Genomic DNA, 128,059 nt, shown 5'->3' on the forward strand with positions numbered 1-128,059 from the left:
GCATGTCTCATGGATCATTTTAAAGAGATGCCACCAAAAATATTATTTTCTGGGCACTCGTGGAGAATGAAGTGCTCTCTAGATCTGTAGAACACATCGCTGCAGCTGGTAGGAGCGGCTGGTAGAGGATCTCTGCCACTTTCTCAGAAGTGGTTCTTTCATGGAGAAATGGGTGTGAATTCACTGCTCTCATGGCCACACAGAGGCACCTCACTTTTGAAAGAGATCGTCTTACCAAATGCATGGAGCATTTGACCATCTTTATTGCATTACCCTCAACCTTTCCAAACTCTACTCTGGCTTCTTGAAGGTGGGGCCAGGGGCTGCACAGTGCTTTGCATGTGGGTGAATCTCACAGTTGCACAGTTGCGTAACAAATTTCAGTAGTTAGTTCTTATTCATGCCCTGGTAACTCCTGACATAATGCTTGGATGAGTTGGGTTTCTGGTTTTGGTGGGTTTTTGGGGGTTGGTTCTGAAGTTTCACTGCTGAGCCCTGATCTGATATTCCTGTCGTACAACTCTAGCATAATCCCAAGTTCTCTCACCTATGTGCCTAGGACACCTCATTTTTATAGGAGATTTGTAGTTTTTTCCTATGTCAATCACTTTGCCTACCTTCTGCAGTGACTTTCACCTGGTAGTTTATTGCTTATCAATGAGTCTCCTAAAGTCCTTCTGCAGTTCTTTATAGTTGAGCCTAGTCTTCACTACGCTTCATTTAGTGTCATCAGAATACTTCAGCTCATAGCAAATGACCTTCCCAGACCACTTGTGGATTTGCCAAACCAAATCAAGGCCCCACACAAGCTGGTGTAGGAACCCATGGGTGATGTCCCTGTATCAAAAAAAGCTGACCTTTTCATTCTGTCCTTCATTTCTATGTATTCAGCTGTTATGTATCCATTTCCAAGATTTCTTTGTTAGCCTCATTATTTCTAGTGTTTGGTGAGGGTTGTGAAAGGATCTTGGAAAATCAGTTTGACTGTACCTGTGGGACCTTCCACATTCATAGGGTTGTTGTCACCTTCAATGAACTGTAACAAGGGTGTGAAAGGCGACTTCCTCAAAGCTACACAGACTCTTCCTTATCGTTTGTTTATTCATGTGTTTACTAATTTTATCCTTTCAATTTCCACTTTAAGTAAGGCCATTTAAGGGTAGCTAATTTCCTCGTGTTTATTCTTGACCTTACAGCACTAAAACACATTAATTAGGCTTCAACTACTTGATCCATCACAGACAGAGTTTTAGAGATAGACACAGCAAAGGAAATAAGTAGAATCAGCAACCGTCTCAGAGGGAAAAAATATAATCAAATGTAGTAATGTAGCAAAAGGAGTGGTCTGTTCCTTGACATTGTCATCAGCAAGTGTTTCCTCTCCTTTCAGATCCTTGAAAAACTCCAAGGTATATTTTTCCTTGGCTATTCTTTGATTGGTGACTCAATACTGTCTCTGGCCCTGTAATTAGATGAAGTATAAGTGAATTCAGAAATTTATTAATGAAGCAACTACCATTGTACCAATTACCATACAAGCTCCAGGGAGAGCAGTAGGTGCTCACAAGTTGTTAGTATCAACCACCTGACATATGTGCAAAGACAAAAACCCCTTGTGTTTACCCAAGTACTGCTCTAACAGGAAGGGCTTCCACGTGCCTGTGTCCAAGCTGTGCAAAGTTAGGGACGTGACTGTCCCCCTTCACTGCGGTGGAAGCTAATAGGTATAGAAATGCCAGCTGTACATCTGAATTATACCCAGAAAGAGGGCATGAGACTTCAGAGCTCGGTTTTTGGAAGTGTTAGACACACACCCAGGCTGCGCTGTCTCTCAGCAGATGCTTAGGTGCATCATGCCTGTGGCTTTTGGGTGGCTTAGCACACAGGGAAGCTAGGAAACAATTTTAATCCTCAGGCATTTGGAAATATAGGTTTAGAGAGAACTGCTGGGAAGAGTTACCAATGCCTGCAGAAGGTGAACATTTTCATATAAAGAAATTAAAATACGCCTTCTAAAAATAGCTTTCAACTGAAGCTGTTCTAGTAAAGAAAACAACCGACCTGGCCAAAATAGCCTTTACAGTGAGCCGGACCCAGGGAGCAGTGGGCTCCAAACACACTCGCCTGCTGCCTTTCAGTGTAGCTCTGCCAAGAAGGAAGCAAAGCAGTTACGGCTAGGTGGATCCGTCCCACTCTCCTAGTGCTCTTACACTTACCTTAGCTATTTCTCAGTCAAGTAACTGGAGGACATGGCATGAACTTTTGTTTATGAAGTTGTTTGACATTTTCCAGCTAGGCTTTCTGAGAGGACTGGGGAAAAATGTTTTCCCTATGCTTTTTCTATACTTGGACATTTAAGTAAGTTTGGGTTTTTTAATGAATGATGTCAATATAGGTGCTTATGATGCAGTCTTTTTAATGAGCCTGCTGATTTTTTTGTTTGGTTTCTCTTCTCTATCTGGTCATAGTTTGGCAGATCTTTCAGGAACTTAATTGTCTTGGAAACATTTATTTTTTTTTTTTAATGAAGCCTGGCTGAAATTGCCAATTGCTGGTGTGGTGGAACTCGGTGACATGCAGTGCTGCACAGAGGGTATGATTGTACGAATATTATTTGCTTATGAAACCATAGTGAAAACATAAAAACCTGGGAGCCTCCTTCTGTTTACAGGAATGCATTGATCCAACTCACGTGAATAGCTCCTGATGGGACTTTACATGAAGCTTACCATTTCTTTTACTTTGTACTCACACGGATTTTGCAAGTTAAATTCCACACTCCTGGCACAGAAAAATGCTCCATATGCAAATCTGACACAGACAGTTACTTGTGGACCTTCAGGCTTTGCCACACATAGACCAAGTTAGTGGAAATCGTTGGAATTCATGTCAATGGGATCGAGATCGTATCTTTGATTGATTCTTCATTGTCTAAATTATTAAGCATGCCCAAATGTGTTATGGGGATCTCGTTCTCTCCTCTGATGTTGGTCATCATTACGGTGAGATAGCATTAGCATAGAGAGACTTTTAAAATACCACCTGGAAGTGGCTTGTAACATTGGCAGGAAATTAGCTCATTCCTTTGGACAGAAAGCCTAACACCTTATACTTACTGTCTACAACGCTTTGCAAGGGATATATATTTCCACCCAAATTAAGTAAGTAACCAGGGTGTGAGATGCCAGGTGGCTTCCTCCTATTGAAAGCAAGATGCTGTTTTGCAGAAGTGCTCACATGACTTCTACATTTTTGCAGTGAGCTCCTCTTTAGTTTAATGTCACATTCTGAATAGCCTTGGGAGGGACTTGGAATGATTGCTTATGCACAGGCATCGGAAGCCTTTTTCTTCTGTCTCTGCCAGGGTCTTACCTGCAGAACAAAACTAAGTTCAGTCTGCATTAATGAACGGTATCATTGTTTGCTGCTGTGAAGCGAAGAGTATTCCTCTCTGTCAGCCTTATTCCTGTTACTCAGACACTGATTTGCTGAAGACTTGGATAAAATTAACTGCATCCACACAACAGCAGCAGTTACAGTTTCAGAGCTGTTAGTGTGCAGATGCATTTGAAGTTAAACTTGTATTTCTAAGTGAAAATACTTAGATGTTTTCATAGTACATTTGTGCTGGCCAGATTCTACACCTAAATTGCATCACTTGAACAAAGTAGGTTAATGTCATTGACGATGTCCACATATTGTTTGTTAGTTTCTGCCATGTTCATCTGCTCATAGTCTTCATTCTTTTCTGCGAATTGCATAATTCTTGCTTTGAGGAAGCGTTATCATCAACCTGCCTACCAAGAATAAAAGTACAAATAGGAGAAAGTTGTTATTTGGAAGAGAAGAGTTATACAGACACATTTAGAATGAAGGTCCTGTTTTACTTAAAACATTTCTTGAAATCTAGGATAAGGCCTATATTACAGCATAGGAATAAACTCATTTTCTGACAGAAGCATATTTTACCCCCAGAGACAGCCACAGCATCCTAACAGATGCAAATACAACTGATACTTTTTACTTCTGAATGACAAAGTATCAAAGATGCACATCTCTTGCAAAAAGTCAACATTAACGTAGCATAAGCCCACTTGCATTTGCATGTGTATACGTATATTTATTCATTGGTTATGTGAGTTTTAAGAAATCATTTTCTTACCTTCTGACCCTGCCATTAGGACCAGATAGAGAACAAAAACCATAGCAACAGATTTGCTATCCATTGCTGTGCAGAAGTTTTCTTTTTGACAGATGTCCTGTTCTGGTTCTATTTCACATCAGGTTTTATACTGGAAAGGTGCCCTCGCAGCTGCCTAAGTGCTGAACAAGTGTGCTCCAGTACAATGCATGTGTTCTGTACTCACCAGTTTCCTAATACGTGAGAGCGTTGCATAAGAAATCCAAACCTCTGTGCAGTCCATTCAGTGCCACTTCAGAAACCCCTAGTTTATTCTGCTGCTGTATATTTTAAATTATTTCTTTCAATTTTGATTGTTATCCATCATTTTCTGTTAGCACATCTTTATGGGATATTAGTTTTAACTAACAATGCTGAGCTTGCGCTTGGAAATCAGTACAGCATTACCAGCCATCTCCCCAAGCCAAAATAAAGACTCTTTTCCCCCTTCTCTGAATGAAGAATTTCTGTTCAGCTCTTTGTATTGAGTTTAAACACCTTATGCAAAAACTTGTACCCAACATAATTAACAGGAATCTTTCATCCCAGTCTTATGTTTTGCTAGGACTCTAATGAAGTTATTTAGCTAGTGTCTTAGGAAGTTGAGACATAACTAGTTTCTATTGTTCTCTGAAAGGATTTTGTCTTTTTCAGTTTGGCTAAAGGGATTTAATTGCTTAATTCTGTACTGAAAAGCTTCTCTAGTCATTGGACAGGAAATGGTGAGCTTAAAATGACTGGGGCATTGTCACCTAAGTCACTTAAGATCTTTTGAAAATTTCGTTTGTTCAGAATATGAAAAGAGAAAGTACCTGATGATAAGAGTTGTTACAACACCTGATTAAAATAAGCACTTAGGAGGTTACTTGTTTTTTGTTCTTACCTCGTGCATCTAGAATAATCATAGGTGTTTAAAACAGAAGATAAACGCACATCGTAAGTGAAATCTCTCAAATTTTCCTCAGGAATCCCTTTCTAGATTGTCTGTTATGTACTCATTGGGATATTGGATATTCTTATTTTTGTGAGGTGAAAAAAAGGCCGTCTTAAAGAAAGAAACTGGACCACATTGTGATCTGATAAAATATGCTGTCTCTGTGAATTTCAGTACTTTACTAAAATTCTGAAAGCAATTGGGTTTTGAAAAGAAGGAGCCTGCCAAATGAGAGCCTTGGTGTTGTACGCAGGGGAGATGGTAGTTTATCCTGGGCATACATCGTGTCTGGTGCTTGCTCAGTGGGGAGCAGGACAACACGTTGGATGTGTTAGCTAGGATTGCCAACTATTAATTGTTAAATGTCTCAACATAAAAATATTTTGCCAGGAGAATTAGTAATGTCATGAATACTGAGTTCATTTTTGGAGATACAGCATTAACAAAGCAGAAACCACAAGGAAGAGCAGCCCACGTTTCACAAAGGTGGTTGTCAATTCAGAAGAGCGGCAGTGCTTCTCTGAGAGCATGAAACAGGCTTTTGGAAGCGTGAGGGTGGTTGTTGTATTCCTAAGAAAGGTACACTGTGAGCGCACACAGAACAGAAATGCAATATTTTATCATTTCTAGACAGCCTCTGAGTCATGTCTCACTGATGGGCGATAACCTGTGGAGGAGGAAGGGGTACGGTCCAGCCACTGTGCAGATGCCCTGCCTGGGGTCCTGGGAGTGCAGACATTGCTGACATTTTGGACAGAAGCATTTATGAGGAGAGCCCTTCCTTGGCCACGATTCAGCTCCCAGTAACCTGACTGAGATTTTTTCTGGTGGCAAAAGTTACACGCTCACCGTATCTGTACAGCACTAAAACTGGTGCCAGCCCTTTAGGGTGTGCACATGAAGTGGTTCTTCCTCACCAGCCCCCATTCTTGGCTGCTGTTTCTGATGTATTTACCTCCAGATTAGATCTCCAAAAGAAGCCAGCTTGTAAAAATCACTCAGAAAACAGGAAGGCTTAGCGTTTTGAGACAAGTCTGAACGAAACCTGTTCCCTTGAGAAACTTGGTCTCCTTTACATTGTGAGGATGAGGTCTAGCAGGCTGTGGGAAGCAAAGGCAGTGCTGTGGGACAGGGGCAGAGGTGGGGATAGGGAGCGAAGCGTGGTTGGAATAGCTGTCATCTTGCACAACAGCTTGATCAAACAGTACCAGAAACTCCATTTTTGTCTTGCACTGTGAGCAAATATGAGCTGTTTGTGCAAAGTGTGGAGTGGCTCCTTATTGGAAAAGTCCGAGGCAAAACAAGTATCAAAACATCTGCTGAACTTTCCCATTTTCTCAAGTGTTGGCTGCTTGTATTCCAGCCATTCCTCTGTAAATTGCTGTGTCTCCCGCAGCTGTGTGGCTGCGCCATCAGGGCTCTGTTTCTTAGGATTTGACCTGATGGAGTCCTCCTTTCTCACTGGAATTAGGGAGGATGCTCAGCGACTTCCTTAACGTTTATCCAATTTTCCTGCTTATTTAAGTCAATGAAAAACCTCGTTCAGTGCCAGATTCTCAGCTGATGTGCTGTCTGCACGCCACCACTTGCTACGGCCTTGGAATTTCTGTGACTAACCATTGCTTGCTCATTACTTTCTATGTGTGAATTTTATCACCCAGAACTCTGAAAACCCTAGGTCTGGCAAGAAAGGAAGAAGGAAGGAAGTCACGTTAATAAATTCCTCCTATTGGAAGCCGTCTGCGCTCACCAGAGGCAAGAATTTGCTGTTGTAATTAGCTGCCCCAGACAACTCAGCTGCCGCTTGCCCTTTTGAGAACCCACCACGTGACACAAAATGAAAGAAAATGCATCCTCTTTTTCAGTTCTGGATTTCAATAAGGAAATTAAAACGCACAATCGAAATGAAAACATTTCCACAAGATTTTATTAGCTACATAAACATAAATAAATAAATAAATAAATAAATAAATAAAAAAAATTTGAAGACCAACTACATTCTTATGCAAAAGTAAACAAATATGCAAAATTACATAGATAAAAATAAATATAAAGTGCTTTTTCCTAACAAAAAGATGGCATTAAAATATATGTTTATACCTCAATGACAGTAACTCACAATAAATTAGATATTGAAAATGATGGCACAAACCCTGATGTCTCATAATTTTGGCATCCTAATTCTGCAAGCTCCCCTCTTCCAGTCAGTAGCCCACTGTGAGTGGCAGTGACCTAGGTGCAGTTGATGCTACCTATCCATGCTTTCCTGGAGAGAAGGAGTCACTGGTCTTTTCCTAAACTGTTAGCAAAAAGGAAAGGTGTCATTTAGTGAAAGCTCTGCTGAGTGCACTGCACTGATCCAGCTGTGTTTAGCAAAAATTATTCCAGGATCATCTCTATATCCATTCACAAGCTGTTTTTTCTGGCAGCTTTTTCTGGTGTCAAGTGGTTTGTTTCTTTCCTACATAATGAGATGTTTATAAAAGACTTAAAGTGCTGTTGTCAACTAACTACAAAACCAGCGAATCCATACTCTAGATGCTGTTAGAAGTGTGAATGTGGGAGGCAGGAGGAGGTGAGCTGCCAGAAGCTGGATGGGTGTCTCTCCCATTTTTGCCTTGCTGGAAGACTTGGGACATTCTTCTTGTTCGTCTTAGGACACTGTCTTGGGTTTGGCATTTGCCCTAGAAAGAAAGGCAATGGAAAAGGAGACAGTTAGAACTTGCTCATGGAACAGGTAGCACTCACTGGAATCAGATGAAATCCACTGCTCTGGGTTTTGTGCTTCAGTGTCCAAGCCCCTTAAAAGCTGTAACTGCACCTAAGGGACACTGGTACGCTGGGACTTCTACATGAGTAACCATGGCTGCCATAGTTTGATGCTTCACTTGACACATCTTAGTGTGGATCCCGCCCCCCCCCCCCCCCCCCCCCCGCCCCCCACTGTCTAAATGCCATTAGTTTTGAAAAACTGATAAATCGATTGTTGCTTTCTACCATTGCAAGCAAGAGAAAACAAGTTGGTTAACGCCCAGATTTCCTGAGCACTTGAGCTGCAGGTTTTCAATGTGCTTATGCCTTGAAAGAGATGTAGCTAACATTCCCATGGGGTATGCGGCACAGTAGGGGATTGAACCTAATGCTATAACCAAAGCTCAAAGCAGTTACAGTATTTGTCCCAGCTAGTAAGCACAGATGGTAGTAACTGCATGAGGAGACAGAATTTTTGAGCACTTTACTCTGTAAATGTTTGCTGGCTCATTTCAAATGTTTTTTTTTGATAAGCTGTACTCATTGAGAACAAATGACTCACTTGTCCAGAATTCCCTTGATGATCAGCTTCACCCAGGGAGCAGTGGGGTCCAGGCACACTTCTCTGCCATCTGTCAAGGTAGCTCTGCAACAGAGGAGAAAGGAAGGGAAAAGGTCTACTTAGGGAATTCCAAGGCAATTCCCTTTTTCCCTGGTGAGATCATTCCAGGTGTACACTGACACATTCTCCTTTAAGTTGTATCCATTGAGGCTGTGGCCTAACATAAAGGTTTTGGTGTCGTTTTTTTTTTATTTTAAATGGTTTCATATCTTCTCGTATGTGTTTGTTTGAATGCATTAAACCCTTTGCAGGACTCTCAGTCTTTTCAAAATTGCTTCCCCCTCCCTCAACTTGCTTTGTATTTGTAATAGTGTTTAACTGAAGGGCTAAACCTTTCTGTCTTGGTTCAGGAATTTTGTTATAGGAAAAGTTCTGGAATTGTGACTGGATTGTATGACTTCTATGTTAGTGGTAGTCTTGAGTAGAAGTGCGATTGTTTTTTTGACCTAGCTGTTAAAATTCACACTTTGATCGCTTGCTCAGCCTAGCTCCATGCATTTAGTTACCCTCTCATATGCTGGTGGAATTCAGAGTTTTAGGAAGTTATTTGCTGTCTGATGACTGCAAGATTAGGTCAAAATATTGCATGGGGTGTTTACGAAGAAGAGAACGGCAAACCCAACACACAATTTGTAACACGTAGTATGTCATTTCTAACAGCAACGAGCGTTGCTGTTCTGCACTGTGAGTAGCTGCGCCTGCTAGCTTGTGACATCTTTCAGGGAACACTTACATCATCCTTAATGTAAAATCTGTTTCCTTCTTGTTAAGTAATAGGGAGGGTTTTGCAAAAGCACTTACATGACTTCAACATCCTTGCAGTGAGGTCCGCTGGGGGTGAGGTTCACATTATGAATGAACTTGGGGTGGATGAACTTCGAATGGGTGTCTATGCACTGGCACCGGAGCTCCATCGCTGAGCGTGGCAGTGCCTTACCTGTGGCACAAGAAGAAAAATAAAGTTGGACTGTTCCGTTATTTCCATGGGAAGCACAGCACGTTCTCTTTGCTTACAGTATGAGAAGAGCTACCTGCTGCGCTTGTAAGACAGGATGCTCCCCCGTCAGCGTTTACACTAGCAGTTAGTTAGGAGAACTTTAGGAAGGAGTTCTTTACCTTTTGTTCCAACCGCTGAGATCAGGAGAAGAGTCAGGACAGCAGCCACAGCTTTGCCCATCATGATGTGAGAGTGTCTCTGCCTCATATTGCCTGGTTCAGATTCTGTGGTGAGATGAGCTCTGATAGCCCCCAAGGGTGGCCAGTGCCTGTGCCCTGGAAGCTGCGTGTTTATATACTGTCTTGCCCTCCCTGCTGTGCTCCAGCATCATGGCTGGGTCATACCCATGGAAACTCCCAACCTGTGAGATGCTGCTGTGGAATGAGTCACAGGTGAGCGGGTAAGCCCCTTTCCCTAGATGACCACAAAAATGTTTTTCATTAACAGAAAACACTTAATTAGTTAAATAAATATGAAAAGATAGAATATGTACAAAATTGCCCTGTATTTAGCTTTGTGGAATCTATAGGGTTGTTGTAATGTTATTTCTTGTGATTATTTTCTTCTGTACTTTCATACTTTTGATGTTATCATTACGTTACTTTTTGTGACTTTCCAGTTCTGGTGGAAGGAATTTGATCTGTGACATTCCATCTGTGTGCCTTTGGGCTTTGCTTTTTTTTCATTTTAAGACATGATAGAAGTAGGAGCTAATACTTTGTAGAAATGATAGGTACTTGAACTGGATTTTCATGAGCCCCCCTTGTCCTTATATGCACTTACATTTTCAAAAAACCTTTCTTTATATGCTGAGATAACTTTGCAGACATACTTACAGTGTTTTTTGATACATTAAAACCTAGCATCACTGAAATAAACAACAGAATTTGGACAGACTTTGTTGTACTATTGAGAACACATTAAATATATTATGATGATATGATGAATTGCTGTGCCAGATTGGGTGGATTTTTTTGATGATGGCTGCTTCTTCTGAAGCCAAAACTTCTTCACTGTTTGCTGCTTTAAATCTAGGCAGAGGGAAATTCTAAAAGCCACTGCAAGATTCTGCTTCTGAAATAAATTGAGGCACTTTTGCAAATTTAAATCCAACCCTGTAGAGAGGAGATATCTTCTGATTACAATAAAGTTAAAGGAAAAGTGAAGATGGGTTCATGAAGGAGGATTCTTCAGATAAAGTCAGTTTATTAAAAATAGAAAAAAAATACTAAAAAAACAGGTTTTTTGAGGGGTTAAACATTAAGGAATCTCATTATTGTTCTTCTGCCAGATAATGCAAAGGAACAAAACATAGGACCAGACATGAGTGAATACAGGTTTATTGTCCTCTGACTCATCATGAAGGACACAGAGATTTATGTATGCCGGACTGAATTCCAATTCGTATTACTGTGTAGCTCAGTGTCTGTAGTTTTACACAGTGAAGTTTATAAATAGTCTGAGGGGATGTGTTCTGGATAGTAGCTAACAAGATATGTAGATATGAAATTAAGTGCCTGTTTTTCCCGTAAATTTTCAGCTTGCAGTGAGCATAGCTGGATTAGCTAACGTGAGCACGCAAGCACTCAGTTACAGCCCTTCTGGCAAACCAGAGGTCTGCCTCTTCAACCAGGGCCATCAGCAGGTGGCCAGAAATGGGTAAGAAAAGATCAAGTGTCTTTGAGACTTATCCCCAGTAGTATCCTACTCTGAGCCCAGTTTCATTTGCTGCCTCCTGATTCTTTTATAGGAAAACAAGAAGTAAATATTGATCCTTAGCTAAATTTCCATTTCCTTCATAATTCTGTAGGCCTTTAACGCTTCTCCGGGTTGATCTCTTTATACAAAACGTTGTTCTGTTGCCTGATAGCAGCATAGGCTGGCTTGTTCATTCCTATCTCTGGACTTTTTATTTCCCCCTAACACACTATTTTCATGCACAGCAAACCCTTTACAGAAATGCAAACTAGAGTATCAATGGCAATGTCTTCTGGCCTGCGTGCAAGGAGAAAATTGAAGTGTGAATTGCACTGCCTGAGGAGTGCAGAGCTCTTTTCCAAATAAACCCAAGAAACTGTTCTTTGTCTTTAATTTCACTCATGGTTTTCATTAACTCAAAGATAAAATTATTACTTCTGTTCTGTATATGCAAAAAAGTTGTTATCCTTTGTTGTTTTTGTGTAAAACCTACCACCTCTTTTGTTTTAAGGAAGCGTTGTCTCTGCTTTCTTGATCCAGGCAGGTAAGATGTTTGTGACTCTTGTACGTTATTACTCAGATACAAAGAAAGGGTTTAGGTGTCTTGCATCTGTCATAGATGACATAATGATTACAGTGTAACAAATCTTGATATGCAGCAATGGGAACAACTGACTAGAGTTCTGGAGCCCGTGTTTTGACTTGTAATTTAAGAGGTAGAAAGCAGACGACTTGACCTGCAAAAACCCCACAGTCAGCAAAGATAAAATTCCTTTTGTAGTTGCAGAGGGAAGTCAGAAAAGATGAACTATAAATGGAAGGAACACATGTTTTATTGTAAGCTCTTGTGATTTGGGAGAGAAAGAGGAGCTGCTGTTTCAATTCATTTACATGGACCTAGTTTGGGAGCTGTGAGGCAAGTGACTTAAAAGCTGCTGAATTTCTAATGCATACGGTCTCTGATTGAAAAGAATAATTCCTAAGCCTTAAATATGACTATTGTTAACAATATCTGGTAGCCTTCAGCTGAATAAACCCTTTTTTTGTCATCAGGGTCATAAATACAGTTACTGAGAAGCTTCAGTTTTCTTGGCATACACCTAACAAGTGATAATATTACTGAGAAATTATTTACTTATCAGCAATATACAACACACAGGAATGGAGACTATCCTGTGTCCCTGTCCAAATCACACAGAAAACTGGTACATGCTAGATTAGTTTGAAACAATCTGTAGGTGCTACAGCAGGCATAAAATTCCCTAATTCCGCTAACCAAGGCTTCCACATCAGTTATGCTGTGGCGTAGCAAAGGGCAAGAGAGAGCTTGAGGCACCCAAGTGAAAAAATTAGAGTTTCTCAGATTAAATTCTGTATGCTTCTCCCCAGCTTCACCTGACTTGTGAGTGACCCAGAACTTTAAATTTCCTTGTGGTCCCACAGGCAATAGGGGTTTTCTTTACACAGAGGAACCCCTTGGACTGCTCTGTCCTCATCTCCTTCAATGATTGTTCACCAGTATTTTCAGAAATCCTGCCTCCAAACGTGTAAAAGATAATTTAGAAAAAACTGAGCAGCTGAGTCAGTGAATGTGACAACTCCTGTTGGGTTTTTTTCAAGAATATTACATTCAGCAGGAAAGGGTGGTCCTACTTGAGCTTTAGATTTCCTTCAGGCAAATTCTTCCTCTTATTTTCTTATACTTCTGTGACCCTGTGTGCAAAATCTGTATGTACTTTTGATCTGTAAAGTGAAAATGTCTCAACATCTTTGGGTCTTTTTCTGGCAGTCTGGGTCTTCAGTGTCATCTGTATTTTGGCGGTGAGACCATCTCTACTATGAACCTCTACCTGAGGCAACTTGGCTGACTTGAGAGGGCCAAACAGAACTAACTTACAGTTACAAATACCATACGTATATGTCTTTCCGCCCTAAGTATTTCTTTATGAGACAGCAAAAAAAAACAACCCCAAGATTTCAAGTTTGCCAACTGTTACACTGGATGACTTCTATATGAGAGATACGGAATAAATGGCTGTAAAGAGAAGTGCAGCCATGAGATACATATCTTCCTGACGAGCTTCAGCAGTGACTGGGTCAGTCCTCTACAAAAATATCTGTCCTCTTCTCTGAAAGCCTAACTCATTCTGATGAGCCCTTCTTCTCAGGAAAGACTTACTGAAATTCGTGTGGTTGTCTGCACCCCTCTTCCTGAGGCTGTTTATGCTTCTAATGTAGAAGCTTTCTAACAATAAATTGCATTCATTTGTTTCTAGAAGTGGTGGGCATGGAAATAAAGTGTATTTTCTGAATTAGCCTTCTACTGGGCAGGTGTTACAAAGGTCACTGTGCAAGTCCTTTTACAAAAGGGTATTAATTAGTCATAAAGTTGCACAAAGTCTTCTGAGAACAAGGATGAGAGCCAGAGCCCTGCTGTGCCACATTGCCACTTCCTCACGGTGCAGGAGATGATGTTCCCTGTTCCTGTATTTTCCGTGCAGCCCATGATTCTTGCAGCAGAGCAGTAAGTTGCAACACCTATACCAGTGAATATTTTTTTCCACCTTCACTGCTGGTGAAATCTCTGGTTTAGAGGTAGGAGAAGTGCCTTGGAGTTCTGCCTTGAGAGGACCTGCCACGTGGATCTCCCTGCAGCCCAAGCAAGCGCTCCAGCAGCACACAGTTGTGTAACGCATCTAAACCCATCGCTGTCACTTCTTTCTCTCTCTTCTGAATTTTCTGTTAGCTGGCTTCGTTTCCCCTTGTTTGTCTTTCTAACTGTTCTGAATCCTAGTGTTGTTCATTTAGTACTCTACCCTTACAGCTGGACTCCTAAAATTCATTAATGGCGATGTTGAGCATTGCTTCAGCAAAAGTCCCTGAGCCTCAAGCAGAACATTTACGGCTGACTCAGGACTCTATTCACAGTTTTCAGCAGTCTGGAGGAATCCAAAATTGCAGTCCTTCCTTTCTGTGCCCTTTGGCCAATTCACAATACAATCAGAAGCTGTTTACTGATCAGGTTTGATGGAAAATATCTGCCTTTGTATATTCCTGGGATTTCCCCTTGTGTATAGCAACTGCATGTGAAATGAAGTCATCTCCAGAAAAGGAAGTAGTATTGGGGGGAGGGAAGGTAAAAAAAAAAAAAAAAAGAAGAAAAAAAAGAAAACAGGATGCTGCTTGAAGCATGATTAGGATGTTCATGCTACTCAATATGCAATGACTTCTTCAAAGAAAAAGTGACCACTGTGGTTTGAATGCATTAGTTGTATTTTTAAGGAAAAAAAAATTGCGGTAGCATTACTCAGGGGCTTTCCAGTGTTTCAGCTGGTATCACTATGTGTTGTCTTTAATATTAAATAAATACCTTTTTTCATTAATCATCATAACTGAAAAGTGATCACAATACATGAACCAAAGGGTTACTCAAACAGATATTTTATTTAATGTGACAAGGCCAAGACTTCCAGGACTGAGGAGAAACAGTAGTTGAGAATAAGGAAGGGACCAGAGAAGATCCCACTTGATCACACTCCATCCCTTACTCCCTGACCTCCTCCTCTGTGCAAGTTTCTATCCCCACAGCACTGCCAAAATGGGAAGTCTATTTTCTAGGTAGCCTTTACCTACTTGAGGGTGGAGGATAAAGTAATGACAGTTTTCCCAAAACTGTTGTATTTTCAAACCTATTGCAAAGCAAAGCAGAACTAACAACCCTGTGCTACATGGGTATTGCAATTCTGATCATCCACCTACTGGTGTAAATTGGGAATAAATGAAACTCTGTAGAGTCATGCTTTGACACTGGATCTAGATCTGAAGAGAACGAGGTCCTGAACTCAGAGGCAGTGAGGTGGTATGAAGCACAACAGCTACTAGGAGATGGAAGAGAGTGCATCGATCTCAAAGTCCTCTGTGTAAATCATCAAGGCATTTTTTATTTTCAGAGTTTCAGCTGTATGGAGGAAAAATCAGTTTGAACTGGAGGTAGAGGGCTTATGTGTATGCTTCTTGCCCCCACCTGAGAGAACAAAAGGTGAAGACAGAAGAACTTGGAGAGGAAGGGGAGTGCAGCCTGGATGTCATCCACGAGGGCCCATCCCCATCACGTGGGAAGCTGGCGTCTTGTGGGGCTGTTGGACACGGAGCAGACTGTGTGTACATTTACATCACGTGGAACCAAGACAGAGTTTTTAGCTCCTTAAACAAAGACCTCTGACACTGGGGCTGAGGGCGAGTGCTCCCAGGTAAGTGCCACCCTGGAAGCCCATCCAGAACTAACAGACCCTAAGGACCTGCTTGCGGGGCAGCACTGCTGGTCAGACGCTGCAGGGACATCAGCGGGCCCTGAGCAGCCAACTCTTCCCCAGGAATTCACTTCTGCTGGTTTATTTACAGGTTAAATACTTGCCCTGCTGAGTGCGTGGAGCTGATTTTTGCAGATTAAGATTTTCTCTTTATTCTGTGGTGTGTCGGTTCTGAGTATTTGCAGTGGAAGACATTGTTTTCCCCTGTTAATAGGTACAGACAAGGATTTGGTTTGCTGTGTTACCCGGGTGTTCTGCTTGCCTCCTGCAGCTGTTACAGGTGCTGGACAGAAGTCAGGAAGGTCAGTTGAGATGGGAACAGGCCTGGGTCCTGTCTCTTCCCACCCAATCCTGCTCCTCAGGAAAAAAGAGCACAGGCAGCACCTCCAGCATGTACTTTTCCTGACTGGTAATGCTGTGAGGGAAGGTAATGGTCTTCAGGGGAACCAAACTAATTTTTCTTCTCACTGGCCCTCTCTCTTCTTTCCTTCATTTCATGTTGTAATTTTGTTCCTATATAAAATTGAAAGCCCCATGGAAAATTATTGACTTCTTGGCAACTCCTGCTATGGAGAACTTCCTTCAACTCCCGTGGATTTTGTAACGCTGATGAAAAGTCAGCAGCAGGTCAAACGAATGCTTTAAGTATGACCTGTTTTGCCTTCTCCCACTCCTCAGATCTGTGATAGCAAAGGAGAATACTTGTGTGACAGGGAGATTTGCACCTTGTTTTTTTTCCATGCACTCACAAGTAGCTCTCTAGATTTGTAAAGGCCCGGTGGTATGAAGACAGAATTCATATTTTTTAAGCCCCTGTCAATTGTCTGCAGTTTTATAGCACTTTTGGAAAGCAGCTCTGTTTGTGTGTAACATTTCTCAGATTTTGTGAACTTGAAATTAGAAAGACCATCGTTCAGCAGTGTAAATCTATGTCTAGCCATCTTGGTAGTTACACACTGAATCATGTCTCCTCACACCTTAAGCTTCTAGTGCACTTACAATTCACCCACGTGCTTTGGGGAAAGTGATGAAGCTAATCTTTAACTCTTCAGAAGCAAGTGACTTGACAGTTGAAAGCAGTTATTTGTAATGTGACCCAAACACTTCCTACCCACATGGGTTTTCTTAACCTGAGGTAGATCCTATCTCTGTGTGACTGATCTGTGTACACTATGACTGTGGGTCTGATGTTTACGAAACCACCGTCAGCCAAGATCTGAACTATCTTGAACTGTCATAGTTAGAATTACAAGTGGGTTTGTACCTTTTGGAATTCCTAAGGTGTGTCCTGAACTTCTAAAAGCCCTGATTTCCCTCTGCTGCTCCCACCCTACCCTCTCTTCAGTATTATGCTTCAGTGTTGTCCTTCCTGGGCTTGGATTCTCTTTGAATAAAAAGCATCTTCTCCTGTTTATTGTAGGAAAAGTATTTGTCATTGGGATTCAATGAAAGATGTGAAAATTACTGATATGTAGCACCATTTCTCTTACTTCCAGCGCAGACCTAATTTACTCTTCTAAGAAGTAACATAATTAGAATACGGGAATTTACCCACTTCAATTTAGCATAAACAGCTGTGTTGACACAGACCATTAGTAGCCAATGCCAAACCCAAATGCTTGAAATCATTAGTGTAGATCAGGGATATAAACCTGCAGCAAGGAGTTTGATTTTCCCCAGCACTTTTTTCCCGGAATGTCTGCCAATGCCTGTTTCTTCTTAAGTCCAGCCTGTTGAGGTATACAGTCCTAGTACAGTTAACCAGGAAACCATCTGTTAAGAGTGTAAGGCACGTACTGGGGGTAGTCACTGAGCCGAACGTTAAACCACACACACAAAACAATAGCCCTTCCCCATTCTTCTTAAACGTGACCGCTGAAGAGCTTGGGAATTGTTAAGAGTCATTATAAGCTTTGATTCCTGCATATCTGGCATCATTTTCATTTCGGAAGTGGCATGCTTGACTGCGCACTGGCTGACAGTCTTTCTTAAGGTTCGTTCTGTCAGTCACACATATTCTTCAGAAAAAAAATGGGTCGCTTCTGCAAAATCTCCATGATTTCTGCAGTGCTGGAGGACAAAAACTGCTTGGGTAGTAGGATGTCCTCCAGAAGATTTTTTCATAGGCTTTCAGATAGTAAATGAGAAATGCAAGAGACCTAGGACTCTCCCAATTCATTAGACTTTATGTTTGCATCTACTTTCTGGCTTTTATGAGACTTAAAAAGTTATCTCCTGATAAGACTGGCCTCCTGTATTCTCGTTTTACTGTTCTACTTGAGGCATTCAGCAAAGTTCTGTTCCACCAAATCCACTAAGGATTTGCTGATCTTAAAGGATTTGAGATGCCTTTGAGACATCTTTTTTTTCTTCTTCTTCATGCTCACTGTGTCCTTCCTAGGAATCCTTGAGATGGTCCAAAAGCAGCTCTGACTTTCCCACCACCCAGGAGGTCTGATGGAGCAAACCTTAGAGACTAAGTATTCCTCAGAGCTGGTAGGGAATAAACAGAGCAACACTGTAAGCTCACCATTCACAGTCTGATTTGTAACACAGCCCTGAGAGCAAGAAGTTCCCCAGTTCACCTTTTTTCTGGTATTAGCATCAGATCTGTCACCACAACTAAAAATGTTTTCCCTTTCTCTGAAGTGGATGTAAACAAAACTGTGCTACTTTGAGGTTCACTGCCTGTCATCTTGAAAATATAGCCCTTACGCTGCCTGTAGGCTTCATTTTGCTTTGGAAAAAGATCTTTGCTTCCCTATATCCCCCAAAGCTATCTTTCAGGTTTATTTGGATTCAAATGTCCCATGTCTGACTTCAGAGATTTCTCACTCCCTATTGCAGACAACCTCCTCGACAAACCATTGCATGAACACTCTGGGTTGGAAATACTGATGTTCAATAGCACTGCAGGTATGATCTAACCAGATACTTACTATTGCCTCTTCTCAAACCAGGTGGAGAATCAGAGTTTCACAGAAAGACATGAGAGAATGAGGTTGGAAGAGCCCTCTGGAGACACCCAGTCCACCCTCCTAAAAACACGTACGTGCACATGCATGCGCCTTCTGCCTCTTCAAAGTAGGGTCAGCTACAGCAGGTGCCTCAGGACCTTGTCAAGCTGGGTTTTGAATATCACTAGGGATGGAGTCTTTGCACCCCCTGTATCCTTTCTTTTTATGTTGGAGTTTTGTCAGGAGCTCCTTGTTCATCCACGCAGGCCTCCTGCTGCCTTTGCTTGATTTCCTGCTTGGTGGGGTGGACTGCTCTTGAGCTTGGCAGGGAGGCGATACCTGAAGATCAACCAGTGCTCCTGAACCCCTCTGCTTTCCAGGGTAGTCTCCCATGGGATTCTTCTGAGCAGATCCCTGAGGAGCCTGAAGTCTGTTCTCCCGAACCCGACAGCTGTGATCCTGTTTTGTTGCCTTGCCCCCTCCTTTCAGGATCCTGAACTCTAGCGTTCAGGGTGCTGCAGCCACAGTTGCCCCTGGTATGATTTATGCTAATAACTTCATTGTTTTGGTGTGGTAACAGCAGAGTGGTATTTCTCAGACCCGCAAGGAGCACCACTACAAAAACTGTAGTCAGGTTTTTGCCAGAACCTGACCCCATGACTCAGTGCCACCTGTACTGATGGGTGATTCATGAATCCTGGCAAAGCAGTTCGGTGGTGACGGTTAGTTTGGCAAGGTATGGCATTCAGAGTTTGAACCTTATGTCCCACCTTGAGTCTTAGAAGACCTCACAGCACAATAACATGGCTGCTTTAACACTCCTCCTACTGCACATGAGCTTCATTGTTGCTTTTGTGTTGACTGCAGGTTTGGTACCGATCGCAGGCGGAGCGTGATGAGCATTTCCAGAGTGACTCTGTGAGCATGGCAGGCCTAGCAAGCTAACACAGGTGGGACGTAAACAGTTTTTTGGGCAATATTACCTTAAAGAGTAATTGCCAAGTGCCATATTCATAGCGTTTGACTGTCCAGCACTTACATACAGTTGTGTTAACTTGGAGCCATCTTTGGTGAAAGCTTGCAATTACACACACGGCACTGCAAAGGTCCTGTACTCACACTGCACCTCTCAGAACTGTTTCTGCAGTTTTAAAACACTTTTCACTGTGAAATGAAAGTCACTTTGGAAAGTATTGCAGATCATAAAATTGCCCAGTTTTGTATGCCAGGAGCGGTGACAGGGGCTCAGGTGCTTTACCTCATTCCAGACAAGTGCTGGTTAGTTGTAAACCACTGTGCGTTTATTAGTTATGTGGATTTGTTTTGCCCTTTAGTGAGGGAGATGTAACAGTGGTTTTGATCGGGGAATGGTTACTAAACCAGAGTTTGAAAATTTCCTTCCAGTTGAAGTTGCAAAATGAGCAGGATGTGCACTTGTTGACTTGTACGTCACTGTTCACCTTTTGCACGAGTTTTTGAAGTATGCTATAGAAGTGTGGGAAATGGAACAACTACAGATTACATTTGAACTCATACCTTTTTATTATAATCTTTAAGTAATAAGGCTTGATTTTCAAGGTATGGAATTGAACAGGAAGGGAGAAAATTAGTTGTGGAGTATATTTGTGCAGCCTCATTGAAATTTTTAGTCTTTCATGCCCAGTTTCAAGATAGAGCTCAGTTTACCATCGATTTTTGGAACACTGTCTGCTAGAATGTATATTCAGAATGAAAAAGCTGATGTATATTCTTTGTTGCTCTGGCGAAAACACTCCTGCCATGATAGGCAATAAGATCCAGTCCAACACTTTGTAGCACAGTAGTACTTTCTGTCACATACTTTTTTCATTAGTGTTTTGTGATACTTGTTTATGAAGTTACTAATTAAAAACTGTGTGTCATGTCTTAAACTCACCATAGTGCATTCCGAAAGGAATGCTTGTAATTCTGTATAAGCCAGAGCATGTCCTGCTTTTTTCACAACCCAGTCTGAAAGGAAATGCCAAACATTATGGTAATCGTTTACCAAAACAAATTTCAGATGAAAAGCATGTGTCTGTAGCAGAAGGCATAATAGCAAACAAATTTGGGTTTCGTACACATTTTTTGAGTACTTACAGGCTTTGTTGACAGTAAGAAGTGTAAACCAAGTGGCACAAGTTCAAACCATGAATTAATTGCTTCCCTTCTGAAGATACTAAAAATCACATTTTACTATTTAGGCAGAACATTAAGGCCAGTTGTGTTGCACCATGGTGAATTCCTTGGAGTCCCTCCTTATTGGTCTCTCCTTATTTCTTCTCTCAGTCAAAGATATTTCCTAATCATCAACAGTTATTGGGCTGTCTTACTATGGTTTGGACAGATTAGTCCAGAAAGGAATAGTGTTTCTCATCAATGTGCAGTCAAATGAGAATTTCAGTGGAGGACTTTTGGGACTGACTGTGGGGTCTGGGAATAGGAATGGGCTGAGATTTCTGAAGTGCTCATTGTTGCAGACAAATTTGTTTCACTTCAGTGCCTGTCATTTTTTTTTTAAGGGTGATACTTTTTAATTTTTTTTGAGGGGGTCCCATTTTATACTCTGACTCCATAATAGCAGTAGTGAAATATCTGAGGAGATGATGTGCAAGCTGCACTGCAGAGGTAGAAACAAGAGGCCAGGGCTGAGGAAGGCACAGTAACTTCTTAGGCTGGCTACCCCAAAGCTGTATGTCTCTAACAACATCCTTAGTTGTAACAACACAGCCTAGAAAATAATTTACTGTAATCCACTGTATGAAGCATCAGGTGTGCTGTATTAGCTGGCAGATAATATCTGAAGGATTAGCAACAATTGCTTTAAAGCCTTAAAGGTGCCATCAAATTAATTTACGTGACACAATAAGACATAATGACATTTTTAGCACAGAATGAAAGCTGTCTTTATTAAACACCTGACTAACATACACATCTCTTCTCCATTTTGTGGGATGTTCAACTACGTTGGCTCTTCCTGGTAGCAGCAATGAGGTGTGCTGCTAGCGCATGTTGGTGTAAGGAAGTGTTGGCTGTCTCTGATAATATGTGGAATGCCTTAACCTCCACAGCAGCCAGTGAGGGTATCAGGTACTTGGCGCTGCTCAGGGAGCAGTCAGACCATACTGTTATTGTTTCTAGTTTACAGCTACTATCACAACTATAGCATTACAGCTAGGGCACTGTGTTGCACGTGTCTGCTATGGTATAAACGGAAAACAAGCAGGCTGCAGGCAGAAGAGCAGTTGCTGCCTAAGGTGAGTCACTCACTGACATTCCTTGTGTCTTTCTAACTGTGAGTATGTCTCCCCTTGCTGTCAATCTGCAAAAGGCAATGGCCATACATTGCATCTTTGCTGCTTTTCAGGGCCTCATCCTCAAGCGCATGTACCGGCCATCGTTCATTTAAAAATTAATCATTCATTGTGGGGACATCCAAAGGCTATTTTCATCTCATTCTTTTACTTGGAGGCAGGAACTTGGTAACGAGTTCCAGCAAGGCGAAAAATCATACCCACATCGTGTTGCAATCTCATTGCGTTGCAGTGTCATCCTGGGAGCCCTGTGTAAGTCACTTCTGCACTAGTGGCACGCAAGGAGGATGCTGTCATTTCGTGCGAGCAGTGGTGGTCCCTCTTGTGTGGTAGCAGGGCGGCTCAGCATTTTAACATTTCTGTTAAGTGAGAATGCTTCAGCTCCGAGCAGGCAGCATTTCACCACCATTCAGCCAAAGTTCCTGGCGTAGCTCATTAGTGGGTTCAGAATATTCATCTGTTCCTGTAAGAGGATCAGCAAGTGGATGCATTTGATCTCTCTCTCAGCATAAACCCAGCAGACAGCACACACTTGCAAACGTCAGGAGTGGCAGAGAGTGCCTATACAGAGTTTCCAGCAGCACTTGCAGTCTTACCAGATGGAGTCTTAGAGCCATTGGTGCAGGGCTTATGGCAGGTCGAAAGACTCCAGCACCAGCAAGCACCCCGTTTTCCTATTTTTGAAGAGTATCTAGAATAACAGGCTACTCGTCTGAAGCCAAGCTTGTGCACAAGGAGTAGCAGGGGTGACGGACCTGAGGTGCTCTGCCCACCACCCCATCACTGAGCTGCAGCTCTTTGAAATCAGAGGAGCCTTTCCTCACCCTGCAGCACTCTTGCACAACCAGCAGCTACTCGCTTTTGTCGAAAGCAGCAAAGAGAAGGCCCAGATCACAAAGCTGAGATCGGAATCTGGATCTGAAGCTCCTGTTCCCGTGTGGGTATTTGAACACAGAAATTTTGTCGTGAGGCTCACCCCAAGGATAATGAAACCACTTTGTGAGAAGAAAACATAGATGTGCATGTTTTCTAGCTAGCGTTGTCTGGTATGTGATGTGATGTTAACATTCTGCAGGGTAACAGCATGGCCTTTGATATTCAAGGTTGTACCCCTGGATCTGAGTGTGGATACTTAAATAAGCAGCCTGATTTTCAGGTCTGTAACTGCTGTCAAAGTTGCTGGTTATCTGTGAGAACAATAAAGGCAATTTCAGTATCTTCCTTAAGAATCTCAAAGGTGAGGCTGTAATCCTCAATGGTCATCCCGGAGCAAATTAATTATCTCAGAAGATTTTTTATTTCTTTGTGCTCGACTTCTCTCTAGAATTACATAGCCACATAGATTGAAACTGCCTGTTTCCCAGGAGATGTGTTTGAGTTACTGTGACTCTGTTCTAGAGATTCAGAAAAAGAAACATGCTGAAGTAGACAGCATGGAGGGCAGTTAGTTTACGGCCTTGAGAACTGAGCAGTTAACACTTTTATTTTATGAAAGATTATATACACATTAGAAAACAGGAGGAAAGGATTGCCATTGGGTTATGTGATTGAATAAAGTATTGGAACAGTTCTAAGGCAAAAGGCACAAGAGCAGACCCCAGACAATGCAAGGGAAACAGGGTTTTCTTGTTGCAAAAGTAGATCTGTGAGTTACCATGTATACTTTGAAGTATGGATCTAGAAGACCTTTGAAAGAAATATCACCTTCATTCTGTCTGTTTTGCTCAAAAAGATGCAAATTACAGGTATGAGCTTATCATTAACATTTTAAGCACTTTAACCTTTTGAAATGGAAACAGAATTTGTAACGCCGCAGAAAAAAAGAAGAGGCTTGCTTTCTTCCTTTCTGAAATAAATATACCTTTTAATCCCCTGGGAAGATTCAAACAGTATATTTCACCCTCATCGCGTTTCAAACAAATAAACTGACACAGAACAAAGAATTTGAGTTGGATTAGGGCTTTGCTCCACACCTTAGAGCCAGGAAATTCAGCTACAGGTGACACACCCATTCTCAATGCAAGCTGTTTTTCTTTTCATAGTAATGCCAGGTATAGGCACTAGCAGAAAGCCAGATTTCCTGCCAGGAGGTGATACAGGTCACACTTCTAATGTAGGATTTGCATGATTTATTTCTGTTTGGAATGGCTTGACCTAATACATTGCTGGGGATTGCAAGGGGCTTATTCACCTCACTGGAGTCACCAGTTTCCCTATCACACTTCCAACTTGCGTAATCTGCTATTTCCCCCCACCCCATCTCACATGCCTTAACAAGACTGCTTAAGTGAAGAACACAACCAAGATTTTCTTCTGGTATGTGATATAGTACAAGCCCCAAGTGTCTAGGTGTCAAAGACCTAGGTCCCACCACCTCTGCCATTTTTACAACATCAAATTATTTTCTCATGTGCATAGTTCACCACTCTTTGGAATTCAGAGGTTTAATAGCTCTGTTTCAGAAGATGTGAAACAGGTGAACATAATAAGCATTTGATAATTTAATTAATTATTTTAAATAATTCTTTAAATATTTAAATAAATTAATTTAATTAATCATTTAAGCATTCGATCCATGGGAATATTTTACTTCAAAAAGCCTGAGGTGAAGCATTATGAGCAGACACCAGCAAGAAGGGGATGTTACAGGAAGTTACCAACTGAGTATATTACTTACTCCAGAAATAAATTCACAGAATCCATTTGAAATCATCTTTATTTAAACAGAGATTGCAAAGCAAAACATCTCCCCTGCTGTTACTTGAGTACCTACATTTAAATAGATCTAGATTTATTTCTAACTAATATCAACATAATGTTTTGGATCTTGAGATAGCAACCAGAAAACACTACAAGGAGTCAGTGCTCAAGTTCATAGCAAGTTGAGAGCAGGTGGGTGTCAGGGCCCAGCAAGGACCAGCTGCTCCCCAAGAGACGGGGAGCCAAGCACCATAACCCCCGGCAGCGCAGGGACCTCGCTGCCTGGGCGCCCTCCTATGGGACTGAGCCAGGTGGGCCGGGCAGCCCCAGAGATCACAGCCAGGGTCAACCACGAGCCCACATTGCCAGGCCAGTTCATGGCAGTTAGGCATGTCCAAGATCAGATCAGAAAGTCAAGTGACAGGTCCACGGTCTGGATCAACACAGTCCATGGCCAGGCAAAGCTGAGACTGAATCGGAGACAAACACTCCTCCACCAGAGTTCAAAAAGACTAAAAATGCCAAAGCCTGACCTTAAATGAGCTTCTGGGCCCGTGGGCGAGGGTGTTTCTGGGGAGGCTCTAGGTGAGGCCCATCAGGGCTGCTGGGGGCGATGGGTGTGCTCTGACCGCAGGCAGCCTCTGTTGGAGTGATGTCCCCAGTGCTGAAAATGCTGTGTTTTCACCTGCTTGTCATTGCTAGAGGAGTTCAACGAGGTCATTAAATAACTTGGCTGGAAGTACTGAAGTGGCAAAGCTTAGTAAGACTCAACAGCCTTTCTTCCTTCAGCTACAGCCTGCAAAAAATGGAGTTTCAGCTTAAAAGACCTTCTGTGGCTTTTCTGAATGTCTGATTTCTTACCCAGAACTCCTGTACAGAAATAAAACTCAGGCTAAATCATTCCTGAACAACAAAGGAAAAATACAGAAGCTTTCCTTCCAGTTATGGCAGTAAAGCCCTTTATGAATCTCTTTGCCTTTCATCTTCAAGTGACAACTGAGCTTCAGAGACATATCCCCTGGGTTTTTTTTAATTGCCTCCAATGCATGCCGCTCAGTGTAAACAGTCCTTTAGTGCAATGCTGTGAGAGGCTGCCTGCTCAGTGCCAGACACCAAAGGGATTTTAAATCACAGGTGCTTGCTCTGGGCTTGATCTTGTGTCCCTTGACAGCAGTGGCAAAATTTCCTGGTGGTGTGTTTCATGGTCCAGTTGTTGGCTGCAAATGCCTTTGGATTTGCAGAAAGCTTGAAAGCGTGATTTTCAGAGTGCATCTTTGCTTCTTTTTGTAAGCCAGATATATTTGAATCTGAAAGTAGGTATCCAAACCCACGTCATTGTTTCAAAAAAGCCTTGTCTGTGGATTTCACCATTCCTTATGTTTTTAATATTAATACTTTTCTCACTAGTGATGATGATTCCTACCAGATTTATTCATATTCCCAAGTGAGAGGTGTTACATAGAGACAGCTTGCTACTATTAACAGGCATTGCACAATTTTTTTTCTAGGGAAATTGCTTATACTGTTGTAGCAGAAAAAAAAGAATGAAGATGTATTCCCATCACCAACATCACACACAATGAGATTAAGTGTCCAAACATGGACTTAAATTGTGTTCTTGAGAATTGCTTCAAACAGGAAGAGAATAAACTGATGCCTGTGTGATTTTCAGAACTTGGTAACAAAGAAGCACTCATATTTTATTTTATACGAAACAGAATAATTTATGATACTACATTGAAAGTAACCTGCAGCAACGAGTTGCTGAATGTATACACAAACCACCCAGGAAACAGCAGGGTGCTGCCTGGGTGACTGAGCCTTCTCTTTCAAACACAAGTGCTCCATTGTATTGTCAAGTCTGTTTTGGAGTTTGTGCTCGTAGTGTTTTGCTGTGTTGGCTTCAGGCACGTTGGCCTGGTCTTGACAATAGTCAGATTATCCATAAGCATCATAACTGGTGAGACATTTATGAATGAGATGTGCCATTCAATGGCCACAGTGAAAACAGCATCTAACAGATGGTGAGGGTCTAATTCTAGGAGAAGTCCTCTCAACAGAATCCTCTTGTCGCACTAGTCCCAGTATCACTCCCTGTCTTTCACATAAAGATTTATTTGCTGTCCATTTAGCAAGAAGAGCAACAGGATAAAAAAATAAAATAAAATATCTATACTTCCTGCAGGTGATCCAGTGCTGGCACGCCTCCTGTCTCAATCATTTTAGGTGCTGTCAGATCCAGCAGATAAGAGCTCAGCCCTATATACCTGATTGCAGTGTTCAATGGGATACAATGTTTTGTCTCTTTGCAATCCAGAGCCTCATTAATCTGAAAGCTGAAAGAAAGGAAATATTCCTATTTACAACAATGGCAGAAGTAGCCTCTTGCACTTACGACAGAATGGGCTGGGGTGGGTGTATCCATTTCTTGTTTTGTCCAGGATTTAGCATTTTTGGTCCAGGTTTTTTCCTTTAATAATAATGTAGCTTTGCTAGGGATGTTGGTATTTCTTTTTGGAAGTGCTTCACTAACAACTTCAAGCAAGCAGGTAGCTGTAGTATTGTTTCAGCTTCTTTGTCCAGGACCAGTTATCTTTTCTGTCATCAAACCATTGTAGGGCTTATAACCAAAACCAGACATCTCATGACCTCTTTCTGTGCTTTGTTCTTGTCCAGGAAGGTCTGCTGATGCCCCTGAGGATGGGATGGACCTGTTTTCTGCTGCAGATCTGCCCCCGCAGCCTGGGACCCAGCGCAGGGACCCCTTTGGCAGGGAAACCCTCGGTGTGGTAATGCAGGTGAGTCAGCTGGCTACTGGCGAGCTGTGGAGTGTGCATGAGACACAGGTGTATCCCAGTCCATCCCTTCCCTCCCTCTTTTCTGCCCCAGGTCACCACAGTAAATGTAGCACAATAAAATGTAATTGCAGTGCTTCTTAAGGCAGTCTAATTAGGGAGTCGGGTTTTTCCCCGTGTATCTTTTAGCCAGGAGGGGTTTATATACGTGGTAAGGCAGCAGTACCTATGCATGAAACATCGAGGAGCCACTCGGAGGTTCATCCCACACCGGCTGTTCTCTCGGGTAAGGATTCCCAGATCCGACGGGGCAGCGGCCGCAGCCCCCGCTGGCTGCTCGGTGCGCCCAGGCAGATCCACAGCTCCACCTGGTGGCCAAGCCCGACACAGCAGCCTCTTGCCACGGCCCTCGGAGCTTGCTCTTAGGGATAGTCAGAGACAAGGCAACACCGAATCCAAAATCTGTATCCCTAGCCCTGCGCTGCTCATGCGTATCCAGTTCGTTCCACCTGAGCGACTGCTTATACACGAGAGCGTTTTGCTGGTACCTGGAAGTGACCACTGCCTTGTGCCTGAAGTTGTTCCCCACAGTTATCCCTTGCTGTAATCACATATTAGTATTATTAGATATGATCAAAAGGTCGCTGATGGGAGACTTGATTGATACATGCTGTGCCATACTTAGGCTGCGGGTGGAGTGTTTCAGAGGACAAGGAGAACTCTTTCCTCTCTGTACGTAACAGCTCTTTGAGATGGAAGTTCACACCTTCCTGATGCCCTTCATGTCAGAGCAGAGGTCCCAAAGCAGCTCTGTGGGACCCAGGCCACCTCTCTCCAACAAGAGAAATGTCCTGCCTTCTGTTTCTAACTTTTTATTCTTCTGCATGAGTAATTTCTCCTCTCCTTTCTTAAAGGACTCTTTGGTGGTGGACATTGTTGATTTCCTCCACGGAGCCAGCGTGTCCCTGCCACTTGGGATCCTAGCAGGCATCCTAGCAGGTCCTGAGCCATGGCTTTCACCAGCAAAAGCTGTGTCAACCTTTCCCTGATATTCTAGGTGTAGCCCTGTGTTTGCTGACTCTATCCTTTGTACTTTTTTCCTACTGATTTGCCTGGTAAAGGCATCAATTTATTGGTCTGTGGTTTTCCAGACTTTCAGAAGACTTACCTTTAAAACCAGGCCATTTTCAAATCTGATACCAAAGGCAGGTGTAAACGAGAAGTTTGGCATCTGATATGTTTTATCCCTGCACATAGCATGCTAGACTCAGTATTCATGTCATGTTTCCTCTGTTTGATCATTCTTCAACCCTTGGAAGCCACCTTTCAGTCTAATAACCCCCTTAACACTGTTTAATTACATGGGCCCTTAAACATCTTCCCGACATAAACATAACAGTTCTTTTTTCTGCACTCCAGAGTCAATAGAACATTCTCAAAAGTGGTAACTCTGATACACAAACACTGACAGCTCTAACAGTGGAAGAGCAAATTCATCTCAGCTTCACCAAGTTAAATACAAGGGTTTTGTCAAAATGAATTGTCAGCCCACGAGCTGTGACCTTGGGGCTATACCGCCTTGTGGTACTTGCACTTCACTGCACCCTCATTATCAGCCTTACAGGGCAGGCACTGCTCAGTTCGGAGGTGTTTCCCCGTGTTACGGTGTTGCTGACACCAGTTCGATACAATTATTGGTGGTTAGAATTGTGGTTCTTTCAGTTCTTTAGAGACCAGGAAAAAGGCTAACAAACATGTCATCAGAAGCATTTGTCGTTCCAACAGCCACAGAGAGGTGAAGTACTGAGAGACAAGCCCAATGTAAGCGAGGTGGTTGGCATCCAAAATAACTTTTATTAATATACCATCTTTACGTGGAACTTTTGAATGCAACAGCATTTACTTAGTTTATGTACCAGAGAAGGCTTGCAATAACTTGTTTTTCTGGAAGGAGACTTAGTGGAAAACACAGCTAAAGAAAATCAAACAAGATGAGGATAGACAAGCTAAGTGAGAGCTGGCAGACATAAATTTTACATTCACAAGAACTTCTGACAAAATCCAAGAGCCATTTCAGTTTTCTTTCAGCTGGTAAATTAAGTATAAAAATACACATTTTGTAAGGCAAACTTAAAGTTATGAAATTTTAGTTCTAAACAGCATTCAAACAACTACTGCATTAATTAAAAAAATTACTGCACTCCTGAAAATGCTTTAACAGCGTACCATTAAAATTATTTTGATTCCACAGAGGCCCTGGAAGCTTGTAAAATATAAGTGTTGCAGTGACATGCACAACTGGGCCGTAGATCTAAGTTCCTGGATACAAAAAACACAAGGCATGAGGACGTGGATATTTAAGGCTCAGGCCTTTTTAATTACTTCTGCCGTTGTGTTTGCTTTTTGTAGGAAAATAAGAAAAGCAAACAAAACCAGTTTAAATTAAGATCTTTGAAATATGTCTTAAGATACAGTGCCAGGCACCCAGGGAGATGGAGCAGAGCAGCATAGCCATGACTCACGTCGGGTCTCTGGTGCACGCTTTGCTGCAGAAGCCAGCAGGGGCCAGTGGAAGCTCACCAGGCTGGGCTACAGAACCCTGCCACCCAAGCCCAGCTAGCGGTGGCAGGTCCCCTACCCCACTGCTTCCCTGGCAGAAGTTTAGCTGCTCAGCACACCCCTTGGTCATCTTGCTTGCTAAAAGTCTCCTCTGGTACCTTAACAAGGCAAGCCGAGCAAAACCAGAGCTTGTAGCCACAAGGAATCAAGAGTCCAAGTACCACACAAGGTCACAGCAGTGAAGCAGGACCAAAGTAAAGCTAAGAAATCCATCCACAAATCACAACCAGATCACCCAGTGATTGCCTGTCCAGTCTAGAGTGACAAGAAAGCAATCCATTCTGCAGATCAGGATCAGTAGGGCACAGATACATCTGCCGCTGAGACCAAAATCAATACTCTTCCAGCACGACCCAGAGTAACTCCTCCAGGCTGAGCTTAAATAGGGGCATAGGCCCATGAGTGGGAATCAGGGGGTGAGGAGGTTCCCCATGAGGCAAATCAGGGTCATTAAGGTGAATCGGTGCCCTTGGAGTGCAGGCACTGAAAGAGATGTTTCCATATTGCAGCATGCGTGTGTCATTGCTGTATGAAGTCCGTTATGCTGGGAAAAAGCATATCCTCCACCTGGCAGGGGCTTGCTTGATGGTGGGGAGAAGATGAAGCAGAAGGATCTGACTCCAGAGGAATGTCATCTTTGATGAAATTTCAGGTAACAAAGGCAGCTGTCTGAGGACAGCAGAGACAAAGGACAGTCTCTCTTGGAAAAGCATGGTAATTTAACTGCAGATCTGTGGTGGTCTATGTCAAAAGAGCGATGCCAGGCTTGAACATTCACATCGAAATGTAAAAATGGTTGTGGATCTATGAGTCTTCAATTTCAGGGTATTTCACTAGATATTCCTATGAAAACAGGCTGAGAGAGTTTGGGTTGGTCAACCGGAGAAGAGGCAGCTCCAGGGAGACTTTACATCGGCCTTCCAGTACCTAAAGGGGCCAACAAGAAAGCTGGAGAGGGACCTTTACAAGGGCCTGTAGCAATAGGGCAGGGGGGGAATGGTTTTAAATTAAAGGAGGGTAGATTTACATCAGATATGAGTAAGAAGTTCTTCACCATGAGGACGGTGAGGAGCTGGCAGAGGCTGCCCAGAGCAGCTGTGGATGCCCCATCCCTGGCAGCGCTCAAGGCCAGGCTGGACGGGGCTGGCAGCAGCCTGGGCTGGTGGGAGGTGTCCCTGCCTGTGGCAGGGGGTGGGAACTGGAGGGTCTTCATGGTCTCTTCCAACCCAAACCATTCTGTGGTTCTATGATTCTATGATATTCCTTAACTTTTCACAGCAGTGTCTGAAATTTATTGCTGTAAATGAAGGCTTGAAAATTCGGTGCCATCTCTTGCAGCATTACTGAGCTGACTACTACAGGAGTGCACAAGGCCAAAGAGGATCTGTGCAGATACCAGGCGTTCTGGGAGAGGAGCATTCAGCTCCCTGTCCATATGCCTCCAGTAATAGCTGGACATTTACTGCTCAGGTGCGGTTTCCATTTCTGCAATACCTTTTGCATAAAATTTCATGTCTGAAATTGCTTCCATTCCTGCACCTGTTAGAACCTGTGCTCTCTGCACAGAGCTGGATGAGCATACCATCCGACTTACAGTCCTAAAACCACTCCTGTTTCTTTACAGCTTTTTAGTTGATTGACCCTCCTCTCATTGGAGACTGTCTCCGCCACCCAGCAGCCCATGGTTTCCTGCGGTGTGGATCACCTCTTGCAAGCGTGGTACATCTTCCCTGTGCAGCATACGCTGTAGAAGCTGGGACAACACCATCCCCGAGGCTGAATCTGCATTTCCAGTGGGCAGCTTGTTCAGATTCTTCACTTGTAAGGACATGTGTACTGGCTAGAAGCAAGGTATCGCCCACAGGGCTGAGAATGACAGTTTCAGATGGAGCAAATTCCAAACTGGAAGACACACCCTCCGAACAACTGCACAGGGAAGGATCTTTCCAGAATTTCAGCATCTCCTAAACAGCTATTGACTTGTTTTTGTCACTTTCACAGGAACAAGCAGAGTTCATAATCCAAATCATATAGTGATTTTCTGTACTGCCATGTTCCATTTGCCTCCTTTCTCATCTGGCTTTGATTTTCCAAAGCATTTCTAGACTGGAAAGGCATTCAGATATCCTCAATGCTGAGATCAAATTTTAGCCTTGTTAATTCCCATGAAACGTGGTGTAGGTTGTAAATGTGTTAGCCAAGCACTGAGAGAAGATTTAGTCCTTCAGAGTTAGAGGCTCTATTGTTCCAACCAGCGCCACCGAAATGCCAGCACCGCCTCTGCCATCAAGCTGAGACGTAACTGCCACCTATCGCGCACAGTGCTCACCGCACTCTAGGACCCTGCTCGTAAGAGTTTGGGCCTTGGATATCTGAATGAGAAGTAAAATGTCATCCATACAGTTGGACGCTCAGGAGAAGAAGAGTTATGACACAGTAAGTATATAAACGTATTTACTCTTGGTAAAATATTCTAGGCACCTGGATGCCCACAGGGGTTATTTGGTGGTGTAATAGAAAAGCAGCAGTATAGAAAGAAAGGAGTATTCCAGAGCAAGCAGTTGCTGTGTCTATGGGGTGATTTTCAGTAAGACTGAGCAGCATGGAGCAGTGTCTCAGTGTCAGATGATGAGCTACGGAGGTCTCTTCAAACCACCAAGCCCAAGGCAGAGCCTCTGAGTCAGCCCAATCTGGTTTGCTTTGCACTTGCTCCCTTGCAGTGCTGTTCTCTGTTGTGCTGATGTGAGATTTTCAAGAGCAAATTAAAAAATAAATGCCACAGATGCTTATAGATCATCTGCTCCACTGTCTGTTTAGAAGTACAAAACCTAAAAAGTCAGCTCTCTCCCTGAACAATTTTTATGATGCACTTCAAGGATGTTATTTGCTTATGCAGTCAATATTCGTTATGGAAATGCTTTTAAATCTCAGATGTTGCTGGTTTTATACTAGCTTCCCAGCAGTTTGATGTATCACTCAAGTTGTTTGCGCTTAGCAGCATACAATGAAGAACTGCATGCCAAGCAGGGCCACTGGCACGCAATGTAACGAACGTCTGGACTGCGCAGCAACTGTGAGCAAAGGAGCGTGGGCTGCTCAAACACAGAGGCGGGCTGCAGCTGCCAGGCATTCCCCCCATGCCCACCACCTTCTGATTCCTCACTTCATAGTCACAGAGCAAAGGCGGAAGAGTACTGTTTCTCACGCTATTCCTTTGCAACCTGAAAACTTTCATTGTGCAAAGAATTAGGGATGCACAGGTAACTGAAACATTTCAGTCTGCTTTGCTGCCATGACAAACTGTATGTCCTCATCTGTACAGGAGAAGCTCTAGTGTGTAATGGCTCTTTAAGGAAATCTGATTTTCTTCTAGAATGGAGGCTAGAATAAATGAGGTGGTGTAAGTGTGAGCATGCTCTTCATACTCTTTGTCTGGGCACCTGATAGAAGAACACATCACTGGAGCTGAGCTCTTGCTAGGTGACTCATGGTTCAGTCTCCTAGGTCCCCTAGTGAAGTTGCGTGCGCTGAAAGGTTATTTTCCTTCAGTATTGATGGAGTGTCATGATTTTATGCCATCATTGGTTCAGTAAACTAGTCATGTAAAATTTGGTAGAGATGTCACATAGTTCTGTATCACACAGTCTTTACTAATTTGCTTTATAATCTCAAACTCAGTAAAACATTGGCTAAATACAGTTTCCACATCCTTTCTCGTCCTTACCATTTTCTTGAAGTCTGGAAAGTCTAGCCACACTGGCTAGCATGGCTTATCATTCTTTCTTAAAGCAACTTCCATTTAGTGCCCCAAAGCAGAGTACTGGGTGAAAAAAAAGAGTACTTTCTGTTGGCAAGTGTGAAGAGAATGGTATCTAGAAACCTGAACCATTTTTTTTAACCACTGAAGTGTTTACATACACAATGGCAAGGTGTTCACATGAGTGCTCTTTAGCCTATATCCAGCCTAACATTAAGCTAATTTGACCTTAGGAGGTTTTTGCTTCATAAGTATGACTCAGCATCAACTGCTATGAAGTAGGAATGTGTGTCTTAGTGTAGTAGTATATTTATAGAACCATTGAATGGTTTGGCTTGGAAGGCTCCTTTAAAGGCATTTTGGTAGGACGCTATGTAATAGTGACACTCCTGAAGTGCAGTTTACCTCAGACTTTTTTTTCAAATATATCTTGCAGTTTACACACAAAACCAGTTGTTGCCAGGCTCTTCCCTGAAATTTTGCTGGAGACTTGCATGTGCCCAGACCATCTCTGGATCTGGAACTGTGTAAATTTTCAGAAGATGAAATTCTGAGGGGAAAAAACCTGTGTCTTTGAAAGTCTGAGTGGTAGGGGAGCGAACGCTGACAGCATGACAGTGATCAGCCTCCCAGATCCCCTTGAGCTCAGTAACCTGCAGGCACATTCAACAGGGCTTAGGAGCGTGCTGCAGACCGTACACCGGGGATACTTAATCATTTCATTATGCACTGCCATGTACTGCAGCAAAATCAAGAAACCAATGTCTGATTTGCATTGTGTTCATTAGAAATTAAACTTGGACTGCTTACTGGTAGACTTTTTTGTATAAGGTTCGTGTATTTATAACACAACTCTAGCACTGGTCTTCAGTGGAGCCAAGACATTTCCCATTTCTTCACCGAGTTCGTGGAGAAAATACTGACTTGCATATGTACATCTGCGATGCAAAATATCATGGAATTCGGGTTATTGCTGAAGTTTGCTTTAGGATTTGGGACATCCTAGGATGAGGAGAATGGGAAAAATTCAGGCACAATGATTGTCCCCTCTCAAAGAGTTATAAAACACTGTGCAAACTGAGTCTTCCCATTTACAATCTAATGGCAAGTGTAGAAGTAACAGTAAAATTAACTGGTTGTTTTCCAGGGCAGTTCCAACTGCAGCAGGTGGGTATGCTTTCACAGGAATGATGGTAATAGCTGCAAATCAGAATTCAGATCCAACGCTTCCCCAAAACTCTCATTTAGCTCTAGTATGATGATTTGATTATGGAGAGTACTAGACTAGTATTTTTTTAAAAGAATAGAAAATAAGAAACAGTCCACACTATGACAGAACTGCCTTAAGAAAGAAGTAATTAAAGAAAAATCATTAGCATATTGGAAAGATGAGCCAGGTGCTACAGTCACATGACCCTTGATTGACAGTTACAGAGGAGTGACCTGAGCATAAAAGGATCCTGTATGGGGAGGGGTGGTGGTGTGTGCATGTGAGAGAGAGTGTGGGGGTCTTGATTGTGGCTCTCTTTTGAGGCTGGGGAAAGCAGTCTGGGGTTTTTATATCTTTAGAATAGAAGAATACAGATATAGAGTGATAGAAAGAAGTCTGAGGAAGTGATGTTTTATAGAAAACTTTGAATTTGAGGAAAGGAAATCTGGCTCTGGAAACCTTGAGTGTGGAGCAGCTCAGGCTTCTAAGTGCTGTGTAAGTTGGCTGGGTGTGGTGAGGTTGTGATCCTACTCCTGGTTGAGCTGTAATGGAAGTGAGAGGCTGTGTGGCTGTAGCCCTTTGGACAGGGCAGTTCTCTCTGGTTCTGTCCTTTATAATATTTTGTAGCTCCAGGCAATGAAAAATCTTGTATGGCTTTATAAAGCTCTCTAGTATCAAGCAAGTGACTCAATGGGTGTATATAGCTGTGGTGCATGACTAATGGTGTTTCAGATGCTTAGGTAACACCTGCCCCCCTAGCAGAGGCTCAAGAGCACAAAGACAGTGATATCTGCAAGCTGCTTTCCATGCAGGTGAAGGGGGAGTTCCTGCTCTTTAAATAGTGTCAAAACCTGTAGCCTTTAGCACATGTGCTGCTACAACCATCAGCTCTGCTTCTTTTCTATTCCTTAAAAACCTGTGGCCCCCAAAATTCACAAAATGGTGTGTGTGAGGGATTATGGCCCATGACACATTACAAGGAGTTGTAGTGGATGTGAGCATTGCATATTTAATTAGCTGAGCTAATCATCTGCTTCCTAGTTTCTGTTTTCCATGCTTATCAGCTGTGTCTGCAAAACATGTCCTGGCACACAGGTATTGCTGTTGGCACTTTGGTGTGATGACAGAAAATAATCTTGCTGAAGAACGGGAGGCCCTTTGCGGGGTAAATCTAGTTGTTTAAAATTTCTTGGTTTGTTGCTGTTACCAATGCAATCCTGCTGCTAGTGTTTGTAATTTAAAGGAAAGAATTGCTCCCTTGTTTGATGTTAAGTTCAGATTTTGTCAGTTGAGGTTCTACTTTTGAATTCCAGTAGCTGGCTTAGAAACTCCAAGAAGAATTTTCTGTGTTTGGAATTAGTGATCTGAAGTTGGCCAGAAACAGCTGTTTGCCAGCAGCATTAGGGATTTTCCCTCTCACTATAAAGCAGAGAAATCTGTTGTGAGCTCATGTAGGTCCTGTTGTGTTTATCAAAACAGTCCCACTAAAGCCCAGCGTGTGTTTATGACCTTGCCGTGGCCAGCCTGCTTGTTATGATTGTGTGCTACAAAAACAGGAGTCTCTTAGTTTTTTCCACTTGAGATGTTCTTCTAGCTTTAGCAGTCTGTAAGTTAACTGATTTGAGGCCAAGTTATTAAACAGCTGAGCTCCAACTTCCAATTATTTATTAACTTGAAAATATTTAACTTTTAATTATGCAAGGCACAAGAAATGTAGCACAGCCTTCTCTCTCTGTTCTAGAGAAATCATGGTTACCCTTTCATTTAAGAGGTGAAATAGTGTAACAGAGTTGTGACTTGTTCTTAGACTTCCAGGGCATAAAATCTATGTTTATTATGAAGGATGAAGAGGTAATGCGCTCTGTGCATCAGTTATTTATTTTCCTATGAAAGGAATACTAGCTTTCTGTTTCTTGGAGTTTACAGTAAACAGATTCCTGTGGTGTGGCCCTAAAGACCCCTTCCCCTCCCCCACCATGTGATGCTGTTCCTAGTCTGCACTGACCAGTCCCCACAAAGTACTTGCCAGTTAATTGCGTGTGACTCAAATGAGGGCAGAACTTGGCCCTTGGTAGGAGTAGTTCAAGTGTGAGAGTGAAATGGAGAAACAAACCTGAGCCACGTTCTCCAAGCCAGTGTAAAATCAACACATCTGGCTTAATTGGAAATGCAAACTCTGGGCCATCATTACAATAGGGCTTTTTGCTGCTTTATTGTATTGATTTCTCACCGAGACATCTTTGCATAAGTAACTGAAGCACTGGGTTTTCAAAACTTGCTAGTAAATTTTAAAAAGCTCTCCCAAAAGCTTAAGATAATTTTAAAAGAACAAATAAAACCTCAAAAGTTGGGAGTCAGGATGAACCTTCAGTCACACTGAAGGGTTAATGTCACGCTGCCCTGTTGTGAGCTAATTATGTGGTCTTCAGTTCTAAAAATACTCGGATGCCTTTTGGTACCTCACAGCTTTACTGTGTAAGTGTCCAGCAGGGTGGCATACTTGCCAGAAATGGATGGATTTGATGTTATCTTAGTTTAGAGGCTTGAAGGTGCCAGGCTGTGCTTGCTCTCTGATCCAAGAGCAGAGCGCTCAAGTGTCTGTAGCTGGGACAGGAACAACCAAACCTCTGGTTTGAAACAAGTTGGGAAGTTGCATGGTTTTGTGTTAAACAGTTACAGATGAGATGGAGAAGCTCCAAGCCCACCTCAGCATGGAAGCTTGTATGCTGTAGTGAATTGAGCAAAAATCTCCTTCCTGTGCTTGGAGAGATGCCTCAATGTTATACAGACACCAACAAAATCCTTAGTTACATATTTTTCAGGTGCAGAGCTAGAAACTGCAGCACAAACTGTAACCCCAAATATCAAGTGTTTTGCCTTGTGTGTAGAGCAGTGAGTCCAGCTCCGGAGGAGTACACCAGAGGATAATGATGTGATCAGGAATCAAGTATTTATGGATCTGTTCAGCCTTTCTGCCACATAAATTTATATAAAGCAGAAGTAACTCTATATAAATCACAGGCCCCGTAAATGGGCACAAAGGCAAATTCGGTATTTTTTATGCTCTTCTCTCTGTGCAATAACTTCCAGTTTTAGGCTTGATCTTGTGAGTAAATGGGTTGCTATAAATGGATGGGCAAGCAGGAACTGGGAAGGTGTGTGTCAGTTTGGCTGTATTTTACAGTTTAAACATCTGCTTCGAAGATCAGCCGCTGAGCAATGAAGCTAAGTGGCGATGCACTCTCTCTTGCAGGCACAGCTCTTGCCTAATGAGTAATAATCGTAAGACTATTATACAGTTAAGCAAAAAATTGAATGCACAGCTCTATGTGATTAAGTGATCGAGCTGTGTTGTCACAATTTCTGTCATAATGTTACAAATCATACATCTGCACTTAAGCATGATCTGACTATGCATCAATTACTCCACCAAATGCTAAAGATTGGTGCATGTCTGGAGAAGGGAAAATTACTTTATCCTTCGGATTAGAAAACAGACAAGAGGTTAAAGCGTAACAGTGCTTTCGGCACAGGATGTTTCAGGGTGCGCCCTGTCAGCAAATGATTACTGAGAGTCAGCAGGTTGCCTCTCATTATAAAGTTAGTGATTAAAGCGTTAACTGGAGCCTCTCTGTAGGTGTAACCCTGACTAAGGGAGTGCTCCTGTCAGCAGCTTGCAGGAAGGAAAGTGGGTAGGTAAATATTCCCGACATGCACCAAGGTGTGGGGAGTGTCCTGGGTTTCCAGCACTCCCAGTTTGTTAAGCAAAATAGTAATTAGCACCTCTGTGGATCCATGAAGAGGCAGAGGTAGCTGTCAGCCAGCGCGATGCTGTCATGCCTCTGCCGGGGCTCAGTGAAAGGTATGTGAAGCTCCTCCTCTGCTTCTCCTTCTCTCATCGTAGGCACAGGTAAGTGGAATGTAAAGCTGGAGCTGTTCTGCTTGCCGCGTAACCCGCAGTGTCAGTAGAAAGCAAGGTCCTTCACAGTCACCCAGAACTCAAGTTAAATTCCTTTCGGGTAATTAGGGTGCTGGAGGGAAGGATAAATGTTCGGTCAGAAATTCTCATCAAAGAAGTTCCTAAATCTCGAGGTGGCTTGTGTGAGTCAGAGTAGTGATTAAAATGGGCAGATAATAGTGCTGCTGCTCGGCATGTACGTGGGCATGAGCCTTCGCTGCCATTCATTCAGTCACCGCTGTGATTTGAAAGGTTACGTCGGTGACCTTGTCTGTTCTTTTTGGCAGGTAAAAGCTATCTTTCCTAAGAGACCTGAAATAGAAAGTAACTCCTCTTCATAATAACAGGTTACTTGGTGTGTAAGACCGATGTGGTGCAAGCACTGCTCTGTCATCCTGCTGTGCAGCGAGGGAGCTGGTGTCTCTCCCCCTTCGTGACCCAGGCAGCTACGGTGCCATGTGTGCAGATAAATACCAACCTCCCTTCCGTTTTGGGGTCAAAGCCCATTCTGAACCTGCCTGAGCAGAGGAGTTACGTGGTGTTTTGTATTCGAGTAATGCTGTTACTGCTCTGTACTGTAGCAGTTGTTAAAATAGAGTGTAAAGTTGTCTGCAAGACAAAGAAAAGAAGCCCCTTGTTTTCAGTGGGGAAAATGCAAGTGTTTGGACTCAGTACTTTCTTTTGATTAGACCTTTGCTTTGGTGGTGAGGGCATCTACCTTGAAAAAAACAAACCAGCTCCCAAAAACAATTGACCCCAACGTGAAGGACCATAACTAGAGCGCGTGACTAGGTAAAGACTAGTAAAATAATTCTGCTGATACTGAATTTCTTGTGTATGTGAATAAATCATAAACTAATTTTTACAAAATCAGGTAGTGGTCCAAAATTTTTCTAAATACCAGACACTTATGAGTTTAGAAAACGGCTTGTGTCTACGTGCTGTTGTGCCTGCAGTGCAAAGCTCTTTGTGCTGTACAGAAGATTAGGTATATATGTTGTTGATAGCTAAGTAAATAGACAGCTGAGTTTTGTAGTTTCTGTACAAGAAACTGAGAAGGTTCACCCCATCCTGACTTCCCGTGGTTTGGGAACAGCTTTGGGAAAGACTGCTTCGGAACGCCTTGAAATCTTGGGGGGGGGGGGGGATTTTTTAGTTTTTAAAGTTGGCAGGAGCTCTGTATAGCACACCGCTTGCTCTGCAAGTCCCCATCTTAATATATGGATGCTCCGAAAAGCACATCCAGGCTGTTACATGCAAATCAAAATGCTATTTTGCTGTTCCTGCTTGGCTTAGCTCTGGCTGTCAGGTGTCCTTCTCCTTCCAGCTGTCCTCTGCACTGGCCTCCTTTCATCCTTGTATAAAAATCTGCATGGCTGTTTGTTCTTACCATTGCCTTGTCATTCCTCCACTGTCCTGTCCCTATGCTGTCCCCTTAAGCAAATAACTTAAAGATCACGGTATTTAATAAAATTAAGCTAGTCCTCTCATCTACCTCTCCATTAACACTTTGACTTTTTCTTGGGAAAAAAAATGTATTTCTGATGAGTTATAAATCTTATAGAGAAGTGAAGTTCACTACCTTTGTGAGATTTGTCTTGTGCCCTTGATGCAACTGTTGATCCTCTCGCAGCTTTGGGTTTGTGCAGTGGTCTCTTTTCCCTTTCTTTTTTCCTAGACTTCTCCAGCAGTTGCAGTCTTCCTCTAGAGTTCCTCATCTTGCATCTGCCCCACTTCTCATTGACTTATGTCATTCCTTCCTGTTTCTTTTCTTTCCTTTCAGAAGTATTTTAGGCTTCAGTCAGCCTTCCTCTGAGCATTAAGTTTATGCTTAGTTAAGTTTCAGGCCAGGGGGTTAGTCCAGCCAAGGTCCCACTTTCAAGGTCTTACCTATCTGAAGGAATTCTGTGGTTGTGGTCCAGTTTAATGTCATGATGAAGATGCCTGTATGACACCAAGCAAGTCAGGAAACAGCTTTGAATAGATGGCCACAACCATATATTGTTGGAAGAGCTGGAAAACTAGCATGTTTTTGTTAGTTCAAATCAAAGGCAACAATGGAAAAAAACGCATCTTGCTTCTCGTGTTTGCTTCCTCGAAAGAACTACAGGGGAGAGACATGGAAAACAATAAAATATCAAGAAGTGATAGAAAATGTGACAGATCTGTGGGTTTATGGAGCACCAGTGTAAAGATACTGTCATTTGTAGTGTCACATAATTGCACTGCGGAAGTCGCTGTGGGTGCTTGACCTGTGGGTTTCAAGGTTGACTGAAAATAAAGGTCGCAAGATGTCTGTAGCCAAAATGCAACTACAGGAAGGGTACATTACATGGGGAAGGGTTTTATCTCTAGCGTGAGCTGTGATGTGGGAATGTTTTGTACAAGTCTGATAAGCAGAATAGGTCACGTAGCCCAGGAACATGTAACGAGCATTTTTTATGCTTCTGCACCAGCCGTAGAAGAAAAGGTCAGTCTGTTCAGGCTGGTTGGGCAGTGAGGGAGAGAAAAGAGGAAGGTGCTGGTGAAGATCTGTTCCCGTCACCAGCTACTCTTCCAGCTTGTTTCATTGCTTGTTTCATTGTTTCATTCATTTTAATGGCATCCAGCTGATTCAAGTTATGCTCAAGGTTTTTATGGCAAATAATTTAGTTACATTCATGATGTAACAAAACAGGTAGTTCAGTGATAATTTCCTTTTTTTTTCATGTGTACATGTAAAGATTGCTTCTCTCAATCTGTAGAGATCAGCTTTTTCTTTAATATGAATCATTTTAAGGTCACATTCTATTGAAAAGAACGCGACCACAAGCAATGAAGCAGTGCTAGTGCTTGCCAGAGTCGCTGCTCGACAGTTAACAGCGGTGACTTGGCTGCCCACTCTTCTTAACGTGTTGTTTCCTGACAGATGAGAGGAAGCTTAAGCGTATATGCAGTTATTCAAGTGCCAACATACATAAACTCCTCTGCATCTTTTAAAATTATTTTGAAATTACACTGGCATAGGCAGTTGATGCAGTTAAAGGTATTAGTAAATCACATAAAAATCAGATTTCAGGGTGTGGCCAATGGTTACTGCACTCATTTCAGAGGCCAAGAAACAACACTATTGTACTGGCGTACACCAACTTCTTATATGCAAACTCATGTCTGTACAGAAGTCCCTGGGCTTATTTGGCTTTCAGGTGTGCTTTTGCCTCGATGGGTGTCACCCAAAGGACAGCAGGTATGTGAGATCCTTCCTGTTCCACCCACTTTGGTGGTTCACTCTGGTTTTAGAGGTTTTGAAATAACTTCCGATATGTTTTGTAGAGTGAAGATACTGTATTTTTATGTGAAACTTCTTGTTTGTTTGTACACACATTTTTTTAAAGTCCTTCATCTGTGAGTATAGAAATTTCATGTAACTTCTTCTAAACCAGAAGCTCAGCAGTGTAGGATCATTCACACAGAAGCCAGGTACCTACTCTTTAGCTAGCTATGATCTTTTCAAGCTTGAATTTCTTTTATAAATTGATTTTCTGAAGGCTACTTGTCGTTAGTACTGTAGACAACAGAGTACTTTTTGGATGTCCTTGTCCAGGCTCTGTCCCATGCAGCTGGAAGTCAGACTCGAGTCAATCTCCTGGCATGAGGGAGAATGGACCTCAAATGCTATTAGGCAAATTCCTCTGTCGTCATGCCCAAATAAGAGAGCAATTAAAGTGGAATGACCAACCTCCAGTGCAGTCGCTGGAGATTTTACTGCTTTCTGTGGGATTCATTCCCACCCCTCCTCCCCACCCCATCTGCGTGATGCCACTTCTTGGGCTGAGACTCAGTTTTTTCAGTCCAGTATCAGTTGTCAATCTTGAATCTCAGTCTCTTCAGTTACTTTCCTCAGTCTGCCTTTTATTCTAGTACCTGAGGGGGAATGAAAGCAGGCAAGACTCCATAATTAAGCTTGTTGAAGAATGCATTGTTGGAGTCTCATGAGTCTGGCTTGTTGCCTACACAACATGCTGCAATCACTACATGGAGATCTGTAAATTATATTGCTACATCACTTTAATTATAGCCTTGTTCTCTCTTTAATATCTCAGTTGCTTTCTTTGTGTGCTGCAGGACACTGCCAATGATCAACACTTCTTCTCTTGCCTAGTTTTACAAACCTGGTTATGGGTGGTGTGCTGAGTCACTTTTTTTTTTTTTGTGACCCTGGGCAATGCTGTATACATAATTAAGAAATTAATCCTAACCAGTAAATGAGTTGCAGTTTCAGCCTACTAACAAGTGAAGCATCACAGAGTTGTAGAGTAGCCCTAGAACTACTTGAGAAGGTCCTGGTATATGTGGTACTTGGGATTTAAGGTACTGTGATATACTTGGTGGGAATGTCTTATGGGTCTTTTACTAGGAGTGGGGAATATGTGAGTATTGAGGCTAAGTACAAAGTAGTCAATATATGGGATATTTAGCCCTTAGCTTGAGTGTCCAAGCCTGTTTCACTTGGCAAACCAAGACTTTGTTGTTGTATTTACCACATAGTCTTTTAGTGGCATTAGTGGATGTAATTATTTTTTTAACCTTTTGTTTAGATTAATCTCTTCTGAATAAATCAAGAAAGTGACTATGAAAGCACAGCATCTACCTTCTGTTTGCATCAATGAGGAGAAGTTCATAACCAGGTAAAGGATCAAAAAACCCCAATGTTTAATGACTTTGCGTTCTTTCAAGTTACTCCATATTGACTCATTAACAGGCAATCCTGTGGAGAGCTGAGCTTGTAGAGCAGCAACTTCTACAACTTGCTTTCTGTGTAGTATCTACAGAACAATGTTGCCCTTTATATGGATTTCAAAGAATAGAGCATTAAACCTTTTGGTTTGTGGATTTTGTTCATTAGGTAGAACACTACTTTTAAGGGATACTGAAATAAAATTCCAAATTAGGGAAGACCACCTCCCTATCTTTGACCTATTGGAATTGCATACAAGTTCCAGTGTTTAATGTGAGCACTCCTTGAGGCATGGGGTTGGGTCTGTAGCCCCAGACAGCAGGGTTTCTTTGCAGAACCTATTGGGCTGCCAGCTCTGTTCCGGGGTGGGTGAAAGTGGTTCTTTAACGTACTTGTAAAAACCTTGGAATTGCTCTCCAACTGTATTTTGTGGGATGCTTTCCCACAGCTAACTTGGGCTGGTAGGAATCTTTCCTAACACTGCCGTAAAACCCAAGCCACCTGGCATGTAGCTCCATCCCCCTTTTAGAGGTTTAATTTTTCCCTGGTTGACCAGAGCGCAGGAGCTGGAAGAGGGAGCTCTTTTCTCACTTCATTTCCATCTGCCTTGATGTTCCTGTGGGAAGAAGTTAACTGTAAACACACCCAGGGATGGGGCCAGTGATAAATTTTATCATGCTGCAATAGGTATTTTCATCTCAATCCTGATGCTCTGATATGTGGTGTGAGCAGTGCTGGCAATTTCTCCCTTTTTAAGGAAGGATGTCAGCTTTGCTCGAAGCATGCAGGCAATAAATGCATCCCTCCCGTTCACCTAAAGAGTTGTTCCTCTTATATTGCAACTAATTTGGGACATAATGCTTTTGTGTCAGAGGTAATTAATCTGAGTGAACTTTCATGTACTTGGCATACAAAAGCATTAGGAAATGTACCAGATGAACCAATGTCTCTGGGGTTTTATTCCCCTATATGTTTGCCTGTTCAGGTGGTGAGAAGTGGATCCTGGTTGAGATCCTTCTGCAGTACGGTCATGGTTTTAAGTATTGTTCAAGTTTCTTTGCCTTGCAAAAACCCAAATAAGTGTTTCCAGAATCACTAATGTATTCTGTGTGTACTCAAGCTTGCTTCCAATGCAATTTCCAGACTATCGTCCCTCATCTATACCTTGAATCTGCTGTTACGTTACTCCTCTTCCAGTTTTATCATGCGATTCTTGCTGATGTGGCAAGCCTGCTGTTTGGGACTTGCACAAGTGCTGGATCAAAGGGCTGACCAAAACGTGTGGGATTATTTGGCTGCTGAACTATTTTGTCTTCAAGCATAACTACCATAAATATCCATGGATAAATGCGTAGGGCTTGGGGGAGAAGAGGGACACAGGTGAGTTCTCCTGGGTTAGCGTTACAAGCAAACACAGCCTGGGCTCTGTTGTGGTTTACCCCCAGGGCGCTTCACCTCGCACCTCCCTTGTATCCTGCCTTCATTCCAGATGAAAGTGGTGGATCTGCAGTAAATGTTAGCTGTTTCAGGGTTTGTCTCTAAGTCCTTCTACCAGTTACTGGGCTTTGGCTTCCATTAATGGCTGCATGTGGCTGTTGTCACAAAGCTCTGTGCTGTGAGAAACAGCCTTGCAATGCAACAGAGCTGCTGCTTTCCTGGCAGGGTAACTCTGACGGGATGACAGTCTGCCTCTTGGTTCGGGAGGTTTCTGGGCCTTCATAGGGAAGGTGTGTTACAGTAAGATTTTGTTCTGGGCCTAAAAGAATTAAAGGTAGATCTTTTCTGATGTCTCCACCACACAAGGGCAAATAAATCAGTGTGAGCTGCTGCTTAATCTCTCCCTCAGGGCTTTTCTCATTGCTTGTATGGTTTGTCACTGTTGGTTGCACTAATGCAAGACTGAAACCTGAAAGATTTATTTGCGCAAGCTTCTGCACAAGTGATGGAAAGTTTTTCTAGATGAGGCAAGAAACTAAGTGAAAATCTTCAGAGCTTGCTCTGAGAAACAGAATCCGCCTCCGAGATAACCCTTACCACATTACTTAGTGCTTGTAGCCTTATGATTTTATTTACCTTCATAGCCAGCACAGACCAAGAGCCACAGATGGGCCCTCAGAATGCAACCCAGGTCCTTTTGTAGTGCTAATCTGTCTTCAGGGAACTGATCTCCCTGACTCTTTCATCTGGAAAAAGCTTGCAAAATAAGTGGTCAATAAATGATTGCTGAAGATATTAGGCTGCAAAGTGTAAAAAGACTTAATTTTAAGCACCTTGCAAGCAGATCAGTGGTCTATCGCAACATCTGTCAAACAAAACTACATATCTCCTATTTGCATGTTAATCTGACATTGCATCTGGATTTTGCCTGCGTGTGAGGCCAAGGCGTGGTTAATCTTGCTTACCTTTAGGAGCACAACCAAAATTTTCCTTGTATCTGATTCATATCTTAAGTCTATTGAAACTTCCCCTGTTGGACGGATGACCTGAATACAATCCCTCATAGCTCACGAGACACAAAGAACCTGTACTGAGCTATTCCAACGCAACAGAAAGAGAGGCTTTTACCACCTGTAGCACTAGGATTTAAGGCCAAAGTGAGTTGAAGTAAATGTTGTAAATGCTGTTTGGAAGCCCAGCACTTCGATAAAGGCACTTGAAAATATTTTTAGGGGTATTGCAGTAAGTTACCAAGTAAATAATTTACATCCGGAGTGCGAGAAGGGAATGCAGTTAACCTGGTTGAGTTTAGTGGTGCAGCCCTTATCCTTATGTTACCTGTTGAGTAAAAGCCGTGTTTATCTTTTCCCTTTCCACCCTGGGAAAAGGCTCACCAAGCAACAGGACACCACCAAGTCCCCTTTATGAAGTGGAGCAAGGGAGGGATAGGGTATGCCAGGGAAAGCTTTTCCCTCGCGCACACTGCCTGCCCCTCTGCCCCGAAGGTGGCATGCACACATTGACTGGCCTCCCAGCTTCCTGCTCCAGTGTGCCAGTAAGGCTGTGGGAAAGCCACGTTCCTGCTGACCAGTCTCGATGTCAGGCTCTTGGTCAGCAGCGGCCATTGGTCCCACTCCTTGGGCACTCTGCAGTGTCAGATGTCTGCCCACCGTGCCCCCAGGGGAGGTCCTGGTGCTACAGGTCAGTATCTCATGTAGGGACTCGTGTCGCAATACAGTTCTGCTGAGTGTTATTCAGGCAGCGTGTTCTCCTGGTGCTTTGCGTACGTATAAATTCTAAGTTGTGGCAACTGAAAAAGAGTCCTGCATGAGGCATCTGCTTTGACCTCTTGAAGAGGCTGTAGGCAGAGGAGGCTGAAGGTGGAAGAGGAGCGCTTGTGTTGTAAGCCACAGCAGAGTGTGTGTACTGCGGGGGTAATGCTGTGACAGTCCCAGGAGAAGACTCTTGTCATCCAGTTGGTACACTTAAAACTTACAGCAGTTTCCAGCCAAAATGATGTGTGTTTCTTTGCATAATCTGTCCCTCTACTCTTTTGCACTGATTTCTTGGAGTTCCTTAATATGCTCAGGTGAGATCTCTAGAGCAGCACTGACTTCTTCAAGTTCACACAGTCAACTGTGCAGACATTTAAACACCCAGTTTCAGTGAACTGAGTCACAATCTGGTCAGAGAGTGATGCTATGAAATAATATTCATTTCACCCCTGAAAATATCCTACTGAACTGCTCTGCAGTGATGGAGAAGCTGATCCCGTTCTTAGGGGAGAGGTCACTCTTAGATTTGGCATCTCTGATAAGGGTGCCACTGTCACCATCAATTATGTCCTCATGTTCTGGGATGTGTTGTGACAGTTACAGGAAAACAACTGTGAAAAATTCTGCTGAAACTATTCATGCCAGTGTTTCCAATGCCCCAGGGCTGGGCTGTGAAGTTCCTTTGTAACTGTCTTTTGCATGGAAGGTAGTGTGTGATACGTTGCACATAGTCTTGGTCCGTATATTCCTGCATCTCTGACATTATTTCCTGGATGTTCTTGGTGAGCTTTTGAATGTTGGAATCTAAAAATGTAATTTCTACTGAGCATCATTACCATGTGTGATTTGTTTTTCAGTGACAGTGCTGGAAGTCAATTCTTGCTTTTGTTTTTGGCGTGTGTTTATGATCTTGATTTTTTGGTTCTTTTGTGGGTTTTTTTAACTTACAATTGGTGTAGGAGTTGTAAGAGTACTTCTGATGGTATGTGGGTCTTGAATAGTTGCAGTAGGTCTCTCTGGAACTTCTGAGAAGAGTTTGCAAATGCTGTCTGTTTTGCCTGTGGTTCCGCTGTTGTAATATCTCATACTAGACAAAAACATGGAAATAATAGACACTATTAGAAACAAACGTGGTGTCTTCACTCACCACTGCAAAACAGTGCATCAAACAGTCTTGTAGTTAGTCATCTCAGTTGGTGCTTAAAGTTTGTCCGCGAGGAAGAATTCATACACTTCCATGCAATTTCCCATGCTTAATTATCTCTGCTAGTGGAAACTGCTTTCTGGAGTGACAGTCCGAATAGTCTTTGCTGTTCAATTGGTGTAGGAAAAAGCGTTTTGTTCTTGATGGTCCTGAAATACAGATCACTTCTTTCTTCTTTTGGTCCCCCTCTTTAGCCTGAGCTGCAACTTGCTTTTTGTCTTCATGGTTCATGCCACTGACATTTCCCCTGCTCTCCTTTGGACTCTTTCAGCTTGGGGTGTATCTTTCTTTAAAAGCAGTGCTAAGAAGGCGATGTCCTTTGCCCAGATTCATTCTCGAGCTGTAATTCAAGCAGCTTTGCTCTGAAGAGGGTATTCCCATGTATGTCTACTTGTATGGTGCTTACGTCTCACCTGACAGTGTGGCACTGCTGACTTGGCATCAGCAGCTGCTGAGCAGTAACCAGAAGGTGCTTTTTTCCACAGCACCAGTGTTGAAGCAATCATGCCCAGCCTGTGTTTGTGCAGTGTGGCATTTATTGCTTCTTATCTGTTTACAACGGCTATATGGGCATGCCACTGATGGGGGCCGTCCACAGCATGGCTGCTGTTAGCTTGGGTGGGGGTGGCGGCAGTTGTGGCTTCTAAACTGGGATATGCGGTAGCCCTAACTTGGTTATTTTGAAATGCCATCAGATTTGAAGCATCTTCTGAAACCCTCTTGTCCTGCAGCATTGTGAGTTCATGAAGGATGGAGACAGGCATAGGTCTCTCTGGTGGTGGTTCTTTTAGTATTGTTAAACATCATTAGCACCAGCGTGCCTCACATTGCCTCCGTGCCTCAATGCAGTGTTTTCAAAATAGAATGTTTTGCTGCTTTTTTTAATTGCATCGTGAATTTTGTTTGAAATCAGAGATGATGGGGCAGGTTTATAATCCTTGCTTGTTGGCAGAGGTTCTCCTCATCTCCATCCTTTCTCCTCTGAGAAAAGACTTACTGCAAATCTGTTATGTTTCAAGCAGGAGGAAAGGGAAATGTTTTCTTTAGGCATACTGTATTTTGGAATGAGAAAAGTGTCTGAAAAAATATAAAACTCCAGTGGAAATGGTCATGGGGGGCAAAACTAATTGTTACCGAACTAAAATAATCTGTAACATGGGTGTGCTTTTCCTGTTTGCTTCCCCCTCATGACTGTAACAGAAGTCCAAAGTACAGCTTATTCTGGGGCAGTGCTATTAAACTCATGTCAGACCATGACTAATTAATTTCCTCTGTGTATCAGGTCTTTAAAGAAACAACCCAGTATCCTGACAAAATTTTACTCCTGGAAATTGACGTATTAATCATTAACAAACCTGTGTACAGGTGCAGTGGGTAAACTGATACAGGGTGTTTCCTTGCCAATTAGCATCTCAATTTTACAGTGATAGAGAAGTTAAAAAGTTATTCTTTTTATTGTGATCTTTTATTCTAGGGAACAGCTCCATTCTCTTCTGAAGACTTATAACTCTTACTATTCTGATCAAGAAAATCTGCAGCTGTCACATAATCAGGTAAGGATCTAAGTAAAAATAATAGAGGGAGCACGATGTAATGGTAGGGAAAGCACTAATGAGCCCTGGTGTTTAATGCAGCTAGGCTGAGCAGTGTAGGATGCCTGTTCTGTTTTAGTATATTAGTTGGAATATATCAGTATAAAAAAATGCCACAGCAAGTGCCAGAGGCAAATGCAGTGAGGAGAAGAGAGCAGCAATAGGTTTGTTCAGACTAGTGGGAGTTTCAGATGTTTAACAGTGTGATCTCCTTGCTATCCTATTCCTTAGCGTATCGCAGGAAATCATTCTTCGGCTTGATCTCTCCAGCCTTATATCATTAGCTGCTGGGGGCAGGTAGTACTGCAAATACTTCTGTGGGGTGCAACTCCCCCCGGTTCCTTCAGCTTGAGCCCACAGTGTGCAGTGGCAGGACTTTTGTCACTTGGGGTAAGGGGCGACTCTCCTCGAATATGAGCCTGCCATACAGAGAAAATGCTCGCAAGTAACACCCTGGGAACAAGTCCTCTGTGGAGACCAGAAGGGCCTGTGGAGCTGAAGGACAATGAAAGCTTGAATTGTATGTCTCATACCATAGGGTCCCTGGTTTAGAGGTCTGAGCTTCCTTCTCAAGCTGCGTTTCTCTTGTTTTGCTGATATCAAGACCCAAAAGGACTTCAGAGCAGTTCTGGGCCAAAAGGATCTGAAAACAGGCAGCCCCTGCTTCCAGCTAGCTTCCAGCCAGCTTGTTTTGCAGTGACAGCTCTAAGTCGGCAAGAATGGGGACCGATAACAGGTTTTGGACTGATGCAGTGCCCTGAGTCAACAAGGACAGTTCCGTCGACCGCTTCTTTCTCCTTCACCGGCAGTCTTTCCCTCCCCTTAACCACCTTCTTAGCACCCAGGTTTCAGAAGAGGATTCATCCAAGTAGAACAGATAGGATTTGGCTTCCAATTGTATGGAGTTATGGACGTATTGGTTGGAAAACCTCCCAGCCAGAGTCAGACTAATGCTGATGCAAGATCAGATCAGCTGCAGCTTTAGCTAGCAGTTTTGGAAATACCTGAAGTATTGAGATTACACAGCCTCTCTAGGTCACCTCTTCCAGGACTGTCAGCCTCAGCAATTTCATCGTGTTCCTGTTAATCTGAGGGGAGATGGACTGTTAATACTTTCTTATTATTACTCTGTTGTTGTTGTGTGAATAAGTGGTCCATATTCCCTTTTCTTTTTTTTTTCAGCAAGATGAAAGCAAACCATTTATTGAGGGAATCGTGTCAATATTTTGGGGAGTCCGACATCCTATCAGATTAAAAATTCAGGATGAGAAGCAGATACCCTCTTTTGTCACCCTGAAGTCAACAGAGAACGCTGGTTTGTTCCCTAGTAAAAGGTAATGTATCAGCTTCTATAAGGAGGCAGACTAGTATTTCAAGACAGCTCATGTAGGCGGCTTCGACATATATGGGTGCTTGTATACCCCAGGTTCCCTGACGGCTGTGGCGGCTGCTTGCACAGCAGTACTCTGTAATTGGTGTGGTCTTTCAACAGCTTCTGCAAGGCAGAAGGATGTGTCTTTGTAGCTTCCTTGTCTGGCTTTGGGCTTAAGAAGAGTTGAGAAGGTGGAGGAGGCTGCTTTTGTCTACACTGACTATTCCCATGCAAGCACTGGGAAATGTATGTCTATATGTATGTCTTTTTTTAAAAAAAGCCAGATAAGCTCACATGTATATGTGTACACCTAATAATGTCGTTAGCCCCTGAAAGACCTCGTGGTGACGCACGTTCTACAGCATGAGGCAAAAAGCTGGTGAGTTAGTGTCAAGTGACTGTCTATCACAGGTTACCTTCCCAGGTGCTTGTGATGTGAAACCGTTGCTTCTCAGGGTGAAGGTCAAGCCTGGGAATGAATACTGGCTTTGTCCATGCACAGTCTTGTGTTAAAGCCCCTCAGAAACATGCCCAGATCACCTGTTCCTCCAGGCTGCTGCCTGTGACATTTCAAATCTGCGTGCATTGCGCTGATCTGGCCCCTGCTAGATTGGCCATATCTTCAAAAACTGGTGTCGGTCCTTAGAGCATTTCTTCTTTCTGTTTTGAACACTATTTCCCAACTGTTGGTTGGTGAATTTTGAATTGTACCTGATGAGCTGAAGCTGAGTCATGTGTAATATGGAGACTGAGCCAATGTTTGCCCTGAATGACTCACTGACAAATTCTGTTTTTGAGCTTGGTTTTTTATTTATCCATTGTCTTGGATTGCACAAGGTACATGTTTAAATTGAGGATTTAATTCTCCCATCACTGCAAGCTGTGGAGTTCCAGTAAAGTCAGGGACTGTCTTCCTCCCTGCCTCTTGCTGTTGAAGGGAAGGGCTGTAACCTGGCGGGAGCAACTAGCAAAAACTCGAGCCTGAGGCACATCTCGTTCTCTTTGCTTACCTTGACCAGGTCTACTGATACGGGGTGCACGTAGCCTGGAGGACAGGGTCCGCTCTGGCAGTTTAAGTTGTGCTTTGCCCTTTATTTCTTAAAAAAATTTGACTGGTGGAGATCTGAAACTTAAAGTAAATATTAATTCACGATCACAGAAATGTGAAGCTGCCCTGACATGCTTTAAGGTATGCAGAGCAGCTTGTCTGTTTGATCTTAAATGAACTTTTTAAATGCACAGAACACAACTGAGATTGTTGTTTGGCATGTTGCTTGGAGTTAGTTGAATATTGTTTTGAATATATATGGGAAATGAATTTTTAATATTTGCCTACAAATTGGTTTATTCTCAGTCAGAGCAGTAACTGGCCAAAGACTTTCTGCTACAGAGTTTATGCAATGAATTATGGAAATGTTGGCATAAAGAAAGTTGGATTTTACGCCAGGGCAGATTGACTTCCCTGCTGTCGTACAGAACTGCTTTGGATGGCACAAGGGGCTAGTGTAGTCATGTCGCCGTCTGTATAACAGACGTGATGCGTCCCTGTGACTGTTGAAACCACAATCTGTATGTGTGTTTTCTGTATGTCTGCCTGGTGTCCTACATGTTATGAATCCAGGGCATTGCTATAAAACAGATAAAGAATTACTCCAAATTATTTAAGGGACAGTGTGGTCAATGTTCAACAGGCTCTAAATAGGATTGTGTCACGTTTGGGATCCTTAGTCATAACACATTTTACTAATTTTATTATGACATAAACTAAAATTACTGGCTTCCTATACCACACTGAAGCATGTAGTTGTGTTCTGTAAAGCTTTGAACTGGTATAGGAATGGATTACATGAAGCCTGGTTACAGGAGAAATTGTAATCACTGAATTAACGAGTAATCAACTATAAATATATGTTTGGTATTTCAGGGGGATGACACGCTGGGGAGAATTTGATGACCTGCATCATATTAGTGGGGAGACATTGAAATCTACCGAAGAAAAGCCAAACCCTGAGAAAAGTTAGTAAAAATTCTTTGTTCTGAGACTGTACTAGTAGGGAAGGCCTAACGTGTCAAATCTTTTTCTGTCTCTGTTTAACATTCATTATGTGCTAGTGAAACACTGACTTGTGACTGGTTAGTAAAAACCATTGCTGTGCAAATAACTTTTCAAACAGCCAGAGCTAACAGGCTGTGCTTTCACCAAAGAAATCATTCCCAAGAAGCGAACAAAATAGCAAACTGTGGCCAGTGTAGACAAACTATTGCTCTTCATCAGGCACCTATACCTTGCTCCTCTCCCACTCCCCCCTCAAAAATAATTGGAAAAAAAATAATCCCTCCACCAAAAGACATAATTACAAAAAAAAAAAAAATCCCTCTGCCAAGAGCCTCCTTCCTGTGGGGATGCTGGCAAGGAGGGTAGAGCAGCTGTACAATATGCTGATGCAGTTTCATTTTGTCCAGGTTATTCACCTTACGAAAGCTGCACTCTGAAGTCCAAGAGCGAGCAGGAACATGACTGTGCTACCCTGCCCAGGGCCGGCGGCGATGCTGCGGCTGTGCGGAAGAGGACCAAGTTCCCCATGATGTCGAAGACAGAAGTAGAAACTCACAGGTTTTCGATTAATGGCCACTTCTACAACTATGAGGTATGAATGTGCTTGTCTTTTCTCACTCCAGGTTAGGCTCCGGGACAGGTAGCACATCCAGAGGGTCCCTGCTTGCTGGCCCCCCTGTGTGGCCAGGCTGGGGTTCCTGGGCTTTGGGCTCAGTTCCTGGGCTCTGCTGGGGAAGGTGGGTTTCATGTGTGCATGGCCACTGCCCGCAGGATCCCAGTGAGAGTGGCAGCATACCTGACTGCTTGCTTTGCCCCAGAGCTGTGCTGGATGACATCCTTTCAGTGATGTCACTGCATCCAGCAGTCCTCACATTCACACCCTCATGCGCTGTTTTTGTTTCTAGACATCAGTCTTTACTCCGGCTTTTGGATCAGAAACCAAAATAAGGATCAACAGCCAGATGAGCACAAGACAAGTGATAGAACAATTGCTTCGAAAGTTTAAGGTAACTCCATGTGCTTGCAGAAGCAGGCGCAGCCGTGTTCCAGAGATGTTGACTCGAGTGTGCGACAAAGGAAGGAAATAACCGGGAGGGGACAATGCATAAATAGAGCCCCCCTCCAAAAAAAAAACCACCCACAGGGGCCATTTTTAAGAAATGGTTTGGGTTTATCTTACGAATGTTTCACGGCGGTTTGAGGCTAGAGAAGTTATATTGGGTGTCTAGGTGGGGGCTTCTCTATTAACTCATGCGCAGCAGGGAACCGTGCTGCGGCGCTTGCAGCGTTCCCCAGCACGGGTGAGGGGTGTGTAATGCACATGCCCGTGCTTCCCTCTGCTGACGGGCCCTAATAATTGCATTTGCCTTAAAGTGGAATTCTTTTAGCCCGGGTGTCCGGGAGGTTCATCCTGTTAAATGCAGGCACATGAAAAGCTGCAGAAAGTCAGAGTGAAAACTAGTGCTTGAGATCTGTGCCGTACTGACTTCTTTTCTTTCTTTTTTTTTTTTTTTCTTGGAGTTTCTCTGGTACCATCTCCTATAAACATGATTATACTCAATAAAAAATGTTATCTACCATTCAGGCTGCATGTTTCTCCAATGCATTTATTCTCTGTAGCTTCTTAGTGTGCAATTTTTGATAGTTTTCCATTTAACTTGTCTAGAGACTTTGCTATTGCAGAATCACTTCATACGGTTAGCAACACTTGGTAGCGTAAGACTAAAATGAGAAGTTGACTTCTATGAATAATAACATAAGGAATGGGATTACAGAGCAAGTTGTAGAGAATAAGCTGAAGAATGAGTGTCCAAAAGGACTGCTATTTTCTGAATGTGGTTGTGTGGGCAAGTGGATAGGAAGAGATCACAGGGTTTTATCCTAAAGGTGATACTCTTGGCAAATTTGTGGGTCACCTGAAAAGTAAGTTGTGTGAAGTAGTTAAGGATGCTCCAAGGAAACAAGACTGGAAAGATCTAAGGTGCGGTCTAAGATGGTATGTTTCTGATTTGGGCAATATGGTAACATAAGCAATTGCAAGGTAGTGGGGTACAGGGACGATACATGTGGCAGTGTGGATTTCTATCTTACTCAAACCCAGCTTCCTAACTCTTACACAGACAGGATCCCAGCCTCAGACTTTGACCTAAATGTCTGAGTTAGAAGCACAAGAGAATATCTGCTGACAATGAAATGCTGGGGAAGTGTATCAGTCAGTCTGAACAGACTTTTTTTGTTTGTGTTTAACAGATAGAAAACAGCCCACATGAATTTGCACTTTATATTATCCATGCATCCGGAGGTAAGCCAGACACTGCTGTGTGATCACTTCATCCCTGATTCTCCTCTGTGTGCGTGTGTGTAGACCGCTTAACTTGGAGTGACAGGATTCTGCATGGGCATCTGTCCTGGTTTGGGCAGTGTGAGTGTGGGGTGGCATTCTGGCTTCTCTGGAGACCCCCTTAGGGGTGTGTGGTCCTCTGGTGGAGAGGAAAACCTGAGCAATTGTGTTCCAGGTGCTTTCAGTGTGCTGCCTGGGCAGTTGGCTCAGCTCAAGAGGCCTTTGTTCCTGTATTTGAAGGCCACGTTTCAGATGCTTGCCTGCTCTGACTTCCGTTCTGCACAGCCATGCTACACGCATGGGATGCTGGTCTCTCCCTGGTAGTGTTACGGGATATTGTAACTGACATTTTTGGATGGTAGTCCTGGATCACAGGTGTCTAGCTGAAAGCAGTCATTTTTCAGTGGAAAATGTTTACTTCCACAACACAGTTTATATCTTCAGGAAAAAGGAAATTTGATCTTCATTGAAAGGAATACCTGAAAGAATGGGGGACGCAACTGATGGGCCTGTACCTTAAATGTCAAAATACAAAGTTGGAACAATGCTTGAAAACTGTGAAGTAAATTTTGTTTCAGGGAGTCATGGCCCAGCTGATGGGTCTCTTAAATGCTTACTTGACTACTGAAATTTGTATATTTTCACACTACTTTGTGTGGCATCTACCCATTTCTGTGAAAATGCATAGTAGAAGTTAGGTGTCACATCCTCCTGCAGATATGTATTAGAGACTTGTATCTCCTAATTGCCCAGCAGTCAAATGCAGGATCGTTGTTAAGAAAAAAGACTGATTGCATGAGATGTCTAGAGGAACTGTTGTATGTTCTGTGTGTCACGACATGTCTTGTAAATCCTAGAGAAGAAGCAGCTGCGGAGTGGAGATGTTCCCTTACTGCACAGACTCTTGCAGGGGCCCTCAGAGAAGATTGCCAAGTTTTTTCTCATGGACCAGGATGTGGAAGAGATTAGCAGTGATGTATGTATATCACCAGGTCCAATAGTTCACAGTATTTTTCCCAATGAGCATAGTTAATAATGTAAATATGTTTCTTGTTGTCTTCTTGATAGGTTGCTCAGTATATTCAATTTCATCTTCCCTTTTTGGAATCGATTCTGCACAGGATAAATGAAGAAGAGGAACAGGAGATTCAACAGACAGTGGCAAGGTAAACAGATGTAAAATGCATGGGGTCACTTTGAGTCCAGGAGACTATTGACAGTTATGGGCTGGCTGAAGAGGTGGATGCATTTACCTAGAGGAGTGCAGTTAGAACACTGCTGTGGCTGCTCAAGTGAAATGTGGTGGGGTTTATAATCCTTTCTATATCCCACATACCCAGGTGAGCTGCTGCTGTTAAAGATTCTTAAGTAAATAATGACTACATATACATGGAGGGATCATGCTAGAAAATTTGGACCCTCAAGGTCACTTCTGAGGCTTAGACTGGTTTCTCTGTTTCTGCTTGATGCTGTGTGTTTCCTTGGAAAGCACAAATGCAGTATGTACTGTGGTACGATTTAGGTAGCACAGTATTTAGGCTAGACTAGTGCCAAATTCCTATCGTCCCTTTAAAATTTCCCTTCTGATAAATGGCATGGGTTCTTCTGACAAATGGCATGAGTTCTTCTGATGACAGCTGAAAATGCGCAACAGGTACAAGTTAGAAATGCCCTGCTATTTCTGAACGTATGTATGGGTCCTGGGGTCAAGCACAATGAGTCTACACTAGCTGTGGATCTGTTATCAAGTGGCTGTCTGGTCAGTTTGAATCATAAGTGGCCAGGAAATGTAAAGGAAAAAATAAATAGCAGTTGTTGTTTTCTATCAGAACAGCTTTCATTACAAAGTATTTTAGCCATTCAACTAGCACGTTAGAATTGAGGTTGAATTTTTGCAGGATTCTATGTTACTTAAAAACTTTCTCCCTCTCTGTGTCTCAGGTACCTAAAAGAGAAGAGTATGATATGCCAGCACCTTCATAGTCGAACTGTTAAAAAAACAGAGACTACCGTTTGATGCCAACAGCCTCTTGTGAATACCCCACGCACCGCCTTTGCCCAGGGGATGTCAGTATGCTTGCTTGAATGTGCCGTGATGGAAGAACACTTACAGCATGGGGTGTTCCAAGTGCTGAAGTCTCTTCCGATAATTACGCTATCAAAACTGAACCCACTCCTCTACAGCTCTGCAATACAAGTTGCGACCCACCCAGGAGGATACGCTAGATCCCCCAAAAGACAGATGCTGAACCTGGCTTGAAGCTTAAGATGGGGGCGGGTGTGTGTGTGTGTAGGAAATCTCATTAAAAGCACAAGGCTTTAAAATGTACTAATTTGCAAACCATTATCAAAAGTCTAGCATATGAGAAAAATATTGCAATAAGCAATGTGTTAATTGTACAGAAAAATATGAAAATTAAGTGGTTTTCCTTCCATTAGCAAAATGTTGAATTATATTAGGAGGAAGCTTTTCAGTAGAGATAAGTGGCAAAAGTTATTTATGTAACTAAGATTGCAGTTAGGCTTTTCACTTATCTTAACAAAACAAAGCAAAAGAGCACTGTATAGGAGAGCCCTGAAATCCCACTGGCTTCAGATTGGTAGATTCCTAACTTGCTTAAAGCTACAGCTAGAAAAATATAAATGGAAACCTCCCACTTAATAGCTCCTCAGCTCTTAAACAGAAAAGGGAATTTCTCTCTGAAACATCTCGATGAACTGCCAAGTAAGAACTCTCATGAAATACCATTACATCTGCTCGATTGGGTCCTGAAGGCACCTCAGCATTTGCTGCTGTTGAAAGGAATGATTCCATGTCACTTCCTGGAGTTTGTATTTGAAGAGGGATGTGGAGCACTCAGGGAGGGGCTGAGCATCAGAGCCGTGCCGGGGCTGGGTTGGCAGCCTACCCATGGATGCGGTTTTGGTACCATCTGGCCCTAGCACAGTGTGCAGCAGCGAAGCTAGCAGGTTATACAGAATGCTACAGTTCAAATTACAGAGATGTAAATAAACCCCAATTTGTGCACCGTTAATTGCCCACCTGTATTAGTTTGTCTTTTTGGCATGGTATCTGTGTTGTGCCTCAGCTGCCTTTGGCTTATGCAGATAAAAAGATAAAACCACTAAGGAAATCAACATGCACAAAATGTGGCCTAGAAATCATGTGGAAGAAATCAGACATGAAAAACTGTACCCTGCCAGAGATGATGTTACTTGGATGGTAATTTAAAAATGAAAAGTCAATGTGCTAATTGAAGCTACTGTGGTTGGGGCAAGGGGTTTATTTTATTATGGAGTCTATTACAGTCCTGTTCAGGAAGATAATTGTGGGCATGGGAGTGCAGAGAGGAGAAATAAAAATAATTTAGCGGTTAAGATGCATGTCATTAAATAACAGCTGCCTCAGAGGTGCAAGTACGTGTTCCTTGAAGCAACAGCAGCAGTATGCACTTCCCCAGGGACCCATTCAAATACGTGTTAGCCAAGCTCCAGGGGGTATGAAACTTGCCCTGGGACATCACAGCTTGTACTGGCAAGGTAAAGTCATGTGTCAGTGGAGTCTGAAGCAGGCCACGGTCAAGTTCATAGCCAAACCCAAGCAGCGGAGTGTAGAGGAATGAAGGCAGAGGGTTGATTAGCATTGATAACATGCAGCTGTGGCCTTGCCTCAGAGGCAGTGGGTTGATTGACATGGATGATGTGCAGCTGTAGCTCGTTCTGCTAAGTGGTTAAATAGCTCTGAGGAGTGTGGGAGAAGGGGTTGGGTGGAGGAGGAGCAGTGTGGGCTGGCTTCTGGAGGAAGGAGAAACAGCACGGACAGTAGACTGACTGATGGTAAAAGCCTTGTTGCAGCCTGATAATTTGATTGTGCTGCAACAGTAGAGGTTGGCAGTTTCAGCCATGTGATGGAGGGAGTTTTTCGCTCCTCTGAAGCGGAAAGGCTGTATTGAAGCACTGTGGAAGTGTTGCTAGAGGCAGAGTAGGAACAGACTTTGTCTGGATTTCTGGCTTCGTTCTGCCTAAATTGCTGTAAGGAACAAACTGGAACCCATCCGCAAGGCAATTTTCAGGTAGCTCAAATGCATGAGCAGGGAAATAAGCTAGCCTGCATTTATCAGACATCTAACAGCAAGGGCTACGGTGATCTCTGTCTGCACAGCGGCACCTCTTTCTCATTTGAACCAGGAAGAAGGATTTAAGTATTTTTATGCAGAATGGACTATTTATGTTACATGTTCCATTTTGTGAATACTGTAGTGGTTGTATGAATGTGCAGCATAAAAATATTGGCATATGAAATGCTCATAATGCCTTGGTCTGAGATTAAGAGACCAATCAACAGCACAGACCACGTGGAAAAGAGAAAGTGTTTTCAAGCAGGTTCTCAGATTCTTTGTGTAAGTATGTAATTCCTAAACCGAGCCACTTTTGCCACCATCTGATGTTAAATACTCAAATCCATTTCCATTATCCTGCTGAATTGGGACTGAAAGATGCTGGAAAATAACTACAGAACATAGCACAGATCATCGAGGGTCTGCTGGGGTTTAAGGGCTGGTGGAATAAAGCTGTGACTTTGCTGTGGCGTTAGTTCTTTGTGGGTACTGTGCTCATTTAAATTCATCATTTCTCACAAATACAGGCAAGAACAGGGGGAGAATTTATTCCAAAACATTATTGGATATTTGAGGTAACACAGCAATGAAAAAGAGGTGACAGGGAATGGGGGCTGCTTTTGAATTTGGAGCCTAAGCCATTAACCATAAAGACAGTAATTAGAGGATATATCTTACCTGAACTTGTACTACCAAGCTCCACCATGAGAAAAATCCAGACATCACTGGATTTCACAAAAAACCAAAAAGGTGGAAAACCCAAACCATCCTCCAAATTCCCTAGGACGGATTTTCATCAGAACATAAAGTCTTGAGAAAATAGAGTGCTAGGAGAAGCCCAAGATGCCCATCTAATCATTGTTTTGGTACTGGAAACATCACTGATATTTGGGTAAAGCCTGTTGAATGTTTGTGTGCCTCTCACAGGTCCCCACCTTTCCCAGACAGTTGATCCCAGAGCTTTGTTCCCCTTGCTGGGCACTGGCCCGCTGCTTTCTGCCTTGCAGTCAGTCTCTTGGTATGTGAAGATTTTCAAGTTCCTGCAGCCTTTCTTATTAAACCAGGCACCCCCATCCTACTTTACCTTTCCTTTCGTACTTTATGGATCGCTGACTGTTACTGCTCTTCTCTTTTCAGCGAAACGCTTTCTAGAGGTAAGGTAGCCAAGATTTGTCCTAACACTCCAGCTAAGTCCTTATACCAGAGGTGAGGAAAATGAAACCGTGCTATATGTCTTACGTAGCTTGTTCTGGTTTGTCTGTTGTTCTGCTTATGCTCCTGGTGTGCAAGCAAGAAGTTAGATTTTAATTAGCGGCAGATTGGTGGCTTTTAGTTGGCTGTGATTTCTAACAGTGTTGTTATCCACACAGCTCCCTCGTGAGTCAATTTTCCTGTGCTGAAATGGTGCAGCTGCTTAATCATACCGATGTCATACATTACATTTGTCCTTATAGAGCATTCCTCTTGTTTTCTAGGCTATTTCTCTAATTTTCCAAGATGATTTTGACTTTTAAAATGTTGCGAAGGGATTTACAACAGTGTGTCTCCATCTTGCTGTCAGTCAAAAATCTGATGAAGGGGTTTTCTTCTCATTATTTATATCCTTAATGAAAATATTGCCTAGCAGTACGCACAGGGTAGATTCCGATGGGACTTGGTTTGGTTGACCTCTTCAATCTGACTCTGAAATCTTCTCTCTGATGGTAATACTGTAAGCTGGGTTTGCATTTGGTGTGATGTTTGTTTAGGCAATATTTATTTTACAGACATTTCAAATGCTCCTAGGATAACTACTGTTAGATACATCCTCCCAAAGGATCTGGTCCCTGGGTATCTTCCTGCGAGCCAAAGTTTTCCAGGAAAAGGTTTTCTTTCTTTTAATACTGTTTTTTGACATAGGATTCTTAACATGCCTTCTAATTTCTTTTAATGTAAAAAGAGAGCAAAATCCCAAAGCTGTTTTTGTGTCAAACTACCTGGAGCGTAAATCTGGTAGCATCCCAGTGCTTTCTCTAAACCTTCACCTGCTGACCAGGTGTTTCAGCAGTCCGTGTTCTGTCCTTTCCATGACATTTTGCCCATTATTTTTTTTTCCTTTCCCTCTTCAGGATGCCCAACATAATCCTTTTCTTTGCTTAAAGGCAAATTTACGATCCCCCAGAGCAGCCCATATTAGCGAGTGTATGTGTTGTATTTCAAGGACAGTGCTATAAAAAAGCAAAAATAATTACTTGGTGATCGAAAATAATTTAAAAGTGGTTACAGGCAGATTTTCTGATTTTGATCTCATTTGCATTTGTGTTTCGTAAGCTTAGGATTTAAAATGCCTTTGGAATTTTTTTGCGTCTGTGAGTATTTCTATAAGTAAAATAATATTCCATAAGTTAAGATGGTGTCCACATCGAAACCCTCAGTTTCTATCCATTTAACTTACTATTTCAGTGGATTTCTTTAAGGCAGGGGTCCTCAAACTTTTTAACCAGGGGGCCGGCACGCGGATGAAGTGGCAGGCAGCCATCTGCGGCTGCTTGGTTTCCCCCCCCCCAACCCCTGGTGGGGGGGGTCTGTAAATACCGGGGGCCGGATTGAGGACCCTGGGGGGCCGTATCTGGCCCGCGAGCCGTAGTTTGAGTACCCCTGCTTTAAGGTGATGGGCCCTCTCCCTGGACTTGAACTGGCTTTAAGTCACCTGTTTTGGTTTAGATTTTACATACTCTTGATCATTCTGAATCAGTGATAGTGGCCAGAGATGAAGTTTGCGTACGGGTTTCTCCCATGTCTGAAAAAAATGGGTAAGCACAATTCATTTTCAGGTGAGCTGAGCTCTGCAATCAGGCCGGTTTTACAGCTCCACAGCTCAGCAGGTTGATGTGGGAATGTGATGTTTTGTTCTGAGGCACCTCGTTCACCTCGCTCACAGCAGCAGATGGGATGTGGCAGAGCTCTAGCTGGTAAACCATCACGACCTCATTAGATATGTAAGTAAAGAGCTGCAACATAGTTTTCTCCACTATGACAATTTATATGTTCCTGTTTATATTTCATGAACGTTTAGACAAGGTATTATGCTCACAGTTAAGGTTGTGTGACTTCCTTTCGTTCAGTAAGTATCTTCCAATAAGCTATGCAAGCTCTTTATGCTGACAACATTTTTTCACTTCTTTTTATAAGTTCTGGACCCTAAAAAAAAAAGCAAAATATTTATGAGCAATAGAAGCAGGAAGATAATGTACTTGTGAACAAGTTCCACAAGTATGGCAGCAGTAGGTAATGTTTTATAACCATTGCAAGCTGTGTACAAACCCTGTATATGCAGCGCACATATACGTATATCATTATGTTTAATATACATTTTACTTCTACTGTTCAGCTCAGATTGTCTTGGAAGATTTGATATTTGTCAGAAAAATACTAAAAGACAGTTCTATTACAAAGAGTTAATGGAATGCTTCTTTGCAGATACACTCTTTGGGTGTACTCAGAGGTGGAAATTTCTTATCTAATCTAAAAGGATTGTATTTTATCATTTAAAGCAAAGCAAGGCAAAGATTAAAAGAGAGGGGGATCAAGGCTTGTGGATAGTTTGTTAAAGTTCAGTTAAGGAATATATCAAAGAGAGGGAGGGAGGAGAAGTAGGCAAAAGCAGATTTGCTGGAGGGTAGAAAGAGGCCAAAGTAGCTCTGTGGTATGAAGTTCAGTGAGCTAAAATTACATAGGAAGGGCAAGGAGGAGACCGCGGTAGGGAGAATAAACGGGGAAAATGTTTTGACCTAGAATCGGAATATATCCTTTCTCTCCCTATTGCAGAGGAATTTTTCAAGAGAAATTCCATTAGAACTGTCAGCCAGGGAAAGACCTTTGCCGGCATCCTTCAACAGCAAGTCCCAGTGACTCCCCAGAAGCAAAGGATGTTAGCTGAGCACTATCTATAAATTGCTGCCCATAAACATGAGACTAATTAGGCAAGTTCTTTAGTGATCATTTAACTGGTACACACATGTACTTGTGCAGGTCATAAAGTTTGTCTCTGGCAATGTAACTGCAGGAATTCTGGCTAGCCAGGCTTTGGGTTTGCTGCTTAACGGAGAAATTCACACTTTTATATATACTCCATGTTTCTGTTTTGATTTAGAATGTATGAGTGAAAACAGAAACGATACCTCTCTCACGAAGCATGCCTCGTGGCTTGCTTCTTTGCAGCACTGCTCCCTCATGGCAGTAAAGGCGGCTGTGACGGAGCTCAGCTGCTCCTGCGTGATCTGGGGCTTGTACTTGATGAGGTTGATGAGCATTCTGCAGGAAAAGCAAAGCAAGCCCTGTGAGGCTGGGGAGTAAGCACACCGCTCAGGAAGTGTTTCTCCAACACTAGTCCTGCAAAGTGCCTTTTTGGTTACAGCCCACTTCCTTCTTACAGCTTTTTCACTTTTATCTGCCACCCAGACACATATTTTCAGCAGGGAGCAAAGATGTGCCCTGTTCCCTGTGTGAAACACAATATCAGTGCTTGGTTTTGGAGTTGCTCCACTATCAATATCCATGAATACGTGCTGCAGATGGTGTATGTGTTCCATAGCGCTCCAGGAGGTCCGGGGCAGTGTGGGCTCACCATGGCACAAGTTAATGGCCAAAGAGGTTTTCTGTGGTGACTGTGACTGTCATGGCCAGGGTCTACCATGCAAGTGTTCTCTAACCAAGGCAACCAAACACCAGAGCTTTTCAGAGACTCGAGGAGTGTATGGGATGAGGAAAATGTAGGGGCTTTCCCGTTCTGGGAAGGAGCCCTAAGCAAGCCATAAAGGTCATGCAGCACTTTAGGCAGTAGCTTCCTTGTTCTTCTGGTATCTTTTTAAGGAGCGCCTTGTGTAGTCCCCACCAAGGACAGTGGGAGGTCATGTTTATCAGACCTAACTTGGGGCATCTATTGTGTCCATTCTGGTGAGCTGTGTTCCAGAGCAGCTACCCACCTCTGAAAATTACTTTCTTCTAATCTAGGATGAGTAAATATAGGTTGAACCAGACAGCAGAAGAAACTGGGACTAGCATGAGAGGGAAGAAAAGGATCAAGGGCTGCATGGCTGTTTTTCCAATGGAATATTGCAAAACAAGGCAGGCAGCCAGAACAGACGAGGGAAAGGTGAATGTTGCCAAGATAAGAAACACAGGGGTAGGAGCGTGAAACAAGCATGTCTTACTCCTGCTTCTTGTGCTGTAACTTTTCCTCTTCAGTCGTACACAAATCTTCATGGAAAGTGAACAGATCAGGAGTCAATGATAAGGGCACATAATTCTCATCAATTTCTAGTTTCCCCATGCACGGCCTCCTGAGAGCATAGGAGCTACTACAGCAGTGGCAAACTCCTGGGTTTATAGGATCAGTCAGGTGTCTTCTACATATTTCTCCAAGCACGAGATCCAGCTTTACCAAGAGAAGTGAAAAAAAAATGTCACCTTATTTTTTTGTTTTCAGAAGTCCCTGAAATACATGCTGCTTTTAGTAAAGTTATAAAAAAAAACCCCTGAGAATGTAAATTAAACTTTGTTTGTCAGATAGATAACAGTTTATGTATCTACAGAATACTGACTTCTGTTCGTGCAAAAATGGCTCAGATTTTTCAGAGTAAATATGTATATGCAGTTTCAGGGACTGTGCATGTAGAAATGATGTGATTTTTTCATAAAACTATGCTTGCATTTGATTTGTTTTCATCAGCAGGGTTTCTGTGGGTATGTTCGGCTGCTCTTGTAAATGTGGTACAAATGGATGGCTGGCATACGGGCTGAAGCTGCTAAGTACTTTGGCTTACAGGCCTAGAGAATTCTTACGGAATAGCTATACAAAATTGATCCTTCCATAGAGCCCTACAGCTTCAAGCATCTAGAAAGGATGAATTCAGACAAGAGTTAGCTTCAGAGGGAAGAGGGTGGGATTGCCTGCACTGCGCAACGGTTAGCTGCCCTGCACTAGCCTGATGATTTTCTGCAGTTTAATTCAAGTATTAACTTCACCGATGCTGAGTTATGTGGTGTGGAACTACATCTTCAGGCCAGCTCAATGGCTTAGTGAACATTTTTCTCACTGACTTTTACTCCAAGCTCTTCGACTTTGCTGGCAGCAGAACTTGTGGCAGAGTTTAAAGAAAAAATGGGACCAAGATACAAAAGAAAAATACTCACATTTTCCTCGGCACAAGGCAGGAGCTTGTCCTGGCTTAACTGGCAGCATTTGGATCCCACTGTAGTCATTTGCTTGGTGAATTTTATCAGCTCCGCAGATGTCAGCTGAGGCATCTTCTTGGTGAAGCTCATGAGGAGCCTGAAATGATAATTTGTTTGATATTGGGGGTTTTGTTTCACCAGGCAGCAGTGAGCAAGCCCCTGCATCTGCATGCGTCAAGCTCCAGCCAAACCCCACAGAACACTCGTCAGCACAAGGGCAGGACTAAGCCTGGTGCCTGTAAACTCCGGTAGGCATGTGTAAGCACACTCTCTTTGAGCTCTCTCCTTTTTCTGATCAGTCTCTTACTGGGTTAAACAAATAAAATTAACGATAGCATCGCTAGTTCTGCATTGGTGGCCCATCTTAGTGAGATGGTACCTAAGTTTTTACTGTGCCGTTAATTTCCCTGGGAGTTGTAGGGCGCTTGTTTAACAGCAAAATTTAACTCAAGTGACTTTTTGGCATACTAGATAAGCTCAAAAAAGTTCACTTGTAATTTTTTTCTTTTAAAACCCCCTATGCTTATTGACCATCATGTGGGGTTTTTTTTTCTTTTTTTAAAAACCTGTGCTTATTAACCATCACAGCCAGGAAAATGTTAACAACTGATACAAGAGGCAGAAGCAGCCCACCGGGTTTGTTGGAAACATCTAGTTCCAGTGGACTTTTAAAGATCAAACATGTGCTGGGGTGCAAAAAGTCTGATACGACTCCCCAGAGAAGGCCAGCTGAAGCCTAACTTCAAGTATAAGAGCAGTTCAGCAGTGTCACTGAGATTGCTCATGTACTTTAAGTTAGGCATGTGTTTATTAACACTGCTAATCAGGGGCAAAGCTTCTCCAGGAGGCTTGTGCCTGCACACTGCCGTTAAGCACAGTGTGGTTTTTCACAGTTCAGCTAGTTTGGTTTTTTTCTCTGTCTATCATAGTTTGATTTTTGCTACAGTTGTTAAAGTTTACATCTGCTGCAGGAGCTGGATAGAGCAGTCTTCTGCAAAAGACACAGCAACGGTCTTTGGGCCAAATTTATGACTCTTAAGTTACAGCTCACAGCTCAAAAATGTGGCTATAAAGCAAGAGCATCATAGGAAACACGGGTGGGAGACTGATCAAGTTGTCACTTCACTGGTTCGTGAGTTGGGTTAAGGAGACAACTCATGAGAGGCCAGAAAATTGTCTTGGAAAGAGAAAAACATATCCTAGAAGTCATTAATAAATTGGCCCAGATCTTCAAGTGGTGTCTTTTGGCCTAGCTTTTTTGACACCTGCGGCTGTACTTCAGCCCGAGTTGTGCCCAGCTGGTGCAGGAGTAAGGTAAGCATATAAAAAAGTAATACTCGTTTTGGAAATAGTAATCTCCTTTCTCCTTGTAAATGTCACAGCTTGTCTTCATGACACTTTCAGTTTCATAAATGTGTTTCTTCAGTTCTTCCTCCTGAAAAAAATAAGTTCATTTGAGGTGTCATTGTGTTGGTGGAATGCAGAATGCCCTATTGCCTCATGATAAGGCCTGGATATCTGTAGATACCTCTCACCTGATATATACCACCCAACTTTAATTCCATTAGAAAGTCTTCATCTGTCTGCAACCTCAATAAAATGCCTGGATGTGATCAATGTCCACCTTCAATCACCTTGAAACACTTAATTTTTTATAACTGGTGGAAGGCTAGGTCTGAGACACAGGGTAGCTCCTAACTTCAGATATTCGCAGTGCCAGTGTCTTTATCTCAGACAATGACCATAAGCGCCTTGTACAGTTGCAAGAGAGCAATTGGCACTGCCAGGGAGCCCAAAGGGGTGCAAGGCTTATAGAAATGTCAGCTTCATCCCTTTCCCCAGCATCTCTGTCTATCCATGTTAAACTGCTTTGCAAACGAAGATTGCAAAGGTTCTCCTGATGCTTTCTCCATATGGGAATCAGTCAGGCCTTGTAATATTTGCTGGGTTTGTGACAGGAGCTGTGGCTCTAGACCTGCAGCAGGGATACTCCCTATTTAGCCAGAACCAGTCAAATAGTCATGTGCTTGGATCCAGCAGCACGCTGGGCGAAGCCTGATGGCACCCACCCCTCTGCTGCAGCAGTTGTCCGGAGCACCAGCTTTGCAGCACTCTTGCAGCAGGTCCTCGTAGCCTTTACCAATTCTTAAAAGCATTTGAGCAGAAAATTCAGGGTGTCTCCTGGAATATTCATACAGAAACCTGCAATATGTGGAGTATCAGGAATTAGAGATAAGTCAAGACAACTGACCCTCGGGGTGGTAAGGACGGCAGGGGTGCTTTCAGGCCAGTTGTGTCTGACATCCCGAGGAACAGGGAGAGTTTCACAGCAGCTCTGGGACTGAGCCCGAACAAAGCACAGCTGACAGAGCCCAGCATTGCCCAAGCAAGTCTAAGCATAGCTGAGAGCTTTGTGGGGCTTGGGGTTTTGCTCTTTATTTAATCCTGTCTAAAAAATGAAATAATTTCCAGTAACAGATCTATTTCATAGTAGATGAAAAGATTAGCTCTGCTTAAGCGGTCACCCTACATAGCAATTGTGCTAGATCAGTTAGCTGCGCTTGTCATAAACGGGACTGATATATGTTATTTGAAGTGAATTCTCTATTTTTGGAGCTCTGTGCTGTTTCTATTGCAGCCCATGGCATTCTTGCCGGAGCTTCCAACAGGTAGGATCAGGACTTCATTGCCCAAAGGAACACGGCCAGAACAGAAATGGACCAACCTTGTTTGAATCAAGACATGATGTTTTTCAATTCCCGCTTAAGCTATAAGCTATATCAAAGCTATATTTTGGGCCTGAGATCAGAACTGATAGTTACTGAATTTCGCGTGCACCTCTTTGGTTTTGTCTCTGAAACAACACTAGTGCCCTGTTCTGCATTGGTTCCCATTCCACACCTTCTAGGGTTGAGTGGTGTTTTACTAAGATCAGCTTTCACAGCATCCCATGCCTACATGCTCCCAGACAGACCTGAGGCTGACGAGCTGGGCTTTAACATCCAAAGTGTCACCTTGCAACCCAAGTATTGAAACAGCAAAGTTGAACAGTAGAGGAAGAGCCACATTACCTGGCTAAGTGTGTATCTTTTTCCTGGGCAAAACGTTCACATATTCCTTTGTCTTCTATAAACTCCCTGATGTGGGGGGACAAGTCTTCAGGTTTATCATCATTCTCTGCGTTAACTATGCATTCGCTTCTTTGTAACAGAGGCTTTTCACAGCACTTCTTAATTTTACTGGATAGGATGTCTTGGTTTGCGCAGACGTAGTGTAGAATCTCTTCCTGTAAAGCAAAAAAGGGAATGAAGGAATTTTTACCCCATTTTGGTGTTTGGTTTGGTTTTGGATCAGCGGTTGTATCTCCATTTTGCAGACAGAGAGGGTGGCTCCCAAAGAGTAGGGGTGGCTGGCTGAAGCTGTGCAACAGACAGCTGGCAGAGCAAGGAAGAAGACTGCAGTCCTGTTGATCCATTTGCTGCAGCACCTTGCTTGCCATACGGTAGGCGCTCATTGGTAACCACCTCAACCGAGACGCTAGCCGTCTAGCTAGACACCGCAGACAAGAGGTGAGAGAAATGGATTTGGTGTGTTAGAAGAAAGCAGAGGACAGGCAGATACTGCGCTCTGCGGAAAGCTGCACAGAAAATACATAGAAACAGCTGGGAGCTGCAACCAAACCTGCAGCAAAGGGCGTTTTAGTCCCAAAGGGAACTTTCTGCCCTTCTCAATGGCTTCAACCCAGGAAAGTTCAAATGGGAAAATCAGCCAGGTTTTTAGACTGAGAGTTAAACTCCAGCTTTGGAGAGCAAGCAGTACAGCACAAGAGGTAAAAAAAAAAATCTGGAAACAGCAAAAAAATATAATCCCTGTCTGTGAACATAAATATTAAATGAGGTTTACCCTGTCACGCATACAGTCCAGCATATCTCCACGACAGCAATCCTTGTGCATGTTAGCAATATCCGTCACAAGTTTGTTAACAGTAACAAAATCAGCTTTAGGGAATTTTTGGCTTATCTGAGCAAGTTTCCTGCAATGAAGAAAAATAGTTATTGTTTAGATTCGCAGTGCGAGACTGTGACAGCTATCATCATTTTTCTGTGGCGACGGTATCGGGACTGCTCAGGAATGGTCTTTCCCTGCTGCCACTGAAGTTACCAAATAAACGTCCCTTGAAGCCAATAACTGAGAATTTCAGAGTTAGCTAAGGATTCTAGGTGAATTTCAGTGTGAAATGGTGGAAAGAAATGTGGTAGGCGAGCATGAAATTACAGAAGCAACATTCTGTCAAAAATGGTCAAGGGAGATTAGCTATATTTTGCTCCCAATCACTAACTTTCATCTCAGGGAGAGGCGTTCATTTCAAACTTTGGGTTTGGATTTTGAAAGCTAATGGCAGTTTGTAAGGAAATGATGACTGCCATCGTGCATAAATTTGTGTTCCCAATCTGCCTTCCTTGTGAGATGCTACTAGTGACCTGCACACAAAACCGACATGGCTGGTGTTCAGGGGCACTGTGCTGTGTGCAGGTGTGGAGCCAGCCACATGCGACTCCCATGCTTTATTTCAAAATAATGATAAATGTAGGGAAGACTCACAGAGCCTTTAAGGTCCTTTCTCCAAACTTCTTCAAGATTCCACATGTGTGTTCCTGCCTCAGGCTGTCTTCTTTTACTGGCTTCACCACCTTTGGTGCCTGGTAGAAAGGAGTTGCAGACCATGAAAGTGGAAGAGAAGACAATGCTTTGCGCTAGAACTACTGCGGTGACAGTTTTTTTAAACAGGGATTTTTTAATAGTGAAAGAAAAATGCTGTCCGAGCTGCAACGTGAACTGTGGTGCTTGCTGTTTAGTCACCAGCATGTATTAACTAACTGTTCTGTGAAAAGAAACCAGAATGCTTTTAGACAATAGTTCAGTGTTTTTAGCACAGGGGAAGGAATTGTCATCTGGGAGCGATGTGACTGGCTTTGCACGACAATTAGCTAGCCTTAAACCATGCCATCACTTGCAACCCAGCCATGCTGTGTGCAAGGCGTACTCAACCCTTCAGCAAGGGCAGGTTTCCCATCCTTATTTCCACCGTTACAGGTCATTTGCTCTGAATTTCTGACACTGGCTGTGTGTGGGGCACGTCTCTGCAGTGCGAATGCTTGGCCAAGCAGGAGGTGGTGTGTCATGGGGCTATCAACCTGTACGATGCATAGCACCTCGGCATCCTTATGACAAACCCAGTGCAGGGAGCAGAGTTGGGGTGGGCAACAATTGCAGGGTGCAGGGACTGCCTTGTGCTCCCTGTAAAGCTATATCTGCCCCACAGCCCGCAGTCTAGCATTTCCATTTAGGAGTTCAAGCTATAACTCCAGAGAGCATTTAAGTTTGGTTTCAGCTTGTCCTTAACAAAGTGAATTCTAATACCAGGTTCAGATGCTGTAAAGGAAATGACCGACGTCTCTGCTTCAGTAGTTGCTTAGCTATAGGGAAGTCGCCAGTTGCATGTTATTAAACTACAACCCTGTGATGAAATACCTGTCTCCGAAAGCATTCCTCCAGGTTGTGAGTGGGGTCTTCAGCACTCCTGCAGCAGTTCTTCATCATCTCGTCATACCGGATAGCAACAGAGAGGATTGTTGGGGCGTAGAGGAAAGGGTGCCTTCTGGAAACCTCGTAGATAAAACTAAAACAGAGAGAAAAATGTCTTTGGTTTGGGAGTAAGCCCCTGCATGCAGGGAGCCGCAGTGTTATTGCAGCCTCTGCCATATATGAAAAGGGCAGCTACTGAAAGTGTGTATAGTGTGGCGTTGATCTTGGAAAATTCTTATGGAGCTGATGTTTTCCTGGAAATTGAAGTCTCCAATCCTGCCAGGTCCGGCTTAGAGGCAGCAAAGCTTCTGCTTGGCTTTCAAGGACTCCAGGGAGGCCCTTGGTTTCAGAGGCATCCTTTACATAGGCTACAATAAAATAGGCCAGATTGTTTGCCGTTTGGACCTATATCCAAAGCAGAAGTTGGCAGAACAGGTTTCACATAATGACATTAACAGCTAGATTAATTATGCAAATAATTTACATTAGGGAGGAAAACAAGTAGGAGATGACAGAGAATCGTAGACTGCACTTTTTGGTTCAGCACTTGCTGTCTCCAGGCTCTTAACTGTCATTTCTAGGCAACGAATCCATGATTTATTTACTTACTATCCTGCTAATGGATGTTGATGCTGTGAATGATTTTTGCAGGCAGCTTCAGCATTTGGCCTTTCAAAAGGAGACATGAACCCTCGTGATGAATTTTTAAGGGAGAGGAAGCAGTCATTTCTTTCAGGATCCCTTTTAGCACAGCAGTCAGTAAACCTGGGAAGATTTTCCTCCTGGCATATTGTATCGAGGAAAATCCTGTCCTGTGAAAAATTAGAAAAAAAGTGAATTTGCGCAAGGAATCTGTTTTACTCCTCTGAGCTCTCTGAGGAGGCTACTTTAAGTCAACAAACCCCAACCTGCGTAAACTCAGTTTCTCTATTACCTCCTGCTTTGATGCAGTGAAAATCAGGCTGAGCTCTAGAACCTCTAAGTGATGGTTTCTCAAACTCTGATACCTACTGTTATGCCAAGACAGGCATCAAATGGAATGGTGTTGAAACACTGAACTTACGACATTGTTCAGACCCTTTTTCTTGATAATGATCAAGGCGATCATCCAGTTTGTGTACTGCAGTTTGCCACGCAGTGAGATCTGTGTTTCCTAGTTACAGTCAGGTTTGTACAATGAAAAGGCTGTTTCTTGTTCATTGAGTAGTGAGGCTCAGGTCCGGCTGTCGGTTTTGCCTCGGCTGGGAACTATTTTAATTCAGGTTTGTTTCACTGTGTCTAACACATCAGCAATGAACCCAAACACAGGCTGGCATTCGTGTTTCATGATTCAGTCTGCCAGCTCCAGAAATGTGTTGGAGCAGACGCAACCAAAAACCAGGACTGTGAGTTAACAGAGCACAACAAATGCCTATGAATATTGCACTTGCTAGAAATAGCTAATTTGGCTTTTGCTGATTTTTGTTACACTGGCTGTAAAAGCACAACTTTCAGAACATTTTTGAGAAAGATATGGGTCAAGGATTTCAAAAGATGCTGTGATACTTGGGGTGGGGGGAACGAGGGGGGCTTTGTTTTCCTCTACGTATCTTGAGATGCTTTGTAGATGAGAGCCTGGAGAACGGAAGAGTCAGTATACACAAGGAAGTCAGGTCTCTTACTGACATATTCATGCCTCTTTGGAAAAACACATACCCAGGCACTGAAATTACAAGTCCTTCTGAAAATGCCTGCTGTGTTAGAAGCATAAATCTGCTTACTAAAGGCTTCAGGCAGTCCGGGCTGTCTCTGGCTGCAGCAGCACACCTTTTGGCAAGGGCTGTCACATCCTGGGCCATTTGAACTGCTTTGCCAAACGTGCCTCCTTGCACATACTGAGCAAACATGATCATGGCACTGCGAGAAGAACACACAGTATTAAACCTGCTGCTGGTTACCTAAAACCTAATTGCCTAGCTTTTACATGTGAGACAACGAGAGGATTCATATCACCGCGGGCTGGCAGAACGGTCATTGACTCACTGTCCATGCTCATTTCCAAATGACACAATGGTGTTCAGTGGCAGCAAATTTGCAAGTAGACGCTTTACCTGGACAACTTACATGGCTTTAAAATTATTCTCCTGCAGCTGAGAAAAACGTTGGCCAATGCTGTTTTTTCCCTCTGAAAAAGAAGATAGTTGGAATAGAATACATTTTCTAAATGCTTCCTCAAATACCTTTTTTGTCTTTCTTGGTACTGGAGTCTTGGAGAAAGTTAATTTGGTGCCTGGGGTAGTAGCACTGGGAGTAGGAAAGCCATAACTTCCTATTTGACTTCACCATGAGCACATGAAGCACTTTGTTTCTGACCTACAGTGTAACAGGGCCGATATAACTCCCCTGCCTAGCTCAAGTGCAGTGGGAAGGAATATGCTAAAATCTGGAGGGCGTTCAGCTTCCTTGATGACACGCTTCATGTGATTAAACATGCACTTTACAAAACACTTTTTAACCTTGCCTCAGCTATTGAAAGGTGTGCTTGACCACTCCTTGGCTACAGATGAAAGATATCCTGTGCAGAAAACGTGGGATAAGTTGGGGGCTACATCGGTAAGCAAAGCTCCTCAAAAACTCACAGAGCTGCATCCTTCTGTCCGTGTTGCAAACTGGCCTAGAGGAAAACAAATCTGTGCCCAATCCATGTGAAGATCCTGTGCAAATATTATTCCTTTGCCACTGGGCATTTATTAATGGGCAAACCTAAATGCAATAATTTCTTGAATTCCTTGTTTGTCAGAGAATATTATGAGACATTAATTTTAAATATAAGGGGCTTGTCCCAAAAGCTGTTACCATCTCGCCCCCATGTCAGTGCAGCTGAGATCAGTGTACAAGGATCAAACGAACCAAAGGAATAAGCCAGCTTCTGCCTCTGAGTAACAGGGGGTGTCAGTTGAGACAATGATAATATGAGATAACACAAATACCAGTTCTGTTTAATGCTGTTGAGCCATTTAGTTCATTTGGAAGTTGTAAAGATGGAAAAAAAGTTGACTAATGCTAACAATACGTAAGGTGAGAGAAGCACCTGAATGGTGCACTGTGGTTGGAGGTTTGGGTTGTCTCATTTTAACCTTAGTGGGAAGCGTGGTCATTGTCAGCTCCTTTAATGGTCCATGGAGAGGGAGTAAGATGCTTACAAAGGATAATAGAGAACAATAGCATAACTTAACTACTCTGAATAGCCACCTGGAGGTAGCATCCCTCTTGGGACTTCTCCGTCTCACTTCCTCATGGACTGCAGAGGGAGGTCGGAAGAACCACAGGCTTTACTTCAACACTTTTTGGGGTACCTAAAATCCATGATGCAACCATATTCCTGTGGATTAAATTACCCTTCACTGAATTTCCTCTCAGTAATCACTGGCAGTCCGGCACACTACATAGATTCTCAAGCTGTTAAGAAGCAACACATCTGAGACTGATCACAAGAAATTTATACAGATAGAGTTTTGCTGTATGTCTTTGACCCATAAGAAAATACCCATGTAGATCTGGCGGGGGCAAAGCGAGATACCAAATTACTATGCATGCAAAACTGCAGCCATCAGTATTATACAGAAGAATAAGAGTAAAAACATGAGATATATTCTTACCTATGTCCTGATAACTTCTAGGCAGGGCTTTGACTACAGTAAGGCTCACCAATAAAATAATATAAATTATTTGTCTCCAATTCATACTGGCGGATTTTGGCAGGGGCCTGGGGTGAGCTTGGTTCATCTGTGAAAGGCAGAAAGAATTAAGGGGAAAGAGTTACTTTTATACTCTCCCAAATGATTTCTGGTTAATCAAAACCCTTTTACCGTCACATGTAACATTAGCCCTTTTGGAGTATTCCCACAATAATTAGACATGACATTATTTGCTCAGTGTGATGAACTGACTGGCTTGTTGGGAAGAAAGAACCTTGGAGATTCTTTTTTTCCCCTGAAATTCAGACAAATAGGCATTTTAAACTTATCACACTTTAAACAAGAAGTTTAAACACTCCTTGGGCTTTTTATTGTCCCTATTGATCTCATCTACTTGCAGACTTGTTCAAAGGTGATTGCTTTGCAGAAGGTGCCTTCTTACACCTTGTTGACTCAAAGATTCTGAGTTCAGCTGTTAACCTGATGATTTTGCATCCCTCCTTGCTGTACAAGCTGTCTTTTGCTCCCAGCTCCTAAGGTGTCATGGTGAAAAGGCAGAATTGAGAACCCCTACAATGGTTTTGCAGCATTAACGATTACCATCAAAATTTCTCCAAATCTTAAAATAAAATCAACTCCAGAACTGTAGAATGAAGGGGGGGGGGGGGGGGGAAACAGTTATTACAGTTATTTTACTGATTTTCTACAAAGTACACTGTAAGCATCAGCATTGTAAAGATGACAATGTTTTGGAGCTGGAATGACTTTAGAGAGCCATAGGTATTTGTAACAAAGAGGTAGGTGGGCAAGAGGCAAAGACTTTTTATTTCTTTAGGGAGAAAATGGCACTACTCCTTGTTCCATGCTGCAGGAAGACCACGAAGGTTGTTCGTTATCCCATGAGATGGCATCAAAAGGGAAAAGGATTCTGCGGAGGAAGGTGGGGGCATGGTTCTCAGAGCAGGAGAGCTGAAATCTAAGTTGAAGCCGCATCAGTTGAGGAAGACACACATAAGCCCTGTCACACTGCTAACTAAAAAGCCCCATAGGAAATAATCTGCTTGAAAGAGAGAGATCTGGAGGTTATGGCCTGTGCTCCTGCAGATATGATCCTCATTAAGTCCATAGGAGCAGGCCAGAGAAAGCTTTTCTCATCCAGCTGTTTCTGAGAAGCCTTGTTACTGTCAGCTATTAAAAAAAAAAAAAAAAAAAAAAGAGATAGGGTGTATTACTTGAGGTAGAGCTGCAGAAACAACTGAGATGCTGATCCCAGAGACCCTATAGCAGATTCTTCTTTGGCCCAGCAGAATGTGTTTCAGAGACTGTGTAACATGTTGTCCTAAGTATTTCTGGAACTGCACTTGGCTGCTGCATTTAAAATCAATTTCTCCACTGCTCTTTTCCATGTTCAGCAGGATGGTTAACTACTTTTCACTTTTCTTCAGAAATACTCACCACTGTTGGGATGGCAATCTGTCTGTTCACAGTGAACACTCATTCACAGGAGGGAAAGGTGTGTGTACTATTTAACTGGAAAGAGTGTGGCAAACACTAGAAATGAGATCCAATGAAGAGCTGAGGTCCTCATTAAGGGTTTCTGTTGTCCTTCAGAGTATGGAAACCATGTTGACTTACTCAGTTTCACACCTGTTGAGGATGTAGCTGTTTCCAGAACTTCTTAGAAACTGTCTTGCAAGGTCAAGATAGAGCAAAAGCAGCTGCTTGGCCTTGGGGTGTGGGGCTGTGGATTCCCATCAGCAGGGGATGCTCAGTACACTCTTGTAATGCCAGGGTAGTTACCCTCTTGGAGCTCTTTTACTCTGTGTGTGTTACACAGCAGAGAGGTGGGTTAGTTTTGAGTGGATATTTCATTTTGATGACATCCACCAATTTTAAAGGAAAGCTCTCCATGCCTTAGGCTGGTGTATGTTCCTGATAGGCTTCAGCCATTGATCATCATCCTCAAACTAGGCCAAAAAAGAGCAAACGTGTGCTCAGAGCTATTTCGTTTATGTTCTTGCTAATTAATGCAGAATTTGTGAATCTCCCTTTTGCTTGGGTTGGTTTCATCATGATTACATCAATTACATCGATACTTTAATTCTCTTTCTTGAAATTCAACAAAATTGTTTTCTGGTAATGTAAGTAGTACATGTATAGGATTCATTTAGATCCTGTCTTTATACATGGAGAATATTACTCTTGTCAAATCCTGAGTATTCGCTCTAAAAAGAACAATATTCATAGGAAACTCGTGCACCTGGAACAACTTGGCTTCTTCCTGGGTGGTAAGAAAATTTGTCTTTAAAAAAAGCCTGAGCTGCTCTGATGTGATATTTGGAGTTATTTTCCCTGTAGGTAACTACAAGTACTGGGATGTTAGAACTTTATAAACTGTTTTATAAAGAAAACATTGTTCGTGTCTTTAGATGGAAATACCATGAAAGGAAACTGGCTAGACTTTATATGATTATGTACTTTTGAATATGTCTTGTTTTGGTGCTGGGGTCTCCTGCCTAGAGACAGTATGCTACAGCAAGTTGTGAAATGTGAGTTCCTGATTTCCCCCTCCTCCTTCCCAGTGTTCCTCTGTTGCTGACCCAAACCACCACGGAGTAGTGTTACAAGTTCCTTAGGTAGCAGAATTCTTTTCTCATCCTGGGGAGCCCATTGCAGGTGGTTAACCTCAGCATGGCTGGTGCATGTTTACCGCTGGGTCACCTGGGACATGGGACACCAGCAGTTCTCCAGCTCTGATGCTTCTCATCTGGTGTGCAGAGCCATGCAGTGGTGGCAAGAACGTGTTTCCAGCTCTTCCCTCTCAACCCAGAGGAGCAAAGCATCTCTGTGGGTTGCCTTGAGGTCTGTTTTAGTGTTTGGCTGTGCTCTCTCACCACTCTGTGAAACCGGCACATCCCTGGCTGAGCGGCTGGTTTAAATTTACGGAAGTGATCCAATTTTGCATTCCAAACAAATGTATGCTAATTGTGAACCATGACAGTCCCAGCTTGTGTGAACTGGTTCTGCTGAAGGCAATGTAATTATCCCAATTTACGTTAGCTGAGAAACTAGGCCAAATTTTCTGATGTTGCAGCTTTTTTTTTTTTGCTGGTCAACTGGGGCATGAGCTGGCCAGAAAAAACTGGGAACAGCAGTGAGAAGTAGCATGCTTTTAATAACTGCAAATGTGTTAGCATGCAAAGGGCAACTTTTTGTAATTTACCACATTTCTAGCAAAGCAGTCTTTGCTGGTAACTGAGATGCCGTTTGCAGTATTGTAAATATCTGAAGATGGAGCCCTAGGAAGTTTCTTGGTTAAATAAAACTAAGACATGGAAAAGAAAGGGAGAGGGGGAAAAAAGAAAAAGAAGTTGGAAACTTGATAATGAGGTAAGTTGCAAGTTATTAATATTTCTGTAACTTCTGTGGATCCATCTCCCCAGAAAGCTGCACAGTGTGAGTGTTTCTCTAACCTAGAGGCTGCTGAACTCTCATTATTCAAACCATTTATCTGCACAGCCAAGAAAAATGAGGTTTGGATCGTATCCGGGAGAGATGGTCTGTTGTAACTGGGCCCTTTAATACTTTACGTCTGTGTCTCACTCCTGAAGTCTCCCTAACTTAACTGCTCCAGTGAGCAGGAGTGTGACTGTTTTGCTGCTCATGAAAGCTTTATCCATATTTAATTTAGCTCCATCTTTGTAGGATGGAGCTGGCCCCTTCCTGTGCTCCGTAAAGGCTCGTCAGTCCTTTCTTATCTCACGTGCTAATTCTGGCTTTGCTTGGGAAGGGAAGAAAAGCATAAAAGATGACCATGGGAGAAAGGAGGGATTTCTGGTGCAGTTCTTCACTGCCTTCCTGTAAAAAGTTGTGTCAGATGACAAAAGTAAATAAATATTAACATGCACATGCACGCACACACACACACTCTGGATTTATGTGTGCATGGATACATATATTAAAACAATGCCAGTTCTTTTAACTCTTTACTCAGTCAAGATTATAAAGCTGAGGTAGTCACAGATGGCCCTTGAAAAATCTCATCCATAGGGAGCTTCGTTCTGTATTGTTGAAAATAAAAGAATCCAGCTGGTGTGGAGGTTGGTTGGTGTGTATGGAAACAGCCTACGTTGTCTATAAGCCCTGACTGTAAATATTGTGATTGGCCTGTCAATAGTGACTTGAGCTTACATACACCCTTTGTTGATCAAGAAACACAGCCAGTGTGTAAGATGCAGGTTGCGTTTGTTGGTCTGCTGAGCACGTTTGCCCGCAGCGGCAGCAGGGTTGCTGTTAGGATGGGGGGGTGACAGCTCTTCTGCCCTGGCAGCAGAACCCTCTGCTTTTTTGGAAATGAGGAATAACTCCCTTCTATGAAGAAGAAGAACTTGTAATGACTGGATTTTAAAAAAACAGGGATGAAAGTATTTCTTTATGTGCTAAAAATGCACCAAACTGGTTCATTTTTGCAGGTTTGCTTTGTTTAGTTTTCGTTGAAAGCCCTGACACCATTCCTCCTCTTCTTCCAGTAACAGCTTTGTAGTTGAATACACGATGTTTTCCATTGAAAGCCAAAACCATGTCAACTTTTCCATGTGATTCAGTTAGTTAACTGCATATTCCCTAAGAAAACTCACTTTATTACAATATATTTGAGTTTTTCCTGCAAATACTTAGCTCAAAAATCAACAATAGTCCTCTGTCCTCTTGTATGTGTTCGTGAATGGCATTCCAAGTGCTCTGAACTGGGATTATGCTCAGCTCCTTTTGCTAAAATACACTGCATTTACCATGCACACTGCAGCAGTGTGGACCACATCCAGCCTAATTCACAGGAGAGCCTTTGGCTAGGGTGTCACAGCTCGGGGCTTACTGTTCCCCGGGCACAGCAGTTTTATATTTGCCTCTTAGGGTCCGCTTTGAAGCTTAGTGAAGAGATTGGAAGGTTTTCTCTTAAGATCACTTGCAACAGTATGACAATTGGCTCTCATTGCTGAATCTGTGCCTCAGAACTTAAGGCATGGGATGTATTATATAGAACTTTATTACCTGTATGTTCAGCAAATCTTTTCCGGTCTGTGTAGCCTAGAGGCAATACAGGGAGGAAATCCAAGTTGTTCACTTCATTGCTGCAAATGATTTAACATTATTTGGCTATGCTGGGAAGTCTGATGGCAAGACTTGCTCTTTTCAGCCCCTGCAAATGACTAATTATATCACAATCAGTTATGAACTTCTGTTTGACCTGGAGATTATTTCCTGAGTGGGTATATTTTGCCAGAAGTGCATGTCTTAACCTATTTTCTGACTATCTGACTATATATATAATCCAGACGTAGTTATATTTAAAAGGCTTTATAAATTCATGTACTATCAGTACATAGAGAAGTATGGCTTGTTTAATGAAAGGCAGGCAACACTTGGCATGGTGTTCAAGTGTTCCCTTGTTCCCCAGCCATGCCTCTTTGCCGATACGTGTCAAAAAGATGTACATGGTGTAATGCAAACCATAGTCAGTCTAGCTAAAAGGATCCCACTCGAATTCTTTTAACTTGAGGGAACTAGAAGATTCATGTATGATGCCTGGCTTCTCCTTTTTTCTTCAGTAATCATTCTTCGGTGTTTTGTGTGGCCCCTTGGTTTGATATGAATTGATGGTTTTTCCTTGAGTCCTTGTCTTTGGGAGCGTTCACCCTATGGGTGTATAAGCATGTCGGCACAGGAGACGGGACAACCTCATGCAGCACAGGTGGGAGCATGCCCAGGCCACGCACACCTACATGCTGCCGTAAGTTGGCAACAAATTCCTCTGTCCTTTGGTTCCTCTGAGTTACTTGGCTGGGAATGAAAGAGCTTTCCTCACCACTTTGCTGGCAGTGTTGCTCTTTATCCCGTTGGTCTCCGGGCTTGCGAGGACACATTTGCTGCGCATTGTGTCAGAGTGTCATGTGGGTGGGAAGCGCACAGGGTGCTTTGTGTGGTCCTGGTGTTGGAAATAAATTAACAGGTGTCCCAGGAGGACTTGTCTGTGTGGGTGTTCACAGCATAGGTCTCTTAGCGTGCCAACACAGGAGAAAGCTTTGTTTTTCATTGCAGTGCAGATCTATTGAACAGAGCTCCTTTTGAGAGGAAGAAATGGGCCTACAACAGAGTATCAGACCCAAGAGAGGCTGCAGGGAACTCTCATGTTAGCAAACTGGGCTGTCCTTCTTTCTCCCAGTGCACCATTGCAAGACCTAGCCCATTACAGGGGCTGGTGAAACTCACCAAGTCAGTGGGCTGCCAGTTAGGCTCTCAGTCCTTCAGTGTTATAGCATCTAAGGTCAACACTAGAAATCTTGCTGCCTTTTCAGCTTCTTCAATTCCAGCAATTTTTTTCTGGAGCACTACAAAGAGAAACAAGAAGAAACAAATCTTGTTGACAGAAGCAAGAAGAAACAAATCTTGTTAACAAACTGACAGATTAAATCTTTCTGTACAGGTATATTCATTTGCTTCAGACTCCGTAGTCCTCTTTGCAAGACAAATTAACATAAAAGCCACAACCTTTCTTGTGTTGTGACTTCTCTTTCACTTCGTGCCCCTTCTTTTCCCCTTCGTTTTTACTGTGATGTTGATGGGATGCTGAGAGAGGGATGGCAGCTCGCCAGGATGTCTGCAGGCTGGGTAATGACGTGCAGGTAGCAAGGTGGCAGAGTCATCTAGTTTTCTAGAAGTTCAGTCAGTGACTGATGTGCCGTGAAAGGTCACCTTATTGCCCTAGCAGATATGATTATTGTTTATGTATGGTGAACAATTCCTGGGTGACCTGTTCTGGAGGAAATTACTCCCAAGTTTCTAAGAAAAGATCCAGGCTTCATCCGTATTTGAGGCTGTTCTCCCAGCTGCAGTGGCATGAAGCTGTGCCTTTCTCCCAGGCATGTTGTTAAGCAACAAGAGCATAAGAGGAAAAAGCAACCATCCTGCCTCTGCAGCCTGCTGAAGTGGAACTCCATGGCACTTTTCCCACTTCCTCCGTTGAGCAGGCAAGGAGCTTTCTACTTCAGTCTTTCCAAGTACAGGAGGTCAAGCTTCCATCTGAAGTGCAGTTTGATTACCTCCATGACATGAGGACCGAGTTGTACCCTGTGAGTTTCACTCCTTGGATTTCCACCCTGCCCTACTCCATTTCCACTTAATTCCAGGACCATGTCAAAAGCATAATGCACTTCTATAGAGTAGAAAAGAGACTTTCTAGTAACTCCAGGAGCTATTGCTCACCTCAGAGGCAATGTCTTCTGTAACAAACATTTTCGATAGTAAAAAAAGGAAGGAACGGATCCTTATTCTGGACTCCAAGTCCTCCAAGGACTGATGCCTCTATTCAGGAGTTGAAGGGGTGGTGTTGGTGCCAGCATGGCTTCGTCAAGAGAACCAGGTGTCTGCTTTAGCTCTGTAGGATGCTTTCTTTCACATTGCATTTTTCATTTCACATTTCATACTGAAATGGTCTAATTGGATATAACCTTGCTCTGCCTTAGGTAAGGGTCATTTCCAGGAGAGGCTCCTCCACTTGCTGTATTCAGTGCAATGAATGTCCTTCCGGGGATTCTGGACTGAAGTAGTTACAAACCCCTAAGAGAGAGGAAGGGAGTAATCACTGATCCTGGGTAGTTCCTGGGTATTGGGTGGGGGATCTGCAGCCAGTATTTAGTGTGAAAGCTTTAAAGGAGGGATGTTTTTCTGTATACACATTTGCTACCAACACAATATGTCCTTTATTGGGAAGAAAAGCCTATATGCCAGCTAATTATGAGAGAGTTAGATGAACCTGCAACATCTGGAATGGAAGAAAAAATTCCTGAAGTTGAAACTCTTCACCCCCAACCCATCCTCCCCTTAACTTGCTAAGCAAAACACTCCTATTATCTATATTCCAAATCCCACCGTGGGTTGATTGCATCTGAACTGGACACAACAAAGTACAAAGGGTGACATTTACAGCTTGTCCTTGTCTTTATCTGGCACCTGTAGGCGTGATGGTCTAGCCAAGTGAAACACCATGGCTGAATGTCAAAACAAGTTATCTTAATACAACACAATCACCGTTATCTTAGCACAACGCAAACTTAGGTTGCAGTGACCTGCTGACACAGCAATTTTGAGTAAGGCAGGGGACTTCCTGTGTCTTCCCACAGGTAACAAAACAAAATGCGTGTTCTTTTGAGAAGGACCCGATTGATTTCTTGGAGCTGCTCTGTGAAAGGCACTGCTTCCAAGACATCGGGTATTGTACAGCTCACTCAGGATCTAGTGGTGGTTTAGGTTTTGGGGCACAAATTCTTCCTTGACTCCTGGAGACAAGTGTCTGGCATTCCCTTGTCCAGGCTTTCTCTTCTGACAGAGTCATCCTTTTGTTGGGTGAGGTTTTTACACTGGTAGTTCTCCTAAGATGACTCCATTTGGAGCCTACCCCTCAACTCTTACGGTGACTCTTACCCGTGACTCTTACGGCAGCCCCACAGAGCAGAGAAGGCTGTCAAGTCCCAATCCCCTTCAGAAGCCACACTGCCTGATATTTCGTATCACTTTCTGAAACGGATGGGGATTTCCCTTGGTTCGAGTGCACATCACAGCTCTTTTAACCTTGCTCTTGCAAGCAGAAAGTTGTTCTTCCACTCTACCAGCTTCTGTAAGGGTCTGCTTGGGACATTTTCTCCCGTTAAGGACCCTGTCTCTCAGTGGAGTTTTACCCTTTGACCTCTTTTTCCTAAACAGGCCAACACTGCAACGGGTTGTTGGCTTCTATCCCATCTTTACCTTTTCCTGGCAAGTTTAAGGTTCATGTAATAAATATGGTTATGGTTGAATAAAAAATTTTGAATAATCCTTGTGAAGCCCTGATAAGTAATCATCTCAGACTAGAGCCCGTGCTTGATACTTTTATTTTTAAAGGAAGAGAGAAAAATATGTTGACTTTTCCAGTTTTCACATTTTCTTGTTTTCCATGGACTAACACTCCCTGTGTGTGCACACTTTTTGGGTTTAAGATGGAAGCAGCACAGTAGGGTTAAGTTCCCTGAACACATGAGCTGAGCACGATGTTGTTGGGTATCTGCAATACTGTGTGTGGGTTGCCCAGGAAAGACCTGTGACTTTCTGGAGTAGTAGGCAGAAAGCAGGCAGGTTACCTAGGGTATCTCAAATGGCGTTAGATGCTTACTTTTAGGCAACTGAATCATATCTGTAGTTTCTGCACATGTGTATAATCAGAAAAGCTAAGAATGCCTTAGGCTTGTAGAGACTGAAGTGCTTGCTTGTCTGTCTTTAGAGGGAAAGGCTCATAAAATTGCACCCCCCATAGAAGGGGGTGTTCAAGTACATCCACCTGGCAGAAATACATGGGGCAGAGAAAAAAAAAACCAGCAGCAGGAGTCTAAAATGTCCTGCCTGCTTAAAATGGGTCAGTGGAACTAGCCACAATTGCTACAATTTATTATCCAACATATATATGTGTCCTATAAGGAAAAGAAATGGAAGAGTAAGGAAGCAATGGTTTTCCTTTCTGCCATGCCTGCTCTCACATCAAACCACTGCTGCATTGCATGAGTTGTTCATTTTGCTTTACAGAATGAAACAGTAAACTGGAACAACATAGATTTGTGAAGTGTTTCCTTGATGCCCATTTAGAGAAAGACAACAACAGAATTTCAGAAGGATAGGAAAAGTCCGTGAGTTCTCAGACACTGATTAATTTAAGTGACTCCACTACTGCTGGGAAAAAAAGTAGAGGCTGAGCAGGCGGCTTTACTATCATTAGCATTGTTCAACTAACTGAGAGAAACCAGAAGGACGACATACAGTTCTAATGCTTATGTAAACCACCGAGAAGTCACTTGCTAAAGGTGATGAGTCACAAGTCCAAGGTGCAGTTCAGGCTGAAGTGTGTTAGTGCTAGTTGCCCAGAATGTGTGCTCTGCCTGCCTCTGACCTGAAGAAAGCGAGATGAGCTTGCTACAGAGCTTAGCTTCTAAAAGTAACTATGTTTATGAATTGGGACTGTAACCCCAAAAAAACCCCAAAACAAAAAACCCACCACACAAAAAAAAGACAAAGGGTATAGCAAGCTACATTTCCCGGAGTGCAAGACTGTATCAGTGTCAGCTTGTAAAAACCTTCCTTAATGTTTGCTGTTTTCTGAAAAGGGACATTTATGTTCCTGATCCACCTTATGGATGCCTCGTCAAAGCCTCCATCTCAAAAGAGCGTTGATTCATTTCATGAGTCAAAGCTGTTGAAAACCTTTGATGCTTGTGATACTGGAGCAGCATTTCCACCAAGACAGACGACTAGTTCATAGTCTCAAAGAGTTCTTTCAGAGCCAGGAGTGTTCCTGCCCTTTATGCTGTGCTTGGAAATCTTCTCTTGTACAATTTTGTTCTGGAGCCAGCAGCCATCTTCCTCTACTACTGACGCCTTTTGTTTCATGACATGAAGTTTTACATGTTACAGTATAGTAGAAATTTTTTTCATATTATTATGTATCTAGTTGGTCTGAATATTTACATGTAGTAGAAAGATGCTGCTGCTGTAGTGAGCAGTGCTTTGCTAACATGGCTCTACTTTCAGCTACCAGGTTTGCCAGCTAGAAGGCTGCGAACACAGCAGAGAGAGAAAGTCAGAGGACTCCAAGCACAAACTTTCATACAGTTTATGTCTACCAGTCTGGTGTAGAGAGACACAGGATATACCATTCTAGAGAGACTACTTTTCTTAATTGTTTATAAAGAATACTTCCTGTGGAGCTAATGAGTTCACACTGGAGGGGACCATGATAATAAGGAAAAATGTAACAGCAATACTCTCAAGTTCTTCATTTCCTTTCAGAGCAAAATTTAGAAATGGATACTTACACTTTCCGAAAATGACCTCTTAACTGCTGCACATAGATATGTTTTGGCTTTGGTTTTGATGTTGGTTTGTCCTGCTGAGTTGTTCTGACATAGCATGGAGCAATAGCAAGAATAAAGTAATTAATCCTTTTCCATACACCATTTTTTCCTGTAATTTTCAAATCTCCTGTACAAGATGCCTGAAGTGGATCAGTCATGAGGAAATGACCTTAAACGTGTCATGGCTAACATATGTTTTGCAGTGAAATGTGAAGATTAAGTAGTTTGTGTGTACTTAAAGGTGTAGTTTATTATTGCACACACACCCCCTACACACACATGTAGTATTTTAGTCAACAATATGAAATAACTCATGTATTAACAGTTTTTTTGGAAAACATTGGTAGGCTTTTAATTCTGGAGATCCTGAAAATAAAGAACTGTTAGAGTGGATTCTGGTTACATGCAATACAAATCGCCACCACAAGACTTCTGTAAGAGATAGGATCACCAGGGAGTTTTCAATTTGTCCGACTTGCATGTGTTTAAAAAAACGCAGGTCTTTGCATACAATAATGTGTAGCTATATGTAAATTTGAAGCCCTTTATTTAGTATTCATTGAAAAATTTTCAATACATAGAAAGCAATTACTAGAACTTGTAAAATAATGAAGTTTCCCATATGTTAAAAAACAACATTTGAAATTGCATTATTTGGGGAATTTGTTGATTTCTGTAAACATTTGTCTAGAAGTAGTCAATGTTTATTATATAATAGTCAATGAAAATAAATATTCTGACCTTTCACTAAATCTTTTTTCTTTTTTATAATGGGAAGTCAGAATCTTCAAAGTACAGATTCCTCCTGTTTGGGAGAAGGGGGGGGGCGGACAAAAAGAAAACAAAAACCAAAAACCCCACAAACCAAAACTATAATGTTGAATTCATTATAGTTAGCATATTGTATGTATTCCAACAAGCTAAAAATAAGGGTGTTTTACTTCATGTTTATTATGAAATTATGCAACATTAACTCCAACCACATACTGACACAGTTGCAAAGCAGGAAAGCAATTCAGCTAGAGTGTTCTTACCTGCATCACAAGCAAATTTTTTCTGATTTTTGCATGTAGCAAAACTGCAGAAAATAAAGGAAATAGTGTCTGCTTCATAATTGTGGACTATTTGGAGGTGTAAACCATGCAGGGGACATTGGGAACAAACAAGATTGAAGGCAATGAAATCATTTGTATGCTATTATCAACCAGTGCCTGTAAACAATTAACCATGCAAATGTAAATTGCTGTAAATTTCCATTAAGTTGTGGAGAGTGCTCCCAGACAGAATGCACCCTTGCTAAAAGGGAGCATGACAAAGTATTAGGTTTGTGATTTAGAGGAGGAAGTTTTGAAAGGACCTTGTAAATTCAGATTTCTGTTTTGCCCAGCTGCATAAGAAATTGTGCAAACTGAGAGCTGGGTTACAAGTCTTCCTGTAAAATATGAAGCGAAGACAGTGGTTGTCGAATACTGTTTTGTATTAACAATGAGTTTTTGAGGCAGAGGTGAGAACTGCCGTCACAATTCACCTGGGACTGAAAATCACAGGAAGTTAATATAGAATTTCAATTGCTTTACATGAGCTGAGGTACAGTTTCCTCAGCATGTTCCTGGTGCTTTACCCACTTTCACTGAAAGGATTCTAAAGGAGGTTGGGTTTTGTTCCTGGGGAAGCCCAAAACAGACAGAATGCATTGGTGGATCTGGTTCAGTACTTGCCTCCAGTTAACTTTGGCAGATTCAAATGAGCCATTGCTGCAACCAAAGCAATCTAATCCAGTCTAGTCCTAGTATCCCTGGCGTGTAGTAATTTTATGTTAGTGGAAATGCAATGTACTAATGCTAATGTACAGGAAAGTCCCATTCAGTCTTTGGGCAAAGACAGTAATAAATCATAAATCAGACAGTACCAAAAGTGAAGTTGATTAGACGGCATTGACCACTAAAGATGCTTACCCATAATTAACACAAAAGGCACAGCCCCTGCTGGGTGCAAGGGAAGTGATACCCATAGTACAAGGTAACAGAGAGCAGCCCTAGGCAGTCAAACAGGTTGTAAAGATTTACATTAAGAAAACATACACCCAAATGTACTAGTGGACTTCTTGCACATTTTAAAAACTCTGTGCATCTATGATCTGATGCGGTCAAAAAGGTTTCACAACACATCTAAGAGCAGAAAATTGCTTAAGCATTTGGGTGACCAAGAGGAATTTTTTAGAAACCCAGGAATATGCCCTGGCCCAAAGCTGCTGCCCAGTAACCACGTGCTGGATACACTCCACTGCATTTGTACCAAAGCTGAGCACCATGAGGTTGGCATCCTGAGCTAGTACAGAGAGCTGGAAGAACATTCTTGCTACCCAATCATTCAGTTGCTTTGCCATGACCTGGATATAAATGTTTCCAAGCGTTCAGATGAAAGCTGAAGCATGCATTAAAGGAATTCCCATACATTAAGGCCACAGCTAGCAGCCTTCTTACAAGAGCCAATCTAGAGTCATGAAACTAACACTAGCTCACTAATATCAGCAATGAATGCGGAGCAGCTGGGGCTTAAAGGTCATGACATTTCACCAGAGGGACCACGAGCAGTCAAGAAGTAACACAGCAATGCCACAACCAAGAGATCCAACTTAGCCCAGTGACCTGGAGATGACAAAACCTTTTTAGAGATGCCCCTAAAAAGACTGCTATCAATACACGCCATTTTGAAAGATACAGGAAACTATGCTTACAGACAGGATAACTGTTACTTCACGATTCAGGGTGTGGTAGAGGCATGGAGAGGAGAAGGTGGTCAGGTAATTCAGGCATGAAGAGAGTAAGGAGCTTCAGGCAGGTGGGAGGGGAGTCTGATGTGTGGTCAGCTGAAGGAATTAAAGACTGAAGGAGAAGGCAGAAGGAAATGGATGGAGCCCCTCACCCTTTCACACTAGGAGCGTCCGAATAAAGATGTTGCATTCTGATCACCTCAGAGAAAAGCAGCATTTCTAATTTCTGGATCTGGCTGTAACTTTGAAGACATTGGACCTTGCAGGTGCAAGTTCTTTGTCCAGCAATGGTAGGTTTTGCTTTTTTTAAGAATTAATGATTTTGTGTTTGCTTATTTCTCTGTCTTAGCGTAAGAAATCTACATATAGCAAAGATGTTAATGTAGAGCAGTCAAGTCTGAGGAAATTTCTATCAATTAGTGTTTATGGGTAGTGCTGTCAAAATTCCGTTTCTTGTAAAGGATGGGTGTGTAATTCCTACCAGGCTTTCTCCAGAGACTGGAAATCTTGATTTATGGGAGTAGTTTTGGTGAGTACTAGAAGTTCAGTAGTAATGGCTTTACTAACGTTTATAGAGGATATATGCGAAAGAGCTATGGGCATACCAGAAAATGAAAATAGAGAAAGGAAAAAATAAGCCTGCATGTTACTGAGGGGTAACAGTAGATGACAAACCACAAGTAGATATCCAGTCGCTGTACTGTGCTGGAGAGGAAAGAGAAGGCAAACGGGGCATACAAACGGGAGCAGACTACAAGATACATATGTCCTCGTAGTACTCGGTACCATGAAGCTCTCGGTCTCGCTGGTTTAGATCTTCATCTATTACAGGAGTCCTCAAACTACGGCCCGCAGGCTGGATACGCCGCCCCAGGGTCCTCAATCCGGCCCCCGGTATTTACAGACACCCCCCCGCGGGGGGGTTGGGGGGTGGGGAAACCAAGCAGCCGCAGATGGCTGCCTGCCACTGCATCCGTGTGCCGGCCCCCTGGTTAAAAAGTTTGAGGACCCCTAATCTATTACCACAGTATCATGTTGTTTCCTGGGACACCCTCTCCCAGGGAAGGTGTTTCTGGTTTTGCTCTAGCCAGAGGCAGTAAATGTCAGCCTCCCCAGGGCATATCAAGTACCAGCAGATCTGCCAGGTGAATTGTCACAGCGCAGAAAATGGATGCTCACAGCAGCGCTCTGGCTCCCTGGCTGTGCTGTTGCAAACCCAGCTGTTCGCAGGCAAGGAGAGGGGCCTTCAAAACACTCATGTCTGCTTTACAATCAGTGTGCTGGTTTTTGTTTTGATTTCTCCCTTGAACGCTTGGGGTACTTGTTTTTGGTGAGTTCTGGGGACTAGAAGTTGCAGTAGAAGGAATATAAAACCTGAAAGACTCTTCAAATAACTTAACCAAAGCTGCTGCATGAAAACAAGTCTCAGGTCTCATGCTAACAGTTACTGTAACATTTGGCCTTTCTGAAATTTGAAGCTATTTTTCAGGTTCGGTAGCAGAAATGTAAAGGTTCCAGGTAATTAGGGGGAGGTTTCCCTACCCCTTCAGGCGATGCCGAAGTGGTTTACGATGCTTTTGTACAAGTGCAGTCTTAGCTACAGCTGCCAGTGTGCTTATTCCTTTTCCTTCTGAGCTCAGACTCTACAAGGAGAAAAGGAAAGTCACCGTGTTAAAAGAAACCCAGATGGCCAAAACCATACCAGTTGTGGAAAACCACAGCCCAAAAGACAGCCCCAGGAATACAAGGAAGATTGCCCAGCATGGCAGCAAAAGCTCTTAAGAGTCATTTTCAAAACCAGATCAACACTGAGGCTTAAGATACTTCTTTAAGTGCTGCAGCGCTTTATCTTTATGCAAACTGAAAGGCACTGTGACACATGAGAGTGAAATAAATGGGTTTCTGTGAATTGTAGAGATGGGGTAGGGTGGCAAGAAATAAATTATTTTCACATATCTTTGGTATTTTGATACTTGACTCTACTTGCTTAGCACATTACTCTTTTCAGCATTAATAAATGATAAATGCAGCCTGGAAATAATTTATCTATTAATTCTGTATCTCTCTGGAGCCCACAAAATCACAAGCGCATGAATTCTAAACACATTTTCAATTACTAAATCTTAATGGAATTCTTAACCTGCTTTGTAGTTGGAATTATTCAACACGCAGTTCAAAAGCCATGCCAGTGTGGCAGGACACTAACCAGCACACATCAGAATCACAATGTGATGCAGCACAGGGATTAGCTGGAAATTGAATGAGAAACCCACATTCTTCATGGATTTGTGGTGTTTGTGCTGATTTCTGTGCCTAAGAATCTTCAGCAAACCTCTTCCTCGAACAAGTTTAACTTGTCCTAATTAACTACAGCTCTGCTGTCCTAAAGCAGGTTAATTTTAGCTGTGGAGAATGACTGTCAGCTTTTTGGATGGTAGATTAGATAATGGGAATGGTGTGATTAGATAACGGTAATGACTGTTTGTGCTCCCTTAAAGTAAGGGAGATGTTGCTTAACTGCAACTGACAAATGGCTATTGCTCAAATTCATGAAATTTTAAATCTTGAACGAGATGCTTGTGAATGCCTTGGGGTCACATAAACTCTTCTAAACCAATACATAACCATGTTTTACAGTGACTGAATGTTCAAACCTTTCAATCGTCACAAGATTTATGGTTCTTCCTTTTAAATTTTCAACCTAATGTCTCTGAATGTTTCATTCTGAGTATGTTTCTATGGTTCTGGAGAAGACTTCCAGTTCATGAACTACAGGCACAAAGAGTTTCAAGGCCAAGAAAACTGCCCTTATTATGCAAAGGCTCTTCCTGCAATGCAAGAGTCCTTGTTAAAGTGTAGGAGATTTGGGGCTTTTATATTCATGGACTGACACCAAACATGTACTAGAAAATCACGCTGCTTTAGTGGCATAGAACCAAAAGATTTCTCTCTTAGGAGCTTCTTGCGATGAAGAGCATGATTTAGATGGTGGGCTTTGCAACAGGCAACTCTAAAGTCAAAAGCTGTTTTGAAAATAACTTAAGACATGAAGTGTCTGAAAACAGGTCTGTTTGCAACTCTGCAAGCAAAGAGATGCTTGATTTGGGGCTGATGTAAAAAACCTGTTTTTTCTTTTTGTAAGAGCTTGTTGCTAGTCATCTTAGACTGGACAGTTCCTTTGAACATTCTCTTAATATGTGATTATAACTGCTGAAATACAGCATAAAAGGAACATGTAATTGAATCAGAGTATTGAAGTCTAGCTAAATGTCTTACCACCTTTCTCATTCTTTTATACATACTTTCCAAGAGCAAGAAACAGAAAAAAACCCCAATGGAATCCCTTCCCATATATACTACTTAGAGCAACCATTTTGTATAGGGAGCACTGCAGAGCTTTGCCTTACGGTAGCCACCAGCAGACAAGGACAGATGCAGATTTATAAAGCTTTTATTTATATTTTTTTCCAAAGTAATAGAATTGAAACATTTCTGGAAAAGCATGTGGTTTGACAAAACAAGATTTATGAAATACTCATTCAATACCAAAGGAAAAAAGGTAATGGGCAGGAGAAGTTACACAGAAGTATTTTTCTTCATATTTTTCCCACTGGCAACCTACATCAGAGAAACAAAAAGGATTACTTTGTAAAATGGTAGCATGCTAGTGTCTTTACTGTACTATACGTTACTTTTTGTATGTAATGTAATGGCAGATGGTAAACCATTAGAGAAAGCAAACAGCTGGCGGTTAAAGGGAAGCTAGGTGATTTTTTGAGTTGAAGGAGTTAAATGGGTGGAAGGGTGGGCAGGGAGGGGTAGCTAGCTAGCTAGCTGACCCGATATATATGCGTTATTATTGTTACCTACCACGTGTTAAACGCCAATTCCTAATGTGGCTCTGCTCTGGACTATTAGGTTTGCACCCTAGAAAAAGGAACACAAACAGTTGTGAGAGAGAAACCAAGGGAGCAAAGTATGTAGTGCTTGAGCAAGAACTTTTATAAATTCGAACTTGTGTCTGCCTTATGGTTTAATGGATAATTCTAATGGTACTTCCTAAGCTTAGAATCTGTGGGCTTCTGTATGATGGGTATCTTTCAATTTTGCAAAGGTAGAAAATAAACTTTTAGAGTGAATTAGAGATAAAATACTTTCCTAAGTCTTCGTAATATATTTACCTATGCAATTCTTTGGTTACAAATAAAAAAGGATTCAATCGATTAGCAGTCTTAGATATTAGTAATACGGTTCCATGCCTCAAATGATATTGAGGTTGCTGCTGGAAACTGCCATTTATACTTTCTGTAAATGCTTTGCACTTGCTCAGCAATACAGCTACAGATAAACTTCTCCTGTGGTTATTTCAGACACAAGTAAATGTTGAATGAATGAATGTATATTTATGATGGATGAATTTGGAAAAAAAATACTGAGTGACTGTTCATAAGACATAATCAGCTGGGTTGCCCTTGCCAGTATATCTATATTTGCTAGGCACCTCTGATAATTGATCCAGATGCACTTTTTACTGGTAATCCTTCAGAGTTCTGTAAGAATCTGTAGCACAAAAGGAAGTTTACATATGCTAGAGATAAAGTTTAAATTCTACACATACATACTTTTCAACTGTGGCTTGTTGATATTGAACTCTTCCAGACAAGGCCCTAAAGAACCTTATCTAATCTAGATTTCAGCTGCACTTTGAGCAGATGGCTGGACTACATTACCTCCAGACAACTCTTCCGAATGGAATTGTTCAATGACTATAATCCGAACAGTCAAGATATATGTTATGCTCTGCAGGCAAATTTACTGTAAGGGCACGGGGACAAGTAACCATAGCGCTTTGCAGCATGACTTTCATAGTACAGTTTCCTAGCGTGTTTCTTGTATGTTTTTTGTTTTGGGTTGGTTTTTTTTTTGTTAAAGGAGATAGGAAATACCTCTTCCCCAAAGCATGTGTCAATATCAGATTGCTTGCAGCACTTCTCTACCATGGCAGTGAAACCTTCAGCAATTGTCTTTATTTGTTCTTCTGTCATCTGGGGCTTGCGTTTAATGAGGTTGACAAGCAATCTGAAAACAAAGCCAAAATACACAGTTAACACTACCTGTCCTAGTTTGATTTCCCAATTTAAAATACATCATTCTATGCAGGTACAGCTCATTTATGAGTTGGGTTTTTTTTGTCATGCCTAGAGGAGTCTGTGCCCACTGGTGACTCCAAACTCCCAGTCCACCTCAACCATCTGTTCATTTTCTGTTATCCCAGTTACAGGTGGGGAAAAAACTTGTTGTAATGGTCTGCATGTTGTTTTAATTAAAAGTGCATCTTTAAACTTGAGCTGGCAGTGGACCTATGTGAAACTGGTCAGTTAAGACACCGATCTAATTTTAAGAAAATACCCTATTTTGCCTCTTCCAGACTACACAATGCTATGCACTGACAAGCTCAGTACAAACACGTAGTTCCACCTGGTTTTCTCTCTGTTGCTAGTGAAGTCCCAGTCAGGTGACCAAACAGGGGGGTTGTAGCTTCCCTCTGTCCCCTCTAAAGTGTTACACTTCGGAAGTTTTTCTACAAGGTATTTTAAGCTTACTTCATCTGCCCTAATTCCTGTTCAGCAGGAGTAGCAGTGCACAATTTTTCATCGAAGCTGAACATCTCGGGGTCAAATGCTGGAGGCACGTATTTGGTATCTACTCCCATAGCAGTGAAGCATGGTCTCCTGTAAGCATAGGAGTCGCTGCAGCAATGTGAAACGTTGTCATTTACAGGTGTGGTCTCCTGCCTCCTGCACATATCCTGGATCACAATGCTCAGCTGTAAAGTGAAGGGAAGAAGGACAGATGGGAGTTACACCTTCTACAATAACAGAAGAAATGTGTGATGTTTGTGTCACAATAGCACAGGTGGAAGTGGAAGCTCTCAGACCTAACCACCTGCTCAGAAATGGCATGGACTTAAAATTTAAAAGAAATACATATTCCTGGAGTTGGGCATTTCTTAATCTGCAAACAGTCTGTCCATTGGGCTGCAATCTGTTAAGTACACTGGGGGTTTTGGACTGTTTAGCTTTTCCAAATGCAAGTTGCCACAGACCCAATCAACTTTTTCTTTCTGAGGCAGGCCAAAGTTTAGCTGAAATTTTCACAAGCTACCATCAGACAACTGTTTAGGTTACCACACCCATTTAAAAGGAACTGACTTCAAAGTCTGTTAGGTAGATGCTTAGCTTGGGGTTTAAGAAAATCACCATGAGTTTACAATTGCACAGCAAGCATTTGACGGTTTGGAGAACAGAAGAAATCTCCAAGAGGAGTAGAGAGGATAAAAAAATGTGCTCACAAATCCCTCAGAACAAGGTAGGCGCTTGTCTTCAGGAAGCTGGCAGCACTTGGTACCAACGGCTGTCATTTTCTTTCCAATTTCAAGCAAGGTATCAGTTGTCACCTGAGGCATTTTCTTAGTGTAGCGGATCAGAATTCTGAAAAAGTTGTATCAAAATCACTGTTTGCTCACATTTGAAGAACGCTCTACTGTGCTAGACTACTGAAGTGGAAATAGAAGTGAAGAGCAAATAAATGTGCCCAAAGCAGCCAGCATCCATGTCTACACTCAAGAATATTTGTCAGAAAGTACTTACGCTTTTAAAAAGTCTTTCTCGCCATGGGTGGTGAAAAGCTCACAATTTGTCTTTACAACATCCTGAGTTTCTTTGATATGCTTGTTCAAATCCTCTTGCTGCAAAAAAGTATAAATTTATTAGTAACATTAGAGCAGGATGTCCTGCTAACAGTCATCAAATATATATTTTGACCTTTTCTAAATCTTATTAGCCAAAAGATACCTGTTTTGCAAGACTAAGCACTTCCATATAGCTTGGATGGTGTAGGGAGGACTTGATTCTCATATAAATCTTAAGTTCTAACAGAAATTCTGTTAAGAAGGCAGCAAGATTTTTGAAATTTAAATTAATTACCTATTGGACTTACTTTCTAGACAATGAGGTTTTTCTTGTTTGTTTAAATTGGGTGAATATTTTTCAAGTGCAGGACTATTGGTTTTGAGGGGAACATCCTCTTCCTATTCCTTGGCCAAAGTTAAGCGACTCAACTTGTGCTGTAACTTTTGTGCAGTTCAGGTGAAGACTGGGAGACCTAAGTTAAGGCATCTTTATGTGAGCTGGCCATGTAGGTTCCCATCACAACCCATGAGTAGTCATACTCAGTGTAGGCAGTGGAGCCCAGAGAATAATTCAGCTCCCCAGCTATTAATCATCTTCTTCAGTACAAGCAGAATCACTTCTGAGAGACAGAGGCAACAGGCAGATGAGTGAGACTAGTCTGAAATGTCATAAGGTGACCAATGAAGTTACCCTGTGATCTAAGAAGTCCTTGTCATGGACCCTGGACTGCTTCATCTCCCACCAGAACGCGAATTTCCCCTGGGATTAGTCTCTCAAAATGCTCTCTGTCTGCTCTTCTAAACAAGCTTCTCGACTCGACCATTTTGTGATGGGTACCAACCAAGCATTCCAGTTATCTGCAAACAAAGCTTTGCACTTACAGCTTTTCCGATGCACTCAGCAGGGTTGTCTGTTTTGCAGCACTTCTCCAGGACTGTTTCATATCCCTTAGTAACTCTCAGAATCAGCTGTGTTGAGAACTCGGGGTGTCTTCGTGAGTATTCATAAACAAACCTGAAAGACACACAAGCAGATAGAATTAGAGCTCACCAATAATGTGCTGCTTCCTTCATGCACAACACAGTAATTGACAATGACAGTTACCCAGATGAGATCAAGCAAGTTGGGCAATCAGCTTGGAATGCTGTTTTTTTGTTTTAGTAGATTTTTTTTTTTTTGGTTGTTCCATTGTCTGCCAACAGGGCAAATATGAGAGGAACAAAGCAGCTCCCTGTGACAGAATACTTCTTAAGCAGATGTACGTGGGCATGCACAAAGCCCTCAATAAAAGAAAGGCACTGATAAATTCAGCTTTGGTAAGTGGGACAATGCTGAACATTAACAGTCACAAAGCAACTATGAGAAACCAGGGATTCTACTAGGGCTGAAGTTACATTAGTTACACTGGACTTCTGTGTGGTCATCTCTTTTCTCCATATGTATTTGAGACACCCAAGATGACAGGTTTTTCCAGCGGTGCAAAAGGCCACAGTCCAGAAAAGAGAGAGGATCATTTTCAGGAGCATTCAAATATAAGCATGCATGCTGTTGGCACTACTTACTCTGACAAGAACACATCGTGGTCTGCCTCAAAGCTTTTACACACTTCCTTATCTTGTATGTATTTTTCAACTAGTGAAGGAAGATCTTCAGGTTTGTCATCAAACTCTGCTTTGATAATGCACTGGCTTCGTTCCACAACTGGCTTCTCACAGCAGTGTTTGATTTTACTTGAGAAAACTTCTTGTTTAGAGCACATATAGGTCATCAGCTCTGCCTATAAAATGAAAACATTATCAGGCAAGCTATGAAATAATAATGTAAAGATAGATTTATCCATCTCTTTTCTCTTTTTCAGACTCTTCCCTTTTCATTCAGGGCACCTATTTGCTTAGCACTTTCCTGAAGAAATACTGTCTCCATACAAAGAGAAATAATCCAAGGAATGGGCACATCCTATGTGTGTCAATCACAATAGTCACAGGCACAGGGAAGGCTGTGTGCCACCCACCCCTGATCTTAGAAATTTTGACAAGCAAACTCTGGAAAGCCAGGGAAAGTCATTGAGTGGTCTGTCACAAGGATGCCTGATTGAACTTGTCAGTCCTACTAGGCGCTCTGTTCTGAGGCAGAGCAAAACATGAAAAACCCCAGAGCTTCTTAAAGCCGGCACTGGACACTAGCTGGTTTTAATAGTGTGTCTCAGTTCCAGCCAGACAGGCAATATTTAAATCGTGTCACAATTGCACAGTTTTGCTAATCCTCCCATGAAAGCTGTTCTCTGGAGGTCATTGGCTCTGCAGGAAAACTGGACTAAAGGCAGTACATGCAACAGGACAACAAACACATGGTGGTCTTTTTGCCTCTGCTTTCTTTTGCTTTGCTTATGATTGATCTGAAGTGAGCAAGTACCATCAGACTGTCTCCCTGATACGTGTTTTGATTTCAACCAAGCACACGCATGCGCTATACTGTACGGAACAGCTCCTTGCTCTCATGATCTTAAAAGGCCAGATCCAGAACTGGCCCAAAACCTAGTTCCAGTAGCAGTCATCTGAGCTGGCCATAAGTTTGTCAGTGACTGAGGAACCTTCCAGCAGTGTTGAGTACAAGATCCCTGGACTGTGAACGAATAGCTGCACAAATTACTGTTTTCCTAAACACTTTTCTAATATGTAAACATTTTTGAAAAATACTTGGCTTACCCTGTCATCCATGCACTCTACCATGTCCCCTTCACAGCACTCCTTGTAGATACCCTTAATATCCTGTAGAATTTTAGTAATTTCTGAGAATGGAGCCTTGGGATATTTCTGACCCAGGAGAGCAAGTTTACTAGGTGAAAAACAAGAAAAATACACTTGTTTTAAAGCTTGGTATTGAATAGAAACCTTGCAAGTCACTAACACTTACAATACTGCAGATCTTCATTGTTTCAAGTAAATATTAATTCATTCTTCTCATCTAACTTCTGATGGCTAGAAAAAAAGGGCATCGACACCTGCACCAGTAACCCAGCACTCCTTTAAAACAGGCAGAAAGAACAGAAGAACCACAAACTTGTTTCTATCTGAGCTGTCTGTGTAAGATTCACACCCCAGAATTCCCCATCGCTCTTGAGTGACTGTAAAGCATCTTTAGGTTACTTAGCACAGATGTATATAATCCTAATCTAAACCTTTAAATCAAAGCTGACGTATCTGGTAAGGTAAATCCTAGTCAATGTTAGTTAGACTAGGCACAGAATGAAAGTGTCTGTGCTTAAGCAGATGATCCACTTACTAAAAAGTATTTTTTTAATCTTAAAAATGCACCTTTGACAACAACTGTGATTATGCCGGTTTGACTCTTTGATTGCTTTAAGGTTCAAACTAGCAACTTTGCTAATTACTGATGTGCCCGTTGTGAAAAGCTGTAGGTACTGAACAAGGCACAGCTCTCGCAAAACTAGGTGAAACACACTGGAATCTCCAGTTCTGAGTGACACCCCATCAGTTAACTCCGCACCTCCTGGACTGGTTCTAGAGACAGTTTCATTTCTCTGTAGCTCGCATGGCTGATCTTTTTACTAGTACTCGCTATCAGCCTGGAATACGCAGGTTGCTCTTTGTGCCCAGTCTTTATGCAGAAGCCCCATCAGAATGAAGTTTTACATTTAAATAAATAGTCTAAGAAATCACTGTCGGTCTAGCATTGAAAGACTGACCTACTAATCTCTATTCTGTTAGGCAATAGTCCTTAGCCAAAAGTATTCTAGGAAGTACCCAAGTACTGTGAGTGCAGTTTTCAAACTGACCATATAGAAGTGAATTATATATGATGATGTTTTCCTCTTGAGCAGTTTTAGCTTTAGGTTAACAAGCCTACTTTTCATAAAAAACTGATTGGAACTTACTCTGCTTGGAAAGTTCTCTCACCAAACTTCTTGAGGATTCCACAAGAATACTGCTGCGTCACACTTACTTTATTGGCTTTTTCCCTTATGTCAGTTTCCTGTAGTAACAGGATGAACATTGTCACATTTAACAGATTACATCCAATGGACTGAGAAAAAAGCAAGTCTGAAAATCCCACTTTAGAAACAGCAGGTTCAGGTCCAGTTAGCTCTGATGAAAAGCTAAGCCAACTGAAAATCCCTTAGGCAGTCCTAACCAGTCTGCAAGCAGCATTTAACTTCTGGGCTATATATGACACCTTATGGTATGGCGCAATTCTTCTATAGACATGCTACTGTTCACGAAATACTTCAGTTTCAGTGAAACCCTATGGCAAGCTGTCTTGCAAAGCACCGCAGTGATTACACAGAAGTCACTGGGACTGAGTTTGAGACAAAGGGAAAGCCCGGCTCATGCCATGCTCAAGCTTAACATGAAATCTTGGCTACAGTTCTTTAAAAAACAAAGCTGTGTGGGTCATCTGCTTTTGATTCATAGGGCTAACACGTGACCATTCTCTACAAGTTCTTCATACAAAGGTGTGCATGAACAGGAAGATTTTACCTGTCTCACACTCTTTCTCCTCCATTTGCTTGGGTAACGAATAGGAAAGACCTCTCCTACACCCACACGTTGGATGTGGTGATGGCATGTTAGGCTGCCAAGTGTCTGCATTTCCCTAGCTCCTCTTTGCTAGCATGTCATCTTGCTGCAGTTTACCACAGATGAACAGTCCCAAGTGCTACACGTTATTTGGATTTGAAGCATCTGTGCAATACACACAGCTGCCTGATAATGTGTTAGCAGAGGGACAAGAAGACAGACGTAATTATCTACAGTTTGATTCTTTTGGATTTTTTTTACTTAAAAAAAATCAAAATATGATTCCTTTTTACCATGTTAGTTTCTATGAAGCCATATACAAATGTTTACTGAAAACCACCATGGGAAAGCACAATTTTGGAATTATAAGCTGTAATGTAGCCTTTTAAAGTCACTTCTTGCTTTAAAGAGAATTGCTGCTAAGATCAAATAGACTGATCACTTAGTTATCATCCACAGTGAAAAATTTAATATACCTTTTCATCCAAGCAAGCGTTGATATCAGCCTCTTTGCAACAGCCTTGAAGTGCATGTTCGTAGTCAGCAGCCAGACTGAGGATTGTTGGGGCATACAAGAAGGGGTTTCTTCTTGCAACAGTGTAGATGAAACTATAAGTAAAAGGAAAAGACAAGTTACCTATTCCAATGACAACAGCAAATGTCCTTAAATCTCTTACAGCTTCTATAACTTTTATTTCTAGTTTAGAAATGTAATCTACTTTCCTACCATAATGCCTGCTAATAGTAGATGTTCTGCTAAACCTCACTGTTTCCAAAGCAGGACTCAATAACAATGACAGAAGGATTAACTCCTTATATTGTCAGCCACCTAGTATGATGTACATATGCTTTTAAAAAATGCACTGTCAAATACTTGAAGATTCTGATTTTGAGTGTGAAAAATTAATCTGTGGCCATTTCACCAAGATTCTATTGCCTTTTTTTTTTTTTTTCTCTGTTATCTTTCTTTATCCTTTCTAGTTACGATTGGGGGTAGTGGGAAGCTGGAGTAAGTAAATTATTAAATCAGTATTGGGAACACTGTGATTTTTCAGGGTTTTTTGGGGGAAAAAAGTGTCCTGCCAGATTTATAAACTGTGATCTCTTAAAGCCCATTTTTGAAGGGAAAAACCTGCTCTATCATGGAATGAAAAAACATGATCGGAGCTTTGGGTATATAGTGACTGAACAACTGTTTTACACATGCAGATATGAGGTTGAATACTTGCAATTTTTTCAAATGTCCTGCATGTCCACACACTCTCTGTGTAGCTTGGGAAACCCTCTTCTGCATGTCTAAATACTTAGACAGTACAAAATGGCTCTTTTTCTTACTGTCCCAGTAATGACACTCGGTTGTCCTGGTACTCCTTGCATATCACATCAGAAGCTGGTCTTTGGTATGGCGCAACGAAGTCTGGCTGGTGCACTTTAAACGACAGGAAGCACTCGTTCCGTTCAGGATCAGCCTTGCTGCAGCAGTCGGCCATCTCACCGTATGAGTCACGGAGCTTTTCTACTTGGCAGATTTCATCCAGGAAAATGGAGGGCTATAAGGGAGTTGCTGAGGGTCAGAATTATTGTTTATAGACAGTGTAATGCACAAGATATTTATCTGTAAAAGAAAACCCAGACTGAAATGTAAATATATTTTTACAGGATAAGATTTAGACCATAAATCAGAATGATCTAGTGTTTTCAACACAGTTTCATACATTTTGTTTTATGTAGTCCAATATCAAAACTGTTACAATGCTTTATTGAAAAATAAATTTTAATTGTAATTTAAAATACTTTGTGCAAGACGGTGATCTCCTTTTACTTATAATCTGACTAAACTTAATTTGTAGATGAATTGAAGCAAGACTTTATATTCTACTTGACGTTTTTAGGCAGAACTAATGTACTAATTTTATTTGATCTGAATGTTAGAGCTTGCAAGAACACAAGCACCTGACTTTCTGTAGGGCTGGGCTGAACCTGCTAGACATCCAGGGACCTTACGTACTTGCAAACTTCTTTTGCTACCTGGTCTTAGAGGAGTTGTTTTAAAACTTCTTCAACTAAGTACCTTCAATTAACACACACACCTTTTCAAGTCACCCCAGTGTGAAACCCCATACACTTTGGTCACTTTAATACCTAGAATTAGACCTATGTTTTACAGCTGGGGTATTTGCACTTATTTGTACTAAATGCTAAAGTTTCTTTCCAGGCAATGCTAAACTTAATGGGCCAAAGTCTGGTGTTTGGGCTCCAATACATGACTCCACAGATCATTTAGGCACTTCTGAAAGACAGAGTTTCAGAACCTGACAAAAATAAGTTCTTTGTTTCATCACCTAAATCTGGGCATTGGTCAATGATAACAGCAACGCCTGAAAGGATCAGGTATAAACCCTCACCAAGGATGATACTGGTGGCTGCACAGAATAAGGAGAAACACAATACCAAAGGATCCACTGCCTACCAGTGGTTTTGTGCACTCAGGAGCATCCTCGTTGGCCACACACTTCTGGGCCGTATCAACAACATCCTTCACCAGTTTAGACAGGCTTTCATAAGAACACTTCTGGAGATACTGAGCGAATGTGATCAGGGTACTGAAACAAAAAGCACATTTGGGAATATGGAGATAAGCAATGTAACAGTCAGTATTTGTGGAAGTTCTTCTGGATTCAGAATTGTTTGTTCAAATGACATGCACAAATGCTTAAACAGAGTACCACGAAGAGCGTAGTACCAGATCCTGTATCCTTCCTCTTCTCACTCCCTTTCTAAAAAATGTTTTTAACCTTACTTCCCAAGAACAAAAGTCTTGAATAACAGATTAGAAAGAAAACAGAAAAGACTGTAATCTGAGTTCTCTGTCACTTTTATCAGCACATTCGTAAATGCCATAAACTAAGCTGTTTTTTGCCATTGCTACAAATTATTATCTTCAGGCTGCCTTCTATCAGTCCCCTGCCATTCCCAAAACCAGTTTCAAAAGGAAGTCACTAAACCGTGTCAGAAAACCTGTCACAGGTTTGGTTTTTTGAGGTTGGTGGTTTGTTGTTTTAGGGGTTTTTTTTGGTTATGTCTCAATGCAGCATAACTCCTCCACCTTAAGGTCATCAACACCGTATTATTCATGCCTGGTTTTTTTCATTTCACACAAGGAACATGGGTTTTCTCATCAGGGGAGTCTTTTTTCCCAGAGACCAAGAAAGTCATTGTGAGTTTTGCAGGTCTTAAAATACGTGTAGGCTTTATATACTAGCAGGAGGAAGGTCAACTCAATGCCAGGCTCCAGTCAGACAGATAGACTCTTCACTAGATCATACAGTGTGTTTCAGTTTCCCTTTTTTGTCCAATATCAACAGAGATGGAAAACAATCAGAAAATGGAAGATGACCATTCACTTACACTGCCTTAAATGTCTCTTCCTTCAAATCATTGTAGCGATGGGCAATCTCACTCTTGTGCTCTAGGAAGAAAAACAGAGAACGCTGGATGTTCGCTGTCACGCTGGCTGTGCTAGACCTCTCAAAGAATACATTCTGGGCACTTTGGGCCAGATTTTCGTAAGTGTTCAGCATTCACCCAGCTCTTAAGGGACTGATATAATTGTTCTGAAACAGACCAAGCAAATGCTGAGCACTCATAAAATCCCGTCTTCAGGTATACCATCCCAGGCAAGTTGTACTGCTGAAGCTTTCTTCAGGACACTTTGAGCTCTTTGTTGTCTCAGCTGACTGTTTTGGGCCATTTGTCTGCACATCCCTATCTCTTGCAGACACTCATCTTTCTGAAGGAATCCAAGCACATGATTTTTTAGGATTCTAATACAGTATTTTACTCTGTAACCATATACTTAATTCAAATATTCAAAACGACTGCTGTAGCTTACTGTTAAGGGTTAGCAAACATATCCTTTGCACAAACAATGTTATCATGTCTACACTACAAATAAAGGAATGCAGCTGCAGTTAATTAGAGCAGCCATTAGTAGAATTTTCTCTTTTTGAACACAAAATTAGTAACTTGGCAGTTTCGTATTCTTACTGCACCTAGTGCATATCATCTGCGCTCTTCATGAGAAGGAAAGCAATAAATCCCTTCATTTGGTTCTGACAGTAACAAATACAGGTTGCAGTTATAGCCTGCTCTTGGTGCAAAGACTCCCAACAAGATTTTCCCAACAGGTACTGCAGCATACAACCACACTAATGAATGAGCTACAATAGGGCGGTTGTTTTGTTCTAGAAACACCATTCAGGAGCATTCAGTAGAAACATGAAGGGTAATTCCTTTACGTAATGGAATATAACCATTTTGATAGTAAGGGTTTCAGTGCAGAAAATTGAATGTAAAGATTTTTCGGTGCTGTTTGCTAGCATTTCCAGACAGCTCCTGAGAACTCAGTTTTGTTAAATTTGGTTTTTTTCATGTTTCAAAGAAAAATAAAAGATACCAGTGGAAAAGTTTCTAGGACTACCTGCAGAAATATTTTTTGACCAAGGTCTAAATTTTTATAGTACAGGGAGAAATGACACAGTGAGGAGTTTTTTTGCTAGCCTTCTTATAGCCAGCCTGAGATGTACATGTTGGGGGGTTTAACCTACTCGTGTGAAATGCATTGCCTTTAACTGGCAAGGAGCTTGCTTATGAAGTGCCATTCAAAAGACAGCACTTCCCAGCACAGTAACAGATTCTGAACAATCAACATCCCTTCACACACTACACTGATGTTGTAGAGGGATGTCACCCAACCTTCTTGCCCGGTTAAGTTGTCTTGAGTGTTCTACCCATCTCCTCACAATTTCTTCATTTAGTTTCTTTTCAAGTTAACAATTTTTTCTGTTCTCTTTGGATCAGTCTTGTGAGAATTGTCAGTGAAATTGCATCAAAGACATTAAATTGATATAACAAAGACTGCAAAGACAACTAATTAGTCTTTTCTTACCTGCATCTCGAGCAACTCTTTGCAGATTCCTGGATCTGGCAGAACTTAAGAGGAAAATAAATGAAATTAATGTTACCCACTTCATGGTTGCAGATTATGATGTGGGCTAAATTGCTCAGAAATGCTAGGACGATTGAAGGGAAAGCATTTGCTTATATACCCTTTACTATCTGTGTCTGTAAAATATTAACCATACAGCTGGCACTTGTAGATTTCCATTTGGTCTGAAGAACATTACAAAACTTGGACTGTCCTTGCCAAAAATGAATTTGATATTATTTGTTACTCTCAGCCTTTCTGTCCTGAAAAGGTTGAACCTTCCAGCACCCAAATAGATAAAGTTTTGCGTAAATTTCCTTATCAAATGACAAACAAGGAGTTCAAGGCATCAGACAAAAAAGTCACCAAGTCTTACCCTATAGCTGTGCTTTTTTTTTTTTTTTTTTGCTAGTATTTGTTCAAAAACAAAGCAGGTTGGTATTGTACAGTAACAGTTTACCCAGATTGGAGGGACTCAGTCCACACACTCACTTGTAATTACAGAATTTTAATTTGAAATCACTGTACAAAGATGAGATGGCTCATCTAGACTTTGGTACTAAAAATACAAATTGGTGAAATACACCAACAAGCACAAAGACACAGGTAAAGGGCATCTCCAATTTCAATTGGCTTCCAAATTCTTATAGAAACAGAAGGTAGGAGTGTGGAATGGGTACCAAGGAACCTGAATGTCACAATATATGCAGCTTCAGAGCAGAACAATTTCATGGGTCTGTGTCAGTGTGTTGGAACTGACACTTTTACGCTGTAGAAGGCTGCATCTCACTCCAAATTTTGGCGTGTACACTTAGGGTAACATCCAAGAGGGAGGCTGCTCAAACAGCCAAAGGCTTTATTTGAGCACCTGATTTATTAGGTCCTGTACTTGTTTTCTGTGGATGCTGCCGTTCGCTGGGATCCTGAAAACTGCCAAATACATGTGTAAACATCTGGAAGTACTGTCATTTCATAACTTTTTACAATTCTTCATTTGCACTGAATCCTCCCCAGAGTAATCTCCTAATTAAGCTCCGCTCTTCTCCTTGACAACTTTCTATTGATTACTCGGTAACTTAGGAGCTCAGACACTGGAAGAATTATGATGTTTGCACAGAGCCCTGGACAGGGAACAAAATTGAAATTATTTTTCCAGAACACTCAGTAGGAGGCTTCAAAGAAAATAACAAGTATAAGGTTGGATCCTTACTGAGTGCAAAGTGATGTCGTTCCACAGTAGGAAATGCTCTGTTTAATGAATTTATCTCTCCAGTGGGTGGATGTTAACCCACAAAACTATTCACAGTGTGATGCTGCAGGTCGTGCTCTGCCTCACAACTTGTTGCTTCTGGCAGCAAGCACCCACTGGCCTGGAGCAAGCTCTTCTAACACTTCCTTAGTCCTTACGGTTCCCTTTTCTGCTGTTTGGTTTTTTGTTTTTGGTTTTTTGGTTTTTTTTTTCCTCAAGTGGGCAGTTTTACTACAATTCTATACTGTTCCTACTGGGAGTAGTCTGAATAACTCAATTTTCAGTTTTCTGGAAATTTGACAAAAGTAAAAAAAAAAAAAAAAAAGACTTTATTTCTGAGCTTGGGTTTTTAAACACGTCTTAAATAAATCAAATGATGTGTCTAAGCAGAAAAGACTTGCAAGCAATTTTACTTTAGAAAGATGTCAAGGCAATGCATCTTGTCTTTCAGAAAGACCATTCTGTTATCCATGAATAACCATATAAAATTTAGAAAGGTTTACAGAATAGTTTGCTACAATGAAATTTGTACTGGCTGCTCCTTTTCCAAAACAGTTTTGCATTTTTCCAAGTCTGGTCCTGATATCTTTGTAGGTGAAAACCTGCATTTTTGTCAGTGATTTAAAGGCACAAAAGCTCTATTTTGGAAATTAAAGGTTATCCAGATAACTGTTACATGAAGGATGGTGTGGGAAAGCCAAATTTGCCGAAAATGCACTCCAGTTTTGTCATAATGTTGGAAATAGGAATTATTTTCAGGTGGTTGTAGCAAAATCCCAACTTTCTGGAGAACGATGGGAATTATGGTGAATAATCTGGACCTTTCAGACCTGTGCTGCTTTAGCCTAACAAAATGGTTAACACTTCAGTCTGTAACTGGATTTACTGAGCATATCCCTCTGTCAAAGAAGAACCCATCACTAAAACATGTATCTTTTTGATTAACCTATAATGGCTGAAGACGACCTAGCATTTTTTTGCATAGTCCCTTAATTCACTGACATTTGGCTATATCAGCATTCTGAGTTTGGAAACATCTGCACGACTTTTGCATAGATATAAATGGTGAGAAGTGGAATGGTGGAGAGGAGCTTAACGATACTTTTTCCAAAATCTCAGAAAAAATGCTTGCAAGTAGCTAACTCGGCAATCTGACCTTCTGACCCAATGAAAGCCACTGTAAAAACAGAATATAACCTTCCTACAAACATCAGCTTGACTTACCTGCGTTTTATACCTGTCTCCTTTGGAATCTTAACAGACTATTCAGTGAGATACAAACACACATTTAGGTGTCTTGCTGATAACCGTAAAGCGACTGTAAAAGGCACCAGACTGGAACATTGTCCAAGTCAAAGGGGTGAAAAAAAAGTGGTAGTGGCAGATCATGCCTTAGAACAGCGCTTGGAATGCTCTCAGGCTGCATCAAAGCAGTCTTCAGAAAATGACAGCTAAGGATGGGGAGGGGAAAGTTTTTTCTGTCACACTGAAATTTAGCCCAAGAAAAACTCTGGATATGTAATGTTGCATCTTGAAACCTAGCTGGAATTTTCCCCTGCAGCATTGTGCAGTGTTAGCAAGAACACTACTGGTTCCCTAGAGTTAATATGTAAGTTTGTAATACAGGGTCCATGTTTATTTCTAGATATCTTCTGTTGTCTGTCCTGTACTTCATGCCAACATTTCATATAACTGCTGAAAGAGAGATCTGAACTCCAATGGTGATGTTTGTTTAACAATATTAAATATTATACTGAGCTTCCTCTTACTCAATTCTTCCATACCGCATTGAGTACACTTTCAACAAAGTTGTCCTGGTATTACAGAAAGAAACATATCAATTAAATTTTAAGATGACTGCATTTTCACACACATCTGTGTCTAAAGTTACAGGGTAACTAGTGTTATTTCAGATGTGGGGGACCAAAGGACAGTGATTCCAAGAGTAATTGACATGGAAAAAAAGGACACATCTTTAAATATTCCACTGCACCATGCTGTGCAAAGTGAAAGAGTAGATACCAAGTGGATTACTTCATTCTCAGACTCCTACTGGAGAAATACTTTCAGGGATACCTACGTAACCAACTTCTGCTTGCATATGGGCAGGCTTCATTTTGTGCTGCGTGCTGTCTTGTGCTGGATACAACATAATTAGTAAGGATGGAGAGATGCCATGGTAGAGCCATAACTCTCAAGGAACTTGAGCCATGAATTTTACAAGAACACCTCCTTTATCAGAAAAAACCCGCCCATTCACCACTGTGTTCAGGTGGTTATATGCAGGTGGTTTGCACTTGAAGGAGACTGCAAGAGAGTGGAAAGCATTCAGAAACTAAAGGGAAAGCTATTAATATTTCACTGGGATTCATGTTCCTACTAAGTTACACCTTCGTCGACCAAAATGTACTACAATTGCATGACACTTTTGAGTAATGGATTTGATATAACATTGTAAGAACAATGCCAGAGCACTTTTGGAAAGTAAGTCCTTTTCAAAGTGATCTCTCAGAAAACAGACTATTAGCAACCCCCTAATTTTTTGGCCCTCAGTTTTATTCATTGCTGTGTCATCTTTGTTTTAAAGACCATAAGTTTTGTTGGTGTGAATGGACTGTGAGATATATACTAAACCTAGAGACGTTCACATGCCAGGATCACAGCCACAGCCAGCAACTGCAGCTCTGTTTTGGCAGTGGTTTTGTTCTTTGTTTTGCTTTGACTTTTTACATAGCTAATGATAACGCAAGGAAGGTAGCCAACTAGCAATTTTTTTTCTTCCTCAAAACGAAAAATTGATTTCTGCCAAAGAGGATGGAACCAGCAAAAAGAATGCTACTTCTCTGTCTGCAGGTGGAGGTGAAATAATGCTGAAAAAGGTGTTGCCATCTCCTTTTTCCAGTCCTGTGCCTACAGATGTGTGGCTTGGCTGTTATATTTTTTTCCATTGGACAGTAGCGCATTTTTTAAATAACTGTAATTATCAGCATATTTCTAAGTAAGTGCCTGTAATTCTGGACACGTGGTCAGGTACCAGTCTTTTCCTGCTCTGGTGCATTGTGTTTGCTATTCTTATCACTGGTGTTTGGCTCCCATGCAAAACAAGTCAAACATCCCAAAGAGATATATGCCTTTTATTTGAAAAGAGATGGACTCATAGATATAAAACGAGCAAGAAGGCCCATCAGATGAGCAAACATAAACATGGAAAGGCTTTGATTGCTGTAGCAGAATAGGCAGATACCTGCTAAGGTACAGCTAACAGCATTCCATGACAGGGCATATCTTCTAGGCACATCCTCAGTTCTGATGCTAAGCCACTTATCTTGGGTGATCAGCCACTTCTCTGCAGCTTTACAGAGTTCTCTCATTAAAATAAGCATTTTTAAATCAACCAGAATGACTATTCATAGTCTCACTGCACCTAAATAATTCAAACACCTAATTCCAATAAGCTCAATTTGTCGTTTACTGTCTTACTCCTGTAGTCCTCTGCTGGAACAAATTCAAGACCACAAGTCTACATCCTCAATGCCTAAATATTTGTGCAAACCTGGACTTCATGCCAAAATCCAGAACACAGAAAAGAGCAGCCAGAACATGCAGTATTTGGTGCTTACTTCCAAGTGAGGGAGAAAGACCTCAAACAGGGTAACACGCAGACCTCATTGTCTCTACACTCTCTATCACCAAGTCCATCTGCAGACATTTTTAAAATGAGGCTGAAAGCATACACCAGCCCCCAGTTTTCATACATATATGGAAAGGTTTTGTATATGTATAGTTATGTATGGTGGATACATGCTTTCCCGATTGCAAAGTTAAGCTTGAATTCGATAACCCAATTGCACAATTTGATGACTTTCCAAAGCCCATCTCGACATACACCTACACACATATGTATGAATGACTCTGCTTTTCTTTTATATATGTATCACGTATATATATGAATGACTCTACTTTGTTAAGTTACTCCTTTCTTTTTGTTTAGGTAGTCCCCTAATTACCTGTTAACAAGGCATTTACCGTGGCAGGGGCTGGAAAAATGTTCTTTCACACCACACTGGCCTTTAGGGCCTTGGGAAGGGCTTGCAAGCAGGAGAAGCCAATGCAAGTCAGTCTTCTTGGTCTTGTTGACCAAGTCTTGGTAGGCTGCCTATTTCACTATGCTCTATATTGTCAATATTACTGATTGTCATTTACAGAGCTAAATGGATTTATAGCTTCATTAAAGTGAATTCAGGCTGCCTTCCCTGAAGAAGTGCATATCTGTTCATCAGACACTTTTAGGTGCACAGTTTGAAAGTGATTCATGCACGGTCTTCTGCTTGAATTCTTCTGCTAAGCCGTTCACCTCTGTTCAGCTACATTAGGCTTCAGACAACACGCCCTCCCTGTTCTTCCTATTTTGTCCTTTACTTCACTGGCAACAGTAGTGATATTAAGACTGCCAGCATCAGGCTTCTGAGTCAGCTCTTTCCTGTTCAGCCTGGCATTTGTGTGTATTTCTTTGTTGCTGTGCTCTTTATTACAGTATTGAGAAGTTTACCCAGTAGTTTACCTTTACAATTTGACTGGTTGTGATGTAATGAAGGCGCAACTAGATGTCTGTTTCCAGCCAAGTTGCACCAACCGGCTCCAAAACGATTACTGGAGTATAGTATCCATTGATACGCTATGCTGCTTTGCTTACAGTAACCACTGCAGCAGTATCTGACTGTATGTATCACTTCCCAAACCCTAGATAGTGGTTTACAGTAATGAGATAATTTATGTGCATTCCTAATGTCTACTAAGCTCTACTGGGAATGTCTGGCCCTGGATTTTGCTATGTGTGACATAGCTGTTTACCAGGTCTCTCATCTCTCTTACAGTTATTGGCATGTAAGAAGTCAAAATGGCCCTAATGTGTATTTTCAAGAACAACTTTTCTCAAGAGTATGTGTTTAATAGTATATTGCTTATATATAATGCCTTTTTTTCATGTGCAGATCCTCAAAGTATCCTTAGGATGATAGTAGCAATTGTGACCCTCTGATCAGTGCTTATTCTTGTTCTTTCAAGTTCCTGCCTTCAATTTCCTATATAGTTGCTTTAAATGATACTTTCCCTTAAGAAGAAAAATGTGTTTTTCATAGCTTCCTCTTTATGATCTAGGACTGCCGTGTGAGAAACCATTTACATGCATCCCATAGTATCTCAGTTTTAGCCCTGCTATTCCAAGAAGGTCATAGAACAGTGTTCTGGGGTGTGTTGGGTACTTCATAAAAATGCCTCTGAATATTTACAGTAGTTTCTGAAGACTCTCCTTCCCCACTGTGCTGGTGGAGCTTATTATACATGCAAGTGATTACAAGATAATTCAGTTGTGCATATATTTTTCTGTGGGCATTAGTAAGATTAATGTGAAACCTCCTGGTTGCCTTAATTCTAGAAACAAAGTCCGAGACCCTACTCTTTGCTTTATCGTTTAGATGAATTACATCTCTTGCATTTCCATCTTTTACTCATCCTGGGGGTTTAATATGTACTAGGTCAACATGGAAAAAACCCACATTAAATATTTTTTAATGAAGGCTTTGGTATAATGTAATAGTATCTTTTAGATGTGGGTTATCTTCCCTGTTGGTTTTACCTGTCGAAAGCAAGCTGCGGGTAAGTTAGCAATGTCATGTATGGTGCAGCAGTGGGACAGAAATCACTTCCGTCTTCCCTACTGACATTGATCAAAGAGAAGAGATTGACTTCACACCTTGCACACCTTGCTATGCTTCTTGTTGTGCTGTCTTTACAACCAAAACCTCTGTGTTTCAACGTTAATCTCTAAAGTGTCTGAGTCCTATTAGTGAGTCTTGTTGCCTGTCGTGCTTTTCAAATCCTGTATGCTTGATCCCTAGGGCATTCTACCATTCCTACCAATTTGCCTGATAAAATCCACAACATGGTGATGTAGCTGTTTTCTTTATCAAGCAGCAGCTTCCAACATCATCCTTTGGCAGCAAGTGTAAGAAAAGGGTTTTTTTGCCTTGTGAGGTTAATACTGATTGTAGGCATTTCATATTGACTCCTCGGTAATGCATTAAATTGCTTGAATCTATCCAGATATACAGCCTTCAAAGTTTTGTGAGGGCTACCAGTTTGGCAAGTCCTGTGACTTCTCAGAATTAGTCTCTTTTTTCCATGTCTTTCCATGTCTTTTTTTTTTTTTTTTTCCCTGTCAATACAAGTAGGAAATCTGCAAAATAGGTGTGGTACTGGCTTGATCGTTTTATCCATTTCTAGTTATAAGGTCCCTCAAAAACCACCAGCATGGTGTTTTGGTATGAGGGAAATGCACATCTAATTACTGCAGGAAATAATTATCCTAGGTGCAGCATTACTGAGTTCATGAAGTCCTTATCAGAAAGAACCTTTGCTTCAGTATTTTTTCATAGATTTCTTTGATATGCTAACTGCAATATAAATTGTTGTGGTGGTGTGATTGATGTTTGTTTCACGATACATCTGTCGGTGGTGATCTTTTTTCTTCCTCTTACATAATTCTCCAAAGGCCTTTGGAATCCAGTACGTTCACTTGTGCCCTAGAAACTTTTTGGCAAGCAGTTTTCAATTTCCATGCTGCTGCCTGAGCTTTGCACCCTGTGTTCTTCTGAGTTTTATGATCCACCTATTTTTGTTGGTTTGTATTCCACTGATGTCATACCTCCACAGAAGCTCATATTCTCAGTGGCTGGTTGCATTCTTCTTTATGGTACCATTTAAAAACAGTTGGTGTAGCTGATATATGAGACCCGTATACATTTAATCAGTGTATTTTCTCAATAGCACACAAAACACTGATTTTGTTTAAACTCTATTTCTGTGCTTCATTTTCCACCAATTTTGATATATTTTTCATGAGTTTTCATGTTTGATAAACTGCTGTTGAATCTATTCTACTTACGCTTATATTTAGCTGTGAGCTACTTCACATATTTCTAACGATCCTACCAGATCTGCTGCAAACTCTCTGCAATTCTCACTAAAAGTGTCTGCGGTTCATCCTTTTCACCAGTCTGTCTGTCGTTTTTGTTTCCGATAGCTAATAAACAGTATTCCACCTCAAAGAAATTGTTGGTGGCACTGCACCTGGAAAAGTGCAGCTGCAGTCAGCTGTAGCTCGGTGGTCTTTGGCAGTATGGAAGAACCATTCAGTGAACACACTTCAGTCAAGAGCCAAAACTGGAAGCTTTTGTTTGGCAAGAGGTTGTTAATATTTCTTTCCTGGATTTGAAGTACTTCAGGTTTAGCAATGAAAAAGTACTGAAAAGTTTTGAGGAACAGCAGGAAATATTTGAAGGGGTTTTTTGTTCTGAGTTCCTTTAAGGCATTCATGTGTGACCTCCAATTGATAAAAAACATGGCTACCAACTTTTCTGTAAGTGGAAGCAGGTGTATTTGCTAAAATCAGAAGAAGAGCATATTGAAAATGAGCTAATGATTCTGGCAGTCGTCAGTTTTGCTCCCAACTTTAAACACATTAAGAGCTGAAAAAATTGCTTTATGTCTGGTGGGGCTAGGGGACTTGTGGAAAATTTCTGAGATTTTACATAGACTGCCCCATTGTGCAGCTGTCACACCCCGATGTTACTGCTTCACTGACAGCCCTCACCCCCCAGCAGAGTTGACTCTCTTAACTTTGTCCTATTTTTCATTTAGTTGCACTGTAAACTAATAGCTTTCCCACTCTGGCCTAATAACTGTAGAGCTGATAAATATTTTCTCTTTCATGTCCATCTCCATAGAAACAGAATCTGTGTTACTGCTGTAATTGTTCTGTGATTTTGTGCTGTTTTTTTCTGTTACGGCCTCTGGATGTTGGACTGTTTCTTGGGAAGATACTAGTTTATCTATTTAAGACAACTTGTAGAAGTTCAAGCATTAAGGAGAAAAGGAGAGTGATCCTGTTCTCATTCTTTCCTCCGTTTCTGAGAAGCCCTGGTGCAGGAGCGGCATTTCCCACCTCAAATATCCCCTACTGCCTTTGGAATTTCTTTAGCTAAGAGTCAGGGCCTGACTGGCACCTTAACAGGAGATACAAGTTTGTAGAGCCATTTGTAGGTCCTCATTGCTGGAGGAATGTTTATGGCGCAAGAGAGACAGAGGAACATGTGGAGAAGAATCCTTTCAGTCCCGTACATACCGAACAAAGTTCTGCCACAGTTGTATTCAAAACTGCTGCTCCTTTCAGCACTCCTATCAGAACCAAGGTGTTCAATTTCCTCAAAGCCAGTACCCGAACAGAGGCAGGGAATCGCCTCCTGGCATCACAGCAGGGAAGGCTGAAACCCTGCGAGCAGAGGGGTAAGGAGGAACAGGATGAACAGGGTCCAGAGCTCTGCAGCCCACCAAGCAGGCCTGCTGCTGCTAGGATTGAGCCCTTTCCGTTCCTTCGAAGCAGGCAGGTTAACAAATTTTTAAAGTTGGCACTGTCATTTACTTGCTGACATAAAAAGATAATCCACTTTGCGTCTTATTCCACTATAATGAATTCCAAGGCTCCATGAATTAAATGTGAAGTTTTCTGTCCTCACAGGTGAAATTCAAAACCACAGTGAAATATTTCAACATTTTTGTCTTAGCTTCAGAAGCAAAGTTCAATTAATGAAACCTAAGCATGTGTACTTTTCTGTCTGAAAAAATCAATTGGTTTTAACATCTAAAGGCTTTTCAAGCAGCTTTCAAACAAACCACATTTATTAGGTGATCTCTGGCTTGTAGTTCCAGGTCCAGTACTATGTTAACCGTGAATCAAACCCCCAGTGACATTACCAGCACGTAACAATCTCTTAGAGGAGAATTCGGTTTGCGGCAGCAGCAACAAAATGTTGTCTTTCTTCTGGGTGCTGTTTTCCTTCATATGTTCTCCTTTACCTGTATTTGTTACAACACAGCGTGTAATACTGGAAACCTGGGATCCCCAATGTTAAGGAAGTGACTAAAACACAGTATGAAACTGAGGAAATGTTGCTTATTTTGTTTGGTTTGGTTTTGGTTTTGTTTTTCTTTAGAGTAGTGCTTGCAAACTCTGATTTTCAAAGGAGACAAGGGACATGGAATACCTAATTAGAGTGCCTTCTGGAAGACCTGATTTTGAAAGGCATGTTCCTTAGTACATTCCAAGGATCAGAAAAATTTCATCTGAGACCAAGAAATGTGACTAAGCTTAGCAGAGATCCATATGGTTCATGTGGTTCTCTTAAATAAGTAATAAAAAGATTGGTCCAGACAGTCACATCAAAAGAATTAATGAGAGGCACCAGATAGATCTGTGGCTTTGCAAAGTCTGAATAGCTGTGTTGTTTGTTCTTTTTTTTATTTGAATGCTAACCCAAGAATCCTTCTCGAGTCATGAAAAGAAATATTAACAAACTCTTTGCACATGAAGCTTTTAGTGTTGTCTTTCGGATCAATTAGCCAGTGGCTATACTCGCTAGGCCATTCCTCTATATCACCCTCCAACCCCTTGCTGACAGTCCTTGACATTTGCTTTCTGTTCACATGCCTTTTATTCTAACAGCAACAGCGGTTCAATATTGCCACTCAAGCACATTCATAATCTATACGTCTCAGAAATAAATAATGAAATTAAATTATAAGAATGAATTTAGAATTGTTCTTATTTGGCTCTTGTGCTTTTCATTGAACTTAGCTTTCTGACTTTTCTCCATGACTATGAGTGCTAGAAACACAGAGTGGGATTCGTCTCACTAAGCTTCAGGTGTTTACAACACCAGCACCTGAGCTATGCCCACTGCAGAGAGACTCGAGGCTTCCTTTAATGTCAGTGCAGATCTCGTCAATACAGCCACGGAGTGAAGGACACGTGTCATCTAACCAAAAGTAGTGCTTGGTTTAGAGAGAGAGGAATCCTGCCCTATGCCCCTTACAGTAACAGGGGTGTGTGGTAGGAGATCCGCCTGCCTCTGTTCATAAATAGCTACTCACATTACCCGATTTATATGTTATATCTGCCTCCTGTGTCTCAGTAAGTATTTTCCATGCCAGGTTTGCCTAAGGCTGCCAGATTCCTGGCTCCCTGGGAAGGGAAGTTAGGAGCTGTGCAAATTCTGTGTTGAACCAAATTTCTCACAGTTCCACCTGGCAGAGCAGAGCCTAGAGCTGAGCCAAGACCTAGAACTTGGCTTCTGGTGTAAGAGGAAGCCTGAAAATGTTGGGAGCCTGACATGAACACAAGTTTCATGGTCTCCAAGGTCCTGCTGCACAGCTGGGCACTGTAGCCTCACAGCTGTCAGCACTGTAAGAGTTTTGGAGGGATGCTCTGGCATCCCAGAACATTGATGTTCCTGGCTCATTTGGCTGGGTGCCCCAAAGCTAGAAATCCTGCAAGCAGGGGGCCTGCCTCCCTGCAGGTTTGTTACAGCCAATATGGTTCTACAGGAAACAACTGGATTTCATGAAAGTGTACCAGGACTCTGACGCTTCCAGTAAAATGTTCTGGATTCAACTAATTGACATTTTACGTGAAAACAGTGCAATACATAGGTAAACCAGGTGTACTTTATGTCATAATGGTTGCTTGATCAGAAATATCACCAGCACATCCTTGCGCCTACTGAAGACAACAGTAAAACTCCCAGCAGGAGTATGAGCTACGGCAGCACTGAATCCATGGGAAATTACCTTTCTGAATGCATTTGTTGTCCCCAGGGATGGTGTTTTGCCATCTACAACCAAAGCAGTTCAAGAGCGAGTGAATGTTTAAATTGTTCGAACCTTTCAAATGACAAACATGTTTTAATCTGCTAACCCTGACCTATGTCCAATAAAAATTGAAAACAAATTAACAAATTACAACACTGTTACCCTAGAACCAGTACTTGATGATGACCTACATAGACAAATGCCCATTTCTCAGGCTAGGAATGACAGAGTCCAGCTACTATGGCTGACCTTGATGTCTTTTCTCAGAGACCAAGGCTGGCTATCTGTGACAGACTTAGCCTTTTAGAGTGGAGATTATTTTCCTCTTCAGACTTGTAGGAATGTAGATTAGATTGTATTAGTCTCAGTGACACTCTCAGATGTGTAAACCCACTCCCACTCCATGTCTTCCCAGTTGTAAATGCAAATCTGAGTGTTGAACTTACCCTGCCAATCATAAGGAACAATGAAAGGATTGAAATAGTGAACCAAAAGATGATGAATATAATTCCTGGAGGTCTTACACTGGAAAATATACAAAGTTCGGTATGTCCTAAAAAGACCAAGCCTCACGTTCCTTGTGTACTTTATTTCTGTCAGAAAATCTGTATAAAAAGGAACACAACATAAGCAAAACCGGATTTGCATGAGGAAGTGTGGTTTCAGTTATAATCCTGCATATGGAAAGCACAGGATCCATTGTTATCAGCAGTGTAAGTTCAGAATGTTCCATGCCATTCACACTAGCACAAAATAAAACAAAATTTCTGATCCTGCAGGCTCCATTTTGTCTTATGCTGACTATCCCATGAAACTGAATGAATAGAGACTGATGTATCATCAGTTATACCTGCAAAACTGAACTGTTTTGGTAGGCACCTGATTTCATGCAACAGTCAGATGTGAATAAGAAGATAACCTGTAAACAGACTTCCGTTAAAAATACAGCCATTTGAACCAAGTATAAAATCAAGAGAACAACAAGAGACTAGTTTGTCACCAGGTCTGCCTCTAAAATTAATATATCATCTGTGTGGAAATTTAGGAATTACTTTTTTAAGACCCACAAATGCAAACCCTATAAAAGATTCATGGTTGTCACCATTTTAGAACAACAAATGTGGAAGTCCTTGGCCAGTAACCTTCACTGTTTTACTGATAACATGTATTTTTATCAGTCCTTGTGGCATTTATTCATGAAACTTTGCACTGAATTTTCTGTTCTTTGGAAAAAACACAGTTATTGTACCATGTGGCAACAAACAAAAACTTCATTGACATGGACTTCGGTTATTTCATCTTGCCACCCACGAAAAGAAAACTTCATGATCAAGCTGGTCATAAAATTCAATACAGAACAATGTAATGTTGGTGGAGAAGGTCAAATTCAGACTAGGTGGAGTTTTTTCCCCCAAAGAAAAAGATTACTATTTTATTTGTTTCCTGATTGTCAAGTAGGCAATCTATCTACTTCCAATTCTGAAAGGAAAATCAAGTATTCCCCTCCTCCTTTCAGTGTATAACTGCACTTTAAGTTGTGTAAGGGCAGATTTAAATGAGACAAGTGAGAGACTCCTGTCTATTGGGCACTCATATTGCCTAAGTAGCTATTTGACAACTCAATAAGGTTACCAGGTTCTCAGTGTAGGATTTTGAAAGATACTCAGCACTGGCCTAATTCTAGCCATGTCAAAGTCAGTGCTAAAACTTGCCTGACTTCACTGGAAACTGAGTTAGATAAAACTGTGTGCTTTTGAAAAGTGCACTGCTTATTTACCGTAGTTGTGACCAGAGAACTGGATAGCTAAGAAAAAATGAGAAACTGCTGAATAACGAAGCAATAATCAAACTTTTTTTGAGTAAAGTAGCAACTAAAATCACAGATTCATTCATGTCAGGTCAAAATTAAAATCTTTATCCACCATGAGATCTGTGCAAGCAAGCCTTTATACCAGTGGATCTTCAAAGATAAGACGACAAGTATGCTTAATTGCATGCACAGTGTACAGCCCCATTGGAGTCAACAATGTAGGGAAGGTTAAGCTCCAGCAGAGATGCTGGTTAGCATGCGTGGTGCAGGAACAGTTTATTTTACACAAGCAGATACAATTATAAGTGGGAAGCTGTTCTTCATGCAAAAGACTTTTTGTTAGGCCTTGGCTTTGGAAGGTAGGATTTTAATTCACGAAACTGCCAAGGGATATTGTACCTTGGATCTTTCCATAGGGACTTTAGACACTCTCTACAATATTTTAAAGAAGTTATTTCACACCAAATTACACAAATACTTTTAGTCTGGTTAGTGGAAAGAGTGGGGAATGTCCATATCACACAGCAAAGAATTAATATGGATTTAATTACCTCCTGCATGTGAGGCCAAGCGACCCACTCAAAACTGCAGGTGAAGGCTAGTGCAGATGGAGCAGCGGTGATAGGTGAAAAGGCTGTTGCAATGAGCTGTGGGAAAAGTACAGGCTGGGAGGAGCTCTGGCATAAATGCAGAGGGCACTGGTATGGAGTGTAAAAAGTAGGTCTATCTCAGGTTATATTGAGAGTATTCTAAAACTGATGTTCCAGCCTAATCCTTTCCTAAAAGACATCTCTATCTCTAGCAGAGAAAGCAGCTATGTGTCCTGACATAAACCGGTATCAGCATTCGGTAAAAACTAGTCTTGATTAACATGCAGCAAGCCTTTTCAAAGTCCTCAAGCAGGAGAAGTATGCCACCTCCTGTTAACAAAACTCTTCTGCACAGAGAAGCTGTGAGCCTCAACCTCGAGAAAAAAGTAATGATCCTGTGGGCAGGGAAAGGTTTGTTCCTTCAGTTAATCAGAAACATCACTGCTACAAACCATTTCCATTTAATGACTAACTATTCCAGAATAAAAAGCTTGTGAGGTCTTTCTCTGTACTTTGTTGCATTGGTGAAAGACGCTGACATGTAAGAATGCCTCACTAACATCTGTAAACATCTGGATATCAATGGTTTGCGCTAGTTTGACAGGTACTGCAGCAGTCAGGCCATACCATTACACCAGGATAAGAGTTTGCTTTCTGCTAATTGTACTTTCTTCCCTCTTTTATTCAGGCTGCTGTAAGTAAAACCCATTGAATATGTAATGGCACACTACAGATGGCTAGAAATGGTCAGACTGCTGCTGCTGAAATAACCCTGCAGGCTGCCTATTACAGCAAATGGTCAAAGGTAGAGGCACAGGGACAAAACCAGAGAGAAAAGGTATTTGCCATGGGTAGGTCCCGTTCTTGGCTTTGCCATTAATGTTACATGAGACCATTTCTGTTCCACAGATTTCTTTGCGTCTGCTTCCTCTCTTAACTTTTGTAAGATTTACCTGTCTGTAGCACAAATGTTTGTGGTCAGGATTGCCTATCAGAAAGGATCTGCATGGTACCCACAGAGAAATCCTGAGGTGTTTGAGAATGGCAGTGTTCTCCGGAGGCTGAGCCTTTTTATCTTTTCTTCATTTAAGAACTTTGAGGAAATGTTTGCTACTTTTATAGTCAACAAGCATCAGGTGATGATATTAGGAGCATGATGTGTCAATGACATATGTAAAGATGATGCATCTTTGCAATTTCCCTTTTCTTGCTGGGCTGGCAGGGCCTGTGGCATTCTGCTCTTTGTTCATGCACGGAGCACTACCCATACTTAGCCGTAGCCTGATGGAATAAGGCTCCTTGAAGAAATGTTGTCTGTTCTTCAGTATGAAATACCACTTTAATGTGTCATAATGTTCCTATTTTTTTTTTTTTTCTTAGGGAAAAGGTTTAAAGGAATGTAAATAGTGTTACTCTGACTTTGCCGGTATTGTTTTATATAGGTCTGCAGAGCCAGCGATTCACAAACCACATGGTTCTTCCCTGTCCATTTATGTGAATATACACAATACACACGAAACACAACACACACAAATATGCAGATGTTCGCTATCATCACAGCATCTGTCAAAAATCTGGTCACTAAGGGATATCTTAAATGAGAGAAGTAGAACAATGCGTAGCAAAACTACCATTCATATCCGTAAATCTCCTGCATTCGCTCTGTTAGCAAAAACATTCAGCTTCCTCTTGGTTGGCACTGGGGGATACACACAGCACAAGGTATTTTTCAAATACCACAGTATAGGGAAGCATCTGTTTTTTTCTTTAGCTCTAAATCATCAGTTTCTGTTACAGGTAAGCTATCTAAAACTGAACTTTATTAAAGCACCACAGGGAATGATCATATGTTGGTTATAAAAGGAAAATTAATTCAATTTGAACTACAAAAATAGCTTATACAGTTACAAAAGGGGGAAGAAGTAAAGGATTCATTTATGAAGTTGGTGTCTGTTGTTTTCTTAAATTTTATTTCTTCCAGTCAGGTGAGATTTTCTTTATCCTTTTTAAAATTTTTTAAAGTGCTGCAATTTTGGCTCAGGCTGCTTTCTTAAGCTCAAAGCTCTCTAAACGCATAGATGCCACAATAATTTCATTGGCAAAGTTGTCACATAATGATTACACTTATTACTAGTTACGTGTCATATGGATTATCCCTAAATTAAAATGTTTTATAGGAGACATCATATAAAAAAAATCACCAATACCACAGTAACCTTTTTTTTATAATGTACTCATTGTGAATTTCAGCTCCTTAATGCCAGGGTTGAGTCAGGTATCATCATGCAGCTTTCTCTCATTATGGATAAAAACTGCATCCTAAAAAGACACATTTCCCCAAAGCAGCTCCTTATAAAAATCTGATCCCTTGCATTCAAATTTATTCTGGGCCAGCTAAGCACCTGGGTGCAAGCTACTGTTCACAGATTAAAATTCAGAGTAGAATAGTCATTAAGTAAGCAATTGTCTCTAATGTAAAATCCTTGTTAATGTAAAACAAAAATCCATGTCCAATAGTCCAGTGACAGTCTTAGAAAATTTCCATAATGAAGTGTATAACTAAGAGATGAGCTGTCACTGGGGTTTTGATTAATAAAAAGTGAAAACTTGACTTGTCAATTAATAAGGATGTGTGATTTTTTTTTTGATGCTTTTATTGCAAAGTATTTGTGTAAGACTTTTGGAAGTACTTTTATTGAAAAATGGTTTCATTGCTCTCACATAGGTATTTTTAAATTAAAGACAGATATTTGAAATACAGAATGTGAAAAGTTCTTTAAGATAATAGGTAACACTGATGAAGCATAGCATTCCAAAAATCATGATCAGCTTTTCTGGCTAGTAATAGTCAGTAGTTCACAAAGAGATGTTCAGGATTTGGAATTAGGGTACATAAAGGCTACATGTGAAGTGCTTTGCTGAATGCAAGTAGGCTGAAGCAGATGTTTTAAATCTCACTGAAGTAGCATTTAAGAGCTTTGCTGAACACAGAAAGACTGTAGCGATGTCTAAATGACAAGCTTGTGAATTTGTGTTCAAACCGACTTCTGGAATGCCGTGTCAAGTATTGAAAAGTGGTATCTTGAGTATAGATAAAAATCACACACTTAAGAAAATAAATCAGATGTTTTAGGCTGAGCCTGTGCGTGGAAATTCTGAATGAGAATAAATGATCCAGATTTACCTTTCAACACATTCATAAGATCACTCACCAGATCAGCTTATAGGTTAATGTGTATTTTGACTTACTGCAGCCTTCTTTTCAATTACTGTCTAGTGGTACCTCTTTATTCAGAAATATAACTGAATTCATGTTCTTGAATGAGAAAGCAAGAGAATGACAAGAGACAAAAGGAAAATTCACCCCATTGGCATTTTTCCTCCCATGTACATGAAATTCTTATTGAAAAGGACACTAATTCAGGAACACAAAGCTATTCAGAGGAGCAACTCTCTTTGTAATTAGCTTGCATTAAAGTTAATGGCATTGTAAATGTCACACACACAAAAAAACCCTGTTTAGCCTGCTGAAAATGAATGAGAAAAAAATCACTTTATATTTACTGTTGAACAGAATAAAAAGTATTTTTTAGGACGTATATGCTCAAGAATCAGATGCTTAAGTAAAATTTCATTTGCATAATATTGGGAAAAGTAAGAATTTGTCATTCACAGTCCTCGATTCTGACCAGTTTTAGATGAAGATGGATTGTCAGCTTCTAGCTCCATCTACTGCACCAAACTGAAATAACAGAAAGATTGATCTTCCCTCTTATTTTTTAAAAAAACTTAACCCAACCTTCCTCTAAAATAGGAGATCAGGAATCAGCAATATATAGCTGCTGAAAGGGAATGCATTGAAGCAAAGACAAAATGGCAAATAACATGAGCCAGTAAGTACAAGAGCACACAGTAAACAAGGTAGGGAGGGTTCGGTTTTGAAAAACTGAGGCTGCAGGGGATCCTGGGACATTAGACGATCAAGGACTTTAGACATTTTTTCTAGTTACCATTTGAACTTGCAAAAAATATTTTTCTTCCACTTATCATATGTTTTTGAGATAGCAAAGAACTTTCTTACATTGCCTTCACTGAGACCAAGGTCTTACAAAGTCTTACAGAAAGATTCTCACTCCCTTGCTTGTTCAGAGATAAACTTGCCTGGTAGTACAAACATTTTCTAGGCACATTTTACAGGAAGACGGAAAAACAACAGCTTGAACCTTGTTGTTTTGCATGCCAGCAGAAGGCTGCTTACATGAAGATCTCCTGAGCTGCACAAAGAGAAGCAATTTCAAGGACTAATTTCATAACTAATCAATTGTTTACTTAAAAAGTGGTTATTATAGAAATTATCATTATGAACTGGCAGGACTCAGGCAAAACAGAAAATGTAAGAAATGTTTAACCTCCTAGCTGATTCTTGTGTAGTCCACAGTTGATGCTACCTTAAACGTCAGTTTAAAAACTCTTCATCTTGAGATTTGTCTTGGTTTTATCCAGAAATCCAGAATCTCATCCAGATGCTATTTGTCTCAATTTGCCATGGTATTTTTCAATTTTATACTAACAAAGGGTAAACCTTTTGAAAGCATGGGAAGCAAATTAGGAAACTGAAATCTACTTTCAAAAATCATTTATACATGTAGAAATGTAAGTCTCATGGAGTACTAATAAGTTTTAGGATTCAAAGTGCTTAAGCTATTTCTTAAATAAGATACAAACTCCCAAAGTTCTAAATATATTACAGAGTAAATGGCTTTCTAGCTTAATGCTTTAGTCAATTGTTAGCTAATTATCCTGTTAGAACTTTAAGTTCAAAATGCCCTTATATGCTGAGTAGTACTGGGACTATAGAGAAGGGTATAAAATTGTGACTAGTTTGCAAAGCTCATGGTAAAAAATACAAAGTACAAAAATTACATTAAACTCTAAATTTTAATAGAAAAGTTATTGCTTCCCCTTGCATCATCAGGCTTAGGATGCCTGCCTATCCTCTGTCTGGGACCATCGGTGTTTCAGCCCAGTCTTCTGTCAATCATCTTGTACCACCTATGCTGTACACAGACTTCTCAAGTGCTATCTTAAATTGTAGACTCCTGCATGCAGTACTCTTACAGGAAGACTGTTTCCAAGTCTCATATCTCTAACTAGAACTCTGAATTTCCAAGCCCAAAATCATAGCGGTGTATTATATAAATCACTGTTTACTCTCATGCTGTCACTGTCTTTTTAACAGTTGCCAGATTCTTTGAAAAAACTAGGCCAACATGGCCACAACTAGCTTGGTCACTGTTATGTTAACATGCATGCCTCTGCCCAAACACTCGAGCTAGAGCAGCAAGATGGAAACACTGCACTCCAGAGGGAGGGCTTTTCCTCACACCAGAAGCAGCAGCGAGTAAGTCCCATTGAACTATCCGAACCAGCTCCAAGAGTATTGGTAGATATCATCGCATTCAGACCCAAACCAGAGTGATTCCATGCCACTGAAAGTCTCCAGCCCTCCTACTGGCCTCCCAACAGATGCCTTGGTATCACACACCACCCTGGACTTTGATGTCTTGCGGCTGGATGAATGCGACCAGCAACACTCCTGTAGATCTAGCTGATTGTTTCTAGTGATGACAAGAAGAAGGAACAAGGAGGTTAGTCTTTGTTAGCAAAGTCTTAATGGGATGGAATGCCATCATTGCCGGCACTTTGTTAACAGAGAACTTGCATTATTTCTTCAGCGAATCAATCTTCAAAAGGATTCTTTTTACTTTCCCAGTCCTCCCGGTGAGGAAGTAGTCAGAGCTGGCATGGTGTTGTGTTAAGGTCTGAGGGCAACTATCAGAACATGTAATATCAGTATCTGAGATGGAATACAAATAATCTTCAAGACACTCAAGAAGGATATACATGTATTTCAAACGGACACTGATGATGGATAAGAGCAGCAAATGGCAAAATCACCTGGCTTACCACAGGAAACATGGGCAGAAATCAGTCCCAAGTGGGCTTTCATAGTGGGTGCATTTCAGTGTTCGCATTAATGTAAATGCTTTACCTTCTGCACATACAGAGGTGTTGTCTCTTGATGAACAGGGCTGCTGTAACGTTAAGCCATTCGTCCAGGCTAGCACTACTCTTGTTAAATTCTCAGTCTGTCTGGATTTCCTATGCTTTCTTTACTCACAAGGCCACACCAATGGAGATGATCACAGGAAACTTGCTGTAATGGAGAAATACAGATACTAAAAAAATTATGTAATTTCAAGTAAATGCCATGGCTGCATAAAAACATTTTTTAATCATTCTTTTCCACATGTCATTTACAGTTATTAAAACTGAGTGGTTTAAACACATCTTTAAATACATGCCACAGAAAACAGTACTTCTTTGAAGGCAGAGACATTTGTGTTCTTTTCTTTCTTTCTCCCTTTGACTTGGTCAGCAGTAACTGCATAATTGCTGAACAACAATTTTATTATTTCTGTTTAAAATAATTAATGATGGTCTAATTTTAGTTTCTCTCATCTCCCATTTTCTTTTTTTTTTTTTTGAGACAATGCTATGAAGGAAGGAGGTTTGGTAAGCCAGTCATTTTGGTATGTGTCTTGAAAGAATACAATCATTTGGGGTTCACACTTCCCAGAATGATATGAATAAAAGCATGTCAGCACATATAGAAACGGCAAGTTTTGATGCAAAACTGTATGCATTAAAGATAACTAATGAACTCACTCATCCTATAACCAGTAAGAATGGCATGGTTTGGGTTTTGGATTAATTTCATAGCTCATTTGGATAATCAACTCATCTGGAGATGTATAACTTTTGTGCTCCTATGTTCCTCCTACTGTGACAAATATTAAAACTAGACATATTCAGTCTTGACATGAAGAGATGAAAACGTGGAGGGTGTGGCTTTAGGCTGACAGCATTCACACTTCCTAAGAGGCAGTTGCTCTTTAGCACTTACAGGAACCCAACTGAGGCAGTTGTATTCACAAAAAGAGAAACATTGATACTGAAACTGCTGGAGTGAAGCAATGGGTAATAGTAGCCTTGTGGCAGTCCTGACGTTCAGTTAAAAATCCAAGAAGTTTTCATAAAAACAAATACATTCACCCTTTCCCAAACAAAAAACTATTTCAGTGATTCAGAAGTGCTATTTCAGTGCATTTACAATAAATATTATTGAAGTTAAAAGCTAGATTATTTAATCTTTGCACATCAAGAACAAGACACTTCTTTTCACCCTTTTTTCTCTCCAGCCCTAAAATGATAATTTAAAAAATTCTGATTATCATTCAGGAGCTCCGAGGGTGAAAAAATACCTAAGAAATAAGAGCCGAGTGTGAGCAGAACATGTTTAGGACTGCTGGATGGCATGGCACAGAGCACAGGTGGGCTGAATTAGCTGATCTGTACAAACGAGGAGGGACAGTGTCCACGTGTAAAATCAGGGCAGAAGGGCAGGTGGAGGCAAAAGTCAGACTTAGGAGGTGTGAAAATACACGTTACGTGTGCATGTGTGTGTGTTGGAGGGGTTACTAAAACTCAAACCAAGAATAACTTTTTTCAGTTCCTGTATTAGTTATAATTGCAAACAAAACTCAATATCCCTGCTTCCTGACTTTGATGATGATACTTCTTTCAGTAACTGAAAGCAGATCCATACAGATAATTACACGACAGCACAGGTTTAAAAGTCAGTTGTCCTGCAGAACCTTTAAAGCTTCTGGCACACGCGAAACAGTTCCTGAAAGCATTCACTGAATTCACACCTCAGCTTTTCCCACTATTCATACTGAGTGCTCGGTAAAGTGATCAGTAACCAGAAGGGAACTGAATAAATACTGAAGTAGGAGTCACAGATCAAAGGGATAACGAAGGATTATTACTTTTCTCAAGATTTCCTGCAGCTTTATGCTAGTGAAAAACCTAAATGTCCAAAGTTAATCAACTTCACAGGCTCACAAAAGTAAATGTATCTGTTCAGTATTGCTTCCCTGACTTTCCTACACTGACTTTCCATTGCTATGTAATCCATTACCTAAGAGCCCTGTATACAGAAAACAGCTTTGGGTCATGCAACCATATGGAAACTGGGCTACAAAAGAAATAATTGTCTTAATTATTTACTATTTCATGACAAGCCTGTCTTGATGATTATCATGGTATCTACAAGACTGTGTTATTTTGGGTTTCTCAAATCTAAAGTGCTGTTACGTAACCTCAAGAAGTTTCACGCCTTCCCATGGCGTTCTCTTGTTCAAACCATCACAACATTGCTGCCTGACTTTCGTTTACCAGCTTTTGCCTATGACAAAAACAAAGCTTATAAGCCCAATGAATCTAACACTAAACTTCTCTAAAGACCGCAAGTTCTTTTATTTCTGTCGTGTTCACAAAAGGCTCAAACTAGTAAGGGTAGTAGGGAGCGCAGGTATAAACTGTATGTTTTTAAAATGGAGGAAAACCACTTACTCTACACTGCAAGATTAGAAGGAGCAACTCTGATCAGAACAGAGGTCATCATCATAAAAGAAACTGAACAAATAGTCTCAGATAGGCTGTGCTGCCTGTGCCAACAAAAGTGGTTTTGTAACTACTCCATCTGATTCAGGGCTTAGGAATACAATGCAGAGGGATAAAATAATACGTTTGCTTTCATTAGCAAGAAACTGGATGGCTCAAAATACCCTTTTCAAGCCTAACAACTTCAATGGATACCTGAAGTAATGTGCAAACATTGTGGCCCAGTATTAAAACACAGATTTTGACACAGTCTGACTGAGTATTACTGCAGCCCCAGCTCAGCAGTGGACTGACCCTTTGATGCCATTTCCCAACCTTACGCTACACCGGAAAGGGACAGAGAGG

General features: G+C 41.7%; 4 protein-coding genes and 1 pseudogene across 7 annotated transcripts; 1 reads left to right on the forward strand and 4 right to left on the reverse strand.

Moving 5' to 3' along the window:
* Positions 1–1,386: 1,386 nt before the first annotated feature.
* Positions 1,387–4,226, reverse strand: LOC130144267 (interleukin-8-like; annotated as a pseudogene).
* Positions 4,227–8,423: 4,197 nt separating this feature from the next.
* Positions 8,424–9,667, reverse strand: LOC130143812 (interleukin-8-like). The gene is made up of 3 exons (XM_056326707.1): positions 9,604–9,667; positions 9,289–9,424; positions 8,424–8,511 (listed from the first exon to the last, which is right to left on the reverse strand). The coding sequence occupies exons 1-3, from the start codon at positions 9,665–9,667 to the stop codon at positions 8,424–8,426; spliced, it is 288 nt and encodes a 95-aa protein (XP_056182682.1).
* A 22,534-nt stretch (positions 9,668–32,201) lies between these two features.
* RASSF6 (Ras association domain family member 6) lies at positions 32,202–59,907 on the forward strand. 4 transcript variants are annotated; one of them, XM_056357454.1, is made up of 11 exons: positions 32,202–32,331; positions 43,398–43,487; positions 49,428–49,506; positions 50,728–50,879; positions 52,842–52,933; positions 53,381–53,565; positions 53,879–53,980; positions 55,224–55,275; positions 56,172–56,290; positions 56,383–56,480; positions 57,256–59,907. In XM_056357454.1, the coding sequence occupies exons 2-11, from the start codon at positions 43,432–43,434 to the stop codon at positions 57,329–57,331; spliced, it is 1,011 nt and encodes a 336-aa protein (XP_056213429.1). In that variant the 5' UTR covers positions 32,202–32,331; positions 43,398–43,431; the 3' UTR covers positions 57,332–59,907. The 4 variants fall into 4 exon arrangements, with proteins under 4 accessions (XP_056213429.1, XP_056213412.1, XP_056213420.1 ...); XM_056357437.1 differs by lacking the exon at positions 32,202–32,331 and adding an exon at positions 38,547–38,772; XM_056357445.1 differs by lacking the exon at positions 32,202–32,331 and adding an exon at positions 38,547–38,724.
* A 102-nt stretch (positions 59,908–60,009) lies between these two features.
* On the reverse strand, positions 60,010–75,555 carry AFP (alpha fetoprotein). Its single transcript, XM_056357468.1, has 14 exons — positions 74,873–75,555; positions 73,338–73,398; positions 72,995–73,130; positions 71,844–72,046; positions 71,181–71,328; positions 70,251–70,348; positions 69,552–69,681; positions 68,720–68,934; positions 67,718–67,850; positions 66,986–67,083; positions 65,607–65,745; positions 64,625–64,848; positions 63,593–63,725; positions 60,010–62,612 (listed from the first exon to the last, which is right to left on the reverse strand). The coding sequence occupies exons 1-14, from the start codon at positions 74,997–74,999 to the stop codon at positions 62,568–62,570; spliced, it is 1,890 nt and encodes a 629-aa protein (XP_056213443.1). The 5' UTR covers positions 75,000–75,555; the 3' UTR covers positions 60,010–62,567.
* Positions 75,556–92,048: 16,493 nt separating this feature from the next.
* Positions 92,049–104,929, reverse strand: LOC130156002 (albumin-like). Its single transcript, XM_056354069.1, has 15 exons — positions 104,794–104,929; positions 103,254–103,314; positions 102,316–102,448; positions 101,181–101,395; positions 100,322–100,454; positions 99,203–99,300; positions 98,013–98,142; positions 96,870–97,084; positions 96,189–96,321; positions 95,266–95,363; positions 94,968–95,106; positions 94,219–94,442; positions 93,562–93,694; positions 92,486–92,542; positions 92,049–92,233 (listed from the first exon to the last, which is right to left on the reverse strand). The coding sequence occupies exons 1-14, from the start codon at positions 104,876–104,878 to the stop codon at positions 92,492–92,494; spliced, it is 1,848 nt and encodes a 615-aa protein (XP_056210044.1). The 5' UTR covers positions 104,879–104,929; the 3' UTR covers positions 92,049–92,233; positions 92,486–92,491.
* Between the last annotated feature and the right edge of the window lie 23,130 nt (positions 104,930–128,059).

This window comes from Falco biarmicus, chromosome 1 (genome assembly GCF_023638135.1).
Source record: "Falco biarmicus isolate bFalBia1 chromosome 1, bFalBia1.pri, whole genome shotgun sequence".
Taxonomy (NCBI): domain Eukaryota; kingdom Metazoa; phylum Chordata; class Aves; order Falconiformes; family Falconidae; genus Falco; species Falco biarmicus.

Bases quoted from the DNA above. Each gene is read 5' to 3' on its own strand.
- RASSF6 (XM_056357428.1), top strand. From the start codon at position 46,485: ATGCACACATTGACTGGCCTCCCAGCTTCCTGCTCCAGTGTGCCAGTA. The intron at 53,566-53,878 runs GTATGAATGTGC...TTTTGTTTCTAG, and splicing joins GCCACTTCTACAACTATGAG to ACATCAGTCTTTACTCCGGC. The intron at 53,981-55,223 runs GTAACTCCATGT...TGTGTTTAACAG, and splicing joins AATTGCTTCGAAAGTTTAAG to ATAGAAAACAGCCCACATGA.
- LOC130156002 (XM_056354069.1), bottom strand. From the start codon at position 104,878: ATGAAGTGGGTAACATTAATTTCATTTATTTTCCTCTTAAGTTCTGCC. The intron at 100,455-101,180 runs GTAAGAAAAAGA...TTTTACTTATAG, and splicing joins CGAGTGTCATTACTGGGACA to TTTCATCTACACTGTTGCAA. The intron at 96,322-96,869 runs GTAAGTAGTGCC...TGTGTCTTTCAG, and splicing joins CACGATGTGTTCTTGTCAGA to GTTTGTTTATGAATACTCAC.
- AFP (XM_056357468.1), bottom strand. From the start codon at position 74,999: ATGAACCAAGCTCACCCCAGGCCCCTGCCAAAATCCGCCAGTATGAAT. The intron at 71,329-71,843 runs GTAAGTAAATAA...TCTCTGTTTTAG, and splicing joins CAACATCCATTAGCAGGATA to TTTTATCTACGAGGTTTCCA. The intron at 67,084-67,717 runs GTGGGTGCCATC...TATTTTTTTCAG, and splicing joins ACAACTGCTGCAGCAGAGGG to GAGGAAGAACTGAAGAAACA.
- LOC130143812 (XM_056326707.1), bottom strand. From the start codon at position 9,667: ATGATGGGCAAAGCTGTGGCTGCTGTCCTGACTCTTCTCCTGATCTCA. The intron at 9,425-9,603 runs GTAAAGAACTCC...CTTGTGCCACAG, and splicing joins CTCAGCGGTTGGAACAAAAG to GTAAGGCACTGCCACGCTCA. The intron at 8,512-9,288 runs GTAAGTGCTTTT...CCTCTGTTGCAG, and splicing joins TGCAAGGATGTTGAAGTCAT to AGCTACCTTGACAGATGGCA.